Source organism: Malania oleifera, chromosome 9 (genome assembly GCF_029873635.1).
Source record: "Malania oleifera isolate guangnan ecotype guangnan chromosome 9, ASM2987363v1, whole genome shotgun sequence".
NCBI lineage: Eukaryota > Viridiplantae > Streptophyta > Magnoliopsida > Santalales > Ximeniaceae > Malania > Malania oleifera.
This window is the reverse complement of record NC_080425.1, coordinates 88,384,309-88,528,487: the sequence shown is the minus strand read 5'-3', so window position 1 is coordinate 88,528,487 and position 144,179 is coordinate 88,384,309. Positions and strand designations below refer to the sequence as shown.

At 35.2% G+C, this 144,179-nt stretch overlaps 5 protein-coding genes and 1 pseudogene across 7 annotated transcripts; all 6 read left to right on the top strand.

Moving 5' to 3' along the window:
• The first annotated feature begins 33,927 nt into the window (after positions 1 to 33,927).
• LOC131163630 (transcription termination factor MTERF5, chloroplastic-like) lies at positions 33,928 to 62,331 on the top strand. Its single transcript, XM_058120250.1, has 4 exons — positions 33,928 to 35,148; positions 50,060 to 50,198; positions 50,502 to 50,568; positions 61,870 to 62,331. The coding sequence occupies exons 1-2, from the start codon at positions 34,099 to 34,101 to the stop codon at positions 50,114 to 50,116; spliced, it is 1,107 nt and encodes a 368-aa protein (XP_057976233.1). The 5' UTR covers positions 33,928 to 34,098; the 3' UTR covers positions 50,117 to 50,198; positions 50,502 to 50,568; positions 61,870 to 62,331.
• On the top strand, positions 54,492 to 55,394 carry LOC131163563 (transcription termination factor MTERF5, chloroplastic-like). Its single transcript, XM_058120156.1, has 2 exons — positions 54,492 to 55,010; positions 55,101 to 55,394. The coding sequence occupies exons 1-2, from the start codon at positions 54,492 to 54,494 to the stop codon at positions 55,392 to 55,394; spliced, it is 813 nt and encodes a 270-aa protein (XP_057976139.1).
• Positions 62,332 to 69,525: 7,194 nt separating the features above from the next.
• On the top strand, positions 69,526 to 75,610 carry LOC131163562 (disease resistance protein RGA2-like; annotated as a pseudogene).
• A 3,455-nt stretch (positions 75,611 to 79,065) lies between these two features.
• On the top strand, positions 79,066 to 107,268 carry LOC131163619 (putative disease resistance protein RGA3). Of its 3 annotated transcripts, XR_009139076.1 has the most exons (4): positions 79,090 to 79,364; positions 105,613 to 105,731; positions 105,969 to 106,031; positions 107,083 to 107,268. XR_009139076.1 is itself a non-coding variant. In XM_058120234.1 (2 exons), the coding sequence occupies exon 2, from the start codon at positions 81,663 to 81,665 to the stop codon at positions 83,502 to 83,504; it is 1,842 nt and encodes a 613-aa protein (XP_057976217.1). In that variant the 5' UTR covers positions 79,066 to 79,364; positions 81,593 to 81,662; the 3' UTR covers positions 83,505 to 84,346. The 3 variants fall into 3 exon arrangements, 1 of the variants encoding a protein (XP_057976217.1); XR_009139075.1 differs by lacking the exons at positions 105,613 to 105,731; positions 105,969 to 106,031 and adding an exon at positions 81,593 to 84,215 and having other exon boundaries at positions 79,103 to 79,364; XM_058120234.1 differs by lacking the exons at positions 105,613 to 105,731; positions 105,969 to 106,031; positions 107,083 to 107,268 and adding an exon at positions 81,593 to 84,346 and having other exon boundaries at positions 79,066 to 79,364.
• A 22,180-nt stretch (positions 107,269 to 129,448) lies between these two features.
• LOC131163561 (putative disease resistance protein RGA3) lies at positions 129,449 to 134,567 on the top strand. Its single transcript, XM_058120155.1, has 2 exons — positions 129,449 to 129,888; positions 129,981 to 134,567. Exons 1-2 carry the CDS (start codon positions 129,449 to 129,451, stop codon positions 130,822 to 130,824), a joined length of 1,284 nt encoding a protein of 427 aa, XP_057976138.1. The 3' UTR covers positions 130,825 to 134,567.
• Positions 130,927 to 134,567, top strand: LOC131163560 (putative disease resistance RPP13-like protein 1). The gene is made up of 3 exons (XM_058120154.1): positions 130,927 to 131,089; positions 131,200 to 131,246; positions 131,320 to 134,567. The coding sequence occupies exons 1-3, from the start codon at positions 130,927 to 130,929 to the stop codon at positions 132,199 to 132,201; spliced, it is 1,092 nt and encodes a 363-aa protein (XP_057976137.1). The 3' UTR covers positions 132,202 to 134,567.
• Positions 134,568 to 144,179: the final 9,612 nt, after the last annotated feature.

The window sequence follows — 144,179 nt, the reverse complement described above, 5'->3', positions numbered from 1 at the left end:
TAGTTGTTCCTTTAACTCTTTTAATTCAAATTGGAGCCATTTTGTATAGGGTTTTAGAGATTGGTGCAATCCCTAGAATCAACTCTATTGTAAATTCCACCTCCTGATTAGGAGGCAACCCCGGTAAATCCTCTGAAAAAACATCAGAGAACTCCCTTATCACTGGGATATCTTATGTAGTGACCCGAAGAATAATGGTATTTAAATAATAAAGAGGGAGGGAAATGGAAAAAAAAAATAGAAGGAGGCAGCAGACTTCATCGACGAACGCGACGTTACACTTTGGATGAAATAATCTAGGAATTTAATCAAGGGCTCGTTGACGAATACAGGGGATTCGTTGATGAGGATAACATAAGGTCTCGTCGACAAGAAGATACCGAAAGGATGTTCTAGGTAACTCTGAATTTTGTCGATGAAAAGGAGAGCTCATTAAGGAATTTCCTTTTGACCTCGTCGATGAGGTGACATGGCTCATCAATGAATCCCACAGTATAAATAGTGTTAAACTAAGATTTTACGCAGAAAATGGCAGAAATTCTCTCTCTCTCTCTCTCTCTCTCTCTCTCTCTCTCTCTCTCTCTCTCTCTCTCTCTCTCTCTCTCCTCCCTACGATTCCTCTTCCTTCTCTTTTCGATTTCGGCCCCATCGTTTGCCGGATCGATGATCTGAAGCCACCACGACACTCATGGGAAAGTTCTCCCTACGTCTGCTGAAGCAGATCGTCGGTGGAACGAAGTTAGATTTCATCACAGATTCAGGGTAAGGCCTTCTTGTTAAAATTAGGTTGTCCAGCAGTTGTAGGTAATGTAGTAGACGTAAAAATAATGATATTTTATTCTGGAATATTTGGTTTTCATGGTGTTGAGTGGAGAATCCTATGGGTGTAGGACCCGTTACAGTAGGGGATTTTAGCAGGAATCAGGTAAGGGAAATATGCTATGCTAGGCAAACCTATTATGATTCTGTATAAATTATATGTTTTTAGCAAATTATTATTCATATTATTTATGCAGTTTCAGAGCCTGATAATGTTGATATTTAATTGTGTGGCATGAGTTAGTATTAGCAGTACAAGGTTTCCATAATTTTCAGAATATCCTGATATTTAGCATACGCGCAGAAACTTGTATTTTGCAGTATTTTCATAATATTATGATATACCTATTTCAAAGCCATAATATTCAGTTCATACAGTAAATCAGATATTTCAGTTATACAGTTAAGCAGATATCTCAGAAACTTAGTTATTACAGTTTACTTAGAAATTTATATGATGTTATGGTTATTTCAAATGTTACAAAATCATGGTAAAAATAGTATTTTAGAAATATTAGTTACGTATATAGTATCAGACTCTGATGGACCATATTCAGCAGCAGAGCACGGTACCGTAGCTATATTCAGTTTAGAGTGCAACCCCTATTCAGATAATAGGTGGTATTCAGAAGTCGATCGTGCCTATGTTGTGGATAGGCTCCCCATCAGATATGGGTTGAGGGGACTGATCTGACTGTTGGAGTTCAGTTGACTTACCATGGTCGGCCAGCCACCTTCACAACCCTATCATGAGTGGTTAAATAATGACTTTCAGTTATCCATTCAGGGAATTTTCTTAGTTATTATATATATGAATGATCAGGTTTACAGAAAATAGTCTTACCTATAGATATTAGCAGTATTATGAAAATAATATTCAAAAAAATCAATTATGTTAAGCAACCTAGGTATGATTTATTTTGCAGCAGGTATACAGGTTTTATTCAGTTGTGTTATTTCTGGTATTTTTCTAAATCAAATTTACAAGCATGTAGCTCACTTACCACACACTAGCAATAGCATATTTTATCTTACTGAGCGTCGTCAGTGATCCAACTAGGCGAGCGGAATAGGCTTGCAGATAGAGGGGGCTACAGTGCTACCCTGCCAGTAGGGTGAGTGTTTTTGGGAAAGAGGGGTATTTTTTTGTAGCCCTAGTTCAGTTATGTATGTATATTTTGGAAGTATTTAGCACTCTGGTATTGTATTATATATGTATATGATTGTGGATGCTTGACTTCAGCTTCTCACTACTTAGGTTGATGGTTTTATATAATTTAGAAAATAATAGAGTAATGGAAGTTCATAGTATTTATTATTATAAAAAAAAAATTTAGCAAGATGTTACATCTTCCAACTTGAGCTCCTCTTACGACGCTTCCTTCACCATTACATGGTAACTCTTGCATTCCCCCAAAAGTAACCTCTTCACTTGGATAATAGAAAGAATCTGTGGTGTCAAACGTACAAATGACCCAACAAATACAAACTCCTGCTCACCGGGAGGTTTGAATAGCACCTCCTTCCTGTGACAGTCAATGCTCGCATAGCTGGATGCTAACGAGTCCATGCCTAGAATAATGTCAAAACTATGCATATCAAGGACTATCAAGCTAGCAAACAACACTCTCCCCTGAACCTCTACTGGATAATCCCTGATCACCTTGCTACATATTAACACTAACCCAGTCTCTAACAGTTGAGCCTCTAACCCACATAATTTAACATATACCCTCCAATCACAATATCTTTTCCCCTGGAATCCATCCTATAAATAGGATATAACCCGACTTAGAACTTTTACATTTAATATATTTAAAGCAAATATGGAATAATGGAATTGATATAATATACAGGTTCTAATTTAATAATTCATATTCCAATTCCATCACAAAACCATTAAGGTAAAAATATTCATCCTAACATTAATTTCACACACATACCCACTCATCCTAATATTCCAACCTAAATTTTTCTGAGTTTTAGTCCCTCAACCTAGAAATGAAACCATCGATGGATTTACCATGATTTTCTAAAACTTATGACTAATTCAGAAATATCACAGAAGTTCGTCAAAGGATTTCTACCTCTAAGCTTCCAAACCAAAACCCCTCTTAACCTACCCACTCCTATCCCTATCTCATCTCAACCTATACTTTGGTAATTATCAATCCTTAAAGTCTACAGAACTTAGCAAACCTAGGCTCTGATACCACCTGTAACGCCCCGACCCACCACGTGAGCCTAGGGGTGCTATTTTAGTAATGTTTGTGTACCTAATACCAAACTCATCATATAAAATGCAGCGGGAATAAAAGATACAATCTCCAAAAATCCATTACCAAAGTTCTATACTACCTTTATACACAAATAAATCCATTTTCTCATAATTACATCCCATAAAACTAAATAAAAATAAAATCTCTATCTACACACTACCTACATAAAATTTACACCACTAGCTCGACTTCTCTAGCCTGCTAGACCCGATCTCTAGGATTTCCTGAAAAGGCAATTTGTAAAGTAGGGGTGAGGAACATCTCGGTAAGGGAAAGACTAAGTTAATGTTAGTGTGTGACCAGCATGCATTTTGTGTACAGAAAATAATCAGTTCACCAAGTAGATAAATACATTTATGAAATCATTCTTATTTTACACTCACACACACGATTAGTCGAGGATAGGGAAGATTACCCGCCCATACAAGTTGCTTCCCTCTGCTCTAATACCATTACTGCTACTAGGGCACTCGCATTTCTCAGCAAGCCCTCGAAGTTATCTTATTAATTAACCATATTCGCATAAATTACTAGATATACATATAAGACAATCCCTGTGACAAACACGTCATTTACTTCCCCTATGGCAGGGGTTGTGCGACCCAAAAGCTGAACTAAGCCTCGGTGCTCAGCCCAAACAAAGTAAAAAACAACATCCTCTGCAAGCACGTCTGCAGGCATCCACAGCAAAACTGCAAGTCTGACGCCCTTACTTCAACCTTATACAGGTAGTCAGCTGGGACCCCCCACACTTCTATCCAGAACAGTGTGGGTGCACATGGTCTAACTAACAACAGTACCGTGCTAACAATACACTGGTCCCCAGGGTTCCTAAAGCATATCATGCAATTTAGATAATAGAAATCACAATTTAAAACATTAATTTACATATATTTTCTGTTAATACACAAACTTGGCCCCAACCACAAAATACAATCTGGCGTATAACCATCAATTAAAACTCGACCCTCGGCTGTCAAATAATAACCTGCCCCTTGGCGAATCAAACAATACCCGGTCACTGGCTGTTATTTCAAACTCCTGCATTTCACAAATAGTTCCAGTATTTTTCACAACAATTCCAGTATTTCTCAAACAATTCAGTATTTTACGAACAATTTAGTATTTCAAAATCCCAAATCGAGATATACGATAATCCATACCAATTAAATCATCTACCACACGATTTTCCACATTTTAACATATCCATATAAACAAACAAGCTTTCCACCGTTCATTTTATTCAAAAATACCATACTATATATCTTAGGTTTGTAGAATCCATTTTGAACGGTTGATTTTCAAAATAGCCTTTAAATTCCCAAATGAGTAGATAAACAAATAAATATATTTATGTAAACATAACAATTAAATTGATTCAAATTGCATAAAATTACTGACTTAACTTAATCCCCTTACCTGATTCTTGAAAAGCCCGCTAACACCCCGGCCTACGCCCCACCGCGTTCAAAATCCCTAAAACCCTGAAATTTAAATTTCACTACATTACTCATCACAATCCCTAGAGTAACTTTTCATAAAATTCTCCTAGGTTCTAAATACCATAAATAGCCTAATAAAGCCTAAATTATTAAACTTACCCCTAATTTAAGGTTGGTGCCCTGGGGCTCCAATTCGAAAACCCGCTCCAGTTAGATTGTAGAGAATCTCCCCAAGAGTCTCTTGGTAATTTATGTTTGTTAATTGGGCTTATGGTTTAAGAAAAATTGAGGTAAGTATGAAAATTGGCCTTATCCCAAGAGATATGCCTACTCTCACGACAAATCCGCTCCAGTAGAAGTGTCTCGATTGAACGAATATTGAAAAAGAAATGAAGGAGAGTGGGAGAGAGAGGACGAAGGAGACGGACGCTGCAATAGCAACGAGAAGCTCTTTGCAATTCTCAAGATTGCTTTCCTTTTACTTATCTTATATATATATTATAATATTATATTATTATTATATTATATTATTTAATTAATAATTATTATTTATCAATTTAATTTAATTTTTTCATTTTTTAAAAAATTTTAAATTTAATTTTTATTTTCATTTTCATTTTTTTTTTAGGATCACTAGAAACAATCTCCTGAATGTAGATCTCGACCAGTCTGTTCATAGGGTAGCTAACTTTAATAAGAATGAAGTGGGCTATCTTTGTCAACCGGTCTACAATTACCCAAATAGTATTCTGATCATGCGGTGGTGGCGGTAAACCCGTTACAAAATCCACAGATACATGATCTCACTTCCACTCTGAGATGAAAAGTGGCTGCAACGGACTCGCCGACCTCTAGTGCTCAGCCTTTATCTGCTGGCACGTCAAACACTACTGCACAAACTTTGCGACTTCGCTTTTTATGTCACTCCACCAATAAGACTCTTGTAAATCCCTATACATTTTAGTACTACCTGGATGAATCATGTATAAGGACCTGTAAGCCTCCTTTAAGATCGTCCTCCTGATGTCAACATCTGCAGGCACGCACAACCTCGAACGGAACCTCAAAGCCCGTCATCAGAAATATGGAACTCCTCTCCCTGACCATCCTGCACTTTAGCTATCAACTCTGCCAATTCTGTGTTATACTTTTGAGCGGCTTTAATCTTTTCTTGTAAGGTAGGTTGCACCACTAAGTTGGCAATAAATGTCTGAGGATTGCTCTCTACCAATTCTATATTGAGTCTCTCCAGACCAATCAAGATCGAATGCTGAACCTCCATAGTTGCCAGTGCTGGTCCCTTTACTTTTCTATTCAGAGCATCAGCTACCACGTTTGTTTTCCTTGAGTGATAATTGATAGTGCAGTCATAATCTTTAATAAGCTCCAACCACCTCTTTTGTCTCATGTTCATATCCTTCTAAGTGAAAAAGTACTTCAAATTTTTGTAGTCTGAGAATATCTCGCATCTCTCACCGTACAAGTAATGCCTCCAAATCTTTAATGCGTATACCACTACAGCCAATTCAAGATCATGGGTGGGGTAGTTCTTTTCATACTCTTTCAATAGCTAGGAGGCATAAGCTGCGACCCTACCATGCTGCATCAATACACAACTGAGCTCTTTCAATGATGCATCACTATAGATCACGTAGTCATCACCCCCTAATGGAATCGTCAATACTGGTGTAGTGACGAGCCACTGCTTTAATTCCTAGAAGCTCTGCTCGCATTCATCATCACATACAGATCTAAAATTCTTCCTGGTCAATCATGCCAATGGCCTAGATAGTCCTGAGAACCCCTCTACAAACTGACGGTAATAACCTGCCAGTCCTAAGAAACTCCATATCTCCTGAATGTTCCTCGGCCTTTCCTAATTTACCACTGCCTCTATCTTGCTGGGATCTACAGATATTCCATCACCATAAATAACATGCCCCAGAAATGTAACTTTCTTGAGCCAGAATTCACACTTGCTAAACTTAGCATACAACTTCTTTTCTCTAAGCTTTCACAATACCTATCTCAAGTGCGCCTCATGCTCCTCAAAACTCCTTGAGTAGACCAATATATCATCAATGAAAACTACAACGAACTGGTCTAAATATTGATGAAAAACTCTGTTCATTAAATCCATGAACACAGTAGGAGCATTCGTCAGACCAAAAGGCATAACAAGGAATTCATAATGCTCATACCTGGTCCTAAAAGCTATCTTCAAGACGTCTTATGCTTTAACTTTCACTTGATGATATCCTAATTTGAGGTCAATCTTGGAATATACCCATGTACCCTGAAGCTGATCAACTAAATCATCAATACGGGGTAATGGATACCTGTTCTTGATTGTCACCTTATTAATTTCCATGTAATCTATACACATCCTCATGGACCTCTCTTTCTTCTTTACAAATAACACTAGAGCTCCCCACAGTGATACATTAGGTCTGATAAATCCCTTATCTAGCAAGTCTTGCAACTGATCCTTTAACTCTCCCAATTTTTTCGAAGCCATTCTATAAGGAGCTTTAAAAATCGGTGCTATTCTCGGAAGTAGATCAATAGAGAAGTCTACCTCACGATCAGGAGGCAAACCAGGTAGCTCGTTTGGGAAGACATCTGAAAACTCCTTCACCACTGGCGTATTAGCAAGCTTCAACTGATTTCCTAACATTTCCTTTACGAAGGCCACGAATCCTTGACAACCGTCCAAGAGTAATCTCCTCGCCTGTATGACTGATAGTAACTGAGATGGGGATTGCACTCGCGACCCCATGAACCTGAATTTTGATCCTCCCGGAGGTTTGAAAATCACTTCTTTCAAACGACAGTCTATACTGGCGTAGTTAGCCGCCAGCCAATCCATACCAAATATTATATAAAACCCATGCATGTCCAACACTATCAAGTTAGTTGGCAAGATTTTCCCTTGAATATCAACTGGACAGCCTCGAAGCACTCTACCACACCACACTACTGACCCTGTCGGTGTAGTTATTAACAGTTTGGTGTTTAATAACTATGTTTCTACCCTACATAGTCTAATACACCCCGTAGGCACGAATGAATGTCTAGCTTATGAATCAGATAGTAAAATAACTTTAAATAAAAGCATGCTAACCATACATGTCACCACATCCTCGGCTGTCTCAGCATCATCAGGCGTCAACGCAAAAACCCTCGTCGGGGCTACATTCCTCTCCTGGCCTCCACGAGGCACCTAAAAACCACCTCGGAATGGTCTGTGAGCTGGCAATCCCTAGCATGACCAAACCCTATGACCGAGCCTCCCACAACAATAACAAATATCTCTCCCTGCTCGATATTCTCCTTGATGTCTCCTCCCGCATGTCTGACAAACAGGGTAGGTCTGCACACCCTGATTCTCACGAGGTTCTGCCATCTGCCTCCGGCCCTCACTATAACAATCCCCTCTCCATGGGCCTCGACTGGAACCCACCTAAAAATCCTGAGGCACCAGCCTCTTCCGTTAACTCTGAGTTGCGGCACCTCTCTTCATGCCACTCTCGATCACGATGGCTCTGTCCACAACCTCCGTGAACGTCTGAGCCGGAAAACCAATGACCTACTCAAACAAGTTCTACCTCAGACCTTCCTCAAATTTCCTTACCTTTTTCTCCTCGTCCAGTGCAAAATGTTGGGCAAACTGAGACAACTCAATAAATCGAGCTGCGTATTGCGATACTGTCATCTGCCCCTGAACTAAATGTGTAGTGATCTTAAAAAAAATTAAATTTTAATTTTAATTTAAACAAATTAATTAAATAATTATTATTAATTAAATAATATAATATAATATTATAATGATATAATATATATATGTATATATGTATATGTTATTAGGTAACTGAAGCTTTAATTGAAGCTTCAAGAGTCTTCAGAGAAACAGAAGAAGAAGAAGCAGAGAGCCGTGTCTGTCTCCTCCGTCCCCTCTCTCCCACTCTCCTCAATCTCGTCTCCGATATTCGGCCGATTGGAAAACCAAAAATACCGTTGGGCTCTATTCGCCACCACCGACACTTCTACTGGAGCGGATTTGTCGTGGGAGCGGCGTAGGCATATCTCCTAGGGTAAGGTCAATTCTCAAACTTACCTCAATTTCTCTTAAACTATAAGTCTAATTAACAAACCGAAATTGTCAGGAGATTCGTGGGGAGATTCTCTACAATCTAGTCGGAGCGAGTTTTCGAATTGGAACTCCAGGGTACCAATCCTAAATCAAGGGTAAGTTTAATAATCTAGGATTTATTAGGCTATTTAGGGTATTCAGAGCCTAGGGAAATTTTAGAAAAAATTACTTTAGGGATTGTGATGAGTAATGTAGTGAAATTTTAATTTCAGGGTTTCAGGGATTTTGAACATCGTGGGGCGTAGGCCGGGGTGTTAGCGAACTTTTTAGGAATTAGGTAAGGGGATTAAGTTAAGTCAAGAATTTTATTTAATTTGAACCGATTAAATTAATATATTTATTTATTTATTTAAGAATTTGAAGGTTATTTTGAAAATCAACCGTTCAAAATGGATTTTACAAATCTAGGATATATGGTGTGGTATTTTTGAATAAAATGAATGGTGGAAAGCTTCTTTGTTTATATGGATATGTTAAGATGTGGAAAATTGTGTGGCAGATGATTTAATTTGTATGGATTATTGTATATCTGGATTTGGGATTTTGAAATACTAAATTGTTTATGAAATACTGAATTGTTTGAGAAACACTAGAATTGTTGTGAAAAATATTGGAACTACTTGTGAAAAATACAGGACTTTGGTTTGATGGCTGAGGGCCGGGGTTTTGTTTAAACGGCTTTGAGCCAGGCAGTATTTTGTGGGCAGGGGCCAGGTTTTGGAATAATAGGGAATATATGTGAATTAGTGTTCTAAATGGTGATTTCTGTTATCTAAATTGCATGATATGCTTTAGGAACCCTGGGGACCAGTGTATTGTGAGCACGGTACCATTGCTAGAGGTTTGTTATGTGGTCGTGTGCACCCACAGCTGTGCTGAGAGGTGTAGGGTGGCCTTGTTCGATTTGCCTACGTGAGGTGAATACACCCCCTGGGTGAGGGCAATTGGACCAGTAGTTGAAGCTGCGTATACCCGCGGAGTATATTAGCGGAGAATACAGATGACTATTGTCTAGGTGGATCCCCCAAGACATTAGTCCAGCCTTTAGGCCGCACAACCCGTGCCATTGGGAAGTAAATGGTGTGTTTGTCACAGGGAGTGTCTTATATGCATATATGTTAATTTATGTGAATATGAATAATTAATAAGATAATTTCGAGAGCTTGCGGAGAAAGGTGAGTGCCCTAGTAACAGTAATGGTATTAGAGTAGAGGGAAGCTACATGTATGGGCGGGTAATCTTCCCTATCCTCGGCTAATTATGTGTATGAGTGTAAAATAAGAATGTTTTCATAAATGTGTTTATCTACTTAGTGAACTTGTTATTTTCTGTACACTAAATGCATGTTGGCCACACACTGACATTAACTTAGTCTTTTTCTTACTAAACTGTGCCTCACCCCTACTTTAGAAACTGTCTTTTCAGGAAATCCTAGAGATTGGGTCAACATTCTAGAGGAGTTGGGCTAGAGGTGTAAATTTATGTAGGTAGTGTGTAGATAGAGATTTTATTTTTGTTTAGTTTTATGAGATGTAATTATGTGAAAATAGATATATTTTTGTATGAGGATAGATAGAACTTTGGTAATGTAATTTGAGGATTTTGTATTTTATTTTCGCTGCATATATGTGTTTTATATATGATGAACAAGGTATTAGGTACACAGATGTCACTAAAGTATCACTCCGGGCCCACATGGTGGGTTGGGGTCGTTACAAAATGCATGAATTCTGCTTCCTGCGCACTCCGACCGACAGTAGGGAAATATCGCTAAAAAAAAAGTTCCTTGAATCGACTCCACGTCACTTGCACAGGATCCGATCTCTGCTCCTCAATCAACCTCGCTGATCTCCACCAGTGTTTTGCCTTGCTAGTCAGTTTGAACGTCGCAAACAATACCTTCTATTCGTCTATACATGGAAGCACTGTCAATGTTTCCTTAATATCCTGGACACAATTTTCGGCCACAATCGGGTCAACACCTCCAGCAAAAGATGGGGGCCTCATTCGCGTAAACTGCTCGATCGTGCAGCTACGCTCCTTAGAGCTCCTAGCCATCTTAGCCATCACTTCCTGGGTGACACTGCGCAATACTGCATCAGAATCCCTACCTACCATACCGGAAGGTCTTGCTTCATCACCCCCAGAATTCGTACCACTGCTCCCTGGATCCATCCTAAAAAGACAAAGGACATAATTTAAGGACTCTATCTCCCATACAGATCTAATTTATTTCATCTAACTGAAATCACATATTCACAATTAACTACCCTCCCTAATCTAAACTCAAAAAAAAAAATCCAATTTTGCAACCTAGACACACGACCCGTCGATAGTTTACTATGACTTTCCTAAAATCGTCACCACAGGAAAGGCTACCACTCTCTAATGGCAATCAATGCTAGCATACTGGGCAGCTAGCCAATCCATGCCCAAGATTACCTCAAACCCATGCATGTCTAAAACCACCAGATTAGCTAACAAAGACCTCCCCTGTATATCCACTGGACAATCCCTGAGTACCTTTCTACATACCCCTACGGTCCCAGTCGGCGTAGCAACAGACAAACTAATTTCTAACTGCTGATGTTCAAACCCACACAATTTAACATAATCCCGGGCGATAAATGAATGCGTCGCCCCAGAATCAAACAAAATAGTAGCTTTAAATGATAGTATTGAAACAGTACCTGTCACCACATCTCCTGCTGCCTCAGCATCTCCTGGCGTCAAAGCGAAAACTCTGGCTGGGGCTGTATTCCTCTCCTGGCCTCCTCGTGGTGCCTAGTAACCTCCTTGTACAGGTCTAGGAGCAGTACTAGTCTGTGTCGGACACTCCCTCATCATATGTCCTGGCTCCCCGCACCTGTAGCAGACACCTCGCCCAGCACGACACTCTCCCAGGTGTCTCTTCCTGCAAGATGGGCAAGCGGAAGATGGCTGCATACCATGGAAACCATGATTCCTGGTCTTCTGTCTCTGGTTCCTATAATAGCCACCTCTCTTTCACACGGCACGGCCAACTCCCTGCTGGAAACCAGAAGGTGTAGACCTCTTCTTCTACCTCTGCTCCTCAGCCTCCAACCGATCACCAATTTCTGCTATAGTGGCTCAGTCAACCAGCTCGGTAAAGTCTTGTAACTTCAAAATCGATACCTGCTTATAAATTTCTCTCCTTAAGCCTCTTTCAAACTGTCGTACCTTCTTCGTCTCATCTGGAATAATGTACAGGGCGAAGCGAGATAGCTCGATGAACCTCGCTGCATACTGCTGTACTGACAGCTGTCCCTGCTTCAGATTCAGGAACTCCGTAATCTTAGCCTCCCTGGAAGAGGCTGGAAAATACCTGTCGAAGAATATCTCTCTAAATCGCTCCAAAGTCATCTCTACAGGTATAGTCCTCTGCTGCTCTAACAATCTCACTGCTAACCACCATCTCTCGGCCTCTCCAGTCAGTCTGTAGGTGGCAAACAGTACCTTCTGCTCCTCTGTACACTGCAGTACTGTAAATATCTTCTCCATCTCTTGCACTTAATTCTCAGCGACTGTAGGATCCGTTCCCCCTAAGAAATCTGGAGGATTCATCTTTATGAACTTCTCGATCGTACAACCGTGGCCTACAGACGGACCACCCTGCTCCTTCGAACTCCTGGCAATTTCTACCATAACCTGCTATGCTACGCTGCATAAGATTGCATCTGAATCACTACCCGTAGCGCCTGAGGGTCCAGCACCCACACTCCCACTGGCGTGGGCACTATTTCCACCGTGGTCCATCCTAAAAGAAGAAATAACTTAACTCAAAACCTCTTTTCCTACGTGTATCCCCCAACTCATATAGTATATTCTCCTAATTAATTTATCACTCCTAATCTTAATTCAAGGTTCAATCCTGCAACCTAGATACCCAACTCGACGATAGTTTACAATGAATTTCCTGAAATCGTCACCCCAAGAAAATCATACAAACCACCACGGAAGTCCTGCATCTAGACTACAAAACCAGACCTCAAATCCTCTTATCCTATACTCTGGTATTATTACTGCTGCACTCTAGAGTCTACAGAACCTAGTATCCTAGGCTCTGATACCAAATGTAACATCCCTTAATTTCTTAACATAAATTATCACATAATAAATAAAATGATCAACCCGAACCCGTGGGTAGCGGGGACACCTGTCAAACACGGCGGAAAACCTAGCAGCAATAAACATAAAATCTCAAACATCAAATCATAAAACATAATACCAGAGCATTCTATACATCCTCACATACATCAAAATATCTCTAGGGTCAAACACAAAATAACTCTGACCCTATTACAAAATCTTACCCTTCTCACACGGTAATCTCACTAGCTCAATGGCGGCCCTAACCCGCCGGTCTCTCGGGGACTCTTGAAAAATTAATTAAGTTTGGGGGTGAGACACTTCTCAGTAAGGGAAAATAAACTAAATACAGTTGTGTGGCAATATGAATATTTAATGCATTTGTACGTACACAGTACATTTCATAATTCTATAAACATCATCATATCGTACTGGGTAAACATATATTTTCACATCTGTTAATAAATCATAACATACATAAAATCATCCGTTATAACTGTAGTACTGAAAACAAACCCAGGATGACTAGCTAGCTGGTGTCATGTATTACCCCCCATAACGGGTTGTGCAACCTGAAGGCAGGACCCGACAATGGCTGGCCGATTACTGTCGAATCAAATATGTCTGTAAGTATGATGAGCCCGCCACACCCTGGTCCAAACTGCCCGGTGGACGTCCACACTCTACTGAAAGCCACATCGACTATCCATCTCCCATCCCCTCGTGGGATGGTTAGCACTAATCTGACGTAGATATCTGATCTACACATATAGCTACGGTACCGAACCCCTGAACTGAACTAAACTAACATCTTGGTGGTGGTAACATATAATACATGATCATATATATAACATCATTACGGCCTCATGCCGAAAATATAGTAATTACGGCCTCGTGCCAAAAACATAAATACGTGGTCTCGCGCCAATAACATAAATACGGCCTCGTACCGATAACATAAATACGGCCTCGTGCCGATAACATAAATACATGGTCTCGCCCCAATAACATAAATACGGTCTCGTGCCGATAACATAAATATATGGCATCACGCCAAAATTGTTTCAGGTATATATATTCTGAAAATACATCATTTATCACATAATTGTCAAAACCATCACAACATAACTCATATTTTCATAATATCTAAAATCATGCTTTGTTCGTAAAATCTTTCACATCATAATACATTTCACACAAAATAATATTCATGCCACACATATACTGTTAAAAGTCATACTTCATATTCTAAAATCGTGAATTACTTACATCTCATACATACATATACATTTTAATCATCATAGCAGTATTTTCCCAATCGTGTATTTCATTCGTAATACACAATATAACATATGCTTTTCTGAAAATAAATTTACTCATAATCAATAATAATTTGTATGGAAAATTACTGCTTTAGTTTATTCCCTTACCTGACTATTGAGAAATTCCTTTGGACCCAAAATTTCACGCCCTTGGCGCCCGAAATTTAATTCCTACAATTTACATTTTTCCCAAATTAATTAATCTATTTCTCTAAAATACTACTCATCTAGCCTTCCCTAAGCTCCATATACCTCAAATTAATATTTAAACTATTATTTAATATCCCCACTTAATTTTCTGAATTTTGCCTGCGGGTCCCAAAATTACACCCGCGGCGCTCACCCGGGCCCTAAATTTCAAAAATCCTACTTCAGTACCAAATGTTTAATATTTTAGCATTTCTAAATTAATGCTAACTAATTAAAAATAAGCCCCTTAATAATCGCCGCACCCCAAATTTGGGGTTTTGGCCCGACACCCCCACGAGAATTCTGTCTCACTAGACTTGTAGAGAATCATCCCTAGATTCTCGTGGTGGTGTCCGTTCGTCAATTGGGCTTATATTTTGTAAGAAATTAAAGAAAAAGGAAAAAATGGCTTACCCCAGGGAATACACTTACGCCGCTCCTACCACCGATCCGCTCCGGTAGAAATGATAGCAGCGGTGAATGGAGTCCAGTGGTATCTTCAAATTTTCGATCGGGCGAAAATCCGTCACGAAATCGAGGAGAGAGGGAGAGAGAACGTGAGGAGAGAGAGAGAGGTTACAGGGCTGCGCGTGAGAGAAGAAAAGAAAAGAAAGAAAAAGAAGAAGAAGAAGAAGATGGGGGTGGGGGGTTTAAGAAGTTACCTGAAGCTTCAAGCTTCAGGTAATTTAATAATAATAATAATAATAATATATTTAATTATTAATAATAATAATATATTTTATTAATAAAAATAAAAATAAATTTTAAATTAATTTTTTTTCTTTTTCTTTTAAATCCGATTAATTAATTAGTTAATTATTTATTTATTTATTTATTTATATATATATATATATATATATATATTTTGGAAATCAATCCACTAATTTTTTTACATCTCTGTTTTTGGGGTTTTTACAAGTCCGGCCATGTTGCAATCCCTCCAGGCACGGTAACTGATCTCAACCTTGTCAAACCGACCTCCTCAACCCAAACTTCTGGGGAGTCTGCAGTCCCTCCAGGCACGGTTGACTACCCACACACTATCTGAGATATATGGTTGCACTCTGAACTAAGATAGCAAAGGTATCATGCTCTGTTGGCTGAATCTGATTGAATAATATCATTAGGGTCTAATACTGTATAATACTGATATGTATAATTTTCTTGCTGTTTTACCATGATTCCAAAATAATCATAACACTATAAATCTGATCTGAAATATTGAAATATCTGTTTGAAATAACTGTAATATCTAACTGAAATATCTGACTGAATAATATGTAATATCTAACAGGAATAATCTGTAATGTCTGGGTGTTATGGTTTTTGGAAAAATCATGGAATTAGATAAATGCTATAAAATATCTATCTGTACAATATATCTAATTGTAAAATATATCTGTCTGTAAAATATATTCATTTACATATACATTGTAATTTATACTTCCATAAAATCTAATAAAACATGTTTTTGTATCGAAACTACTGTAAATCATGATATTTAGAAAAACTATATAAACTATGTACGAAACAAATATCTACTTAGGCCACACAATTAATAAAGCTCATGTTTTTAAGTATGTAAAACTGTATAATCTATACCTTGTGTTTTAATAAACAAATTCTAAAATTTACTGATAATATTTCTGAATTTTCTAGCATAGCATATTTCCTTTACCTGATAAAACTGGACTCATCAGCTATTTCTAACCCATATCCTCAATGTACACACTCACAAAATCCTAAAATTACACACACAAATACATTTTCCTATCAATCAACCAAAGTTCCTAAAATAATTCTCATACCTATATTTTCGTGAATTAATATCCTATTGTCTTTACCTGAGTTCTTGGGAAAATACCCTAAAAAACCTAGCCCACCTGCACAGTTTTCACCAAACCCTGCATTTTACAAAAACCCCAATTCTCAATTTAACTCCAGAAATACACTCACAACTATGATTATTCCTTAAATAAATTAATAATTAACCCAAAAACACCCTAACCTCAGCTTTGAGATAGTGCCCCAAAACCTTAAACTGAGATTTTGCTCCACCTATGTTGCTGAGAATCTTGCTAGGAACCTCGTGGTGGTTCCTGATCATTGAAATAAGGCTTATTGGAGTAAGAAATTGGAGAGAGAAGGAAGAGGAGTCGTGGGTTTCTTGAAGAGAGAGAGAAGCCTAAATTTTGTTACCCAAAATGAAGTCTCGGTTGTTTTAAAACCTCAAGTGCAAGCCACAAAACCGTCGCCAATTTTCTATGCTTTCCAAAAAACCACGGCTGATTTTCTATTTAACCGGCTTGAAATTGACCGTTTTACCTTAACCTGGTTGCGGTAACTTCCCAAAACTGTCGCCGATTTTCTCCTTATCTAGCCAAAAACCCATTTTCTCTAATTTTATTTTATTATTTTACTGTTTAGACTACAGAACAAAACCTCAAATCCTTTTCCTATACTCCAGTATTGTTTTCGTTGCATTCTAAAGTCTACAAAACCTAACAACCTAGACTCTGATACCAAACTGTAATTGTAACGACCTCTTTATTTATTTATTTATTTATTATTATTATTATTATATATATATATATATATATATTAACTGTTCTGATACCCCCTGATATGGAACTTGAGCCTCGGAAGGCATCGGGGTGAATCTGAATATAAAATTATACCTTTGCAGCGAAAACGTAATCCATATATCTATACACATCATACAATACCAGAAATCCGTATTTCTATACCATGACTATATAATACATCTCTCTTCAAAATACTTGTCCCAAAACACAAAACCCTACACAAACTTATCCTTTAAACTAAGGTAATCAATATACTCTCTATCCGCGAGCCCGATTTGCTCGCCCAGTTGGCTCACCTGAAAAATGTTAAAGTCATAGGGTGAGTCGATGCTCAGTAAGTGGAAATATGCTATTACTAGTGTGTGGCAACTAAGTTAAGAATACTTTTTAAATAACAACTGAACAGTAATACAATAATAAATCTATAAAGCATATTTTTTTTTTTTTCACAATTTAAAATATAACTGAATCATTTGTGCTTTCTACTTTTCATACTGCTAATATCATACTATACTCATCATATACTGTAAAGTTATATACATATACATAATTATGTTTTATCCCTGGAACTCTGTATGTCATGATTTGACCCCTCATGACAGGGTTGTGCGGCCCGTAGGCAGGACTTAATCTAGTCGACCCTTCAGATAAGTCAATATACTCTACACTACCTCATCCAGACCAAACTGCATCCATTCCTAGGCTCAGGACTGGCTGCTACCTCGTCATATCAGTCCCCTCCACCCAGTGAACTGGGGAGCTGCATACTCTCCGAGCACGGTCAACGGTACCCACATACTATCTGAGATATGTGGTTGCACTCTATCTGTATATAGTAAGGGTACCGTGCTCTGTATTCTTTATCTGTATCTGTTTGTATTCTTTCCTCAAGGATCTGATACTATATATATATATATATATATATATATATATATACACACACATAAATATATATACTCTTTTACTATTTTCATCATGTTTCCAAAATTACCATAACGCTATCTTTCTGCACTGTAAATACTGTAATCTCTGTATACTGTATCTGTAGCATCTTGATGCTATCTCTGTATATCTGTCTGTATACTCTGTCTATATACTCTCTCTGTATACTCTGTATGTTATGGTAATAGGAAACATGGCATACTATAAACATTGTATATACTGTACAGTATAAAGTTATAATATATACTGATCTGAGTAAAGTTGTAATATGCTAATTTGTATAAATATCTATGATATACTAATCTGTATAAAACTATAACATACTAATCTAAGTAAAACTGTAATATATTGTTCTGAATAAAATATCTGTAATATACTGTCTATATTTTGTGTAATCGGTATAGTATGATATACTGTAAAAACTATATAAGTTCTTCATCACATAAATATCTACTCAGGCCACACAAGTATTTAAACTCATATTCTGTAAAACTGGGTAATAAACTAGTATGCACATATGTGTAAAATTTTTGATAACATTATAAAAATTCCTAGCATAACATATTTCCCTTACCTTAGCTCTGAAAAACCCTTACTAAATTCTAGCCCTATACCCGCATCATTCTCCACTCAACACCCTGAAAATCAAATCCCCCAGAACAAAACATCATGATTTCTTTGTGTATTATATTTCTTATAACTGAGGGAAAGACAAATATTGAATAAAATGTCTTACCCTGATATTGGGATGAAATCCAAACCAACTCCACCAACGATCAGCTCCAACAGACTTGTAGATAACTTCGCCAAGAGCGTCGTGGTGGCTTCATATCGTCAATCTGGCGTAAAATGGACCCGGAATAGAAGAGAGAAGGGGTGGAAGACGTTTTATAGAGAGAGAAGGAATTTCTTGAGCTAATTTTTCATCAAAAATCTAGGTTTTCACTATTTATAGAGCCAGATTCATCGACGAGACACGTCACCTCGTCGACGAGTTCTTCAATAATTTCGTCGATGAACTTCCTCTCTTGTCGACGAATTTCAATCTGTTCCAAAAACCCTTCTCGGTATCTTCTCGTTGACGAGTCATAGCTTTGTCAACGAGGTCCCCTTGTGCACTCGTCGACGAATTCTCTGTGTTCATCGACGAGGCCCTATGTAAGAATTATGGGTTATTATCTCCAAAGTGCAATGTCATCGACGAACGTGAAGCCTACTGCCTCCTTCTATTTGTGTTTCCATTTCCCTCTCTCTTATTATTTAAATACCATTATTTTTCGGGTTGTTACAGTAATGACCTGCTTATTTTTAATACATATTTTTTTTTTCAAAATAACAAGTATAATAAGCCTGATATCCCACCAAACATGAAATATCCATAATCAACCTGAACCCATGGGTACCAGGGATGCACCTAACATACATCACTAAAACCTAAGTAGCTGAAAAATAAAATTACATACATACCATCCAAACAACCACAATACCAGAGTGTTACTAATCTGCCAAATATATATATACAAACATCCCAAAAGGACCAAAGAGATAACCTAGGATCATAACCTAAAACTAAACTGATCCTAACTCCACAACTTACCCTTTTGATAGGGTAGCTCGATTAGACTCTACCGCTGCGAAGCCCTGTCCCCCCCCCCTCTATCTGGATTTCTTGAAATGTTTATAATGCTAGGGTGAGACACCTCTCACTAAGGAAAATAAATTAACACCAGTGTGTGGCAATATGAGTATTTTCGTGTTATACATGATATCAGTACATAAATCATATCTAGTAAAAACTATTTGTATTGTATTTGAGTAAAACATGATTCATCATAACATAATATAACATACTAAATTTCTGTACGTGAAAATCATATTATATAATTGTTCAATACATGGATAATACTCAGGATGGATAGCTAACTGATGTCATGTATTACCCCTATATGACTGGGTTGTGCGGCCCGAAGGCGGGACCTAGCAATGGTTGGCCGACCACGCTAAGTCAAATATGAGTCTGTAAGTACGATGAGTTTGTCCCTCCTGGTCCAGCCTGCCAGGGAGATACCTGCACTACCATGAAACCACATCGACTGTCATCTCCCACACTCTGCATAAGATGTGTGGTAGCACTAATCATGAACATGAACTTGAACTTGTACTTGTTAGCTACGATACCGTGCATCGTGAAAACTAAACTAAGACATCCGGATTTTGATAACATATAGTACGTTTCATATACTGGTACATAACTGTATCATAATCATAATAATATTTGACATGTTAATATTTCATGAATTCTTGCATATCATACATAATAACGGCATCTGAGCCAACATGAATCACGACATCTGCGCCGACATTTCATAATGTACAGAACATGAAATTCTTGCACTAATATACATAATATTCATAAAAACATGGTTTCGGTACTGTTTATTAGTTTTCTTGAAAACTGTGAATTCATGCTTATTCTGAAAAATCATAATTTCCTGATTTAACATAATTATCATGAAAAATCATACTCATGCCACACAAGTGTAAATAATCTTCTATGCATAAATCTAAACTAAATCATGTTTCCTAAATATATATATATATATATATATATATATATATAATCCATTTCTTTGTTCAACAACAGTATTTCCCAAACACAGTTTCATAATATGCATATTTTCCTGAAAATAAATACTATATAGTGATAAATAATTTCAAGAAAAATATTGATTTTGTTTATCCCCTTACCTGGCTTTCTGAGAAGCCCACAAAATAACCAACCCTACACCTACAGTGTTCCTAGCACAAGACCCTGAAATTACATTTTTCCCTAACAAAATTTCAATACTATCTTACCTAATATATTTTCCTCAGTCCAGAAACACCAAATACCTAATAAAACTTAAAATAGCTAACTTACCCAAATTTTGGGATGGTGCCCAAGTAGGCCTAACCAACGATCAACTCCAGCAGATATGAAGAGAATCTTCCCAAGAGTAGCGTGGCGGCTTCGGATAGTCGAACTGGTGAAAAATCGAGTCAGAAACCTAGAGAGAAGGTAGAGGGGACGAAGTTAGAGAGGGAGAGAGAGAGAGAGAGAGGCCTGCATGCAATTTTTCTCCCTGAAAACTCGAATTTGAGCTATTTATTCAATCGGTTTTGTCGACGAGACACATCACTTCGTCGACGAGGCCAAGAAGGGAGTTTGTCAACGAACTCATAACCTTCGTCGACGAAGTTCAGGCCCTGAAATTACCCTTCTCAGTAATCTTTCGTCGACGGGACACGTGGCATGCGATGAATCCAATAAGGAGTTCGTCAACGAAACTGGAGGGTTCGTCGACGAACCCTGCTTTTTCCCCCCTTTTTGAATTTCTTTTTTTTCCCTTCTTTTATTATTTAATTACTATAATTCTTCGGGTCTCTACAATTTCTATAAAAACATATCTATATTTCTTATATCTGTATCAAACATATCAATATATCTCATATTTTCATTTCTGCATAAAACGTCTATATAACTCATATCATTACTTCTCAATGTAAATCATACATATCAGTATAAAGCACATTCCTAGTATAAAACGGTTATTTCATATTCCTCATGCCACACAAATTTTTAACTGATAGCCATAATATAATAATCACAGGGAAAATATCCATTTCATAATTTTTCAAACTATATATCATATTCTAATTTTCATGTACTTTAAACCAACCAGTTCATTTTTCAAAAATATATGTTATAATTTATTCCTCTTACCTGCTTACTGAGAGAATTCTTGCGAAGATCCTAAATCCACGCCCGCGGCGTTCATAGTTCAAAACCTTGAAATAATATTTTTCCCAATTCATCAACTCATCCCCAAAATTATAAATATTTAAACATCCCCTAGGCCCATACACTCCATTTAATCAAATAAATTCCAACATTTAACATATTCATCACACCTACCTCAACTTTGGAGTGGTGTCTGGAATGTCTAAACTAAAAATATGCTCCGATTAACTTGCTAAGGGTCAGTGCTAAGATCCCGTAGTGAAGTATGATCGTTGAATCGGGCTATAATCAGAGAGAATTCGAAGAGAGAAGGGATCCACTGCCGAGAGAGAAAGAGAGAGAGATTTTAAATTGTTTAAATGAAATGAGCTGCAGGATTCCCTTTAATCAACACTGCCAAGCAAAATCGTCGACGGTTTTCTTGAAATCATCGACGGTTTGGCTTTTAACCAAACCTTTTCACCATTTTACCCTTAACCAGGCCGCAGTAATTACAAAAACCATCGACAGTTTTCTAGCTTCTCACCAAACCGTTGACGGTTTGGTCTACACCAAACTAAATTTCCTTCTTTTCTTTATTTTTATTATTATTTAATTTTCCTGATTTCTACAAAAAGATAATTAGCAACATCTAGTTCTTGAAGAACTAGACGCCTAAATTTCTATAGTTTCAAATTTCTTTACTTTAATCTTTTCTATATTTCTGTCTTTATTTATTTACAACAACTTGTATTTTTTTCTAAAAAATAAAAAACTTACTAGAGATTTAATTCATATTTCGCACATGGCTTTCGGATGCTTTTTTTAATTTTAGGAAAATGATTTTTCTAGATTCAGTATAATTGTATGATTTTTAATTTAGAAAATATTTAAAAAATTATGAAAGAATCGCCATTTTTATGTTTAGTTATTGAAGAAAGTGGCAAAAAGTATATAATATATTAATAAATAAAATTTTAATTATACATATATATTAACTTGTAATATATTTTAATTATATTAAAATATATTTTTATTTTTAATAATATTTAGTATAAAAATAAAACTAATTTATATATTTATTAAAAAAATTAATTTAATTTATACATATTAACTTTTAAATTATTGTTGGGATTCAATTTAAATTATTATAATTTTTTTAAAGGAGAGTGTATATTGTACACCCTCCTACTGATCTACATGTCTGACCAAATGCGCTTGCTTTCACTCACGGTCGTGTAATCTAATCACCATCCCCTCCGCACCAAATAAACCTAAGTTTTTTTCATTTTTTATTTTATTTTTTAATAAAATATTAAATAACAATCTTAATGGAGAAAAAATTTTTCATTTTGATGCTTACGAAGGATGGTCCAGCATGATTTGTCACGCGTCAGCACCTCCTTCTTTCCCAAGCAAATTTCGTTAGACCATCCAACGAGATTTAAGTAACACGCATCAAACCACAATTGGTCTGACCGTTTAAATCTCGCTGGACCATCCAGCAAGATTTACATTGCATACAATTTTTTTGTAAATTAAAAAATCCTTTGTATTCCATTCTCTTTTTATTTTTTTAAAGATTTTGAACACGTAATTTGTGTTTTAATGTGATCAAAATGAAGAAAAAATTTATTCATTAATTTGTTCAATATATATATATATATATATATATATTGTTTTCGTCAATAACTAAATAAAAAAAAAGTGGATTCCTTTTCTTTTTATTTTCTTTATATTTTTTCAAGCAACAAACGTGATTACTTTTTATGTTTAATTCTAAAAAAATAAAAAATATAATAAATTAATGAAAAAAATAATTTTACAATCATTAATATTTAAATTTTAAAATATTAATATATCGTTAATATAATTAAGAGTTAAGAAAAATTAAATACAAATAGTATATAAAATTATATTTCCTTTGTTATTCTTTTCTAAAAATTTTCAAGTTTTAAAGAAAGCAAAACCTTGTTACTGCTAATTTTCATCCCCTACCAAAAGAAGTTTGAAATGTGATGATACGTGTCTGGGCCATGTCTTTTCTGGTTATTTTTTGTTGAGTTGGCGTCGTGTCTATTTTTACCTATAATGTAATACCCCATGGAAGAAAGATTTAAAAAGAATTTGATGTTACTACCCATATCAACACAATGCACATTTCTTTTCGGGAGCCTTCCCATAAGAACTCCATGGTTAAGCGTGCTTGACTTTGAGTAATCTTGGAATGGGTGACCTTTTAAGAAATTTTCTCAGGAAGTGTGTGAGTGAGGACAAAACACACTGAAAATGACACATGTTAGTCTGTGGGGCTAGTCATTAGTCCGATAAGGTCCGCCCCCCTGTTGTCTAGTCCAAGTGGAGGAGAAGAGACGCAGTGCTCTTTGGCAGACCTAGGTTGGAACGTTATAAAATGGTATCAGAGCAATTACCCAATTGAAAGTGTGATGAGATTCACATCGCCTAGGTCTGGAAATGTAGGTTCATAACAAGGATGTTGCATTCTGTAAGTGGAGGAGAATGTGATACCCTGTGGAAGAAAGATTTAAAAAGGATTTGATGTTACTACCCATATCAACAAGGTACACATTTCTTATTGAGAGCCTTCCTATAAGAACTCTACAGTTAAGTGTGCTTGACTTGGAGTAATCTTGGGCTAGGTGACCTTCTAGGAAGTTTTCTCAGGAAGTGTGTGAGTAAGGACAAAACACGCTGAAAATGACACATATTGATTTGTGGGGCCATTCATTAGTCCGATAAGGCTCGCCCCTTGTTGTCTGGTCTAGGTGGAGGAGGAGAGACATAGTGCTCCCTAGCAGACTCAAGTTGGAATGTTACACTACCACTATCAACTGATCCTTCGATACGAATAACATCCCCCTACCCAGTTCGGACAATTCATCCCAACGAGTCGCTTGTATGGGAAGCTCCTCTTCGCGTGACAAATCTACAACATCTATATCAATTTGAGTGTACATTGGAGGTTCGTTCATAAACTATGCGTTATAGATGGCATTATTCATTTCATGGGGGGTGGGTTCACATCATCGGTGAACTCATTTAGCCTTCACTAGTTTCTTGATTGTACGTTTTTTTATATTCTAAATTAACATCGTTCGTAATATTCATTCCCTCGTATAATGCAACGTTTGCAATGGCAAACAATGATCCTGAACCTTCAGCGGGAACTTCTTCGCAACCTCTCTGTTCATCCGTGTGAAAAAACAAGTATTTCATACGTCGGCGACTCGAACGACGATCCCAAACCTTCATTGAAATCCACAGCAGGTGTCCCACCAACCTTGGCACTTGTGTACGTTTCAATACCTTCGTCCGCAGTCATTTCATAATGACGTATTTGTTGGGTGTCTTCCTCCACTTCAACCACATGTTCGACAGGTGTCCCCGTCTACTTTTCTGCGGCGACACCCATTTGAGGAATGATTTTCACATATAGCTACACAATTACATAAGTTGGACCTACGCAATGTGCATCCAACATAATGCGTAGACCATAGTCATCAGTTATGAGAACAGCCTCATTGAGGACTGTATCATTGAACCCCCACATAGGGTTTCTTGTGGTTACCCGCAATGCATATTGGTTTGGATCAATATGCAAATATTTGTATATTTTCGCATACAATTTATGTAATTTAGTCATATGACCAATTCGAATTAGTCGAATCGGCTTAATACTATAACTAACATCTTATACTCTGGTGATAATTTCCCCCTCCCCTAATATACAACAACACCGTCACCGGAACATTGCTTGAACTTCCTGACACTTAGATCGACCCTCAAGAACTAGTAAAGACCTACGAAAAATAAAATTATATATATAAGTGCATGGCGTAATACCTCTCTTCAAGATTTTAGAAAATCAATGTTTTCCACTTCTTTAGGTTGAGCTTAATAAGAAAACAATTTCATTTGTAAAAAAAAAAAAATTGAATTGACTTTTTTTGTGACACTCAAATTTTATACAATCAATTATATTTTCATTTTTACATTAAAAAAATATAGTTTAAGTTTATTTCCTATAAAATTACTTAAATCATTAAAATCATTAGAATTTTAGACATAAATTAACCAAATGAAACATTGAGTACTCATAAATTTAATAATAGTGTTATTGTAAAGTGAGTTTGAAATATAATAATAAAGTAAAATAGTTATAATACTTTTTAATTTATTACAACATATTTTTTAGGTGAGTTCCCTTTTAAATTTAATATTTTTTTTAATCTACCATCTTTAGGAGTTCCCTTTTTTTCATAGGTGAGATATCTATTAAACATCAAGTGTTTTAAAGTTAGTGTGAATTGCATGATCTTAATTATAAGAGATTATTATGTCCTTTCGATCTACCTTTATAACTTAGAAGCTACACATCGTTTATTATTCTCCTTAGTAAAATCTTTTATCTAGGTATTTTTTTTCCCTATCAAATGTAATAGCTTAGAATGTAAATTATTAGTTAATTCAATCTATTTATTGCTAAAAAATAACATGATTATACATTTATGTCAATGATAATAATCTTAACTAAAATTAGCAATTTTAACTAATATTTTTCCAATGAACATAATTTAGGTTATTATTTTTCAAAATAAAAATAATTTATTATAATACGTAATAAAAGTAATTTATGATTAATAATTATTTTCTACTTAATATAATTCACATTGTTACTTTCTAATTGACAACAATACATATCCTATAGTGAATTAACATATGATTGTGACATTTTTTAATAATATTTCAGCAGTTTTAATTATTATTTTTATAGTTAATATAATTCATATTGTTATTTTTTAATTAAAAATAATATATTATGATGCATATGTTTTAAATTTGTGTTAATATTGGTACTGTTATTTATATTAACTCCCAAAATGATTAAAACAATTATTGTCAAAGAATTTCAATATATTTATTGGCAAAAAATAAAAATAAAAATCTGAGCTACACATTGACAAAATTCATTTAAAATTAAAATCCAAACAATAATTCATTTTTTCCAATACCAAAATGATTAGTTTGTTAGGGGGCAAGGGGATGAATCCAGTAACATAAATGCAAACACCTGAAACACAAGAAACACACAGAACATAAGGAAATTACGTGGTTCGGCCAAACTCGGCCTACATTTATGGGAGAGAGGGAATCTCACTATAAGATCAATAAGAGAGATACAAGAAAGGAGGAGTAACACAGCTAAACTTAACTCTCTGAAGTAACCTCTCTGCCTCACACACAACTTACTCTTCTTCAAAACTCTGTAAATTATTCACACATTCACAACTTTACCAAGCAGTGCACAAATAAATATATCAGAGGGGAACATTGGGATGAAGCAACAATAAAGACAAACTGCTTGCTCGAGGCTGCACATGCTCCACAAGCTGCAACTTCCCAAGCAACAATAAATGCACCCACATGGGTGGGTCAACAAATCACTCCCTCCAAACATGTGGGGGCATCCAAGTGTCCGCTGATGCTACAACACTGTGACCTCACCCTAGACCCAAGGCGTCTACACCCCCTTGAGAGAGTGCCCGCACTCCCTTGTTGAGGTGCTTATGCAGAGATCATCTTCTAGATGGTTTCAGTAGATCTAAAAGACCCACTGAATCTGAGCATAACTTCAATTTCTCTCTAGTCACTATCTTTGTCAACATATTTGCTAGGTTTTGACTGTCAAGGATCTTCTCAATTGCTAATACCCCTTCGTCTAGAAGAGATTTGATGAAGTGATAACGGAGTCCAATGTGCTTGGTCTTTGAGTGGAATGCTGAATTCTTCGCCAAGTGTATAGCACTTTGACTGTCACTATACAAAAAACATTCTTCATCTGCTTGAAACCTAACTCTGTCAACAAACCCTGTAACAAGATCGTCTTTTTACTCACTTCTGTCATGGCCACATACTCTGCCTCTGTAGTGGATAGAGCAACGATTTTTTGAATCTGTGATACCCAACTAACGGTAGTAGCACCTACTATGAAAACATATCCAGTAATGCTTCTTCTGTGATCTATCTCGCCAGCAAAGTCTACATCTACGTATCCCTGCAATGTTAGATCACTTTTTCCAAAGCATAAACATTTGTTAATTGTACCTCGGAGATATCGAAATATCCATTTTATCGCTTCCCAATGAATATTTCATGGATTCGACATGAATCTGCTGATGGTTCCCACTACATGATTGAGATCTGGTCTCGTACAAATCATGTCATACATTAAGCTTCCTACAGATGAAGAATATGGCATTTTGTCCATTTCCTTTTTCTCTTCCTCTGACTTTGGAGACTGAGTCTTTGATAACTTGAAATAACCGGCTAACGGTGTGCTAACTGCCTTAGCATCACTCATGTTGAACCTTCTGAGAATCCGCTTGACGTACTCGGCCTGAGACAATTGCAAGGTTCCCTTCTTCCTGTCTCTAGTGATTCTCATTCGAAGCATCTGCTTTGCTGGACCCAAGTCTTTCATTTTAAATTTGGTGGAAAACTGCCTTTTCAATTTTCTAATCTTGTCCATGTTTGATCCTGCAACTAGCATATCATCAACATAAAGTAAAAGAATTATGTAACCCTATTTATACCTCTTAAAATAGCAACAATGATCAGTGTTGCATTTGAGGTAGTCATTTTTTGCATGAAGCTGTCAAATTTCTTATACCACTGCCTTGGAGCTTGTTTCAAACCATACAGACTCTTATTCAACCTGCAAATAAGTTTTTCTTTGCCTTTCTCTGCAAAACCTTCAGGTTGGTGCATGTATGTCTCCTCCTCTAGATCACCATGGAGGAAGACAGTTTTTACATCTAACTGCTCGAGGTGTAAATTCTTTACTGCAACAATGCTCAAAACTGTCCGAATGGTTGTGTGCTTCACAACTGGTGAGAAGATTTTTGAGTAGTCAATACCTTCTATTTGTTGGAATCCTTTGACCACGAGTCTTACTTTGTATCTTCTTAAACCATCATGCTCTTCTTTTATGCGGTACACCCATTTGTTTTGAAGTGCTTCTTTTCCCTTGGGCAACCTAGCTAGCTCCCAAGTCTTGTTGTCGGTGAGTGATTTCATCTCATCTTTCATGGCAAGTTCCCACTTGCTAGCCTCATCCACTTGACATACTTCATCATAGCACTCGGGTTCACCTGCATTAGTTAGTAACAAGTAATCTAAATATCTCCTATTTGGTATATGCAGTCGGGAAGACCTCCTCAGAGTTAGTGTAGGAGTTCGTGGTGCTTCAGAACACTCCTCTGTGATAGATTCCTCTATATGGGAATTATCAATCATTTGTTGTGCCACGTTGCTGTTAGTGAAATCATCCAACTCTACAATATCAGAACTATATAGTGTAGGATTACTTGATGATGTCGCATCTTTGTACATAACCTTTTCATTGAAAACAACATCTCGACTTCTAATTATTTTCTTGTTTTGATCATCCCAGATGCGGTAACCAAACTCATCTTCACCATATCCAAGAAATGTGCATTTTTGAGATTTTGGATCAAGCTTGCTCCTAGCCTAGTCACTTATATGTACATAAGCAACGCAATCGAAAAATTTTAAATATGAAAGTTTTACCTCCTTTTTGCTCCATACCTCCTTTGGTAACTAGAACTGCAATGGTACTGATGGACAATTGGGCTCGGTCCCCAAACATCGGTGTGCACCAGCTCTAATTTTTCTTTCTTTGGAGTTCTACCGAATATCTGAAAGCTGACTCTTTTCTGTTTGCCAAGGATGTAGCTCTCACATTGGTTAATATTAGCTGACTGGAGATCTAGTATCTTTCCCTTTGAGTTCATGATTTTCAAACCTTTCTCACTCATGTGACCAAGTCTCTAGTGCCATAGGTTTGAATGTTCATTCCTTGCAACAACTGAAATTAACATGCAAGCATCTGTAGTCATATAAAGAGTATCGATTTTCTTATCGTGCAAGCATGTCGTTGCGCCTTTGGAAATTTTCCAACTATCGCCACAAAAGGTTGTAGTATAGCCTTCACTTGCAAGCTGTCTAACAGATATTAAATTTTTCTTGAGATCAGGGATATATCTGACATCAGTCAAACTCTAGGTGGTACCTGTCAAATTTATTTTTGCTTCTCTTTTCCTTGCAATTTCACAAGGTTTGTCATCACCAAGATAAACATTGCCAAGATTACCGGGTATATACTTGTTAAGCATTTCTTTGCTGCCTATTGCATGAAACGAGACTCCAAAGTTTAATACCCAAGACTCTCCATTTCTTTCCAAAGAGCATAATAGTGTATCTCCTGCTCCTGAAGAAGAGGTGACATTTGCTTCGATCTTATTTTCTAGCTCCTTCTTCTAGGATCAACATTGATTTTTGTAGTGGCCAATCTTACCACAATTCCAACACTCGATTTGCTTTTTGTTCTAAGTGTTATTGGAATTTTCTAGAGCTCTTGATTTGGACTGTCTACTTCTTGATCTTCCACGATTTTGATTTCTATTTTGATTTCTGCCCCTGGTCTGTTTCTCACCTTGTGTGACCAAGGCACGCCCTTGGAGGTTCACAGTTGGCTTTCTGAGGGTGTCAGTATCCTGTAGTGAAGCCATCACTTCTTCCAAATTCAAGGTTTCCTTACCAACAAGTAATACTGTGACAAAACTATCATAAAAAGGTGGTAGAGATGCCAGGAGAAGAAGTGCTTTATCTTCTTCTTCAACTTTTACACCAAGACTCATTAGTTGGGTCATAATCTTGTTGTAATCATTTATGCTGTTAATAATATTTACCCCTTCTTCCATTTTTAGCTGATAGAGTTTTTTCTTTAAAAATAGCTTGTTTCTTAGAGATTTTGACATGTATCTCTGTTCTAATTTATTCCATAACTCAATAGGCATCATTCATCTAAAAAAAAATATTTAACTTCATTTGACAAGCATAAACGAATAGTACTAACCGTTTTCATTTCCATCTCTGCCCAATCATCATCATTGATATTTTATGGCCTCTTCCCGATTAGTGGTTTGATCAAGTCACACTGAATCAAGATATCCTTGACTGTACTCTACCATAAACTGAAATTGTTCCAACCATCAAATTTTTTCATGCCGAACTTGAATAAATTGTCATCCATTATAAAACAGCAACTTAGAGGCTGATTTTGGCAAAATTGATTGCACCAGTGCATTTGGAATGGCCAAAATAGTTAGGAATAGGTCTGACCCAATATATGTGGGCCCCACAGATGATGTGGCAGGCAGGCCCCACTAGTGACGTGGCAGGTGGGCCCCTGGTGACGTGGCAAAACTATTGGAATTTTTAATTTCTAGGGCGTGTCAGCAAACACATCTGCACACATTTCTCCAATGCAAAAGAACTCCAAAACAATTATTGTCAAAAAAAAAAAAAGGTAAGAAGTGACCTGTTTTTTTTTTCTTTAAAAAAAAAACCTCCTTTGTTGTTTAATAAAAAAAGCTTCTCCTTGACTTGCTGGGGAAGATAGCAATTGTCTTCTTCCTGCTCCGTCTTTGTATAGAGACACTTTACTCCACCTTATTCATAAAAAAAAAAATTTTGATCTTCACACACTAGACAACCAGATGCTGCAATCACTCGCAGCTGAAAGATCCGACATGATCAACAGCTGCACACGATCTTCGCGAGGAAGCAACTTGAGGAGCTGGTATGGCGGAGCCTCTACAACTGTTGTCCGAGCTTCGTCTTGACGTCGCTGAACCTGAAGGTAAGCTCAGATTTTAAAAAAAAAAATAAAAATGCTCCTTACCCTTTCTAAGCTCTGATACCAATTGTTAGGGGGTAAGAGGATGAATCTAGCAACATAAATGCAAACACACGAAACACACATAACATAAGGAAATTATGTGGTTCGACCAAACTCGGCCTACATCCACGGGAGAGAGGGAATCTCACTATAAGATCAATAAGAGAGATACAAGAAAGGAAGAGTAACACAGCTCAACTCAACTCTCCGAACTAACCTCTCTGCCTCACACACAACTTACTCTTCTTCAGAACTCTGTAAATTATTCACACACTCACAGCTTTACCAAGCAGTGTACAAATATATATATATAAGCAAAATCGACAGCACCAGTGCATTTGGAATGATCAAAATAGTTAGGAATAGGTCCGACTCGATATATATGGGCCCCACAGATGATGTGGCAGGCGGGCCCCACTGGTGACGTGGCAGGTGGGCCTCTGGAAATGTGGCAAAAATATTGGAATTTCTAATTTCTAGGGCGTGTTAGCAAACACATCTGCACACATTTCTCCAATGCAAAAGAACTCCAAAGCAATTATTGTCAAAAAAAAAAAAAGGTAAGAAGTGACCCTTTTTTTTTCCTTTTAAAAAAAAAACTCCTTCGTTGTTTAATAAAAAAAGCTTCTCCTTGACTTACTGGGGAAGATAGCAATTGTCTTCTTCCTGCTCCATCTCTATACAGAGACACTTTACTTTGCCTCCTTCACAAAAAAAAAAAATTTTGATTTCACACACTAGACAACCAGATGTTGCAATCATTCGTAGTTGAAGAGATTTGACACGATCAACAGCTGCACACGATCTTCGCGAGGAAGCAACTTGAGGAGCTAGTATGGCGGAGCCTCTACAACTGTTGTCCGAACTTTGTCTCGATGTCACCGAACCGAAGGTAAGCTTAGATTTAAAAAAAAAAAAAAATGCTCCTTACCCTTTCTAAGCTCTGATACCAATTGTTAGGGGGAAAGGGGATGAATCTAGCAACATAAATGCAAACACACGAAACACACATAACATAAGGAAATTACGTGGTTCGACCAAACTCGACTTATATCCATGAGAGAAAGGGAATCTCACTATAAGATCAATAAGAGAGATACAAAAAAGGAAGAGTAACACAGCTCAACTCAACTCTCCGAACTAACCTCTCTGCCTCACACACAACTTACTCTTCTTCAGAACTCTGTAAATTATTCACACACTCACAGCTTTACCAAGCAGTGTACAAATATATATATAAGCAAAATCGACTGCACCAGTGCATGTGGAATGACCAAAATAGTTAGGAATAGGTCTGACTCGATATATGTGGGGGGGGGGGGCAGATGATGTTGCAGGCGGGCCCCACTGGTGACGTGGTAGGTGGGCCTCTGGTAATGTGGCAAAAATATTGGAATTTCTAATTTCTAGGGCGTGTTAGCAAACACATCTGCACACATTTCTCCAATGCAAAAGAACTCCAAAGCAATTATTGTCAAAAAAAAAAAAGGGTAAGAAGTGACCCTTTTTTTTTTCCTTTTAAAAAAAAAACTCCTTCGTTGTTTAATAAAAAAAGCTTCTCCTTGACTTGCTGGGGAAGATAGCAATTGTCTTCTTCCTGCTCCATCTCTATACAGAGACACTTTACTCCGCCTCCTTCATAAAAAAAAAAAATTTTGATTTCACACACTAGACAACCAAATGTTGCAATCATTCACAGCTGAAGAGATTCGACACAATCAACAGCTGCACATGATCTTCGCGAGGAAGCAACTTGAGGAGCTAGTATGGCGGAGCCTCTACAACTATTGTCTGAGCTTCGTCTCGATGTCGCCGAACCGAAGGTAAGCTTAGATTTAAAAAAAAAAAAAAATGCTCCTTACCCTTTCTAAGCTCTGATACCAATTGTTAGGGGGTAAGGGGATGAATCTAGCAACATAAATGCAAACACACGAAACACACATAACATAAGGAAATTACGTGGTTCGACCAAACTCAGCCTACATCCATGGGAGAGAGAGAATCTCATTATAAGATCAATAAGAGAGATACAAGAAAGGAAGAGTAACACAACCTAACTCAACTCTCCGATCGCCGCCTGCTATTGCTGCTGTCCTCTCTGAAATAGAAACAATGACCCTATACTCTCAACTCTTTGCAATTTTCGCGAGAAATGCAGGAGGAAGAAGACTTAAAACATCCAAGCAAAATAGGTAGGATTGTCCAGTGAGTTTTGCCACGCGTCAAAGGCTACTCCATTTTCAAATCAAATTTTACGGGATGATCCAGCGAAATTTAAACAAAACTTGCAAGACCATGTAGCGAGATTTGTCACGCGTCAGCACCTACTCCTTCCCAAGCAAATCTTGTTGGATGGTTCAGAGAGATTTAAGTGTCACACGTCAGTATACAAACAAATCTAGCTGCACATTAAGTGAGATTTCGTAAGAGGAAAACTTTTTTTCAAACCAAACTGTTATTTAATATTTTATTAAAAATTAAAATCAAAAATGAAAAAAACTCAGATAAACCTGCTTCCAAGACCTCCTCGGCTCATAAATATTTTCTCTTGCGATGGCTTTCGAGTTTAATCTAGGATGGCAGCGAGGGTTTATAGAGCCAGTCTTATCTGATATTAGGTAGTACCTCTCGTAATTTCTCTCTGTTTAATCTAATTTATTTTTCCCCCTCATGCACCAACCCTCATTGTTCTTCAAGCAAAATTTTTTTGGGAATGGCTAATCTTCCCTTCAAAAGTTTGCACTTTCTCATTCAAAAACGTTTTCTGAGCACATCAGAAGCAGTTTTTACCTCTCCATCTCCGCATACATCATCGTTTACAGTTCAATACCTCACGAAGTCATGTGGGCTTCCCCTAGAAACCGCCATCTCGGCCTCCCGAAAGCTCCAAATCGATGAAAAGAGCTCGAAAAAACACGAATCGATAGTCGTCTTTCTGAAATCTCATGGATTCTCCGATACCCAGATCGGGAAACTCATTACAAAGCGACCCAATATCCTCCAGTCTCGATTAGATAAAAACATGAAGCCCAAAATTCAGTATCTCATCAGTAATGGCTTGGTGGGTTCGATTCTCACGGAGATCATTGTATCTAATCCTGTAATTTTGAGGAGAAACTTGATTTCTCATATAAGACCATCATTTGATTTTCTGAAGACGGTTATTGAGAGCGAAGAGAAAGTTGTAGCGGCTGTCAGGCGCTCGTCGTGGCTCCTAACATTCGATCTAAAGACAACAATGCGACCAAATGTTGACTTTTTGATAAGCGAGGGGGTGCCCATGGGTAGAATTTCCAAAATGATTGTGTCACAACCGAGAGTGATATTGCAGAAGGTCGATAAAGTAGCAAGTGCTGTAAAAGCGGTAAAAGAATTGGGTCTGGAACCGACGGCTCCCATGTTTATACATGCTATTCGAGCGATGGTCTCTCTGAGTGATTCGACTTGGAAGAGAAAATTTGAACTGTTTAAGAGCTTGGGGTGGTCTGAAGAAGAAATTATTTCTGCTTTTAAGCGTGCCCCGCTTATTCTGTCTTGTTCAGAGGAGAAAATTAAGAATGCTATGAATTTTTATGTGAACACCATGAAGTTGGAACCAGAGGTTATAATTGCCTACCCTAAGTTTCTGATGTATGCAATTGACAAAAGAATGCGTCCAAGGTATAATCTTTTGAAGTTTTTAGAGGTGAGAGGACTGCTTGAATGGAACAAGAAGTTAGCCTGGGTGCTTTTGCAGCCGGAGAGGCTTTTCCTGGAGAATTATGTGAGTAAACATCTGGATCAAGTTCCAAATATAATGGAGTTATATCGCGGAACCATCACTGATAAACAATATTTTTTTATGAACTTGATGTGAGTTGAATTCTGTGTTATAGAAATTAGCAGCACAACACAGTGTTCTCTTCTAGTTCTAGCATGAGTTAAAACTATCTTTTTGTTTGTAATTGTGCCATTTATTTCTCAATGTGATTAGGCATCATTGTTTTCGATAAGTAATCTTACCCTTTTCCCTTTGTCCAATTCAATTAGTCGTTTTTAATCATATTTTAGTTGATTATTTCATTTGAATATTTGTTTTATGGAATCATCATCTTATGGCAGTGTGAGATCATTCCACTGGTTTCCATGTGGCTGCTTAGTTGGAAGTTTAACTTAATATAATCATATTGGACATGGTAAGTGGAAAAAAAAAATTCTTGGTTGCTTGATGGTCGTAATTAGCTTTCTAGCATAATAGTTTTGAACATTTCTGACAAATTCTTTAACCCATTAATACATTTAAATATGAGTAACATTTTGTTTGATGGATCAGTCATGATTTTCCTTAACTTTCCAAGTGGAAGAGAATATATTCAAGAAAAAAATTCGACTTGGAAGAGGTTTACACAGAAAAAAGGTGAAAACTAGAATTGAAAGTTCAAGTGTAAGATGAGCAACAAAGCAGTCATTTAGTGTTGTATTGATGTATTGTAGGTTCTGAATATCATTATTATTTTTAGGCTACAAATTATTCCAAAAACTTTAGCTGTTAGGAATTGGATCCTAGTCCAAACATGAATATAAAGCTATCCAACATGGCAACATTTCCCCTCACATGGATCCTTCCTGTGGATGGAGAGTGAAGTGCACAAGCACAAATGGAATAAATTGCACTATTACAAAGTAACAAAAACACCAAGCTCCAAAACCATCTTTGACCAATAGTTATCCTAAAGGTTGAAGCTGTTAGAGATTAAACCAACAATATAAGTCACTCTATACAGAAACTTTCGTCGTGGGTGGATGACTAAGTATCAAAATATCATTCCTAATTGTAAAATAATTGAATACATTTTCCAGGTCATTTTAGGAAATTCATTTTGTAGTCCATGTTGTGATGTCGGTAGAAACCCAGCCCAACCAACTAGCCAAGACTCTTACTTCATTTCCATCACTTCTCAAGCCCTTGAATTTTGAAAAATTTATTTGCCTTTTATGATTTCTAAAAAAAAAAACCAGCAGTACAAGCACAAGGGTGTGCATGTGCCTGGGCTATCTTAAGCTATTCTTCTTATTTATGATATTAGTATGCTTTTTGATTATTTGACGAGGGAAGCGAATAGAAAATTGGTTAAAGACGCTACCTTCCCTTGAGGTTTGGTGAAAAGACGCAACTTCCTATAAGGTTTCAAAAATTTGAGTCTTCCACTAAATTTTAGGATATTGACACATCTCTTGAGGTTTCAAAAATTCCATGGACCTTCTTGAGGTTTGCAAGAAAGATATTGATCCTCTTATATTTGGCAAAAGATAAGCTGAAGGAGGAGTATAAGTCCCACAAAAATCAAATGTCAAATGAGGTTTGTGGGATTTTTGGAACTTGAGAGGAGGTCTGTGTCTTTTTATTAAACCTCATAGAGGTCTATGAAAATTTTGAAACCTTAGGGAGATCCGTGTCCTTTCCTCAAATCTTAGGAGAGTTTAGTGTCATTTTCCCTAAATGTGGTTTATAGATCATGGTTCCTAAGAGTTTCAAATACTTTTGGGAACAATTTCTAAGATGGAATGTTGGTAAATTGTTACTAGAAACGAATTGAATGTCAAAATAGGGCTATTTTTTCGCACTTATTTTTCTCGAACTTAAACAACATTTTTTACACTTTACATTTTAAAAAAATTGCACTGAGATTACTTTTGGCATTCTGTTTCCTTTTAATCAAGGAACCACACTCCTAGACAGTACGGAAATTGTCAGAATGGTGGTAGATGCGAATAATTCCTTTCCATTAATTCTCTTTTAAATGCATATTGGAATGTTTAATCTTGGTTCTGGTTCTGTTTGCTCCAATGCCAGCTAGGTTTAGAGGATGGGAAGAGAAAGTCAACTTGGCTGGTCCCCTATTGGGCTTTCTCAGTATCTAGCAGATCTTTTGTTTGAAGATGAAAAGAGACAGAGGCTGTCCTTATTTTGATTTTGGAATAAGGTTCTTATTTGCAAATTGCATCTGTTTATTCTAAATAAATAAAAGGCATGGTTGCATTTGATAAATAGGCAATTCTATCAAAAGGGGCCATCTATATTGACTCTCTTTTTTCCAAGCGCAGCTGCTATGTCATGGCCTTGTGTCACTAGGTATAGCTGTAGTGCCTTGTGTCACGAGCTAAGCTTGTTCAGGGCATTATGCTTGCCTGTGACTGTTTACCTCGTGTGCTTGGAATGAGTTTCCATCACGTAAATACTAGTGTAGGGTTATTTTCTGCAAGTAAAGTTTTTGTATGCCAAATAAGGCAGTATGACTCCTCGGTCACTTTGATGTTTCCTAGTGCCAGGATGATAATTACATAAAAACCTCTTTAGGGGAGGGTGAGTGTTCATTAGTTATTTTAAAACTCACTAGCTATTGTCAACGTGTTTAGCCTACTTGCCTCCCTCGCTAAACACACGATGTCAACGGAGGTGTTGTTAATGAATTACGTTTGCTTCAATGTTTATTGCATGCTTGCCACGGCTTTCATGAATGCTTACTGTTTCCGTTGCCATTTGATTGAATGCTAATGGAAGTGTTTCGTGGATGAATGTTGGGAAACGATAGGTTGGCTAGTTAAACAAGAGTGCTTTAGCTAGTGCCGCACGGCCCTTCACAAGGGTGTGAAAATAGTCGGACCATGACACCTTGGTATGTCTTGGCCGTAAAAACTGTGAATTTTCCTAACTTGATGTCATTTAATTTCCTCACATGTGTGAGACAACTGACTCAATTCTTGTAGGTTTATAACCCTTTGATTTGAGGAACTGGGAAGGTTCCTATGCATTGATCATACCCTCAGCTTACCCAAACGAAGTGTCATCCCTTGTGAATATAGGTGGTTTCTATTGCATCCTTGGTTGAAAGGGATGCTTGGAAAGGTTTCTCTCTCTCAAAATGCTTTTATTGCTTGAAGATGTGTTCTTCGTGCTGCCTTTTGATCATGTTCATTGGGATTTTTCTGATCATGTTTAACTGCATATTTTGCTGCAAGGAAGCACAGCCATTTTTATTTTTGTTTTGGAGGCTTTTAGTAAGATGGTTTGGAAACCTTGCTCTGCTAATGTTTTCGAAAGTTTGTGCATAGTGGGGAGATGTAGACAATGAGTATTTCTCAGCTACTTTACATTGTTTGGGGGAATATATGTGTTGGAGGGTAGGGGTTCATTGAGTTTTAGGTTTGTTCCTCTTTGTATCTAGGCATTATCAAGATTAAAGATAAACTAGAGAAAAAGTGAATTTGTCCCTGTAGCTGGTAGGGAGGGTAGCTAATGTGGAGCTTGTCTAATCTTGGTTGCAAGGTGAGGCATCCTCTTTCCTTTTTATTTGGGTTTGCTCTTGGTAGATGTACAACCAATAATTCTAAGTGGCTGAAATTGGTTGTTTAACATGCTAAGATTTTGGTAGGATGGAAGGGAGTTTATTTGCCTAAAGGTGGAAAACCCACTAATTAAAAGAACATTGGCTAACCTTCCAACTTACTGTATACCGATTTTCAAATGAATGTTGATGGTTAAGAGAACTAAGAAGGTACAAATTCTTGAGGGGGGGAGTTGGGGCTTGAAGTATAACTTGTTTGATTGGAACTCTATTATTTCTCCTATTCCTTGGCATGATTTAATGTGAAACATTTCTACACTATGAATAAAGCATAGCTTGGTAAGTTGTGCGTCAATTGTATTAGGAAGGTAATTGATTGGAGTGGACATGAGGTTCAACTAGAGCAGTTGGCTTTGTAATGAACCTAGACAGAACCATTGGTTGAGTTTGTGGAAAACAATAATGAAAGGATTTAGATTTTGAAGATAGTATTCAGTTTAAGTTCAACTTGGGCTCGACTCAGCTGAAGCTCGTCTCACATTAATAAATGAGTCGGGTTGGAGTATAAATTAACAGTATAGTTTAAATTCAAGTTCGACTTGATTGAGTTCATTTCACATTAATAATTGGTAGAATTTGGATAAAGCTCGAAAGTGCAGTTCAAGCTTGTTTAATAGCGTCCTTTTGACATAAATGCATTTGAGCATGGCTTTTAGGAACACCATTTCATCTAATGTCATAAATCATTTATGTGAATAATCAAACTAGTATAAATAAGAAATCATCAAAAAATTGTAAGAAAAAAAAAAGCATGTTTTAAGTTCCAACTCCATGATTATATGTTCAATATCCATAAAAGAAAATTGAGTTAAACAATAAATATATTAGTGGTGTTCCAACAAACATCATGATTTATATGAAAAAAATAAAAAATAAAGTTCAACATCAAAATATTGTTGAAGTACATGGCTAAACCAACATCAAAATAAAGAAAAATTTAAATTTTATAATTTAAATTTTAAAGCTCAAAATCCGCCCCCACAACCTTTGAGTTTGTGCACAATCACGTGATCCTCATATTTTGTTTCTACCAAATAACAATAATAATGATAATTTATTATATATTAAAACATTAAGACAAATAACATTAAACTATATATGTGAATATAATAAATTGTCCTAATAATATGTGTTGGTGTATTATATATTTGTAGTTAGCAATTGAATTGCAATATAAGGTAAAATAAGATAATTATTAAAGAAAAATGTTCAATTAATAATATGATTGCTGCAAAGAAATTAAATTTTTTTTAAAAAAAGTATCGTTTCTTTTATTAGCATTTAAAAGAGTAACATAAAAAAAACTCACTACATTAGTGTAACATAAAAAATTCATGACAATGTTACATAAAATAAGGATAAGGTTATAGTAAGAAGGAGTATCGGGGGTTAGACTCCTGGTAGATAGACTCATGGAGTTAGTAGTTACTTTGGATGGTAAAAGGGGCCACGTGCCTCAAGAAGCCAGCAGTTATTGTGGATGGTAAGCTGAGATATGCCCCAGATGTAGGGTTGGCCAAACGTCCAACCGGCGAACCGAAACCGTGACCACATTCGGACTTTACATGAGCAGCGGGACCTGAGGGAGGCGAACGTTGCTCCGAGGTTTGGTGCCTCACCAAGGGGCCCAAAGGGCTCGTCGATGGCTAGAGTTCCTCGAATAAAAAAAAAAAAAAAGAAGAAAAAAAAACCGAAGTATTTGTAATTTTATTTCTTAGAGTTACTTGTTCATTGGAATTATTACTAAAATTTCTTTGCTGTGCTGAAATTTCGAATTTTCGAGCTCATTTAACAAAAGATTCAAGCTCGAGCTAACTTGGAATTTTGAGCTCGTAGTCATACCTCCTGTAATTCTCTTCGTCTAATTCTTTTTCTCCTCATACTTGAAACCGGGATTTGTTCTTGAAGCAAACTTTCTACGGAAAATGGCTAATCTTCCATTCAAAAGTTTGCTCTATTTCATGCAAAAGCGTTTTGTAACCACATCAGCAGCAGTTTCTTCCTCTCCATCTCAGTCTATATCAACATTTACAGTTCAATTCCTCACGAAATCATGTGGGCTTCCCTTAGAAACTGCCATCACGGTCACTTGAAAGCTCCAGCTCGACGAAAAGAGCTCAAGAAAACACGAATCGATTGTCGTCTTTTTGAAATCTCATGGATTCTCCGATGCCCAGATCGGCAAGCTCATTACAAAGCGACCCGCGATCCTCCAGTCTCGATTAGATAAAAACCTAAAGCCCAAAATTCAGTATCTCATCAGTAATGGCTTTGTGGGTTCAATTCTCGCGGAGCTCATTGTATCTAATCCATTAATTTTGAAGAGAAGCTTGAGTTCTCGTATAAACCATCATTTGATTTTCTGAAGACTGTTATTGAGAGCGATGAGAAAGTTGTAGCGGCTGTTAAGCGCGAGTCGTGGCTTGTAACATCCGATCGAAAGACGAGAATGCAACGAAATGTCGATTTTTTTATAAGCGAGGGAGTGCCCATGGGGAGTATTTCCAAATTGATCGTGCTTCAACCGAGAGTGATATTGCAGAAGGTCGACAAAGTAGCAAGTGCTGTAAAAGCGGTAAAAGAATTGGGTCTAGAACCGACGACTCCCATGTTTATACATGTTTTTCGAGCGATGGTCTCTTTGAGTGATTCGACTCGGAAGAGAAAAATTGAAGTGTTTAAGAGCTTGGGGTGGTCCGAAGAAGAAATTATGTCTACTTTAAGGTGCTTCCCGCTTTATTTGTGTTGTTCAAAGGAGAAAATTAGGAGTGCTATGACTTTTTATCTGAACATTGTGAAGTTGGAACGGAAGGTTATAGTGGCCTACCTTGTTAGGGTGTGGCTCGTAATGGAGTAGGCAACCGCACCACCCAGCCACAATCGTTGACGTTGGAGACCGGAAGCCACCAACCCTGCCGACCATGCTGAAATTTTAGCCGCCTCTGATTGACTTTTGCCCCCCATTCATGTATATATATATGATATATGTGTTTGTGATCTATGCTATGAGGAGTGTGGCAAGATGTGAGTTGCAGAGGATTGTGTGTGGACAAGAACAGAGTGTACTCTGTTGAGAGAGAGAGAGTGGCGAGGAGCAGAGTGTGTTGTGTGTGAGAAAGAGAGAGAGAGTTGAGGGCAGTAGTCTCCTCCTCCTTGTATTATTCTACTGGTTATAGTGATTTGGTGTGTGCTTTGTGGATGTAGGTCGATTCGGCCGAACCACGTAAATCCAGTGTTTCATTTCTGTTGTTTATTTTTGCTTGTGTGTGATTGTTGCTTCTAGATCCACCCCTATCAATTGGTATTAGATTGAGGTTGGAGCAAAATCGCTAGATTGGAGCAAAATCGCCGGTTCGGAGCTTCTGCCGAGTATCTCAAAACTGCGTTTTGAAGCCACCATTGCGTTCCTCTCGTCGAGACGAAGCCAATAGTGGTAATCGGAGCTTGAACAAAGTTCAGATGAGGCCGCACGCACTCGCACGCGCCACTGACGGCCAGAACAATGTTGCCACACGCCCTCACGGGCCGGCAGGTGATCGGTAGGTGGCCTTACGTGCTGCCACGCGCCGGCAATCGCCCGGCGATTACCCGGCGAGCGTTTGAAGGTTGAAGACGCTGATGTAAGCCCCATCAGCGCCACCTCACCCGCCACGTTAGCGTGTGTTCGCCCAGTCAGCGCGCCACACCAGCAGTAGGCCCACAGGCCACATCAGCGGTGGGCCCCGTAGTGCCATGTTAGCAGGTGGGCCCCACACAACCATGTTAGCAAATAGCGTCTGTTAACGGCGTTACTAACGCTGTCAGGAATATTTCATTGATTAGAGGAATATTTCGTTAAGTTTGACCAGTATTGACTAGTTTGACCAGGAACTTTGACCGGGCTTTTCGGAGCCATTTTAGATCTGTTTTTTGAATGGCTTGAACCATTTCTTAGGTTTTCGGCCATACTGGATCCAACCGTGTTGTCTGTTTTGTGAGATTCGGAGCAAAATGATAGGTGTTGGCATTTCAAAATTTGAGGTGGAGAAGTTTGATGGGCGGAACAACTTCAGCTTGTGGCAGAGCACAGTGAAGGATATTTTGGTTCAACAAGGCTTGATCAAGCCGTTGATCGAGACGAAGCCGGAGAGTATGGCTGTTGATGTTTGGACCGATTTGGAGATGAAGATGGTCAGCACAATCCGATTGTGTCGGACAAATGAAGTCAAATATTCTGTGTTAGACGAAACTTCACCGATGGAGCTTTGGAAGAAATTGGAGCAGAGGTATATGTCAAAGTCCCTTACTAATAAGTTGTTTCTGAAGAAGAAACTTTATCAACTCTGAATGAACGGGGGAAGTAGTCTTTTTGATCACACAAATGATTTCAACAAGATTTTGACCTAGTTATTGAGCCTCAACATGAAAATTGATGAAGAGGATAAGGCGCTTCTACTTTTGTCGTCTCTACTAGTTTTATTTGATGGTCTAGTAACTGCATTGCTCGTGGGGAAGGATACCTTGAAGTTGGATGATGTGATGACATCACTTCAAGATTCTGAGACGCTAAAAAAGTCGGTTGTGACTTCTCTTGAGCAGGCTTTGGTGGCTAATAATGAGAGACAAGGAAGAAGCAAAGATCGAAAGCCTGGAGGTAAACTATGGCGTTCAAAATCAAAAGGACGAGATACGAGCGAGGTTGTATGCTATTGGTGTGATAGAAAAGGCCACTTCAAAAGGGACTGTGAAGATTGAAAATGGTGTGAAGAAGTAAAGAAGACACGGGATGGTGTCAATGTATCGGAGCATGCCACATGGCATGATAATGATGAGGTCCTTGTAACGACAAGCAACTTACATCGACAAATCAATCGAAATAATGTACAGTGTCGATACTGCAAGAAGTACGACCATATGAAGAGGGAGTGCCAAAAATTGATGGGAAAGAACATGAATGCTCGTAGCAGTCCAAACGATGATGGATGAGTTTTGGACTCTGGGAGTTCAGTTCATGTTTGTTTTAAGAAAGATTTTTTTCATTCTTTCACAGAAGTTTGCGGTACGGTATCACTCGGTGATTGGTCTTTGTCAGAGGGATTAGATCTCTGAAGCTGAAGACGCCTGTTGGAGTGGTCCGTATTTTGAATGGCGTAAACTTCATTCCAAAGATGCGAAGAAATTTGATCTCCCTTACTTGGTTGGATTCTAAGGGTTGTCAAATCTCTGTCGCAGGTGGGGCTATTGAGGTGACTCCACGTGACTCAATAGTTTTTAATAGGAAGGAGTCTCGTGGGCTGTATCAGTTGATGGGAACTACAATGATTGGTGGTTTGACCTTAGATGATGATAGCTGCACATCGTCAGGAACAGACATACGAGTTTGGTTTACCGATGAAGAAGGCGGTGCTCTTTGCATGGTTGAGACGTTTGAACCAAGTTATGAAGATTTGCCTCGATCGAGTTCGTATCAAGGTGGAGTTGTGGACTTGGGAGTTGATACTCGCAAAGGTGGAGATTGTTAGGGTGTGGCTCGTAATGGAGTAGGCAGCTACACCACCCAGCCGCAATCGTTGACGTTGGAGACCGGCGGCCACCAACCCTGCCGACCATGCTGAAATTTCAGCCGCCTCTGCTTGACTTTTGCCCCCCATCCATGTATATATATATATATATATATATATATACACATGTGATATATGTGTTTGTGATCTATGCTGTGAGGAGTGTGGCAGGATGTGACTTGCAGAGGATTGTGTGTGGGCAAGAACAGAGTGTACTCTATTGAGAGAGAGAGTGGCGAGGAGCAAAGTGTGTTATGTGTGAGAAAGAGAGAGAGAGTTGGGCAGTAGCCTCCTCCTTCTTGTATTATTCTACCAGTTATAGTGATTTGGTGTGTGCTCCATGGATGTAGGTCGATTCGGCCGAACCACGTAAATCCGGTGTCCCATTTCTGTTGTTTATTTTTGTTCGTGTGTGATTGTTGTTCCTAGATCCACTCCCAACATACCCTAAGTTTCTGATATATGCAATTGACAAAAAAGTTCGTCCGAGGTATAATTTTTTGAAGTTTTTGGAATCCAAGGGGCCGCTTGAATGGGACAAGAAGTTCGCATGGGGGCTTATGCTCCCCGAGAAGCGTTTCCAGAAGAATTATGTAAGTATCTGGACCAAGTTCCAAATTTAATGGAGTTATATCGCGGAATTATTGCTGGTAAACAGTAATTTTGGATGAAACTGATGTGAGTTGAATTTTTTGTTATAGAAATTAGCAGTACAACACAGCATTACCTTCTAGCATTGTTGAGTTCAGAATATCCTTTTGTTTGTGGCAATGCATTATTTATATCTCAATGTGATTAGCTATCATCGGTTTTGATAAGTAACTATACCTTTTTCTGTCTGATCAATTTTATTTAATTGTTAACTTGTTATTAATCATCTTTTGATTCATTTGAAGATTTGTTTTATGAAATCATCACGTGATGGTAGGGTTAGATCATTCCACTGGTTTTCATTCACTGTTTACTTAGCAATTTGACTGCACATAATCATATTTGAATTGGTAAATGAAAAAAAAAATATTTCTTGCTTGTTAGATGGCTGTGATTAGCTCTCTATAATAATTCCATTGAGTATTTGCCTATTAATACAGTTAAAATAGTTTGATGGATCAATTATGATATTCCTTAATTTCTCAAATGGAGGAGAGTGGATTCAAGGAAAAAAAAATTCAATTTGGAAGAGGTTTAAACAAAAAAAGGGAAAATAAAGGAGTTGAAAGTAAGTGTAAGATGAGCAAGAAAGCTGTCATTTAATGCTGCAATGATAGAATGTAGGTTCTCAATTTTATTATTATTTATAGGCCACAAATTGTTCTAAAGACTTGGGATGTTTGGAATTGGGCCCTATTTAAACTATGTATATCAAGCTATCCAACATGGCAACATTCCTTGTTGCATGCATCCTTCTTGTAGATGGAGAGTAAATTGCATTACAGCAAAATAACAAAAAAAGGGGTAACAAAGCCAAGCTCCATGCCATCTTAGGTGTCATAGTCCCACATTGGATGTGTACTATGGAAATCTTGGACTTATAAGATTGGTTTGAGTTTCAGCTATATGAAGGATCTTTTATAGGATAAACATGTGAAGTCAGTGAACTAAAGAGGACAATACCTCACTGGAGTTGGGTTCAGGATCGTTACATTTGGTATTAGAGCCATCGTGGAGGTGTTATCATGTGGATTTTTCTTGGAGGAACTCTGATGGGGGCATCATAAATTAGACAAGGGAGCATGTCACAATTCCACATCAGGTGTGTACTAGAAAAATCTTGGGTTTGTAAGGTTGGTTTGAGCTTTGACTCTATGAGACCTTTTTTATAGGACAAATCTGTGAGGTCAGTGGGCTAAAGCGGACAATACCTCACCAGAGTTGGGCCCAAGACCATTACATTAGGTCAGTAGTTATCCTAAAATCTTAAGCTGTTTGGACTTAATATTTGCTGCTCTATAAAAGAAACTCTCCTTATAGGTGGATGACTAAGAAAAGTACCAAAATATCATTCATAACTGTAAAGAAAATTGAGCACATTTTCCTTACCATTTTAGGAAATTGGATTTGTAGGCCATGTCGGTAGAAACCCAGCCTTAACTAACTTGCCATGACTCTCACTTCATGTCCATTACTTCTGATGGTCCACGTTACTGAATTTTCAAATTTTATTTGGCTTTTATGTTTTCTAAAAAAAAAAACCCATAGAGCACAAAGTGTGCATGCGCCTGGTGCATATATATATTCTTATTATTTATGCTATTATTTATTTATTTATTTTGATTATTTGAGGAGGGCGCAGCAAATAGAAGATATGGTTTATAGATCATTGTCCCTGAGAGTATCAAACACAGTGTGGGCATAAAACTGTGTTGCTTGGTTGGGATCAATTTCAAAGATGGAATTTTGATGAATTGTTGCTGTAAACAAACCAAATATGTCAAACTAGGACTGTTGTTTTGCATTTGTTTCTCTGAACTTAATTTTTTTTGGTTAAAAAAATGGATTAAGATTACTTTTGGCCGTCTGGATTCCTTTTATTGAATTGGAGGATCAAGGAGCCACATCGTCAAATGTTATGTGAGGCGGACCATGTGGTGGTAGATGTGAATAAGGTCTGCTGAAACTGAGCTCTCCTTTTTCCTTTTCTGTTGTAAATGGTATATTGGAATTATTAATCTTGGTTCCATTTGCTCCGATGTCAACTAGGTTTAGAAGGGAAAAGAAGCTCAGCTTGTGCTAGTCCCCTATTGTTTTTACTCAAAATCTAGCAGATCGTTTGTTTGAAGATGAAAAGAGAAGAGGATGTCAATGATTTTGATATTCAAATATGGTTCTTATTTGTATCTGTGTACAACAACAACAACAAAACCAAGCCTTAGTCCCACTAAGTGGGGTTGGCTATATGAATCCTTTTCCGCCAATTTATGCGATTATGGACCATTTCTTTTGATAGATTCAAAGATATTAAATCCTTACTTACTATCTCCTCCCAAGTTATTTTAGGTCTACCCCTACCCCTTCTACTGCCCCCCACAGTAACTAAGTCACTCTTCCTCACAGGTGCACTATAAGGCCTACGTTGCAAGTGTCCATACCATCTGAGTCGTCCCTCCCTTATCTTATCTTCTATAGGAGTTACACCTAACTTACCACGAATATGTTCATTCCTTAATTTATCTTTCAATGTTATACCACTCATCCATCTAAGCATCCTCATCTCGGCAACTTTTACTTTTTGGATATTATGTTTCTTCGTCACCAAACATTCTGATCCATATAGCATAGCTGGTCTTATAGCTGTCCTATAAAACTTCCCTTTCAATTTTAAGGGTATTCTACGATCACATAAAACACTTGAAGAACTTCTCCATTTTACCCAACCTGCTTTAACTCTATGCATTACATCATCTTCAATTTCTCCTTTAGCTTGCATAATAGATCCAAGGTATCGAAATCTACAAGTGCTATTTATTTCTTCATCATCAAGTTTAACTTTGTCTCCAATATTCCTCCTATCATTACTAAAATTACATTTCATATATTCTGTTTTATTTCTACTTATCTTAAAGCCTCCAGATTCCAAAGCTTCTCTCCATAATTCTAACTCAGCCTCTACTCCATCCCTAGTTTCGTCAATTAATACAATATCATCTGCAAACAACATACACCATGGAACCTCCTTTTGAATACTCTTAGTCAATTGGTCCATCACTAAAGCAAAAAGATAAGGACTCAAAGCAGATCCTTGATGTGCACCTATGGTAATTTGGAAATTCTCTAATTTCTCCATCTATAGTCTTTACACTAGTCATTACTCCATCGTACATATCCTTAATGACATCGGTATACACCCTTTTTTTCTAAAACCCACTATAGAACTTCTCTAGGTATCCTATCATATGCTTTCTCAAGGTCAATAAATATCATATGCAAGTCCCTCTTCTTTTTACTAAACTTTTCCATTAATCTTCTTAAAAGATAAATAGCTTCTGTGGTAGATCTCGCAGGTATAAAACCAAATTGATTTTCTGAGATTTTCGTTTCTAACCTTAATCTTTGTTCAACTACCCTTTCCCATAGTTTCATCGTATGACTCATAAGTTTAATTCCACGATAGTTATTACAATTTTGAATATCACCTTTATTTTTGTATATAGGTATTAAAGTGCTTTTCCTCCATTCATCTGGCATTTTCTTAGTTTTTACAATTGTATTAAATAAATTAGTTAACCATATAATTCCGTTTTATCACCCAAACATTTTTGGGATGTTATCTGGTCCCATAGCTTTCCCATTTTTCATCTTTTTTAGTGCAAACTTAACTTCGTTAACTCTAATTTTGCGAATAAATCTTATATTTTTAGTCTTTTCCTCATTTGACAATTCTAAATTTAAGCCTTCTATTTGGTTTTCGTTAAACAACTTACTAAAGTAACTTCGCCATCTTTCTTTAATATCTTCGTCCTTAACCAAGACAATATCATCCTCATACATTTTACATTTCCTAAGTCCTTGTTCTTCCTTTCTCTAGCTTTAGCAAGTTTAAATATATCTCTTTCCCCTTCTTTTGTACCTAATCTATCATACAAACTATTAAATGATCTATATTTAGCTTCACTAACGGCCCTTTTTGCATTTTTTCTTACCTCCTTATATTTTTTAAAGTTATCTCTGTTTCTATATTTTTGCCACGTTTTATACCAAATTCTTTTTGTCTTTATGATTTTTTGTACATCTTTATCCCACCACCAACTTTCTTTGCTATTTGAGAATCTTCCCCTTGATTCGCCTAAAATCTTTTTTGCTATCTTTTTAATAGAGCTAGCTAATCTATTCCAAAGAGTATTTGAATCTATCCCATCCTCTAAGGTCCAATCCCCATCTTTGATCATTTTATCTTTAAATTTTATTATATTAATCCTTTTAGGTTCCACCATCTAATTCTCCTACACTGGTTTATTTTATCCATTTTCTTCCATTTTTTAATGCATATATCTAACACTAAGACTCTATGTTGTGTGGTTAGACTTTCACCTGGAATAACTTTACAATCCTTGCATGATACATGATCTACCCTCCTAGTTAAAAAAAAATCTATTTGACTTCTATTTTGTCCACTTTTAAAGGTTATTAAGTGTTCTTCTCTCTTCTTAAAGCAAGTATTCATTATACTAAAATCATATGACATAGCAAAGTCTAAGATCATCTCCCCAGACTCATTTTTGTCTCTATATCCATATCCTTTATTTATCCTTTCATAATTTTTATTATCTCTTCCAACGTGTCCATTCAGATCTCCTCCTATAAATATTTTCTCAGTCCCTGGTATGCCTAGTATAATACTATCCATATCTTCCCAAAATTGTCTCTTAAGATTTTTTGCTAAGCTAACTTGAGGAGCATAAGCACTAATGATATTTATTATCTCTTGTCCTAATACCATTTTGATTTTTATAATTCTATCCCTTACTCTAGTTACATCCACAACGCTATCTTTTAAGTTTTTGTCTATAATAATGCCTACTCCATTCTTATGTTTTTTTTTTTCCAGTGTACCAAAGTTTAAATCTTGATTTATCGATTTCTCTAGCTTTCTCCCCCACCCACTTAGTTTCTTGAAGGCAAATTATATTAATTCTTCTTCTAATCATTGTATCAACAATTTCCATGCTTTTACCCGTAAGTGTCCCTATATTCCAAGTTGCTAATCTAATCCTAGTTTCCCGAACTAACGTTTTTACCTGCCCATGTCCAGAATGATGCAGGAACCCTCGCATATTTGACACCGCGTCGCTTCGTGGCGACGACTTAGCCCACCTTCGCCCACTTTTTGCTACACCTGGGTGGTTCAAGTGCAACGCGTCGCTCGTAGGGGACGCCCCAGCAAATATTCGGTAAGGATTCATATCATATTGATCTGAAAAATTTTACTGGATTTTGATAAAAAGGCACTTCTATCAAAATGGGCCATCTATCTTCCCTCACTTTTTGCCTGGTGCGGCTGCTACTTCACAGCCTTGTATCGCTAGACAGTGCGATAGTGCCATGGTATGTCTTAGCCATAAAAAAAGTGAATTTTCCTACCTTGATATCATTTAATTTCCTCACTTGTATGAGGCAACTGACTTAACTCTTATAGATTTGAGGAGCTGGGAAGGTTCCTAAGCATTAATCATATGCCTTGCTTATCCAAACAGTGTGTCGCCCCTTCCAAATGTCGGGTGGTTTCCTTTGCATTCTTGTTTGAAAGGGATGCTTTGAAAGGTGATTTCTTTCTCTCAATTTTTTTTTATTGCTGGAAGATTTTATTGTTTAAATAAATGTTGGTTATTGGAAGACATATTCTTCAATTGAGAAGGCTTTTGACCATGATGATTGGGATTTTTCTGATTATGTTCAACTGCATTTTTTCCTATGGTTTATTTTATGGTTCCAAAGGCTTGTGGCAAGGAAGCAAGACTGTTTTTGTTTTTGTTTTGGAAGCTACTAGTAATATGTTGGGGAAACCTTTCTCTACTAATTTTTAGAAGGTTTGCACATAGGGAGAAGAGGTGGTGGACAATGACTACCCACTTGTCTGGGAAACCTTGCTCTGCTAATTTTTAGAAGGTTTGCACATAGGGAGAAGAGGTGGTGGACAATGACTACCCACTTGTCTCACCTTTATGTGGATCACAAGTGGAATATACGTGTTTTGGGGGTGGGGTGGGATGGGGTTAAACATAAATTTGAGAACTGAATTTTTCCTGTAGCTTGTACAGATGTAGCTAGCTAATGTGGAGTTTGCCTAATCCTTGGCTGCAAGGTGAGGCATCTTCTTTCCTTTTTATGTGGGTTTTCTCTTGGTGTGTGTACATCCTATAAATCTAAATTTATTTTGGAACTGGTGTGTAACATGATAAGAATAGGTTGGAAGGATGAAAAGGGATTTAATTGTCTAAATGTGGAAACCTACATTAATTAAGAGTACATTGGCTAACCTTCCATCTTATTATATACCGCTTTTCAAACGCTAATGTCAATGGTTAAGAGAAATGAAAATGTACAAATGAATTCATGGAGGGGTGGATGGGGATTGAAGTATAACTTGTTTGATTGGAACCCTATTGTTTCTCCTATAGCGTGATTTGAGGGTGGATCATTTTTAGACTATGAATAATGCATAGCTCTGTCAGTTGTTGCAGAGATTTTTGGTGGGAAGAAGCATTAGGGAGGAAGGTAATTGATTGGAGTGGATATGGTTTCTTCAAGCGCAGGTGGGTTTCTAATGAATCTAGGGAATTACTGGTTGGGTTTGTGAAAGACAATAATTTTAGAGGACTTAAGATTTTAGGGATAGCATTCATTTTGAGTTTGCCAGCATAGAGAGCCCTCTTTGGCTTTTTGGTTTGCATTGTGTCACGGTCCGACTATTTTCACACCGTTGTGAAGGGTCCGTGCGGCGCTAGCTAAAGCACTCTTGCTTAACTAGCTAGCCTATCGTTTACCAACATTCATCCACAAAGCACTTTCATTAACATTCATTCAGATAGCAGTGGAAATAATAATCAATTCATGAAAGCCGTGGCAACCAAGCAGTAAACATTGAAGCAAACGTAATTCATTAACAAATCCTCCGTTGACATGTTGTACTTAGCGAGGGAGGCAAGTAGACTAAGCACGTTGACAATTGCTAGTGAGTTTTACAATGACTGATGAACACTCACCCTCCCCTAAAGAGGTTTTTATGTAATTATCATCCTGGCACTAGGAAACATCAAAGTGACCGAGGAGTCATACTGCCTTATTTGGCTTACAAAGACTCTACTAGCAGAAATTAACCCTACACTAGTATTTACATGATGGAAACCCATCCTAAGCACACGAGATAAGCGGTCACAGGCAAGCATAATGCCCTGAACAAGCTTAGCTCGTGACACATTGGCACATCCAATTTGATGGCATCATTGTTGAATCTCTACATCTTAGCTAGTAGCAAGGTAGCATCCAGGGATGTATTTTTTCTTGAGTAGTGAGGTTCATTAGAAATTCTTTTGATTGGGAAATGGAGATGGTTCTGCACTTCCCGGGGAAAAGCTTCATTTGGTTATGGGGAAGATGGCATGGGGGACCAGTTGTTCAAGAAGGTCTAACTGGGAGTCAATCATTGAATAAACAGTGTATCTTACGTGTCAGTTTTGGGAGTAACGACCTTCATTTTCCTTTAATGGTGGTATGGAGGTTGTTTGCACCATCAGAAGTTAGTTTTTTGGGCAATCCAATCAATCGGGTTGGTGATGTATTAGCCATCTTTTGGTTTGAAGAGGCGCATCCACTTTGGAAGTCTTTTGGAAGTCTAAATTGAGGTCTAAAGCCACCTTACAGCAAAGAACACCAAAAGTGCCCGTGGTAGTGTTTAGTCTTAATATAGGTTAATTTTCATGTTTTCTTACGTTTTGATGTAGAATCGCATTTAGTGTTTGTACAGTTGCTTTGTAAGTAAAAATTCATTTGATGTAGTGGCAGTTGTTGCCACAGCAAAATACCAACACAACCGCAAATCATAGTAAACCAAGCACTGCCTAGATAGAAACAAGTTGCTTAAATCATGCCTGAGAAGGTCCAAGAGAACATGAGGAAATCCCCCATCTTAGAAGCTTTCGGGTTCTCAACGCCGGTCATATATAGCATCGTATGACTACTGAATATAATTACTTGCTCCCTTCTATGTTCATTTTTTACCACCTTTTCTTCTACTAAGTATTCATTTTTGTACAATGAAGGATGACTGACATTGTACAAATGTTCTAATTGTTTGCTTTTCCAAAGTGAAGTGTAGATGTGGATTACTTCTAAGGAGTTACATTTAAAATATAGAGGCTGCCATTAGCTATTGTTAATATCAAGTACACTGTTTGGCAAGCAGTGGGGGAGGAAAATATTACTATTAACATTTTTTTTTTTTTTAAATCTTCAAGTAGATGAAGAAGCAGCATGGTGAAAAAGTATGGTATATTAATTTGTCTTGTAAATGCTGTGGCAGACTAAAATTGATGGGAAATGAGATTGAATCTTCCTATTGCATCAATGGATCTTACTCACTCTCGTCTGCTTGCTTGTTTGTCTGCCTTTAGAAAATATTAATGGCTACAACAGCGATCTGCTGTGGGAAAAATGGCCCTCTAATTCTTGGATTAGTTGTCAATGCTAGTTTCTGTGAATATTTTGTCTCCTAAATGAAGGTCAGTATGGCTAAGAACCAATGAAAGAGGACAGGATAAAGAGGAAAGACAAAAAACACAGGGAGGTAATCATCAAATGTTCAAATTACTACACATTGGTGTGGATCATTGGCTTCCTATGTTTTTCTCTCTCTATTTTTTTTTTTTTCCAATCAAAACTGAGAAGATAGCTAATGTCAATCAGTCCATCTCAGGGAAACTTGAAACAATATTTTATTTGTGTTTTTTTTTTTTGTACAAAAATTTCTTACTGGTATTCCAATATTAGGAATTTTAATTATGTTAGCAATAAATCATAATTATATGGTTCTTGACCTTGTGAACATAAACATATTCAAAATTGATTTTTGCATTTCTTCCAAAAAATTGTAGAACATGGCACTGGCATTTTAGTAATTAAAGTCAATAAACAAACAGAGATATTTTGAATTTAAATTTATGTGAATTAGAAAAAACTGTAATATAAAATTATATTAAATTTTATTTACATATATTTAAATTAAAATTTAAAATTTAAAATCTACATTTTGAAATTCAGTATAAATGTTCAATCATATTAAAAGAAATGATATTTTCAAATTCCTAAACCCTACTCGCAATTCGCAAACCGTCTTGAAGACAAGACTTGAGAAGTCTTGGACTCGTGGGAAAACCCTTCTCGCGATGGATCCCCCTTTCGTTTTTGTGCGTGCGCGTGTTTAATCAAGTATAGGCGGGGAGAGATTACAGATGCAGCCTAATCTGGAGTCAGGTGATATATCCTGTAACTTCTCCCAGTTTAATTTGCTTCCCTCCTCATACCCAAGCCCTTCATTGTTCTTCGGCCAAAAATTCCTTCGAAAATGGCCAAGATTCCCCTCAAGAGTCTGCTCTGTTTCATGCAAAAACGTTTTCTAACCACATCAGCAGCAGTTTCCACCTCTCCATCTCCGTTTTCATCTTTACAGTTCAATCCCTCATGAAATCATGTGGGTTTCCCCTAAAAACTGCTGTCTCGCCTCCCAGAAGCTCCAGCTCGACAAAAGGAGCTCGAAGAAACACGAATCGGTCGTCGCCTTTCTGATAGCTCATGGATTCTCCGATGCCCAGATTATGATACTCATCACAAAGCAACCTATGATCCTCAAGTCTCGAGTAGATAAAAACCTCCAGCCCAAAATTCAGTATCTCTTCAATAATGGCTTTGCGAGCTCGATTCTCCCGGTGATCGTTATATCTAATCCAGCAATTTTTAGGAGAAGCTTGAGTTCTCTAATAAAACCATCATTTGATTTTCTGAAGACGGTTATTGAGACCAGTGAGAAAGTGGTAGTGGCTGTTAAGTGCTTGCCGTGGCTTCTGACATCTGATCTAAAGGCAAAGATGCAACAAAATGTTTACTTTTTGATAAGCGAGGCAGTGCCCATGGAGAATATCTCCAAACTGATCCTGTTTCAACCAAGAGTGATTTTGCAGAACGTTGATAAAGTAACACGTACTGTAAAGGTAGTAAAAAATTTGGGTCTTGAACCAACGGTTCCCATGTTTGTACATGCTGTTTGAGTGATGGTCTCTATGAATGATTCGACTTGGAAGAGAAAAATTGAAATGTTTAAGAGCTTGGGGTGCTCTGAAGAAGAAATTATGTCTGCCTCTAAGCGTTTCCTGTCTTTTTTGACTTCTTTAGAGGAAAAAATTAAGAGTGCTGTGAATTTTTATGTGAACACTATGAAGTTGGAGCCGTGGGCTATTTTTGCCCTCCCTAAGTTTCTAAATTATGCAATTGACAAAAGAATGCAACCAAGGTATAATCTTATGAAGTTTTTGGAGTCCAAGGGACTGCTTGAATGGAACAAGAAGCTCGTTTGGGAGCTTATGTACCCCGAGTAGCGTCTTTGGAAGAATTATATGTGTAAGCATTTGGACCAACTTCCAAATATAATGGAGCTATATCATGGAATGATTGCTGGTAAAAAGTAATTTTTTTTAAGGTGTGTAAAAAGAAATTTTTGGTGAAATTGATGTGAGTTGAATTCTATGCTATAGAATTTAGAAGTGACAAGAGTGTTCCCTCATTGCATTTTTGAGTTTAAAATATATCTTTGTTTGTGATTATGCATTATTAATTTTTCACAAACTGAGTAGCTATCATTGTTTTTGATAAGTAATTGCTCCATTTTCCTTTAACAAATTTGATTAGTTATTAATCATCTTTTGATTCATTTGAAGATTTTTTTTTATGAAATCATCTCCCAATGGTAGTTTCAATGAGTGCATTTAGGAGATCATTCCACTGGTTTCCATGTGGTTGTTTGGTTGGCATTTCAACTTAATACAATAATTTTGGAACTTCAAAGCCACCAATTGGTAAGTGAAGAGGGAAAAAAAAAAAACATTCCTTGGTTTCTAGATGGTTGTGATTATCTTTCCAGCATATTACCTTTGACTGTTTCCAATAAACTCTTTAGCCTGTCAATACTGTTAAAACATGATTAACATTTTGTTAATGGATCAGTTAGGATTTTCCCTTACTTCTCAAGTGTAGGAGGATGAATCCAAGAAAAATTTGCAATGTAAGAAAAAGAAGATCAGCGAGAAAGTAGTCATTTAATGTTATATAAATTCTTAATTTTATTGTTATCTTTAGGCCATAAATTATTTCAAAAATTGAGCTGTTAGGAATTGGGTCCTAGTCCAACCATGTATATCAAGCTATCCAAGCTATCCAGCATGGAAACATTCCCACTGACTTGCATCCTTTCCTGTAGATGGAGAGGTGAAGTGCACAAATATAAATACACTAAATAGAATGAAGTGTACTATAACAAACAAATTGTCAAACTAAATTATTGTTTTGCATGTTCGTTCTTAGGAACTTAAACAACTTTGTTTTTGTATTTGTTTGTTTGTTGTTGTTGTTGTTTTTTTTTTCTAAAGTGTACACTTAAAAAAAAATAATGGCACTAATATTACTTTTGGCATGGTGGATTCCTTATATTGAGTTAAAGGACCCAGGAGTCAAACTCCTTCCCCACCCCCCCCAAAAAAAAAAAAAATCCCCCACTTTTCTGCTGAAAATAGCATATCAAAGTGGTTAATCTTGGTTTTGTTTGCTCTAATGTAAGCTAGATTTTTTGAAGATGGGAAGAGAAGGTCAACTTGTGCTAGTCCCATATTGCTTTTGCTCAAAATCTAGTGGATGTTTTGTTTTGTTGGAAGATGAAAGAGAGAGGATGTCCTTAATTTCACTTTTTGAATATGGTTCTTTTTTGTATCTATTTATTGTCAATAAATAAAAGCACTATTTGGTTTTTGATAAAAAGGTGATTCTATCAAAGTAGACCATCTATATTTCTTTACTTTTTGCAAGATGCAGATGCTACTTTTCAGTTCACAGCCTTGTGGGACCAAGTGTAGCTTCTTCTTTTTTGGCAAGGGCTTTTTGAGACTTAGCTTTAGTCCCGGTGCACTTCTAGCTCTTCTAACCTTGGATCTTGGAGGATGTGTGTGATAATAGAGTAATCAATAAGATCACCATTAGGTATAAGCTTCCTATCCCTAGACTTGAGGATATGCTTGATGTGCTAGTTGGTACTCTAAGGTTGATTTTGTTTTGTGCTAACCTCCTAAAGTGCTGCCTTTTTTATATTCTTGTGTGCTCTTTCTTGGTTTTGTGGTCTTGCGCGAGGAATAGCCATTGATCTTCTTAGGGCCATTAGGGAGTGTTCTAAGCTTAGGACTATTTCTAAGGTTCGTAGCTGTTGCTGCCTGAGAATCGAACGATCTTAGGGAATTGCTCCTTGATCACGATTACCTGAAAGAGAAAAACAAGGATGGCTTGGAGGACCCAAGGTGTCTCCCGAGGGATCACTCCGATGCCTAAGTATGGGACTATTGAGAGGTTTTGAATTGCAATAGTAGAAAGAATGAGTATGAGTGAGATGCTTACCTCTTCTCCAAGTCCCTTTTCTCCAAGTCCCTTTTTGTACTGGTGAAGGGTGATCAATAATTGACGATCATTATTGTGCTGGTTGATTAATCCAGCATTAGTGAAGATATGATTAATCTAGCGTTATTGAAGATCATTATTGTGTTGAATTATTGTGCTAGTTCATTAATCCAACATTATTAAAGATATGATTAATCTAGCATTATTGAAGATCATTATTGTGGTGAATAATTGTGCTGGTTGATTAATCCAGCATTATTGAAGATATTTTGAGGTATATTAGTAGCTTTCATGGCTAAGCTACTTTCTATGATTCATGTGGCATTCTGGCACCGTTATGACACCTATTACTAATTATCTGAAAAAAAGGGAGTTTCATTGGGGCCCCTTTAGCTGCTAGTGCTTTTAGATAGATTAAATAAAAGATGCTTAGACATCCAGATACTAGTAGAGTCTTTGAGGTTTCTTGTGATGCCTTTGGGATAGGTACAAGTGGAGTCCTAAGTCAAGAGGTGCACCCTATATCATTTTTTCAGTGAAAAATTCTTAGATGCTAAAGACATATAGCACATGCGATGAAGAGCTCTATGTTGTGTTGAGTCTTTCCAGCATTGGAGATATTATTTGTTACCTTAGGAGTTTGTACACTTTTTTTGACTACCCTACTTTGCGATATCTAAATATCTCTATTTTGTAGTGAGATCCCTCCAACGTTGGAGACATTATTTGTTATCCCATGAGTTTGTACTTTTTTTTTTTACTGTGTTTCTTTGTGATATCTGAGTTCACAAATGAAGTTAATTGCTAAGCATGCCAATTGGGTAGATTTTTTTAGGGCAAAAGACACTAATCTCCGCTGAGGTTTTAAAAATTCCAAGGACCTCCCCCGAGGTTTCAAGAATTCTAGGGATCCATCCTGATGTTTGCCAAAAAGACAGAAACCCACCCTTGTATTTTACCAAGAGAAAAATCTTTTGAAAAGTGGTTTGTGTCTTTTTTGACAAATCTCATAGGCAATCTATTGCATTTTTGAAAACTTAGGAGAGGTCAATAGGAGTTTTGAAACCTCAGGAGAGATTCCTATATTTTTGCCAAACCTTAGGGGAGGTCACTGTCTTTTGCTTTTTTTTTTTTTGTTTTTGTTTTTGTTTTTGTTTTGTTTATGTATAATGAGTATACCTTTGTTGTAGAGCATTGTTCTAGTGTTGAGAATAATAAGGTAGTCAATGGCCTCATCAGAGTAGTAGTCTTCTTTATATCATGAGAGTCAAGGTCATTGGGTTTCAGGAGGTGAGTAAGGGCCATCTTAGAGGATTTGTAAATTTTATCATCCATGAGGGTTACCTGTTGAGGGTACTAGATTATGCATTTTTGATACTTCTTTTAGAAATATTTTAGTTTGGGAGTTGAAGGTTGGTTAGATGGTCACTGGGAAGGGATAAAACCATTGCATTAGTTGAGGTAGGTGAAACTAGTGGCTATAGAAAGGGATGTTGCTAGGGAAGGGCCTTAATGCCATAACTTCCATACTTGTTAGCCAAATCTAGAAGACAAAGCAATGGTCTTTTTAACCCTTTTCTATTGTGGCATATACCTTGGAAAGAACTAAGTAGGGATTTTGTTCTTGGATTGCCTAAAACAAGAAGGGGAGCTTAGGCACAACCATGGTCTTAAATTTCCACAAAATTGTCGAAATTTCTGTCTAAATTTCCGATTTCCGTCACCCTCGAAATCGAAATGGCAGTCGATATCCGTCTTGCATAATTTCCAGTTGAAATCTCAACAAATAATCCAAAATTTATCGAAACCTCGAAATTTTAGCGAAATTTGTCGAAATTTTAACTATGCAATGAAATTTTGTCGAAATTCAAACGAGAGATTCAAGAGTGAAGTGAAATTTCTCTTTTAATTTATTTTATTGAAACAAAAGGTTATAACAAGTGTTTTTGAAATTATATGAAAAAATAAACTTATAGTAATATTTTATTTAACCATTCATGTCTAAATTATCAATATTTGTATAATAAATAATTTTTAAATGATTTATGAATTTCATTTGCATTAACTGAATATGTTTAATGTACATTATCTTATAAGCATGTTTGATACACATACTATTTTATGACTTTTCCACTTCATACAAAACATAGATGTATTTAATTTGTAATATATTAGTCTTAAAACTTATATTGTTATGTTTGCTAACCATTTCTAAAGTTTCACAAATAATTTCATGTTTTACTACTAGTTTCTATTATTTTTTCAAATCAAAATCGAAATTGACATCAAATCAAAATTTCTGTTGAAATTTCCGTATTTTTGGAGTTTCAAAATTTGAGTTGAAATCGAAATTTAAGACCTTGGGCGCAACAGTAAGGTTGTCGCTGTGTGACTTGGAGATCACGAGTTCGAGGTATGGAAACAACCTCTTGCAAAAATGCAAGGTAAGACTGCATACTATAGACCTGTTGTGGTCCTCCCCTTCACTAGACTTCGCATACGCAGGAGCTTTGTGCTCCGGGCTGCCCTTTTTTAAATGCCTAGTACAGCCTAAGGACATGATTCCAAATTTTTTGTTGTTGATAGGCTTCCAAGATGACACATTTTATCTCATGTAATATGACTTTTGACGCCTCTTACGGGGCTAAATTGTTCTTTAAAGAGGTAGTCAAATTGTGTGGTTCAACTTCCATACTGTCTGATAAGGATATCAATTTCTCTAGTTACTTCTGGAGGACACTTAGAATTTAGAAAATGTGTCGGATTCACTTGATGTTTTCTTCCTCATGCCACCCCAAACTAGAGGCTTTGAATTGTAGTCTTGGTGAGCTATGCAGGTGAGTAGTGAGAGAAAAACAGGGAACTTTGTGTTACCTACTAATGAGTTCACTTGTAGTAATTATGTGAATAGGTCCATGTGTAAGAGTCCTTTTTGTATTCTGTTACAAATAATGTGCACTTACGGATTCACTGATATTGCCCCTTCGCAACTAGATGCCCATATCTCAAAGCCTACCAAGTCCTTTGTTCATCATAACCATGAGTTTCATGCCGAGGTTAGGCAAAAACTTGCCATGAGAAGTATGTATTATAAATGGGCATCATAGAGCTAGAGAACTTAATGCGGGTGATAGTGTCATGGTTCACATCTGACCTGAATGCTAACCTGGAAACTCATTTAGAAAGCTCCATGCGCGTGCCATTGGCCTGTTCTCCATCCTTAAGAAACTTGGACCTAGTTTATAGTTACTTGATTTGCCTACTCATATGACCATTATCTAATGTGGAGGATTTGACACCTTACTGAGGCACCTTTGAGCCTCCTGCTTCGTCATTTCTCCACCACAAGACAAAATGAGTCTATCCTGGATGATGAGTTGTGACATCTCCTCAGGTTGATTTTCGAACACATTTGGTTCGAAGGAGAGGTCTTTCTTCAAATGTTACATGGCTTACTGGGGATGCTGTTCACAAGAGTGTTTCTGAGCTTACACTTAACATTTTCCAGAATTGAGTTCCTTTCAGCCTGGATAGAATGATAGTGGACTGCCTTTATCATTTCAGCCCCCCATTCGGCACATTTATTTTTTAGTTGTAGATTTAGGAAATTATGTTTGTATTAAACTAAACTTGTGTAATTTCCACTTATATTGAGGTTTTTACGCAAATTTGTGTTTTAATTAGTTGTTGGTATATTGGCTTATAAATCTTTTGAGACAGTTACCATTTTGAATTCAAATTTCCAGACTGTCCTCTTTTTCGTCCTTCTTCTTCCTTCCTCCTCCCTCTTCCTCTTATCCTTCTGTTCTCTCTATATTGTGTTCAAATTCTCGTCTCTATTCTGTTTTTCTCTCTTTGCACCGTCTCTCTTTTCTGTCCAGCAGTTCCTCTTATTTTCCTCCCTTTCTCTTCTTTCTATTTCTCTCTCTCTTTCTGATTTGGGTTCCTGTTCTACATCGCTTGTTGAATTGATAATCAAATCTAGTGTTCATGCTTCAGCATCTATCAGTTGAACAGCTCCAGTTGGGGAGTTAGTGACAGGTTATTAAACCAATGGTCTACAGCCTCAGTCACTGAATATTAAAGGAATTCCAAAAGGCGTTGTGATGTAGGACAAGAAGCAAGACCTTGGGAAGATCCATGTTGGAGACTACTTTAGAAGAATTGGATTGATAATTGATGGTTTAATTGGTAGTTTATTATGTGTTTAGTTTAATTAGTATAGTGTTATATGTATTTGGGGGCTTGTTTGTAATTTTTGTGCAAAGTAAGGGTATATTTGTAAAGTAATGTAGTTTTAGGGGTTTATGTGTAATTTCATGTAAACAGGCTTTCTTATAAATAGTGTGTGAAAACCATGTTTGTAGTTAGTTGTTGATGAATTTGAATTGAATTGAACCTAAATCCATGATGCAGGGGCAGCATCAAGGTTCTACAGCCATGGAGAAATTTGAAGAGATGAAGGCGATGGGAGGAGAGAGGAGATACCAAGGGGAAACTCACGTTCAATTCAATTCAAATTCATCAACAGCTAACTACAACATGACTTTCACACACTATTTATAAGGAAGCCTCTTTACATGAAATTACACATAAACCCCTAAAACTACATTACATTTCAAATATACCCCTACTTTACACAAATACTACAAACAAGCCCCTAGATACACATAATACTGTACTAATTAAACTAAGTACATAGTAAACTACTAATTAAACCCAAAAATTATCAATCCAATTCTTCTTTAAGTAGTCTCCAACATGGATCTTCCCAAGGTCTTGCTTCTTGTCCCACATCAAGTTGTCTCTTCCTGACTATGGAATTCCACATTGCTGCAGCTTTTAGCAACTAGAGAATTCTCCAGTTACATGAGTTTACTAGGGCAGAGGGGCAATCTCACATTGCTTCAAAGGCTTCAACTTGATGGATGCCCCAAATTAAAATTACTGCCAGATGGGATGTGTTCCCTGACCATGGGATGAACAAAGTTGAATTGGGATTTCCCATGTTCTCACTGGAAAGATGCAAAAACGGAGATGAAGGAGTATTGGCCTACGATCTCTCAGATCCCAAAGTTCAGAGTCTTCAACCTTTGTTACAATAAGGTTATGCATCCTCTTCTCTTCTCTCTTTTTTTTTTTTCTTTTTTCTGTCTTGTCAATTCCTTAACTAATACTAATAATATCTCACATTGCTTCAAAGGCTTCAACTTGATGGATACCCCAAATTAAAATTACTGCCAGATGGGTTGTGTTTTCTGACCATGGGATGAACAAAGTTGAATCAGGATTTCCCATGCTCTCACTTACTGGAAAGATGCAAAAACAGAAACGAAGGAGTATTGGCATATATCTCTCAGATCCCACTGTTCACTGTCTTCAACCTTTGCTACAAGAAGGTATATGCATCCTTTTTTTTTCCTTGTGGATTCCTTAACTAATACTAATAATATTTCTGAACTAAGGGAAATTCTTCATCAGTTCTTGTTATACATAAGGATCTGAAGGAAATTGTGGCAGGAATTAATTCATAATGTATCTTACTTTTCTGCTACAAATTTAAGCCTAAAACTGATATTATGGGAACAAATTTGAGTTTACTGAATTAATCTTCTCAAAGATGAGGGCAAGATTGCCTTTTCCTTTGGAGGTTTGAGTTCAGGAAAACTAGAAAATATAATTATAAGCAGAAGTATACAGTTAATTTTTGGTATGCTAGAGTGAGATTCTTTGGATTCATACTCTTTAGTCTTACTCTTTTCTTATGTATTGTGATGTCATCTGTTCTGGAATTTCTGGTTACTAAGACAATATTTAAACATTGACATGTACATGGTAGCTAGTTTTAATTAGAGATAACTTGCCTTTGAAAAATATAATGCTTAAACCCAAGATAATGTGGCGGGAAACATGTCATGAAATGAATTGTTTGTATGTTTGGTATGGCTTATAGGAAACAAGAGATCATTGTGATCAGCCCAGCAGTGATTGATATTTTTTAAGCCTTCGGTGGTTATTTGAGTTTTCAAATAGAGATCAATCAAAGACAAACTCTCCCCTGTGATGCAAGACGCACCAAGATAATCAATTCCTTTTTGTAAAATAATTTTGCTTAGCAGTACCTTTCAGAAACAAGTGTTGCTTGCATGTTTGACAGAAAAAAATAGAGGGTGTCCCTGAGCCATAAAGCCCCTCGCTTTGCCAGTGTAAGGGGAGGGTCGTCACAATGTACACAGCCTTACCCCTACTCTTTTGTAGAGAGGCTGTTTCCTTGGACTTGAACCCATGACCAACCGGTCACAAAGGAGCAGCCTTACTGTTTGGTAACTTAGGTTGGGCTGGCCACCTGTGTGTGTGTGTGTGCATGCTTGAGTATGTGTGTGTATGTGTTGTTACTGCTGTTATGATGAGTATTGTTGATAATGGGTCCATTGAAGGTTGAATGTTTCTGGTATCTAGACTCTGTAGGATTCAGTGTTATCATGCACGTTTGTGGTTAAAATTTTCATCAAGAATAATTTTCCATTTCCATAATTAACTATTGTGCTTCAGTGAAATAGCATAAAAGGGCGCCTCCAGGCCACAAGGCTCCCCCCTTTGCGAGGGTAGGGGAGGGCCCTTACGATATACGCAGCCTTATTCCTACTTTTATGCAGGGTGGCTGTTGGAGTTAAACCTGTGACCAACTGGTCACAAAAGAGTAACCATATTGTTTATCTAAGGCCTGCCCTAAAAAAAGTTAAAAAAAAAAAAAAAGTTTTAATATAATTAGTTGTCTCTTTGATATAGAATCTTTGCAAAGTAAATAATTATCTGTTCCTCCTATCTGCTTTGTAAATTTGACTTATTGCTTCTTTCCTTTCGGAATACTAGTGTGTTGGAGAGATGGATTGATATATAGCTAGAGATTGAAAAACTTCTCTTTTTTTGGTTCAGTTAGTTTTGTGAACCTCAACACAGATTTTAAGTCTTTTTTTAGTATGTTCAATTTACGTAGACCAAAGAATAAGCTGCCAGTCTGGATTTGCTGTAATTCTTAGCACTGCTTTGAGATTCACTAGATTTGTTCATTAAAATTAATTATTGATAACTTACTTGTGGCATCCCGTGGGTTTGGTGCCCCATCGGGGGGTCTGAAGGGCTTGTCGATGGCAGGAGTTCTCATGTAAATCTAAAAAAAATAAAAAAATAAAAATGGGAAACGTCCATATACATACATAAAGCAAATGGGCACTTCATTCAATAGTTTTGTGTTTTAATTTTTTATTCTAATAATAATATAATATAATAATAGTAAATTTTATAATATATATAAATATATTTTTTTTAAAAATTGCTTACAAATATTTTAAGATGTTGAAAAACTATTGGACATAAAAAAAAAAAAAATATAACTAGTGATGAGTTGGTCATAGAATATTTATGATATATTTAAAAGTTAAGAAATAAAGTGTTAAACTGCAAATAAGGATATAATATAAAGTTATAAATGAGTATTAACTACTTTAAAATTTTTAAAGGTCGATTGCTCAATCAACCTTTAAAACAATTTGTCAATTTGATCGATCAAAATTTTATTTAAATTATTCCAGTCATTCATCTTTATTTCTGATTTTTGGTACATGCTTGGCTTCTCTTTTCTTCCCTTGCAGGCTTAAAATTGTAGATTTAAAGATTGCTGGTCTACCTCTTGCTCTTTTTCTTTTAATTGTATTTTTTTTTTTGTGTAAAATTTGTTTCCCTATATTTTCCTTTTCCCCGAATTTCTCTCTCTATATTATATTTTTTTGTATTTTTTTTCATGAAGAAAATAAAATGCTGTTTATTTTGGGTGTCTACAAGTAGTATTTGGTATAGAGGGAAAATATAAAGGAAATTGAATTTCCTTTTTATTTTAATTTCTTTTCCTTTTTTCAACCAAAATCCTTCATCCAAATAGGTCCTTAAAGTAATGTTAAAACAAATAAATTTCAAATATGAATCATGCATCCATACTGACTGATTTGGATCAAGGATTTTGTTTAGGAAAAGAAAGATAAAAAAATAAAAATAAGGAGATTTATTTTTCACTATATTTTCTCTTTATGTCAAATTCTGTTTAAAATTAAAAAATTGTTCTAATATGATTAAAAATTAAGAAAAAACTAAATTTCATAGTGCATTATAGAAGTTTGAGGGTTAAATAAATGTACAAAAAAATAATAATAATGAGATCAGGAAATTATAAGTATAATGATGTAAAATAATAATGATTTAAAATTTGAATAAAATGTTGATTCAATATTGTTCACTAAAATAAGCTCACATAAAATTTATTTTTTTCAATTGATTGTCTATAATGGAATTTGTATTGTACAAAAGAAAAGAGATAGCTCATCTTTATTCTTTATTTTTTTTAAAAAAATTTGAATTTATTAACACAAAAGTATTAAAATTTAACCGCATAAATCTTTGCAATGTTAGCATTAGGAAGATTACATTTTGACAGTTGTGTTTAAAGTGAAGTGGGGGTTATTATTTACTGTTGAGGGAATCTTTTAAGCTTTCAAATAAAGATGTTAATTATGGCATTACCCCCCTTTTTCTTTCTTGACAAATGAAACGGAGACAAAGTCTTCAATTCTTTCCCTTTCCTCCTCTTCCAAAGGGAGATGCAAGGCATCTTCCCCCACCTGACCTGAAGATGAAAGGCAGCTTCCCCCACCTGACCTGAAGATGCAAGGTAGTTTCCCCCACCTCACCCTTATCTTTGAATAACATTTGAAAGGAAGATGCAAGCCTTAGTTGGGCGATCCTGCTACTCTATTTCCTCATAAATCTGCTCCATTTTTCTCACAGCTTTTTTTAAGAAGTGTATCAAAACCTCCTCTGCAAAAGAATTACAATTACCAGGTCAGTCTAATACCAACTCTGCATATTTATAAAAATTCTGGTTGGCATATTAAATATCTCTTTTGTCAGTGTTTTTTGTTTCATGGATTTTGTCTATTTGTTGATTATTTTGTGTTTTGTGTTCTTGTTCTTTCATTTTTTGCGCGTAATTTTCGTTGAAGATTTGGATTAAGTGCATAATTTTTGCTCTTTCTCCAAGGAATTATTTATCCTTCCGTTGTAAGAGTAAGATTACTCATATGAAATACAAAGAGATATTTGAGGAAAAAAAGGTTATAGTTATTTCTTATGTTTTTTTTTTTTTACTATTCTATCCAATATAGAATAGAAAAGGATTAGACATATTCTAGTGGTGAAATTTAAAAATATTTCTTGTTATGGATTCATAAATAGTTTTACTTTTATGGTAATAATATATATAAATTTCTGTATTTTCTATTCTACTAACAAAATTGGGCATTTAACAAACCAATATAATCAAAATTTTCTAGGAAATTAATAATACAAGGTACTTTATATAATTTTTAAAAGAAATATATTTTTTTATAATTACTTACTTTGATATCTAGAAAATAAATTATGAGACTATATTACTAATTTTTAAAAAATATCTTACTTTTTTAGAATTTCAAATATATTTTATATAACATTATTTCAAATAGTCTCAATCTCTCCATCTTGACTACAATTCAGAGAGCTACATAACCTCAAATCACATTTAGATTGGAGCCTTCACAAATTGTAGAACATATATCCATTAATGGATGAAGCAATTTCGAAAGATTAAGCTATTTGTGTTTGCAAATTGATTTGCGCTATTGATATTTTATATATTTATTTATTTTCTAAAATATTTGGTTTTACTTTTAAAGATAAAGATATTTTTATACTCAAATTAATTTGTAATATATAATATGGAAATTTATCGATACTAGCAATATTTGGTTTTGCTTTTCAAAGACAAGGATATTTTTGTCCAAAAATAATATAAACAATTTTTGTGTGTGTATATATATATATATATATAAATATAATATGTCACATGTTTTGCACATGTGAAAATCAATTAACATTATGCATTGTTGGTTAGGTGAAAATCATGATGAGATGAATGACACTCGACACATGATGAGTACTACTTTTTTCCTTTCTTTATTTTCAAAAAATAAAGATGTAAAGCCATCATATTCTCCTTTTCTTTTTACCAAACAACATATACTTTGAATATATATTTTGATGAGATCAAAGGCATTTAAGGCACACTAAATAAGCATCGTTTCTTTTTCTTTCTTTTCAAATTAGAGAAAGAGAGGGGAGCTCCCAAAATTCGATTTTGTATTATTTAATTTTGATGATTTTTTGCTCTCAACATTACATTATACCCCTTTCATTTATTTACTTTTTACTTTCTTAATAAATAAAAATTCAAAATTATTAATTTTTAATTTCAAGAAAAGTGCAGTGGTGTTTAGGCGTATATTTGATTTGATCTCAAAGTAATATGCATGTGTTTATATATACACACACACACATTCAAAGATTATATAGCTTGTGCGAATGCATAGCACATGATTGCTAGGGAATAACATTGTGTTAATATTTTAATAATTCTTGATAATTATATAGCAAAATTAAAGTATGAATACTTAAAAGTTATTTATAAAAATTAAATTTTTTTACGACTATAAAATACATAAATGTAGACATAAATGATCAATTAAAATTATGTAGAATATAGAATTTTAATATTTGCATAAAAATATAAATAATAATTTTAATAAATACATTTTATATTTCATTTTGCTTAAAAATTAAATATGATTTCTTTCAATAAAAATATTAAAATTTTTGTTGTAATTCTGAATTATCATCTTCTACTTCAAATATTTATAATTAACACTTTTTGTTTACTTAATGATAATTAATAGATTTCTAAAATTCAAATAAGTTAATAAGATATATAATAGTTTATCCAAGTGATACTAGACACTTTATAATAATTTTAGAATAATTAGAAGAATTATCTATTTTATTTTAAGATGCATAATTTAATTATATATTCTTTATAAAACCATTATTTTATGTCATTTTTTTGTTCAACTCTTAACATATTTTAATACAATTTTAACTGTAAATTATCAATTTTTATTGAAATGAAATATTTTTGAGAATTCTTTATCTTATGATTAAAAGATAATAATATTTTTGTTTATGAAATAATTCACGCCACTTGTATTTTTTTATATCATATATATTTATAACCCATTTTACTTCGTTCTTTAACCAGGTGAACTTTTTTTCTTTAGTTTCATATATTTAACTCATCTAGAAAAAAATGTATAAATATATTTTTATACAATTTTGATTGAATATATATAATATGTCACATGTTTTGCGTGTGATTGTCTGTGAATAATTCTTTCAAAATTATTTTTATAATTTTTAATAATTTTTACATAAATTTTAAAAATAAATTGATGATATATTGTCATAATTTAGTTTACAAATATTAAAATAAAAAATATTTAAAATTATTTATATTGTTACTTTGATTAAAATTACAAAATAAAAACTTCAACATGAATATTATTATGACACAAGTAAACATGAAGGCATAAAAAGTGTTTTAAACAATAACATATGAAATATTTTAATTAAAATTATAAGAAATATTGAATTTTAATACAGACATAAAATTATAGTTAAAATTATTAAAAATCCATGGTGACATCTTCATCCACTATTCTTGTGGATTTTTGATTCTCCAAATTGAAAACTATAATATAAATATATACTTTTATATTTAACAAAAATTGAGTTACCTCTAGTAAATAAAATTATAATTTAGATATTATTTGTGATTTTTTTTTACAAAATTGTGATTTTTTTTTATAACACCATTGATTTAAGTGTTTTGGTCTTTTCAAAGTCACTTAAGCTTCTTTGCTTTCATAAACACTGAATTGTTGGGGTCTTTTTACTTTTACTTGTTTTGTAGATGAAGCCCAATAACACTACTTGATGTTAATTTGCATAAGATAATAGAGATGATAATGGTCACAATCTTTTTCAAATCGAAATTTATTAATTTATTGGTCTTCTCCTCTCAGCTTGGATATCACTTTTATCACTTGGACTGCTGCTCCATCTCAAAGTAATCTTCACACAAAATCATCACCGATGGCTGAAGCAATTTTGTTCTGTTTGGCCGAGACTCTCCTCCAAAAATTGGGTTCTAGTGCTTTTAATGAGATTGGATTGGCATGGGCTATCAAAGACGAAGTTCAAAAACTCAATACCACAGTTTCCATAATCAAGGATGTGCTTTTGGATGCGGAGGAGCAAAGTAGCCATAACTGCAAGATCACAACTTGGCTTTGAGAGCTTCAAGATGTAGTTTACGATGCAGAAGATTTGCTCGACGATTTCTCTACCACAGCTTTGCAACTAAAGGTGATAACCCAAAAGAAACTCACGAGAAAACTGCACCTTTTCTTTTCGAGCTACAATTCGATTGTGTTTGGTCTGAAGATGGGTCATAGGATTAAGGCTATTAGGGAGAGATTGGATGAACATGCAAAGCTTAAGAAACAATTCAACTTAACTGCTCAACCCAGAGTCTAGACTACTTAAATTTAGGGAGAGGGAGCAAACTTTCCTCAAGAAAAAGTTATTGGGAGGAAAGATGACAAAAATAAAATAGCGGATCGTTTACTGGACAGCTATCCTGTTGCTGTTGGAGATAACTTTTCAGTCATTCCAATTGTTGGAATGGGGGGCCTAGGAAAGACTACTCTTGCTCAATATGTGTACAATGATGAGAAAATTGGAGAACATTTTGCGCTAAAAATGTGGATTTGTGTGTCAAATGATTTTAATATGAAGAGAATTGTTGAAAATATTTTAGAATCTGCAACTAAGAAGAAAACTGAGGGGGGCCTTCAGATGGATACACTGCAAGATTGCCTTCGGAAAGAAATTGGTGGTAAGAAATACTTGCTTGTTTTAGACGATGTGTGGAATGAGGATCATACATTGTGGGACAAACTAAAAGATTTGTTAAATGTATGTGCAAGTGGAAGTAAGATTATAGTAACAACTCGGAGCCATAGGGTTGCAGAAATCACAAGCCCGGTTGAACCATATGTTTTAGAAGGTCTTGATGAGCAGAGGTCCTGGGAATTGTTTAAGAAAATGGCATTCAAACCAGGAGAGGAGCCACAAAACCAAGTGGACATTGGAAAGGAGATTGTTAAAAGGTGTTCAGGTGTTCCTCTTGCCATACGGACTTTGGCAAGCTTATTGTACTCCCAAGATACCAAGTACTGGGAATCCATTATAAATAAAGAGTTTTCAAAAATAGCCCAAAAAGAAAATGATATTATACCTATCCTGAGATTTAGCTATGATGAGCTCCCGTCATATTTAAAGCACTGCTTTGCTTACTGCTCAGTATATCCCAAAGATTTTGAAATTGAGAAGCGAACCTTGATCCAACTTTGGATGGCAAACGGTTTTCTTCATTGATACCAAGTACTGGGAATCCATTAAAAATAAAGAGTTTTCAAAAATAGCCCAAAAAGAAAATGATATTATACCTATCCTGAGATTTAGCTATGATGAGCTCCCGTCATATTTAAAGCACTGCTTTGCTTACTGCTCAGTATATCCCAAAGATTTTGAAATTGAGAAGCGAACCTTGATCCAACTTTGGATGGCAAACGGTTTTCTTCATTCACAGGATGGAAAACAATGTGCAGAAGAAATTGGGGATCAGTATTTTACGGAGCTATTAAGGAGGTCCTTTTTTCAAGATGTACAAAGAGTTTTATGGTATGATGATATAGAGAGTTATAAAATGGATGATCTGATGCACGACCTTGCAGAATTGGTTGCTGGGGAAGGAATTTGTCGTGGGAGCTCAGAGGCAGCAAATATTACAGGAAAGACACGTCACCTGTCATTTCATTATGAGTTGGAAGGTTATTCGATGGAAATTCCATCTCCATTTTTCAATGCAGGTAAGTGGTTGAGAACGTGTCTTTTGCCATCCTCCATAAAAGTGAACGAAACATGTTTCCGAAAGATTATTTCGAGATTCAGGTGCCTACGCGTGTTGGATTTGCATATGCGGGGGATCGAAATGTTACCAGGTTCAATTGGGAAGTTGCAGCAACTAAGGTATCTTGACCTTTCTAGTAATTCCCGTATGAAACGACTCTCTGAATGTATTACCCGCCTGGTGAATTTACAGACGCTGAAGCTCACTTGGTCTGATGAACTCGAAGAATTGCCGAGGGATATTGAGAATTTAGTCAACTTGGTGCATCTTGATTTGGATTGGTGTTCTAGTTTGAGACGTATGCCGTGCAGAGTGGGGCAGTTGTCTTACCTTCGAACATTGAGTCGGTGCAACCACAAGCGGTGGACTCAGCGAGTTGAAAGGGTTAAATAATCTGGAAGGGGAGCTGGAGATTATACTTTTGAGAAGGATAAAAAGTACAGAAGCATCGGAAGCGAATTTGAAGGAGAAGCAACACCTTCGACGTATGGATGTAGTGTGGGAGGAAAGCAATGATGGGGAGGAGGATGATTATGAATCAATGATGGAAAGCTTCCAGCCGCCCCCGAATCTGAGATATTTGGGAATAACAGGGTACGGTGGGAGATGGTGGCCAAGTTGGATGATTAACGTGCACTCCCTGCTGTCAAATCTAGTTCATATTTGTTTGAATTTTTGTTTTGGGTGCCAGCATCTGCCATTTGGTCAGCTCCCTCATCTGAAAACTCTCTTGCTTACGAAAATAAGTTCAGTGGAGTACATGGAGGAGAGTAGGAAACTAGATTACTACAACTCATGGAGGAACACCTCGTCTAACAATGAGGATTTTTATAATTCTTCAGAAGAAAAATGCAATTTGGTGACAGAGGTACCATACTTCCCTGCCCTAGAAAAGCTTAATATCTGCAGAATGAGGAATTTGAAGGGATGGTGGAAGGGAGCAGTAGTACATGGAGGTATTGGCGGGAGGCAAACACAACAGCCCCAATTAATACCATTAATATCATTTCCCCGTCTCACTGAATTGAACATTCATGAGTGCCCTAGGCTATTGAGCTCGGGAGACGAGGAATGGTTCAGAGGCTTAACGTCTCTCAAGACGCTCTATTAAGGGACGTGATGGTCTCAAGGCTTTGCCTGTTCGAGGTATTAGACATCTAATTTCCCTGAAGGAGCTTGATATTTCAAATTGCATAGAGATGGAATTGTTAGATGATGATGGCAAGCAATGGGAGAACCTCAACAAAAGTCTCCGGGAAGTGAGAATTGAAGGAATTCCAAAGATGGTGCGTCTGCCTAGGTGGCTTCAGCATTGCACATCTCTGCGGGCTTTACGGATTGAAGAATGCAGGGGTTTGAGGAATTTACCAGAGTGGATGGGCAACCTCACTTCGCTTCAACAGCTTCGTCTATGGGAATGCCCCCAACTAGAATCACCGCCGGATGGGATGCGTTGCCTCACCTCTCTTCAAGAGTTGTGGATTGTCCGATGCCCACTTTTAAAGAAAAGATGCGAAAAAGAAACAGGGGAGGATTGGCCCAAGATCGCTCACGTCCCCTCAATTCTTATATGGTGACATGCACCCTCTTCCAAATTTGGATTGTTTCCTAATGGCCAAGCCAATAGGTATGTATATATGCGTTCCTCTATTTCCTTTTTATTTTTAATTAAATTGCTATCATATTTTTCTTCCTACTCCTCAGTAACCTTTAAAAGAAACAAGGAACTCCATCACATACCCTTCGCCTTTTCCTTCCTCTGGAAATTCTCAGCTTTTATTCCACTAATTTAGATTTATCTTTTCCTCTGCAGTTACTTCATTGATTATTGAATGAACTTCCCTCTTATCCATCATCTTTTGATGAGCATGTTACCTCGGAGGGGGAAACAGAAATAGGAAAAACCAGAGGTAATAATTTAATTGCTTTATTATTATTATCCTCATGCTGTCCCAATATGGTAACTTATATTAGAGATATTGGACTGTTTATATTCTCATGTATTCTTTTATATAATTAATTATTTATTTATTTTACATTTTTCCTTTTATGTTGCATAATTGAATTAAATTCTTTTTTCTGTCTTTATTATGTAGCACATTATGAATTATGGTGTGACATGTTAAACAAATGGTTAAATAATAGCTAGCTAGTAATTTATCTTATTAATTTATACAAGATATTATCCTATGTTAAAAAGTAAAGGCATATAGGTTGTTAGTTTGTTACAAGTAGTTATAGGATAGGTAAGTTTTTATAGATTTTTGCTTACGTCTATATTCTATCATTATTTGCACATGGAAGATTTAGGAAATAAAAATGTTGAAGTCCATGGTATAGGAATTTTTGTTTTACATGTATAATTTTATTCCTATTCATTTATAACATAAACAAAAATCTATTTACTTTCTATGTGCCCGCCCTTTCTAAATTATGTATAGAATCATTCTTTTAATTGAAGAATCACAATAATTTGTGTCTACTAGTGGATTTCAAAACCTTTGTGGCTTTTGCAATATTAGGAGAATATCTAATGCTGAAAGATGTAAATCAATTGCAAGCAACATCAAATCTTTTGCATCTTTTTAGGTTTCTGAAATTGTTCTTCTAAAAATAAGCATGTTTGCTTCAAGACAATAAGTTTAATAATTGCGTTCCATAATTTTATTATAATTTGGGCTTGAATTGTTTACGACTTGCAGGATCAATTTCTCATTGAGCATAAATGATCTTAGGATTATAAAATTTACTACAATTTCCTCTCTTCCCCCCTCCCCCGCACTTTTGGCAGAGCCACAACCCACTGCTTAACATTTGTTCAAATGAATTTACAATGCTTTTTTAGCAGTCGGTATTACTGTCCCGCTGGCAGTGGCTTTTTCCCGTATCTTACATGCAATTTGTACAATAGAATTGAATGCTAAGAGTGTAGCTTACATGATGATTAAATGAAAATTTTAAGTGCCTGATATCAGCTGTTAAAATTTAATGGCAATGTGATAATGCACACGCTCATGCACACACTTATAGAATACGCTTAGCTTTTGAATACTCTTTTTAGTATTTGTATAGATTTGAAAAGAAAAATGTTATAAAAAACTATGCAAACTTTTGCTCAAAGTGATAGTTAATATCATACTTTCATTTATAAAAAATATGGCCTTTAAATCAATTTCTTTTAAATCATAAATTGATAGTATTTGTAAATCAATTGCAAGCAACATCAAATCTTTTATGCAGAGTGGCTGTTGGAGTTAAACCTGGGACCAACTGGTCACAAAAGAGTAGCTATATTGTTTATCTAAGGCCTGCCCTAAAAAAAATAAAAAAAAAAAAGTTTTCATATAATTATTTGTCTCTTTGATATAGAATCTTTGCAAAGTAAATAATTATCTGCTCCTCCTATCTGCTTTGTAAATTTGACTTCTTCTTTCCTTTTGGAATACTAGTGTGTTGGAGAGATGGATTGATATAAAGCTAGAGATTGAATGACTTCTCTTTTTTTGGCTCAATTGTTTTGTGAACTTCAATTCAGATTTTAAGTCTTTTTTTAGTATGTTCAATTTATGTAGACCAAAGAATAAGCTGTCAGTCTGGATTTGCTGTAATTCTTAGCGCTGCTTTGAGATTCACTAGATTTGTTCATTAAAATTAATTATTGATAACTTACTTCTAGCATCCTGTGGGCTTGGTGCTGCATTGGGGGGTCCGAAGGACTTGTCGATGGCAGGAGTTCTCATGTAAATCTAAAAAATAAAAAAATAAAAAAATAAAAATGGGAAACGTCCATATATAGTAGTGATGAGTTGGTTATAGAATATTTATGATATATTTAAAAGTTAAGAAATAAAGTGTTAAATTGCAAATAAGGACAATATATAGTTAAAAATGAGTATTAACCCTTAACCTTCAATTTTATAAAGGTCGATTGCTCAATCAACCTTTAAAACAATTTATCTATTTGATCGACCAAATTTAATTTAAATTATTCCTGTAAATCATCTTTATTTTTGATTTTTGGCACATGCTTAGCTTCTCTTTTTTTCCCTCGCAGGTTTAAAATTGTAGATTTAAAGATTGCTGGCCCACCTCTTGCTCTTTTTCTTTTTATTGTATTTTTTCTTCTTTTTTTTAATGTAAAATTTGTTTCCCTATATTTTCCTTTTCCCCGAATTTCTCTCTATATTATATTTTTTTGTATTTTTTTTCATGAAGAAAATAAAATGCTGTTTATTTTGGGTGTCTACAAGTAGTATTTGGTATAGAGGGAAAATATAAAGGAAATTGAATTTCCTTTTTATTTTAATTTCTTTTCCTTTTTTCAACCAAAATCCTTCATCCAAATAGGTCCTTAAAGTAATGTTAAAACAAATAAATTTCAAATATGAATCATGCATCCATAATGACTGATTTGGATCAAGGATTTTGTTTAGGAAAAGAAAGATAAAAAAATAAAAATAAGGAGATTTATTTTTCACTATATTTTCTCTTTATGTCAAATTCTGTTTAAAATTAAAAAATTGTTCTAATATGATTAAAAATTAAGAAAAAACTAAATTTCATAGTGCATTATAGAAGTTTGAGGGTTAAATAAATGTACAAAATAATAATAATAATGAGATCAGGAAATTATAAGTATAATGATGTAAAATAATAATGATTTAAAATTTGAATAAAATGTTGATTCAATATTGTTCACTAAAATAAGCTCACATAAAATTTATTTTTTTCAATTGATTGTCTATAATGGAATTTGTATTGTACAAAAGAAAAGAGATACAACAACAACAATAACAAAACCAAGCCTTAGTCCCACTAAGTGGGGTTGGCTATATGAATCCTTTTCCGTTAATTTATGCGTTCATGGACCATTTCTTTTGATAGATTCAAAGATATTAAATCCGTACTCACTATCTCCTTCCAAGTTATTTTAGGTCTACCCCTACCCCTTCTACTGCCCCCCACAGTAACTAAGTCACTCTTCCTCATAGGTGCACTATAAGGCCTACGTTGCAAGTGTCCATACCATCTGAGTCGTCCCTCCCTTATCTTATCTTCTATAGGAGTTACACCTAACTTACCACGAATATGTTCATTTCTTAATTTATCTTTCAATGTTATACCACTCATCAATCTAAACATCCTCATCTCGGCAACTTTTATTTTTTGGATATTATGTTTCTTCGTCGCCCAACATTCTGATCCATATAGCATAGCTGGTCTTATAGCTGTCTTATAAAGCTTTCCTTTCAATTTTAAGGGTATTCTACGATCACATAGAACACTTGAAACACTTCTCCATTTTACTAAACCTGCTTTAACTCTATGCATTACATCATTTTCAATTTCTCCTTCAGCTTGCATAATAGATCCAAGGTATCGAAATCTACAAGTGCTATTTATTTCTTCATCATTAAGTTTAACTTTGTCTCCAATATTCCTTCTATCATTACTAAAATTACATTTCATATATTTTGTTTTATTTCTACTTATCTTAAAGCCTCTAAATTCTAAAGCTTCTCTCCATAATTCTAACTCAGCTTCTACTCCATCCCTAGTTTCGTCAATTAATACAATATCATCTGCAACAACATACACCATGGAACCTCCTTTTGAATACTCTTAGTCAATTGGTCCATTACTAAAGCAAAAAGATAAGGACTCAAAGCAGATCCTTGATGTGCACCTATGGTAATTGGAAATTCTCTAGTTTCTCCATCTATAGTCTTTACACTAGTCATTACTCCATCGTACATATCCTTAATGACATCGGTATACTAACATACACCCTTTTTTTCTAAAACCCACCATAGAACTTCCGTAGGTATCCTATCATATGCTTTCTCAAGGTCAATAAATATTATATGCAAGTCCCTTTTCTTTTTCTTAAACTTTTTCATTAATCTTCTTAAAAGATAAATAGTTTCTGTGGTAGATCTCCCAAGCATAAAACCAAATTGATTTTCTGAGATCTTCGTTTCTAACCTTAATCTTTGTTCAACTACTCTTTCCTCCATTCATCTGGCATTTTCTTAGTTTTTACAATTGTATTAAATAAATTAGTTAACCATATAATTCCGTTATCACCCAAGCATTTTCAAACTTCAATTGGGATGTTATCTGGTCCCATAATTTTCCCATTTTTTATCTTTTTTAGTGCAAACTTAACTTCGTTAACTCTAATTTTGCGAATAAATCTTATATTTTTAGTCTTTTTCTCATTTGACAATTCTAAATTTAAGCCTTCTATTTGGTTTTCGTTAAACAACTTACTAAAGTAACTTCGCCATCTTTCTTTAATATCTTCGTCCTTAACCAAGACAATATCATCCTCATACATTTTACATTTCCTAGATCCTTGTTCTTCCTTTCTCTAACTTTAACAAGTTTAAATATATTTTTTTCCCCTTCTTTTGTATCTAATCTATCATACAAACTATTAAATGATCTATATTTAGCTTCACTAACGACCCTTTTTGCATCTTTTCTTGCCTCCTTATATTTTTCAAAGTTATCTCTGTTTCTACATTTTTGCCACGTTTTATACTAAATTCTTTTTGTCTTTATGATTTTTTGTACATCTTTATCCCACCACCAACTTTCTTTGCTATTTAAGAATCTTCCCCTTGATTCGCCTAAAATCTTTTTTGCTATCTTTTTAATAGAGTTAGCTAATCTATTCCAAAGAGTATTTGAATCTATCCCATCCTTTAAGGTCCAATCCCCATCTTTGATCATTTTATCTTTAAATTTTATTATATTTTCTCCTTTTAGGTTCCACCATCTAATTCTCCTACACTGGTTTATTTTATCATTTTTCTTCTATTTTTTAATGCATATATCTAACACTAAGACTCTATGTTGTGTGGTTAGACTTTCATCTGAAATAACTTTACAATCCTTACATGATACACGATCTACCCTCCTAGTTAAAAAAAAAAATCTATTTGACTTCTATTTTGTCCACTTTTAAAGGTTATTAAGTGTTCTTCTCTCTTCTTAAAGAAAGTATTCATTATACTAAAATCATATGACATAGCAAAGTCTAAGATTATCTCCCCAAACTCATTTTTGTTTCCATATCCATATCCTCTATGTATCCTTTTATAATTTTTATTATCTCTTCCAACGTGTCCATTCAAATTTCCTCCTATAAATATTTTCTCAGTCCCTGGTATGCCTTGTATAATACTATCCATATCTTCTTAAAATTGTCTCTTAAAATTTTCTGCTAAGCCAACTTGAGGAGCATAAGCACTAATGATATTTATTATCTTTTGTCCTAATACCATTTTGATTTTTATAATTCTATCCCTTACTCTAATTACATCCACAACGCTATCTTTTAAGTTTTTGTCTATAATAATGCTTACTCCATTCTTATGTTTTTATTTTCCAGGTGTACCAAAGTTTAAATCTTGATTTATCGATTACAAAAGAAAAGAGATAGCTTATTTTTATTCTTTATTTTTTTAAACAAAATTTGAATTTATTAACACGAAAGTATTAAAATTTAACTGCATAAATCTTTGTTAATGTTAGCATTAGGAAGATAACATTTTGACAATTATGTTTAAAGTGAAGTGGGGGTTATTATTTACTGTTGAGGGAGTCTTTTAAGCTTTCAAATAAAGTTGTTAATTATGGCATTACCCCCCTTTTTCTTTCTTGACAAATGAAACGGAGGCAAAGTCTTCAATTCTTTCCCTTTCCTCCTCTTCCAAAGGGAGATGCAAGCCATCTTCCCCCACCCGACCTGAAGATGAAAGGCGGCTTCCCCCGCCTGACCTGAAGGTGCGAGGTAGCTTCCCCCACCTCACCCTTATCTTTGAATAACATTTCAAAGGAAGATGCAAGCCTTAGCTCTCTATTTCCTCATAAATCTGCTCCATTTTTCTCACACCTCTTTTAAGATCGCGTATCAAAACCTCCTCTGCAAAAGAATTACAATTACCAGGTCAGTCTAATACCGACTCTGCATATTTATAAAAATTCTGATTGGCATATTAAATATCTCTTTTGTCAGTGTTTTTTGTTTCATGGATTTTGTCTATTTGTTGATTATTTTGTGTTTTGTGTTGGTGTTCTTTCATTTTTTGCGCGTAGCTAGATTTGGATTAAGTGCACAATTGTTGCTCTTTCTCCCACGAATTATTTATCCTTCCGTAGTAAGAGTAATATTACTCATGAAATACAAAGAGATATTCGGGGAAAAAAAGGTTATAGTTATTTCTTATGTTTTTTTTTTTTTTACTATTCTATCCAATATAGAATAGAAAAGGATTAGACATATTCTAGTGGTGAAATTTAAAAATATTTATTCCTTACATATTTCTTGTTATGGATTCATAAAAAGTTTTACTTTGTGTATATATATATATATATATATGAATATAAATTTTTGTATTTTCTATTCTACTAACAAAATTGGGCATTTAACAAACCAATATAATCAAAATTTTCTAGGAAATTAATAATACAAGGTACTTTATATAATTTTTAAAAAATATCTAACTTTTTTAGAATTTCAAATATATTTTATATAACATTATTTCAAATAGTCTCAATCTCTCCATCTTGACTACAATTCAGAGAGCTACATAACCTCAAATCACATTTAAATTGGAGCCTTCGCAAATTGTAGAACAAATATCCATTAATGGATGAAGCAATTTTGAAAGATAAAACTATTTGTGTTTGCAAATTGATTTACACTATCGTTATTTTATATATTTATTTTTTTTCTAAAATATTTGGTTTTACTTTTAAAGATAAAGATATTTTTATACTCAAATTAATTTGTAATATATAATATGGAAATTTATCGATACTAGCAATATTTGGTTTTACTTTTCAAAGACAAGGATATTTTTGTCCAAAAATAATATAAACAATTTTTGTGTGTATATATATATATATAAAATATGCCACATGTTTTGCACATGTGAAAATCAATTAAAATTATGCATTGTTGATTAGGTGAAAACCATGATGAGAGATGAATGACACTCGACACATGATGAGTACTACTTTTTTTCTTTCTTTATTTTCATAAAATAAAGATGTAAAGCCATCATATTCTCCTTTTCTTTTTACCAAATAACATATACTTTGAATTTAGATCAAAGGCGTTTAAGGCACACTTAATAAGCATCCTTTCTTTTTCTTTCTTTTCAAATCAGAGAAAGAGAGGGGAGCTCCCAAAATTCGATTCTATATTATTTAATTTTGATGATTTTTTGCTCTCAACATTACATTATACCCCTTTCATTTATTTACTTTTTACTTTCTTAATAAATAAAAATTCAAAATTATTAATTTTTAATTTGAAGAAAGGTGCAGAGGTGTTTAGGCATATATTTGACTCATCTAGAAAAAAATGTATAAATATATTTTTATCCGATTTTGATTGAATATATATATATATATATATATATATATATAAAATATGTCACATGTTTTGCGTGTGATTGTCCGTGAATAATTATTTCAAACTTATTTTTATAATTTTTAATAATTTTTACTTAAATTTTAAAAATAAATTGATAATATATTGTCATAATTTAGTTTACAAATATTAAAATAAGAATATTTAAAATTATTTATATTGTTACTTTGATTAAAATTACAAAATAAAAACTTCAACATAAATATTATTATGACAGAAGTAAACATGAAGGCATAAAAAGTGTTTTAAACAATAGCATATGAAAAATTTTAATTAAAATTATAAGAAATATTGAATTTTAATACTGACATAAAATTATAAATAAAATTATTAATAACCCATGGTGACATCTTCATCCACTATTCTTGTAGATTTTTGATTCTCCAAATTGAAAACTATAATATAAATATATATTTTTTATATTTAACAAAAATTGAGTTAAATCTCTAATAAATACAATTATAATTTAGATATTATTTGTGATTTTTTTTGACAAAATTGTGATTTTTTATTTTTATTTTTTATAACACCATAGATTTAAGTGTTTTGGTCATTTCAAAGTCACTTAAGCCTCTTTGCTTTCATAAACACTGAATTGTTGGGGTCTTTTTACTTTTACGTGTTTTGTAGATGAAGCCCAATAACACAACTTGATGTTAATTTGCATAAGATAATAGAGATGATAATGGTCACAATCTTTTTCAAAACGAAATTTATTAATTTATTGGTCCTCTCAGCTTGGATATCACTTTTATCACTTGAACTGGTGCTCCATCTCAAAGTAATCTTCACACAAAATCATCACCGATGGCTGAAGCAATTTTGTTCGGTTTGGCTGAGACTCTCCTCCAAAAATTGGGTTCTAGTGCTTTTAATGAGATTGGATTGGCATGGGCTGTCAAACACGAAGTTCAAAAACTCAATATCACAGTTTCCATACTCAAGAACGTGCTTTTGGATGCAGAGGAGCAGCAATTCCATAATCACGAGATCTCAAATTGGCTTCGGGAGCTTCAAGATGTAGTTTACGATGCAGAAGATTTGCTCGAAGATGTCTTTACTACAGCTTTGCAACAAAAGGTGATAACCCAAAACAAACTTGCGAGAAAGCTGCACCTTTTCTTTTCGAGCTACAATCCGATTGTGTTTGGTTTGAAGATGGGTCATAGGATTAAGGCTATTAGGGAGAGATTGGATGAACATGCAAAGCTTAAGAACGATTTCAACTTAACTGATCAACCCACGGAGTCTAGACTACTTAAATATAGGGAGAGGGAGCAAACTCATTCCTTTTTTCCTCAAGAAAAAGTTATTGGGAGGGAAGATGACAAAAATAAAATAGTGGATAGTTTACTCTTACTGGACAGTAATCCTGTTGCTGTTGGAAATAACTTTTCAGTCATTCCAATTGTTGGAATGGGGGGCCTAGGAAAGACTACTCTTGCTCAATATGTGTACAATGATGAGAAAATTGGAGAACATTTTGCGCTAAAAATGTGGGTTTGTGTGTCAAATGATTTTATTATGAAGAGAATTGTTGAAAATATTTTAGAATCTGCAACTAAGAAGAAAACTGAGGGGGGCCTTCAGATGGATACATTGCAAGATTGCCTTCGGAAAGAAATTGGTGGTAAGAAATACTTGCTTGTTTTAGACGATGTTTGGAACGAGGACCATACATTGTGGGACAAACTAAAAGATTTGTTAAATGTATGTGCAAGTGGAAGTAAGATTATAGTAACAACTCGGAGCCATAGGGTTGCAGAAATCACAAGCCCCGTTGAACCATATGTTTTAGAAGGTCTTGATGAGCAGGGGTCATGGGAATTGTTTAAGAAAATGGCATTTAAACCAGGCGAGGAGCCACAAAACCAAGTGGACATTGGAAAGGAGATTGTTAAAAGGTGTTTAGGTGTTCCTCTTGCCATACGGACTTTGGCAAGCTTATTGTACTCCCAAGATACCAAGTACTGGGAATCCATTAAAAATAAAGAGTTTTCAAAAATAGCCCAAAAAGAAAATGATATTATACCTATCCTGAGATTTAGCTATGATGAGCTCCCGTCATATTTAAAGCACTGCTTTGCTTACTGCTCAGTATATCCCAAAGATTTTGAAATTGAGAAGCAAACCTTGATCCAACTTTGGATGGCAAACGGTTTTCTTCATTCACAGGATGGAAAACAATGTGCAGAAGAAATTGGGGATCAGTATTTTACGGAGCTATTAAGGAGGTCCTTTTTTCAAGATGTACAAAGAGTTTTATGGTATGATGATATAGAGAGTTATAAAATGCATGATCTGATGCACGACCTTGCAGAATTGGTTGCTGGGGAAGGAATTTGTCGGGGGAGCTCAGAGGCAGCAAATGTTACGGGAAAGACACGTCACCTGTCATTTCATTATGAGTTGGAAGGTTATTCGATGGAAATTCCATCTTCATTTTTCAATGCAGGTAAGTTGAGAACGTTTCTTTTGCCATCCTCCATAGAACTGAACGAAACATGTTGCCGAAAGCTTATTTCGAGATTCAGATGCCTACGCGTGTTGGATTTGAAACGGCAGTGGATCGAAATGTTACCAGGTTCAATTGGGAAGTTGAAGCACTTAAGGCATCTTGACCTTTCTCGGAACCGGAGTATGAAATGACTCCCTGAATCTATTACCCGCCTGGTGAATTTACAGACGCTGAAGCTCTCTCGTTGTCTGGAACTCGAAGAATTGCCGAGGGATATTGAGAATTTAGTCAACTTGGTGCATCTTTATTTGGATTGGTGTGCTAGTTTGAGACGTATGCCGCGCGGAGTGGGGCAGTTGTCTTGCCTTCGAACATTGAGTCGGTTTGTGGTGGGGGAGAAAGTAGCCACAAGCGGTGGACTCGGCGAGTTGAAAGGGTTAAATAATCTGGAAGGGAAGTTGAAGATTGTAATCAGGAGAAGGATAAAAAATGCAGAAGCATCGGAAGCGAATTTGAAGGAGAAGCAACACCTTCGATACCTGGAATTGGAGTGGACGCAAGAAAGCAATGAGGATGGGGAGGAGGAGGATTATGAATCAGCGTTGGAAGGCCTTCAGTCGCCCCCAAATCTGAGAGAATTGGAGATAAGAGGGTACGGTGGGAGAAGGTGGCCAAGTTGGATGATTAACATGCAATCTTTCACCTCGCTTCAAAGCCTTTGGCTACGGGAATGCCCCCAACTAGAATCACTGCCGGATGGGATGCGTTGCCTCACCTCTCTTCAACAGTTGGATATTTATCAATGCCCACACTTAAACAAAAGATGCGAAAAAGAAACAGGGGAGGATTGGCCCAAGATCGCTCACGTCCCCACAATTTGGATTTATTCCGAGTGCCAATAGGTATGTATATAATATATGCGTTCCTCCTATTTCCTTTTTTTTTTTTTTTTTCAAAATTAAATTGCGACCATATTTTTCTTCCTGCTTCCTCAGTTACCTTGATTAAATTATCATTTGAATTTTTTCATTTACTTTTTATATCTTAGATGAAATTTTTAATAATATTTTATATAGAAAATTAAATGCAGGGGGGAAATAGCCAAAGGGAGCCTATGGCTTCCCAAATTTTTTAACTTAAAAAAAAAGTGTAGTCATTATCGTGACCTTGGATTAATATTTCAAAAATCACATCCACTTGAAATTTTTGATACTTAAGGCTGCAGCTTTATTGTTAAATTAGTCTAATAATTTTTATGTTAGATTTTTATATTTTTAATTTGTGCACTTGAACTAGTTTACTAATTAATTTCTCTTAGAGCTAGATTTGTCATTTAAATTTAAATTTAAACTCTTAATAGTGTCAGTGAAGCATGCTAAGTTGGCTGGCATATGATAATTATTAATTAAAAGCTTGCACCCCTGTGCTCTAAGTATGGATGATAATAATAATGGTGTTCAAATAAGTTAATAAGAAAAATAATAGTTTATCCAAGTGATACTAGACGCCTTATAATAATTTTAGAATATTTAGAGGAATTATCTATTCTATTTTAAGATATATCATTTAATTATATATCATTTATAAAACCATTTTGTTTATTTTATCATTTTTATGTTCAACTCTTAACATATTTTAAATACATTTTAACTATAAATTATCAATTTTTATTGAAATGAAATATTTTCGAGAATTATTTATCTTATTATTAAAAGATAATAATATTTTTGTTTATGAAATAATTCACGCTACTTGTATTTTATATGATATATATTTGTAACCCATTTTACTTTGTTCTTAAACCAAGTGAACTTTTTTTCTTTAGTTTCATATATTTAACTCATCTAGAAAAAAATGTATAAATATATTTTTATCCAATTTTGATTATATATATATAATTTTGATTTGGGGAGACTTATCCTTTGAGAGATGGAAATGACCTACAAATGGTGTATTTACAGCCTTGGCGCTGTTCATATTGAACTTCTGTAAAACACGGCTGATGTACTCTGACTGAGATAACTGCAACGTGCCTTGTTGCTTATCTCTTCTGTATCCCAAGAATCTGCTTTACAGAACCCAAGTCTTTCATATCAAATTCCTCTGACAGTTGCTGCTTCAATTTTCTGATCTCTTCTATATCTGATCCTGCGACTAGCATATCATCAACATATAACAGTAGAATAATATAGCTAGCACGATACCTTTTGAAGTAGCAGCAGTGGTTGACATTGCATTTCTGAAAATTGTTCCTCTGCTTACAGCTGTCGAATTTCTTGTACCACTGTCTAGGAGCTTGTTTGAGACCGTACAAACTCTTTTTCAATTTGCATACAAGATTTTCTTTACCTTTTTCTGAGAAACCTTTTAACTGTTGCATATAGATTTCCTCATCAAGATCACCATGAAAAAATGTCGTCTTCACGTCCAACTGTTCAAGATGTAAACCCTCTGAGATAACAATATTCTAAACATATATGATGGTTGTTAGCTTCACAACTAGTGCAAAGATGTCGGTGTAGTCAATTCCTCCCTTCTGCTCGAAACCTTTAACTACCAACCGAGCCTTGTACCTCTTGGAGCCGTCATGCTCCTCTTTGATTCTATACATCCACTTGTTATGAAGAGCCTTCTTACCATTAGGTAACTTAACTAGTTCCCATGTTTTGTTGGAGTTAAGAGACTTCTTCTCGTCTTTCATTGCAAGCTCCCACTTGCTTGTATCTCCTGCCTGACATGCTTCAACATAGCATTCAAGTTCTCCTCCATCTGTAAGAAGTAAATGGTTCATATACCTCCTGTTTGGTACGTGCTACCGAGAAGATCTCTTAAGCTCTGGTGTTAGAGTAGGAGGTGGTGGTGCAACAATCTGCTCCACATGTTCCTCTGCTTGAGGAATCTTGGTATTCTACTGAGGATTCTTGGTGTTCTACTGATGTGTTTTCACACCTTCTAAAACATCATCCACATCTACAAAGGTCGTTTCAGACTCTGTAGATTCTATTGCGTGTCTATCTTTGTACATCACTTTTTCATCAAAAATCACATCTCTGCTTCTGATCACTTTTTTGTTTTCATCATCCCAAATGTGGTATCCATATTCATCTCCACCTTAACCGATGAAAGTGCATTTCTGAGATTTCGGATCCAGCTTATTCCTAACATGATTATTGACATGTACATATGTAACACAACCAAAAACTTTCAAATGTGAAAGTCTTACCTCTTTGTTACTTCAAACTTCTTCTGGTAGACTATAGTCCAATGGTACTAATAGACTTCTGTTAATCAAATAAGCTGTTGTGTTGACTACTTTTGCCCAAAACATCTTTGGCAAGCTTGACTGCATACGCATGCTTTTGGATTTTTCTATCAACATTCTGTTCATCCGCTCGACTACGCTATTGTGTTGAGGCGTACCTGGCACAGTTATTTCCGTTCTGATACCATGTTCATAGCATAATTTCTTGAACTCGGTGTCAACATATTCACCACCATTATTTGTTCTCAGCTTTTTGATTTTCAAACCAGTTTCGTTTTCTACCATCGCTTTCCAAATTGTAAAATCATAAAAAAGATCATATTTATGCTTCAAGAAGTAAACCCATACCTTCCATGAATGATCATCAATAAACATGACGAAGTAATGCTTTCCTCCGGTAGACGAAATGGTTGTTGGTCCTCATACATCTGAATGGACTTACTCAAGTCTCTCCTTCTTTGGGGTACTGATGTTTGTCTGGAAACTAACTCTCTTCTATTTCCCAAATATGCAATCCTCACATATGTCAATCTTCACCGACTGTAATCACTCAACTTACCCTTTGAGTGCATCACCCTGAGTCCCTTCTCACTGAGGTGTTTGAGTCGTTGATGCCATAAGTTGCCATCATCATTTCCTATAGCAATTGTAATAGACATACATACATCAGGAGTTACATAAAGAGTACCACTTTTCTTACCTCGAGTAATTTTCAATGCACCATTCGAAATCTTCCATTCATCACCAATGAAAAATGTGTTAGAACCTTCATCTGCAAATTGACCGACTGAGATCAAATTCTTCCTCAGGTTTGGAATATACCTGACATCTCTCAATTTCCATACTGACCCATTCATTTTGATCTTCACTGTCCCCTTACCCGCAATGTCACAAGGTTGATCATTGTCCAGATATACTTTATCGAAATTACTTGATGTATACTCCTCCAGGCAATCTCTGCTGCAAATGGCATGGAATGAAGCTCTGGAGTCTAACACCCGATACTTATTTTTGCTCTCCAAAGAGCAGATAAACAAATCATCATTTTTGGAAGTAATATTTGCTAATGTTTTTGCCCTCGTCTCGTATTCTTTCTTCTGACTTCGGCACTGATTCTTGTAATGACCAGTTTTTCCACAGTTCCAACACTCAATAACTTTTGTGCTTTGGGAACCAATGTCCTGAGTACCTCTGGGATTTCTGGATTTAGACCGTTTGGGCCTAGATCTGTCGCGGTTGTTTGATCACCCATGCCTGTTTCCTCTACTTTGACTCTCCATGTTCAAGGCTGAACTCGAAGTGGAGCCATGGTTCGACCGCATTCTAATTTCCTCCTTCAAAATCATGCTGACGACCTCATCGTATACAAGCTTCGATTTTCCTGCGGAGTTACTGATGGCAGTAACAACACCATTCCAACTTTCGAGCAACTGACTAAGAATCAGTAGGGCACGAATCTTATTATCAAACGTTATCTCGACTGAGGCGAGTTGATCCGACAACTCATTGAAATTATTCAAATGCCTGCGAAAAATTTCACTTGCAGACATGCTCATCGTAAATAGTCTTTTCATGAGATGTATCTTGTTTGTGACTGAAGGCTGCTCGTATATATTAGAGAGCGCATCCATCAGAGACTTAGTGGATGATATATGCTTGATATTGAATGCCATAAACTTCAACAACGTCATTCTGATGGCTCCGAGAACTTTTCAATCAAGCAACTCCCACTTGTCCTCGTTCATGGATGTTGGCTTACCCTTCAATGGTAAGTGCAATTCCTTCCCAAACAAATAATCTTCTACTAGCATTTTCTAGAAACTGAAATTTTTGTCATTGAACATTTTGATTTTTGAGCTCTTTTCGTTCGACATCTCAATTTGCTGATTTAGAGATGGAATTAGTTCAAATGGATAGCGCGGTTGGATTCGGAACGATCGAAAACTTTAAAAATGGATCAAGTCGCTCGAAAAACGGACCCAAAACAACTCCGAAAATCTCGGTCAAAGTTTAGGTCATACTAGGTCAACTCCGCTTACGTGGCAGGTGCTGACGTGGTAGTGGGGTCCACCTATTGACGTGGCGACTAACTCAGCGTTGCTACCGTGGCCGGTCCTGAGATGACGGGTTGGAGAGAGTCTCCGGGTCAGGTTTGGTTTTGAACGGGTCGGGTTGATCCAGTCTGAGAGAGTCTCCAAGTCGGGTCAAGTTTTGTTCGGGTCAGGTTAAGGTGGTCCCGGCGAGGAAGACGCGTGCAACGCGTGCTGCGCGTAAGCAGCTAGTCACTGACGGGTGACCGACACGTGTTGAAGCGTCTTGCTTCGGCGAGTCGCGTGAGCGCGTGTGTGGCTTCGTTCTAGCTCCTTTCGAGCTTCAGATTACACTGTTGGCTTCGTCTCGGCGAGCTGAATGTGATGGTGGCCTCAAAACTTAGTTTTGAGCCACTGTATAGAGCTCTGATTTCTAGATCACTTTTGATCTGACTTTTCTGCTCCAACCAGGCTCTAATACCACTTGTTAAGATCTATGAGCAACTAGAAATATATGACACCAGAAATTTAACGTGGTTCAGTCAAGATCGACCTATGTCCACAGAGCACACACCACAAACTCACTATTCGCCAGAAAAAAATACAACTCTCACTCTCTTCTTCCTCTCTTTCTTCTCTCTCACTCTCTGAGCTTCTCTTCCTACCTCTATTATATTCCTCATCTCTCTATTTATAGGGCTGATATTTAAATCACAATTAAATACATTAAATTAAAAATTTGGGAGGTTTACAAGCATGAGATAAATGGAGATGAATGGTGGATAAATGTCTAGCTTGCAACGAGTCATTTATCTTGTCACACGTGTCTTCAGCTCAGCGTCTCTTGGCTCCAGTACAATAGCGAATGAATCAGGGAGCAGGTGAGAGGGGACAACCACCATATTTTATAATAAATATAACATTTTGGAAATTGTTTTTAAAGTAAGTGGGGGGTTATTATTGATGCAAATGGGCACTTCATTCAATAGTTTTGCGTTTTAATTTTTTATTCTAGTTGTAATATAATATAATAATAGTAAATTCTATAATGTATATTTTTTTTAAAAAAAATTACTTACAAATATTTTAAGATGTTGAAAAACTATTGGACATAAAAAAAAAAAAAACTAGTGATGTGTCAGGGTTAGTTATTGAATATTTATGATATATTTAAAACTTAAAAATAAAATGTTAAATCGCGAACAAGGATATAATATAAAGTTAAAAATGAGTATTAACTCTAACTTTAAAATTTTTAGTGGTTCATTGCTCAATCAATCTTTAAAACAAAATATTAGTTTGATTAATTAAAATTTAATTTAAATTATCCTTGCCAATAATCTTTATTTTTTATTTTTGGCACATGTTTAACTTCTCTTTCAGGTTTAAAATTATAAATTTAAAGATTGCTAGCCCACCTCTTGCTCTTCTTCTTTTTGTTGTATTTTTTAATGTAAAATTTATTTCCCTATATTTCCCTTTTCCCTATATTTCTTTTTTTTTTTTTGTATTTTTTTCATGAAGAAAATAAAATGTTGTTCATTTTTGTTATATAAGGGTCCGAACTATTTTGGGTGTTCACAAGTAGTATTTAGTACAGCGGAAAATGAGTTTCCTTCTTATTTTAATTTTTTTTTCCTTTTTTCAATCAAAATCCTTTATCTAAATAGGTCCTTAAAGTAATGCTAAAACAAGTAAATGTTAAATATGAATCATGCATCCATAATGGCTTGTTTGGATGAAGGATTTTGTTTAGGAAAAGAAAAAAAAATAAGAAGGAAATTTTTTTTCACTATATTTTCTCTCTATGTCAAATTTTGTTTAAAATAAAAACTATTATAATATGATTAAAAATTAAGAAAAACTAAATATTAAGGACTGTTTATATTCTCTTATAGGAGATGTAGTGTCATTTAATTTCCTAATAAAATATAAATTTTAAGAAAAAGTAGAAGATAGAATTGTTTTGAAGAATGAAAACGTGGATCACGCTTTATATAGGAAAAATAAAAAATAAATTTAAAAAATGAAATTTAACGTATACTTAATTAAAAATAAACCGATGATTGTTATATTAAATTTATTGTTTATATTCTTTTTCTTTTTATTATTATTATTATTATTATTATTATTATTATTATTATTATCCTCGTGTTGTCCCAATATGGTAACGTATATTAGAGATATTGGACTGTTTATATTCTAATGTAGTCTTTTATATAATTAATTATTTATCTATTTTACATTTTTCCTTTTATGTTGCATAATTGAATTAAATTCTTTTTTCTGTCCTTATTATGTAACACATTATGAACTATGGTGTGACATGTTAAACAAATATGGTTAGTTGTGAGTTTGTTATGAAGTAGTTTGTTACAAGTAGTTATAGGATAGGTAAGTTTTTATAGATTTTTGCTTACGTGTATATTCAATCATTATTTGCACATGGAAAATTTAGGAAATAAAAATGTTAAGCCCAGGGTATAGGAATTTTTGTTTTACGTGTATAATTTTTTTCCTATTCATTTATAACATAAACAAAAATCTACTTACTTTTTATGTGTCCACCCTTTTCAAATTACGTATAGAATCATTCTTTTAATTGAAAAATCACAATAATTTGTGTCTACTAGTGGATTTCAAAACCTTTGTGGCTTTTGCAATATTAGGAGAAGATCTAATGCTGAAAGATGTAAATCAATTGCAAGCAACATAAAATCTTTTGCATCTTTTTAGTATTTGTATAGATTTGAAAAAAAAAATGTTATAAAAAACTATATAGACTTTTGCTCAAATTGATAGTTAATATCATACTTTCATTTATAAAAACATGGCCTTTAAATCAATTTCTTTTAAATCATAAATTGATAGTATTTGTAAATCAATTGCAAGCAACATCAAATCTTTTATGTAGAGTGGCTGTTGGAGTTAAACCTGTGACCAACTGGTTACAAAAGAGTAGCCATATTGTTTATCTAAGGCCTATCCTAAAATTTTTTTTTTTTTTTTAAAAGTTTTCATATAATTAGTTGTCTCTTTGATATAGAATCTTTGCAAAGTAAATAATTATCTATTCCTCCTATCTGCTTTGTAAATTTGACTTATTGCTTCTTTCCTTTTGGCATACTCGTGTGTTGGAGAGATGGATTTATATAAAGCTAGAGATTGAATGACTTCTCTTTTTTTGGTTCAGTTGTTTTGTGAACTTCAACACAACTTTTAAGTCTTTTTTTAGTATGTTCAATTTATGTAGACTAAAGAATAAGCTGCCAGTCTGGATTTTCTGTAATTCTTAGCGCTGCTTTGAGATTCACTAGATTTGTTCATTAAAATTAATTATTGATAGCTTACTTCTTGCATCATCTCGTGGGTTTGGTGCTGCATCGGGGGGTCCGAAGGGCTTGTCGATGGCAAAAGTTATCAAGTAAATCTGAAAAAAAATAAAAAAATAAAATGGGAAACATCCATATATAACTAGTGATGAGTTGGTCATAGAAAATTTACAATATATTTAAAAGTTAAGAAATAAAGTGTTAAACTGCAAATAAGGACATACTATAAAGTTAAAAATGAGTATTAACTCTTAACTTTAAATTTTATGAAGGTTTTTTTTTTTTTTTTTAAAGAAAGGCGGTACCTCCATTTATTTATTGATAACCCCTCTCTTTTGGCGGAGGAATATCGTGATTACAAGACAATCAATGGGAGATAACAAAAGACAAACGTTAAAAATCTCCCAAAGAACAACACTAACATCCAGCCAAAATCGAGTTACAAATCCAAATAAAACGAAACAAATCAGGACTTACAAAACAAACCTCACACAACAAAACAAAATAAAAGATAAACAGCAAAAAACATAAGCAAAAACCAAAAAGAAATCTTTTAAACATACCTCATATAAGCCATACCCATCTTCTCCAATTTATACAAATCATTGCTAACTCTAGGGAGTTGACTACTATTTGTAAACAAACTATTCCTCCCCATAGCACCTTGTCGAACCAAGACATCTACTACTTTGTTCCCTTCTCTATACGAATGATTTATCGAAAAATCCACTCCCTCCAATAAACCAATAAGCTGCTCCCAAAAATCCCACAAATACCACAATGAGCACTTCTTTACTCTAATCCAATTAACTACAATATTTGAATCACATTCAATATCGATACAGGTATGACCCAACTGTTTGCAAATCTTTATTTCCTCTAACACAGCTCTCAATTCTGCTTCATTATTTAAACAAGAACCAAAATATTTTGAAAAGCCAAATACAAAAGAACCTATATGGTCTCTAAGGATGCCACCACCACCCGCCGGCCCTGGGTTCCCCAGGCTGCTCCCATCCAAATTTAGTTTCAACCTCCCTTTCCTCGGTTTTAGCCATCTTACACTTTGCATAGTTTTAATTCTTTTATTCACAATTTGCACTTCCAGATTCTGCAATACCCGAAAATCAGCATCCTTTAATTGAACCATTTCTGTCATGTTCCTACTCAAAACCCCCACCCAATACTTAATGGAGAGCCACACATCAGTACTACTCTCTAATTTTCCTCCCATTCTAGCTACACATCTCCTTCTCCACAGCCTCCAAACTACTAAACAAGGAATCAAACCCATCAATGAATCCAGTTGAGAGAACCTAGAAGCCCTATTAAACCACATTTGGACTCTTTCTTTCTAACTTTGTTGCCTAAGGAAAGGAACACCTACCTCCACCGAAACCTTCCTCCAAACCTCAGAAGCAAGGTCTCCCTAACACATGCTCCAAATCTTCTGATTGTCTCATCTCACAACAATTGCACGCCGAAACTAAAGAAACCCCCACCCTTCTCACATTTTCATCAACACTTAGGCACTCAAAAGCAGCCTTCCACATACAAATAGAAATTTTCTTCGGTAACCATTTGTTCCAAACCCACTTAGCTCAATCAAATTTTGGAGTTCTAACTCTGATAACATCCTATGCGAATTTTTTATTAAAGCAGCCATCCTTTTCCGGGAGCCATAACAGAATGTCCGAAGAATTTCTAAGATTTCCCACCTTTTCCATCACTTCATCCGCTTTACTAAACCCCAGAATCATCTGCAAATTTTTCACATCCCACGCATTGTTGATAACCAAATCTTTTAATTTGATATGAGATTGTGCACCATTTCAACAATTTGCAAACAAAGGTCTTGAATCTAAAAACTTATCATACCACAATTTTACATCTCCTTCTCTAACCTTCCACTTAGATTTACTTAACAGATCAGACATACCCTGCAAAACTTTCCTCCAAAAGGAAGAATCTGATCCATGCGATCTGCAAAGAGCAATATGTCCTCCTTTCATATATTTAGCTTTAAAAAATCTAGCCCATAAAGAATTCTGCGTTAATAAATGCCAACCAAACTTCATGAATAAAGATCGTTGCACTTCCGAAATGTCCCTTACTCCAATGCCCCCCTCCTCCACAGGAACACACAATTTCTTCCAAGCCCTCCATTTCATTTTTTCTTTTCCATTCTTAAATCCCTAGAAAAAAGAAGTAAACATACCTTGAATCTTTTTAATCACCAGTTTCGGTACATTTAGAACAGCTAACAGATGCAATGACATACTTGAAAGCACATGTCTCAACAAAATAAGACGACCTCCTTGAGACAACAGTCTATTTTTCCAAACCTCAACTCTCTTACTGATTTTTTAGATTAAAGGGTCAAAATGACAGCCTTTCAATTTACCATCCACTATTGGCACACCCAAATACGTAAAAGGAAATTTACTCTAAAAAAAACCAGTCTCTTGAAAAATTTCTCTTTTCCTCTGAACACCCAACTTGTTTGAGAAAAAAATAGCTGATTTATTTGGCCAGTCCAATTTTCATACTCCTTAATCACCTCCATTAACTGACTAACAGATTTTTTTTTCCAGCATTAGCAAAAATAACAACATCATCCGCGTACATTAAATGCGATATAATAGGTGCACCACACGGGTGTGCAAATGGTAAAATCCGCTTCTCAGACAACTTTTTTTGAATTAATTTAGAAAGAATTTCTTCCATGATGATGAAAATATACGGCGATAATTTGATCGATTGCTCAATCAACCTTTAAAACAATTTGTCAATTTGATCGATCAAAATTTAATTTAAATTATTCCTGTAAATCATCTTTATTTTTTATTTTTGGCACATGCTTAGCTTCTCTTTTCTTTCCTCACATGTTTAAAATTGCAGATTTAAAGATTGCTGTCCCACCTCTTGCTCTTTTTCTTTTTATTGTATTTTTTCTTCGTTTTTTTAATGTAAAATTTGTTTCCCTATATTTCCCTTTTCCCTGAATTTCTCTCTATATTTTATTTTTTGTATTTTTTTTTCATGAAGAAAATAAAATGCTGTTTATTTTGGGTGTCTACAAGTAGTATTTGGTATAGAGGGAAAATATAGAGGAAAATGAGTTTCCTTTTTATTTTAATTTCTTTTCCTTTTTTCAACCAAAATCTTTGATCCAAATAGGCCCTTAAAGTAATGCTAAAACAAATAAATTTCAAATATGAATCATGCATCCATAATGGTTGGGTTGGATCAAGGATTTTGTTTATGAAAAGAAAAAAAAAAGAAAAATAAGAAGGAAATTTATTTTTCACTATATTTTCTTTTTATGTCAAATTGTGTAAAAAATTATTCTAATATGATTAAAAATTAAGAAAAAACTAAATTTCATAGTACATTATAGAAGTTTGATGGTTAAATAAATGTACAAAATAATAATAATAATAATAATGACATCATGAAATTATATAAGTATAATAATGTAAAATAATAATGATTTAAAATTTGAATAAAATGCTGATTCAATATTATTCACTAAAATAAGCTCACATAAAATTTATTTTTTTCAAATTGAATGTCTATAATGGAATTAGATTGTGCAAAAGAAAAGAGATAACTCATCTATATTCTTTATTTTTTTTTAAAAAAAATTTGAATTTATTAACACGAAAGTATTAAAATTCAATTGCATAAATCTTTGTAAGTTTCTGCATTCTGCACTAGATATTCTTCTTCTTCTTCTAGAGGAACTAGTTCTGGTGCTGCTCTTATCATAACTAGTCTTAACTGACTTAACTTAAGATCATAAATGAAGGATGGTCATTCCATCACGAATAAAATTAGAGAAATAATGAAAAGTTATGAGGACAGAATACAAATCTCTCAGCAGGGGAGAAGACCCTCAAACGTCTCAAGTCAGAAGTAGTATATCGGGAAGATATACTTCTAAAGACTATGAAGATGCACAGGAACAAGAGGTTCAGAGTGCTCTCAGAGACATTGATGAAACAAAGGTTTTGTCAGACATAACTGAAGACATCCAGAATGCTCAGGACGAGTTGCATAAGCTTCTTCATCGTGAAAAATGGACAGAGAATGAAGTCTCAGAGATTCAAAAAAGAATCAACAAAAGGCTTAATGAGGTAGAAGACCTCAAGGCTAAGAAATTAGCCAGTGCCGAAAAAATCCTTGCAAGAACCAATAAGGGTTTAGCAAGAGGTGAAACTGCAGGAGCAGGACCATCAAGTTTTCGGGAAACAGTACTAGTAAGTTTTCCAGAAGTTTCATCTTGGGATGCTAAGCCAGTATGGCAGCCCCTAAGAATGGAACCATATCCATGGGAAAAAAGGGATTTGCTAGAAGGGATTATTAATAATCCAGCCATACAAGCAAATGCAACTTTTTAGTCAATATTCGAGAAGTAGTAGAAATTTTGGAAGAATTTGAATCCATTATTTCAGAATACTTCAAAATTATTAACAAGGAGAGTACATCCGAACTTATTCACTAGCAGATTAAACTCAAGGTAGAGATGAATATTTAGCTAAAGAAATACAGTTTTACTACCAGAGCGATAGTCAGTATTTTAGAATAGCTAGAATTGAAGAGGCTCTGGATGAAAAGCGGATTGTGTATTCCAAAGCTACACATTCCCAGAAATATTAACCTTGAGCTTCTTATTGCAGTATAGAAGGCCTTGAGGATAGGAGAAGTCTAGTTTTTTGGGTTCAGTAAAACAGGGCAAGCTTTTGAATTCCTGCCAGCAATGGTAAAATATGTGCTAAATTTTACTAATCCAGGACGGATTTGGTGGACTAGCTATATTGAGCCAATTGAATTAAAGTCAGGAAAAGTCTTGTTCTGGAATCTTTTTCCAGAGGACTGGAAAAAAGGAACAATCTCAGATTTTCATGAAGAAGAACCGGATTGGGAGGATTTTTAGAAAGATAAGATTCTATTGTATACAGAGGCACATGTTTCAGGATGTAAGGAACATGCCTTATATGAATTTAGACTATTGTCCCAAGATAAGTGGGGTAGCAGAAATGTAACAACTTGCTTAATAAACTAATTTTTTTTTTTATATACTACGATAATCTACATGCTTCGATACCATACTGGGATAAATCCAACCATGAACCTAAGCAGCGAGAAGCATAAATCACATAGATATAACCATATGAAAATATATACATAATACAAAAACCAATACCACACAATACCAAAGTACTACATGATTTCCAAAATATACACATATCACTGTTTACCCAAAATACTCTCAACCATGCTGGGATATACAAAAACACTCCCAAAGTATACTCACTCTCTGACAGGGCACCACTGAAGCCCCTCTATCTGCGAGCCTGATCTACTCGCCTACCTGGATCACTTGAAAAATAATTCAACACTGGGATGAGCAAATGCTCAGTAAGACGAAATATGTTATTACCAGTGTGTGACAAATGAGCTACTATATCATGAAAATCTGTTTTCAAATAAACATGTATAACTAAGTATATAAATAAAGTACAAGTGATAAAATACACCCCCCTTTCCATGTTGCTTAACATAATAGTATCGTAGGTTATTAATCAAAATACTTCTATTATACATAGGTATATTCCCTGTTTCTGTAAATCTGTACATACGTAATAGTAACTGAAAATGTTCCCTATGGATATTTGTGTGTCATGACTTAATCCCTTATGACAGGGTTGTGCGGCCCGTAAGCGAGATTTACCCTGGTTGGCCAACCAGGAATAAATCACTATACTCCATCGGTCGATCTGCCCACCTCAACCCATATCTGGATGGGGAGCCTATCCTCTTCAAAGGCCTAGGTGATCGACCTTACCATGTATTATCTAAATAAGTGGTTGCACTCATAAAGTAATATAATATCTGTAGCAACGGTACCGTACTCTGTAACTGCATAGTCCAACAGGGTCTGATATCATATAGTATATCTCTGTATGTATGTATCTCTATCTGATTTACCATGATTTTGAAATAACTGTAATAACCATGATGCTGCATAAATTGTACTGTAATTCTGAGAAATGTATAATCATAACACTAAAATTGCATAATCATAATACTGATATTCATATAATCATGGTACTAAGATTTATAAAATCATGGTACTAAAATATCGTAAAATCATAGTACTGAAATATTGTAAAACATATCTTCGTACTATATTCATATTCACAAACCACACGGTACTTTAATACATGATTTTCATCATTTAATACACTGTATAATTTTTAAAAAATACCTAGCATAGCATATTTCCATTACCTAATTACTAGAAACCTCCTATGGAATACTAGCCTAACACCTGTAGGGCCTCCTACATAACTCCCTGAAAATAACATTTGTCAGAACAAAATATCAATATTTCATCGCCTACATCATTTCTTATAACTACCATAAGGTCAAAAATAGGCTAAAAGGTCTTACCCTGAATTTGGGATGAAATCCAACTTCGTTTTTCCAATGATCCGCTCCGAAAGACTTGCAGAAAACTTTGCCAGGAGCGTCATGGTAGCCTCAAATCTTCGATCCGGTGACCGGCGGGGCCAAAATTGAAGGGAGAAGGGAGAGAGAGACGTAGGAGAGAGAGAGAGAGAGAGAGAGAGAGAGAGAGAGAGAGAGAGAGAGAAGCGCGAAGAGTGAATAAAAATCAAATTTTTAGCTATTTATAGGGTCAGATTCATCAACGAGACATGTCACCTCGTCGATGAGTCCTTCATTAAATTCATCGACGAGATCCTATATTCGTCGATGAAATTCAGAGTAGCCAAAAACCTCACTCGGTATTTTCTCATCGATGAAACCCTGTATTCGTCGACGAATTTCCTTATGCACTCGTCGATGAAGCCCTGTATTCGTCGATGAGTCCTGGCAATCCCTCGAATTTATTATATTCTCCAAAATGCAATGTCGTCGACAAAGTCTACGGCTTCCTTTTGTTTTTGTTTCTATTTCTCTCCCTTTTATTATTATTAAAATGCTATTATTCTTCGAGTCACTACAAGGAAGATATGGATGTAACCAGAAACCAACTAAATACTCAGAACGAGTAAAAACTAGTTGTGTAGATGGAGTTTGCCATAAGAAAAAGACTAAAGTATCCAAAGTCAAAGGAAAGACTTGGAAGAAATTTGGGAAGGGAAAGAGCTCTAGAAAAGGGTAGAAATACCCAGAAAAAAGATATCTTAGACCGAGTAGGGTAAGAGAATATGTCAAGGAATCGTTCAAAAAGAAATATGGATGATATCCCAAATATCCACAAGGAAAATCCTTGGAAAATTGTGACTGTTGTTGGTTTTGTGGCAAGAAGGGCCATAAGGCTAATAATTGTCCAGAAGCAGAAAAAAGGAAGGGTAGCCTTAAAAGTATATTGATGGAGAACACTTCAAAACTGCTTTATGAACAGATTTGGGGTGAGGAAATTGTAATGACCCGAATTTATAATGGTATTTAAATAATAAAGAGAGGAAAATGGAGACCGGAAACAGAAGGAGGCCATCGACTTCGTCGACAAACGCTTCGCGTTCATTGACGACATTGAACTTTGGGAAGAAAAATGGAAAAAAAAGGGATCAGCAGGACTTCGTCGACGAATACAGGGGATTCATCGACGAAGGCTTAATAGAATTCGTCAACGAACACAGGGGGCTCATTAACGAGAAAATACCGAGAGGGGTTTTTAAGCCGACTGAATTTCATCGACGAAATTTGTGAAGGACTCATCGACGAAGGACGGGCTCGTCGACGAAATTCCCTGTTTAATAAATATGGGAAATCCAAATTTTAACTTCCTAATTAAGCTATCTTCATCCTCTCTCTCTCTCTCTCTCTCTCTCTCTCTCTCCCCTTCGGTTCTCCCTCTTTCTTTCGTCGATTTCAGGCCAGATTTACGTCGGATCGACAATTCGAAGTCACCACGATGCTCCTGGCGAAGTTCTCTACAAGTCTTCCAGAGCGTATCGTTAGGGAAACAAAGTTGGATTTCATCTCAAACCCAGGGTAAGGCTTTTTACTCAATATTTGGATTTGTGACAGTTGAGAAAAGTGTTATACACTTAAAAATACTAAACTTTAATACTGGAAATTTTCATTTCTAGGGGTGTGAATTGGGGAATATTGGGAATCATTCCTAAGTTGAGGTAAGGCTTTCTAAGCCGAATTTGACGTAACGGTAGTTATAAGAAATGTTATGCGCATAGAAATATTAAAGTTTAATACTGAGAGGTGTCTCACCCCTAAATCTTATTAACTTTTCGGGAGCCTCTAATAAGAGAGCAGGAAAAGTCCCTCTGATTTAAAGCAGTTGTTGCCCTTTTTGAAGGGTAAGTTTTTGGTAGGGACAATTAAGTTTTTATGGGGATTGTCCCTAGATTACATTTTTGGGAAGTATATATATATAGAAATATAGTGAATGTAGTATCTCTGGTATTGTGATATATGAAATGATAAGATGCATGAGATTGTATGTTTTTTTGCTGCTAGGGCTTTTTCTGTATATGTTGATATATCCCTGGTACTCACGGGTCCAGGTGGATTGTGACCTACTGAACTGGAATGTGAGACGTGTGGTATTGATTTTATGATGATATTATTATAAAATATATATTTATGTGGAAAAATGAGCAGATCGTGACAGCTTGGTATCAGAGCCTAGGTTGCTAGGTTTTGTAGACTTTATAATGCAGTAGAAACAATACCAGATTTTAGGAAATGATTTGAGGTTTTGTTTTACAGTCTGGATGCAAAACTTCTGTGGTAGTTTCTGTGTTTTTCCTAGGGTGACGATTTCAGGAAAACCATAGTAAGCTATTATCGGATTGTGTTCCTAGAATGTAGGAATGTGGATTAGAAATGAGTTAGAAATGTTGAGATAAGTGGTAAGTATAGGTGGGTAAAATATAAGGATAGGATTTCTGAGTTGCGTCTATTATTTTAGGATAGATCCGGAAGGAAATAGTGCCCATGCCAGTGGCAGTGATGGAGCAGGACCATCAGGTGCAGCTGGGACCGACTTTGATGTAGTATTACGTAGTGTGGCTCAGCAGGTTATGGCTGAGATCGCTAGGAGCTTGAGAAAGTAGAGTGGTCCATCTGTAGGCCATAGGTGCACTATAGAGAAGTTTATGAAGATGAATCCTCGAACGTTCTCAGGCGGAGTTGATCCTATAGCCGTTGAGAACTGGATGCAGGAGATTGAGAAGATCTTGGCTGTGCTACAGTGTACTGAGGAACAAAGGGTCCTCTTTGCCACCCATAGACTGACAAGAGAGGCCGAGAGGTGGTGGACTGCGGTGAGACTATTAGAGCAGCAGAGGGTGACTTTGATAGCTATGACATGGGACCGGTTTAAAGATCTGTTCTTTGATAGGTATTTCTCAGCTACTATCGGGGAGGCTAAAGTAGAAGAGTTCCTGAGTTTGAAGCAGGGACATCTATCCATCCAACAGTATGCAACACGTTTTATCGAGCTTTCTTGTTTTGCCTCATTTATTGTTCCTGATGAGGTGAGGAAGGCGAGGCAGTTTGTGAGAGGCTTGAGGCAGAGTATATTCAAGTAGGTGGTGGTGCTATGGATCCAGAACTTTGCTGAGTTAGTCGACAGGGCAGCCTTGGTAGAGGTTGGTGAGCGTCTTGATGCAGAAGAGCAAGGACAAAGGAAGAGGTCTGCATCTATCGGCTATCAGCAGGATCATAGGCCGGGCCAGTGGAGGAGAGGAAACCATGGCAGAGGACAGAGACAGGAGACGGGAGGACATGAGTTGCAGACAGGGCAGGGTCCTCTAGTTTGTCACACTCGTGGTAGGAGGCACCGGGGAGAGTGTCGAGCTGGTGGTGTAGTGTGCTATCGCTGCCGTAGATCAGGACATATAGTGCGAGATTGTCCTACCCCACCAGATGCAGCTCTGATTTGCTATCACTGCGGTAGATCGAGGCACATGGTACGAGACGATTCCAGCTCCTAGACCATACCAGGGAGTTTATCAAATGCCACGTGGGGGCCAGCAGAGGAATACAGCTCTAGTTAGAGTGTTTACTCTGACGCCGGGTGAGGCTGAGACGGCGGGTGACAAGTATGGTTGTTATGTTTTCTTTTAAAGTTATTGCATTATTTGATTCAGGAGCTACACACTCGTTTGTATCCTCGGGGTGTATTAAATTATATGGGACTAAAACACAACTGTTAGATGTTGAATTGTTGGTATCTACACTGATTAGGTCAGTAGTAAGGTGTAATAGGGTGCTCCGAGGTTGTCTAGTTGATATTCAAGGAAAGACTTTGTCTGTTGATTTGATAGTGCTGGACATGCACGGGTTTGATGTTATATTTGGCATGGATTGGCTAGTAGTTAGTTTTGCCAGCATAGATTTTCGTGCACGAGAAGTGATATTCAGACCTCCGGGGGAAGCAGAATTTAAGTTCATAGGGTCGCAAGTACATTCCCCGCCTCAGCTAGTTTCAGCTATTCAGGCCAGGAGACTATTGATGAGTGGGTGTCAGGGGTTTGTGGCTGTGATAAAAGAGATGTCAGAAAATGAATTGAAACTTGCTAGCACGCCTATAGTAAAGGAGTTTATAGATGTTTTCCCAAATGAGTTACCAGGCTTGCCACTCGATCGAGAGGTAGATTTTTCCATAGATCTACTTCCAGGTACATCGACAATTTCTAAAGTACCTTATCAAATGGCGCCAGTAGAATTGGTAGAATTAAAGAATCAGTTGTAAGATCTACTTAATAAGGGCTTCATACGATCTAGTGTATCTCCGTGGGGAGCTCTTGTTTTATTTGTGAAGAAGAAAGACGGGACTATGAGGATGTGTATAGACTACAGAGAGATTAATAAAGTGACCATCAAGAACAAGTATCCTCTACCCCATACTGACGATTTGTTTGACTAGCTCCAGGGTACACGGGTGTATTCGAAGATGGACCTTATATCTGTCTACCATCATGTGAAAGTGAAAGCAGAAGACGTCTCGAAGACTGCCTTCAGGACCTAGTATGGGCATTACGAGTTTCTCGTTATGGTGTTTGGATTGACGAATGCTCCTGCGGTATTTATGGACTTGATGAATAGAGTCTTCCACCGATACCTAGACCAATTTGTTGTTGTTTTTATTGATGATGTACTGGTCTATTCGAGGAGTTATGAGGAGCATGAGACGCACTTGAGGCAGGTTTTGCAGACACTTCGGGAAAAGAAGTTGTACGCCAAGTTCAGCAAATGTGAATTTTGACTGGTGAAGGTCATGTTCTTAGGACGTGTTATATCTGGAGACGGTATTTCGGTGGATCCTAGCAAGATTGAGGCAGTAGTGAATTGGGTTAGACCAAGAAATGTCTAGGAGATTAGGAGTTTCTTGGGGCTAGCAGGCTATTACTGTCGTTTCGTTGAAGGATTCTCAACGTTGTCAGGACCTTTGACACGACTGACGAGTAAGAATGTTAGATTTGAGTGGACGATAGCTGTGAGCAGAGTTTTCAGGAGCTGAAGCAGAGGTTAGACACAACACCAGTATTAGTCATCCCATCTAGGGGTGAGGACTATACTATCTACAGTGATGCATCCTTGAAAGGACTTGACTGTGTATTGATGCAGCATGGCAGGGTAGTTGCGTATGCATCCAGGTAGTTGAAAGAATATGAGAAGAACTACCCTACACATAATCTTGAATTGGCTGCAGTGGTACACGCGTTGAAAATTTGGAGGTATTACCTGTACGGCGAACAGTGTGAGATTTTCTCCGACCACAAGAGTTTAAAGTATTTCTTCACGCAGAAGGAACTGAATATGAGGCAGAGAAGGCGGTTGAAGCCGATTAAGGATTTTGATTGTACCATCAGTTATCACCCAGGGAAAGCGAACGTGGTAGCTGATGCGTTGAGCAGGAAATCTAGGGAGCTAGTGTTGGCAGCTATGGGGATCCAGCATCCGATCATGATGGATCTGGAGAGACTCGGCATAGAGTTAGTAGAGAGTGATCTCCCAGTATGTATTGTCAGTCTAGTGGTACAGCCTACTCTACAGGAAAGAATTAAAGCCGCTCAAAAGGAAGATCCAGTATTAGCAGAGGTGATATGCAGAGTGTAGATGGGTCAGGGGAAGGATTTCAGTATTGCAGATGACAGAGTTTTGCGGTTCCGTTCCAGATTATGCGTTCTTGCCGATATTGAGATCAGGAAGACTATTTTAGAAGAAGCTCACAGATCTCTGTATACCGTTTATCCTGGTAGTATGAAGATGTATAGAGACTTGCGTGAAACATTCTGGTGGAGTGGCATGAAGAGAGAAATTGCCGAGTATGTAGCTCAGTGTTTGACGTGCCAACAAGTAAAGGCTGAGCACCAGAGACCGGCAGGGCAGTTGCAGCCATTATTCATCCCAGAGTGGAAGTGGGATCATATATCGATGGACTTTGTGTCAGGACTTCCGATGGCATTACATGGCCAGAATGCCATCTAGGTGATTGTTGACCATTTGATTAAGATCGCCCACTTTATACCTATCAAGATCAGTTACTCCCTCAGCCATTTAGTGGAGATTTACATTCAAGAGATAGTACGTTCTCATGAGGTGCCAGTATCGATTGTTTCGGATAGAGACCCGTGATTTACATGACGATTTTGGAGTTGTTTGCAGGAGGCTCTAGGGTCTTAGTTATCGTTTAGTACGACATTCCATCCTCAGTCAGACGGGCAAACTTAGAGGACGATACAGATATTAGAGGACATGCTCAGAGCGTGTGTACTAGACTTTGGGGTTAGTTGGACTCAGTTCATGTCGCTAGTAGAGTTCGCGTATAATAACAGTTATCAGTCTAGCATTGGCTTGAGACCATTTCAGGCTCTGTACGGTAGGAGATGTCGTTCTCCTTTGTTTTGGGATGAAGTGGGTGAGCGGCGAGTAATGGGGCCAAAACTTGTGCAACAAGCGCATAAAAAGGTTCGGCTTATCAGAGACAGGATTAGTGTAGCTCAGAGCCGACAGAAAAGTTACGCTGACCATCGCCGCCGGAATTTAGAGTTTGATGTGGGTGATCACATATTTTTGAAGATAACTTCGATGAAAGGGGTTATGCGCTTTGAGAAGAAGGGTAAACTTAGTCTTAGGTTTATCGGTGCATTTGAAATTCTAGATAAAGTGGGATCGGTAGCCTACAGGCTAGCTTTGCCACCTGTGTTGTCCAAGATCCATGACGTATTCCATGTAACTATGTTGAGGAATTTTAAGGACAAAATTCTTTAAAGGGGGGAGGAATGTAGTAACTGGGAAAAATAAAATTTCAAAAAATAATAATAATAAAATAAAATAATTAAATTAGTAAGTAAAATTAATAGTATGATAGGAAATATATATATATATATTGAAACATATATATATATATATATATATATAAATAAGTTATTATGATATATATGTAATATATATAAGTTAAACGTATATATATATAAAGTGGTACAAGCTTCTCCAAGAAGCTTTGCTTTAATTAGTAATTACTATATATATATATATATATATATATATATATATATATACATGATTGCACAAGCTTTCCCAAGAAGTTTCCTTTAATTTTGAACAATTCTCTCTCTCTCTCTCTCTCTCTCTCTCTCTCTCTCTCTCTCTCTCTCTTCGATTCCAGGCCAGTTTTACGCCGGATCGACAAACTGAAGTCACCACGACGCTTCTGGCGAAGTTCTCTACAAATCTACCGGAGCAGACCGTCAAGGAAACGAAGTTGAATTTCATCCCAAATTCAGGGTAAGACTTTATACTCAATATTTGGATTTTTGATAGTTGAAGAAAGTGTTATACGTGTTGAAATATTAAAGTTTAATACTGAGAGTTTTCATTTCCAATGGTGTTGATTGGGAACGTTGGGAATCATCCCTTAGTTAAGGTAAGACTTTTTAAGCCGAATTTGACTTAGTGGTAGTTATATAAAATGTTGTACGTACGAAAATACTAAACTTTAATTTTATGAATTTTCATTTTCAGGGTGTTGAGTTGAGAATCCTGTGGGTATGGGGAAAATTTTCGTAGGGGTTTTTCAGGAATCAGGTAAGGGGATAAACTAAACTAGTTTTGTTTTGAGAAAATGTATGTGTGTGTATATATATATATATTTAGCATATGATTTGCGGAAAATGTATATATATTTATATATATGTTTTATATTTGCAAAATACTGTGAAAATGATCGTATGATTGAATATGTGAAAATCCGTTTGCGTGGCATGAGTATAAAATGTATGAAAAACTATTTTCTGGGAATGTGATTATGGAACGGGTTTTTATGATAGAAAAACCGGCGTACGGGCCGAGATATTTTTATATGTATATGTGATTTGCCGACATACGGGTTATGCTATATGGATGAGATTTGCTAGCGTACGAGCTGTGTTATGTGATTTGCCGGCGTACGGGTCGAGTTATGATAAAATGTGTAATTACGGTGTACGGGCCGATGATTTTCATGAAATATGTATATGTGAAAAATAATATGATTGTTTTGATAATTATTGATATGAGATATCCATGTGTCACGATTTTTAGTATATATATATGATATCAGAACTTGGTTGGCTTGATCTAGGCTAATACTTGCACGGTACCGTTGCTATGTGTCCATGGTCCTCGTGATCATGATATCTATGTTAACGCCACTGTACGGAGTGGTGTGAGATTGGATGGTCGATGTGGTTATTTTCAAGAAGTGTGCTGTTATGGCCCATGGTGTACGGACCAGTCTGGGTAGACCCATCGGACCTATAGACTACTGTTTGACTTGGTAGTGGTCGGCCAACCATTGTCAAGTCCCGTCTTCGGGCCACACAACCTAGTCATGTGGGGGTAATACATGACAACAACTAACTAACCTACCAGGATTGTTTTATATTATTATTATTATGAGATGAGATATGTTATGAAAATGCAATACGTTCTGTCATGTTTTGATTTATATATAAGTTTTCCCAGATTTGATAAACAGTACTGAACATGTTATGTATGATATATGTAGAACACAGAATACTCATGTTGCCACACACTAGTATTAGTTTATTTCCCTTACTGAGAGGTGTCTCACCCCTAAATTTTATAAACTTTTCAGGAGCCCCTGATAGGCGAGTGGGAAAAACCCCGCTAAACTAGTGTTGTGTATCTGCCCTTTTGAAGATTAAGTTTTGTAGGGATCGTTAGATTTTTGGGGAAATGTGGGATGTATGTATGGAAGTATAGCGATTATAATAACTCTGGTATATTGTGATATATGAAATGATGAGATGCATGTGATTGTATGTTTCCTACTGTTTAGGGCTTCTGCTGTATGTTTTGATGTATCCTTGGTACCCACGAGTTCAGGTGGATTGTGACCTGCTGAGTTGAAATGTGAGATGTGTGGTATTAATTTTATGATGATATTATTATAAAAAAAAATGTGGAAAATGAGCAAGTCGTGACAAAGACGTTGGTTGAAGTTCTAATAATGTTATTAGAATTTGGATTTGGAATTTGGTTCTTCATCTAATAAGCTCTGTCCTTTGGCAACTTTATGTTGCTCCTTTAACTGAACTTCGTCAATTGTGAAAACGTGGGGCGGAAATTCCAGTGATTAGTGTTATGAATAATTATCATGTGCTAATTCATATGAAATACAACAACAACAACAACACAACCAAACCTTAGTCCCACTGGGTGGGGTCGATTATATAAATCATTTTTCGTCAATTTATGCGATCATGAATTTTTTTTTATAGATTTAAGGATATTGAATCCATACTCACTATCTTCTCTCAAGTTATTTTTGGTTTACCCCTACCCTTTCTATTGCCCCCACAGTAACTACGTCACTTTTTCTCATAAGTGCACTATGTAGCCTACGTTGCAAGTATCCATACCATCTGAGTTGTTCCTCCCTTATCTTGTCTTCTATAGGAGCTACACCTAACTTACCATGAATATGTTCATTCCTTAATTTATCTTTCAATGTTATACCACTTATCCATCTAAGCATTTTCATCTCGGCAATTTTTACTTTTTGGATATTATGTTTCTTCGCTACCTAACATTTCGATTCATATAACATAACTGATCTAACAGCTGTCCTATAAAACTTCCCTTTCTATTTTAAGGGTATTCCTCCTATCATTTGTAACGACCCGAATAAAATGAAATTTGTCTAATTAAGAGGGAGAGAAATAGAAATAGAAACAGAAGGAGGCAGTAGACTTCGTTGACGAACGCTACGCGTTCGTCGACAACATTGCATTTAGGGGATAAAAATGATTTCAAGAGATTGCCTAGGTTCCTCAACGAATATAGGGGTTCGTCGACGAGTTTAGAAGAAAATTCGTCAATGAATACAGGGTGTCGTTGATGAGAAAATACCGAGAGAGATTCTGAGGCAACCTGAATTTCGTTGATGAATACAGGGTCTTGTCGACGAATTTAATGAAGGACTCGTCGACGAGGTGACGTGTCTTTTCGAAGAATCTGACCCTATATATATATATATATATATATATATATATATATAAATCCAATTTTTATCTCATTTCCAAGCTTCCTCTCCACACTCTCTCTCTCTCTCTCCTCTTCGGCCCTCTCACTCTCACTCTTCGATTTTGGCCCCGCCAGTTGCCGGACCGAAGATTTGAGGCTACCACGACGCTCCTAGCGAAGTTCTCTATGAGTTTTCTAGAGCAGATCGTTGGGAAAACGAAGTTGGAAATCATCCCTAAGTTGAGGTAAGGCTTTTAAGCCATATTAGACTTTGTGATAGTTATAGGAATTGATGTACGCATGAAAATACTGATTTTTAATATTATGAGTTTTGAGTTTCAGGGTATTGAGTAGGAAATCCTATAGGGGTCAAGCTAGGAAATTTTATGAGTTTTCTCAGTAGTCAGGTAAGGGAATAAACTAAGCATTTATTTTCCATGCAAGTTCTTATTAATTATGAGCACCTTTATTTTCAGGAAAACATATGCTATATTTGATTATCTCATATGAAATGTATGTTTGGAAAATACTGCTATTCTGATTAAAATGTATATGTATGTATAAGTTGTTAGAAATGATGATTTTAGAATATGAAGTATGACTTTAAATGGCATATGTGTGGCATGAACATTATTTTATGTAAAGTGAATCATGATATGAATGATTTTACAAGTAAAGCATATTTTCAGGTATTTTGAAAAGACGAGTTATGTTATATTGAGTTTGACGAATATATGGTAAATGAGTTATTTTCTGAATGTAAATACCTGAGACGATATTGGCGCGAGGCCATGTATTTTATGATATCGACACAAGGCCGTATTTATGTTATCGGCGCGAGGCCGTATTTACTATTTTTGGCACGAGGCCATTATTTACTATGATTTCGGCACGAGACCGTATGTATGATTTTGGCACGAGACCATATTTATAAAATGTTTGGCACGAGACCGTATTTACGAAATTATGTACTATATGTTATCAGAACCCGGATGTTAGTTTAGTTCAGTTCAGGAGCTCGATATCGTAACTATATTGTAGATCAGATATCTACGTCAGATTAGTGCTAACCATCCCACGAGGGGATGAGAGATGGATAGTCGACGTGGCTTTCAGTAGAGTGTGGACGTCCACCTAGCAGTCCGGACCATGGTGTGGCGGGCCCATCATACTTACAGACATATTTGATTCGGCAGTGGTCGGCCAGCCATTGTCGGGTCCCGCCTTTGGGCTGCACAACCCGTCATGGGGGGTAATACATGACACCAGGTAGCTATTCATCCTGGGTTTATTTTCAATATTACAGTTATGATGGATGTTTTATGTACGTTATGAGTTATTAGCAAATATAAAATGTATGATTATTCAGTATGATATGATGAATGATTTCCCGAATTATGAAACGTACTGTATATGTATAATTGCATTAAATGTTCATGTTGTCACACAACTGTATTTAGTTTATTTTCCTTTACTGAGAAATGTCTCTATAACGCCCCGAATCCTTAAACCCAGGTCCGGCACGTTATACCAAATAAAATCCTTGATAATCCATAATTAACATAATATACGCAACAGAAAACATAATTATAATCTCCATATAACATAATACCAGAGTTTACTAATTTCTATATATAATCCAAAGTATCCATCCAACACCTGCATTCCCATATATACATACATCTCCAAAAGCATCTTAGTATTTTCACAACCATTCTATTCTCAACAAGCTTAAAACATAAAAACCTAAAACATAAATATTTACATTCCCCCAAAGTGCTTTGAAAATATACCATTTCTCTTTAAGTCCCTCAAAATGCTAAATACCCTCGAGCTCCCTAAGCTCGACCTCGAGGATGTCCTGAAAAAGAAATAATCATATTCGGGTGAGACACATCTTAGTAAGGGAAGAAATATACATATTAAAACAGCGTGTGACCAACATGAGATAGATAGATATCATTTTTATTTCATTTGCAAATCATCATATAACATTGAAATCATTTTCTGAACTTAAACAATCACATGCAAATATTTAACCCAGGAGATTACCCAAAGATAGGGGTGATTACCCGCCCATACAAGTAGCACCCCTCTGCTCTGATACTTAGGTAACCCTAAAGTCACAATTAAAATATATCAGAGCACTCACCTTACTCAATAAGCCCTCAAGTGGTAGATTAATCTCGTACTCACACAGTTCAACAAAAGTTTACCGACAAAGGCCCTAAGGATAGGGAATCCTACTCGCCCATACAAGTAGGTTCCCTCTGCCCTAGTGTGTTATGCAGCTACTGCCACATCTGAAGCTACTAGTGCACTTGCCTTACTCATCAAGCGCTCAGGCGAAGAGTATGTCTCGCCCAATCGTAACATGTTTTACGTACATACATACTTATATTATCATAATACATCATTATGTTCTGTCATTATACATTCATGCACATTCATTCTTATTCATAATTTAACTTTGCATTTCGTTTCACTTTAAGTGACTCTTTCCCATTTACATCATTTGCCTTTGTCATTTTATTTTATTGTCATTTCATTGCATAATATTTCATTTCATTACTTCGTACTACAGCTGGTCTTTAGCCATCATCAGTTAGTCTACGTAGAAACGTGCTAGATTTACTAACACAGCTCCTTTTAGCTGTCATCAGTTAGTCTACACAGAAGTGTGCTAGATCTGCTAACATGGCTGTCTTTCAGCTGTCTTACATTTACATGGTTGCATTTAACATACACAGGCAACATTGTCCATATCATATTTTATTCTCATTGTTTTACTTACTTAGCCTGCATCTCATACATTTAACATATAATTTGCACAGATTCTCATGCCACACAATTTAGCAGTAAAATTCATACATATTTCTCATAAAATAAGTCAACCCACATTTAACATTTACATGCTCAAAATACACTTTATTTCTTATATAATTCCTTAAAAAATTCCTTTCAGTTTCGTTTGTTTACTTTCACACATACATAACTATATCGACAATTCTAGACTCAGAAAACATAAATTTCATGGCTAGCATTTTAAACCCACATAAAAAACATATATACATAAATAACACATGTTCATTTTCAATTCATAAAAAAAACCTGATTTAATATATAAATTTCTCCCTTACCTTGTTTCTTGAACTACACCGACAGGGATTCCGAAAAAATACCTACGGTGCTCACCCAGATCCTAAATCAAAAATTCTAGTTCCATGTAATTAATCCCGAATAAAATATTATTTTAATATTTTCTAAACCTATAAATTCTAAATAAATAAATATACCCTTAAATATAGTCAAATTACTAAATTTTTCAAATTAATTAATTCATTTCCCCAAAATACTACCCATCTAGCCTTCTCTAGGCTCCACACACCTCAAATTAACATTTAAACTAATATTTAAAACTCCCACTTAATTTTCTAAATTATGCCTGCGAGACCCAAAATTACACCCGCGGCGCTTACCTGAGCCCTGATTCAAAAACCCTAATTCTATTTAAATTATTTTTAATAACGTACGATTTAAATATTTTCTAGGGTCATAATTTTCAATTTACAGTTATACCCGCATATTTAACTAATTTGCCAAAATTTTCAAATTCCACTCTCGCTTTGGAGTAGAGCTTAGAAAATCCCAAATGAAAAATTACCTACGTCAAAATGACGACGACGACGATTAGGACCACATGGTGGTACTCGTTCGACGATTTAACAGTAGATTTAAAGTAAAATTGAGAAAATGGAAAAAAATTACTTTTCCCCATGAGTAGTGCCTAAGTCGTTCCCACGACCAATCTGCTACAGTAGAAATGTCGGCAGCGGAACTAAGAATCCAACGACACCGTTCGTTTCTCGATCCGTTGCAAATTTATCGAGAAATTAAGAGAGACAGAGATGGAGACGGAGGTGGCTGCGGCTGGCAGGAATGAAATTTCAGGGGTGGGGGGTGTGCTACTTCTGCTTTTGTCCTTCTTTCTTCTTCTTCTTTCTTTCTTCTCTTCTTATCTTCTTATCTTCAGATTACTTTATATATATATATATATATATATATATATATATATATATATATATAATTTTAATTATTACTTTTTTTTAAATCCAATGTAATAATATTTAATTTAACAACTAATAATTTAGTTACTTAATTTAATTTATTTTTTTTTAATTTTTTTCCCCACGTCATTCCTTTTATTTATTTATTTGTTATTTTATTTATTTATTTTTTTCTAAATTATTTTAATCCTTTTAAATTTTCGGGTCTTTACAGTCTCACCCCCAACATTAACACATTTTTCAGGAAACACAGAGAAACCGGCGGGTCAAGGCTGTCGTTGAGTGAGTGGAGCTTCCCTACTAGAAGGGTAAACGTTGAACTAGGATTAGGAGACTTTTTGTTGTAAGGTCCTAGTGTCATTTTTGACTTTTTGAAAGATTGTAAATAAATACAGTATTTTGGGAATGTAAATAACTCTGGTATTATGTTTTATGATTGGATATTTGAGATTGTATGTTAACTGCTGCTAGGTTTTTCGCTGTGCTTAACAGGTGTCCCCGCTACCCACGGGTTCGAGTTGACCATCTTTATTTGTTATGTTATATTTTATTGACGGTTGCTACATCATTACTAAAATTACATTTCATATATTCTGTATTATTTCTACTTATCATAAAGCCACTAGATTCTAAAACTTCTCTCCATAATTCTAACTCAGTCTTTACTCTGTCCCTAATTTCATCAATTAATACAATATCATCTGTAAACAACATATACCATGGAACCTCTTTTTGAATACTCTTAGTCATTTGGTCCATCATTAAAGCAAAAGATAAGGACTCAAAGTCGATCCTTAATGTACACCTATGGTGATTGAAAATTCTCTAGTTTCTCCATTTATAATCCTTACACTAGTCATTACTCCATCGTACATATCCTTAATGACATCAGTATACCTACTACATACACATTTTTTTTTTCTTTTTTTTCTAAAACCCACCATACAACTTTCTTAGGTATCTTATCATATGCTTTCTTAAGGTCAGTAAATATCATATGCAAGTTTCTTTTCCTTTCCCTAAACTTTTCCATTGATCTTTTTAAAAGATAAAAAACTTCTGTGGTAGATCTCCAAGACATTAAATCAAATTGATTTTCTGAAACCTTTGTTTCTAACTTTAATCTTTTTCAACTACCATTTCCCATAGTTTCATCGTATAACTCATAAGTTTAATTCCACAATAGTTAGTATAATTTTGAATATCTCTTTTATTTTTATATATAGATATTTAAGTACTTTTTCTCCATTCATTTGACATTTTCTTAGTTTTTACAATTGTATTAAATAAATTGGTTAACCATATAATTCTGTTATCACCTAAGCATTTCCAAACTTCAATTGGGATGTTATCCGACCCCATAGTTTTCCCATTTTTCATCTTTTTTAGTGCAAACTTAACTTCGTTAACTCTAATTTTGCGAATAAATCTCATATTTTTAGCTGCCTCATTTGACAATTTTAAGTTTAAGCCTTCTATTTAGTTTTCATTAAACAACTTACTAAAGTAATTTTGTCATCTTTCTTTAATGTCTTCGTCCTTAATCAAGACAATATCATCCTCACTTTTTATACATCTTACATTTCTAAAGTCCTTACTCTTCTTTTCTCTAACTTTAGCAGGTTCAAATATATCGTTTTCCCTTTCTTTTGCACCTAATCTATCATACAAACTATTATTAAATGATCTATATTTTGCTTCACTAATAGCTTTTTTTGAATGTAACGACCTGCTTAACTTATCATATAATTAAACATAATTAATAAAATAGTCAACCTAAACCCGTGGATAGTAGGGACACGTCAAATCATCATTCTCATAACCACAAAATATATAATACCAAAGTTAACTATAATTAGAACACTGTATTTATATACATCTCCCAAAAATAATACAAAAATATCTCTAGGATCCGACATCCAAAAACTTCAGATCCTAGTCCGAACTTACCCTCCTAGTTAGGTAACTGAACAGACTCAATGGTGGCCTCGATCCACCAGTCTCTCTGGGTTTCTTGAAAATTATTTAATGTTCGGGGGTGAGACATTTCTTAGTAAGAAAAAATTAACTAAATACAGTTGTGTGGCCACATGAATATTTGACGCAATTATACATATATAGTACATTTCATATGCTGAAAAACATTCATCATATCATAATGGAATAATCATATATTTTCATAATTTCTAATAATTCATACTGATCATGAAATGTCTGATATAACTTATAATATTGAAATCATGCCCAAAATGCATAACTAGCTGATGTCATGTATTATTTCCCATGACAGGTTGTGCAACCCAAAGGGGGGACCCGATAATGGCTGGCCAACCACTGTAGAGTAAAAAATGTGTGCAAGTACAATGTGTCCGTCACACCTTGATTTGGACTGCCAAGTAGACGTCTACAACTCTACACTAAAAGTCACATCGACTATCCATCTCCCACTTCCTTGTGGGGTGGTTAGTACAAGTCTGAACATAATATTTGATCTGTATAGCAACGGTACCGTGCTCATGAAATTGAATTGAACTAACATCGAAATTTTGATAATACGTAATACATGATAATATACAGTTTAACGTAAATAGATTGATAGCATGTTCTGTAATAATGTAAAAACATACGGCCTTGCGCCGAACATTTCATAAATATCGTTCTGAATAAATAACTCATTTATCATGTATTTTGAAACCACAATGTACTGCATTATCTTATAATATGTAAAAATATGATTTATTCATAAAATTTTCATAACATAATACTTTTCAAGTAAAATAATATTCATGCCACACAATACTGAATAAACCGTACATTCCATTCTAAAAATCATATTTCCTGGCATATTATACTAATATCTATACATTTCAACATAATAGCAGTATTTTCCCAAACATGCATTATTACCAATCTCTTCATATATTATACATGCTTCCTAAACATAAACTTGTTGATAAATAATAATAATAATATAATTTGTATGGAAAATAATTGCTTTAATTTATTCTCTTATCTGATAGTGAGAAGAAACCCCCTAAATACGCTCGTCCTGCACTCGCAGGGTTCCCCATTCAACACCCTAAAAACAACAACTCTCAGAACTAAACTTTAGTATTTTTTTTTCGTGTATAACATTTCCTATAACTATGGAAAGCCCAAATTCCGAATAAAATGCCTTACCTTAAACCAGGGATGAACTTCAACTCAAACCCACCAACGATCCGCTCGGGCAGATATGCAGAGAACTTCTCTAGGAGCGTCGTGGTGACTTCAGATCGTCGAACCGACGTAAATCCGGCTCGAGATCGTAGAGAGAAGGTAGGAGGGACGTAGAGGAGAGAGAGAGAGAGAGAGAGAGAGAGAGAGAGAGAGAGAGAGAGAGAGAGGAGTGTTTGCGCAAGAATTCAACCAAAAATGAGGTTTTTACCCATTTATACACTGGCTTTTGTCGATAAGCCATGTCACCTCGTCGACGAGGTCAAGAAGGAACTTCGTCGACGAGTGCTCCCCTTCGTCCACGAAATTCAGAGCTGTACAAAATGGCCTCTCAGTATTTTCTCTTCGACGAGATGCACTGTAGTGACCCAAAGAATAATGATATTTAAATATTTAAGAGGGATAGAAATGGAAGAAGAAACAGAAGAAGACAACAGAGCATTCGTCGACGACATTGCATTTTGAAGGTGATAATTCCAAGAAATTTTCCAGGCCTTGTCGACAAACACAGGGGTTTTGTCGACGAGGGTTCTTTAAGATCTTATTGACGAGATCCCATCTCGTCAACGAGAAGATACCGAGAGGGGATTTTTGGAAGTCTGAAATTCGTCGACGAGGGTATAGGTTAGTCGACGAACTTTCTACTAGACTCGTAGACGAGGTGACGTGGCTCGTCGACGAATCCCATAGTTTAAATAATGCTTAAACTTAGTTTTTATATAGAAATTTCAGCAAATTCACACACACACTCTCTCTCTCTTTTCCATGGCTCCACCTCCATCTCTTTTCGATTTTGGCATCGTCGTTTGCCGAATTGAAGATCTGAGGCCACCGCGACGCTCTTGGGGAAGTTCGCTCCAAGTCTGCTAGAGCGGATCGTCGATGGGACGAAGTTGGATTTCATCCCAAATTCAGGGTAAGATCTTTTAATCAATTTTTGGCCTTTTAGCAGTTGTAGGAAATGATGTAGGCTTAATGTAATAACCCCAAAAAGGGTTATAGAGGATTAGTATAGTGATTTCAATAAATAAATTAATAAATAAATTTAATTAATTAATTAATTAAATTAATTAATTACTTAATTAAACGAATTTATAAAAAAAAATTAATTAAAATTAATTTTTATTTTATTAATAAAATATAATATTATTAATATTAATTATTATTATTATTATTATTATTAACCTACCTAAAGCTAGAAGCTTCAGGTAGGATCCTGGGAATTGAAACAACCCCCCCTCCTATCTTCTTCTTCTTCTTCTTTCTTTTCTTTTCTTTATTCTCTGTAGTTCTGAACTCTCTCTCTCTCTCTCTCTCTCTCTCTCTCTCTCATTAATTTAGAAATGCTAAAATATTGAGCATCTGGAGCTGAAGTAGGATTTCTGGAATTTAGGACCCGGGTGAGCGCGCTGCGGTTGTAATTTTGGGACCCGCAAGCAAAATTCAGAAAATTAGGTGGGGGTATTAAATACTAGTTTAAATATTAATTTGAGGTATATGGAGTCTAGGGAAGGTTAGATGAGTATTATTTTGATGAAATAGATTAATTAATCTGGAGAAAATATAAATTACAGGAGTTAAATTTCGGGCGCCAATGGCGTGAGATTTTGGGTACTAGCGAGACTCTCAATAAGTCAGGTAAGGGGAATAAATTATAACAGTATTTTTATGAAAATTATGGGTTGAGAAATATGTGAAAATGACATATGTTAATTTACCTGAAATTTATTATGATATAAATATCAGATGAAATTTGTATGGCATGTGATTTATATTAAGTAATGTTTAAACTGAGTTAGATGATTTACCTTGGGAAATATGTGATACTGAAATGTGTTTTAATATGAGAATTGAAATTTAGAAAAATGATGAAAGTGAAATGTGTAAAAAAATGTATTCTCTAAGAAAATGAAGAAAGGTGAAATATGAAAATGTGGTTTGAGAAATACTGAGTAATTGTGAAATAAGATATGTATATGATAGTATGAGATGAGATGAATTATGAACTGAGAAAATATCATTTAAATGATGAAATGTCTTGAGAATACTGATATTGAAATGTGAATATGTGAAATGAAAATATTGCAATGTTAATTCTGCAATATGAAAATGAGAAATGTGGAAATATGTAAAATATGAATGACAAAATGCCAATACCGCATAATGATTGCAGGTATGTGGTGGTAAACCCTGTTGGATGGTTATGATATTAGGCATGGTACCATTGCTAGTGGTGTTAGTGCAACCACACAGACTTTTGGAGCATGTGGCATGACAGTCGACTGTGCCATTGTGTGGGGTTGTTGGGCCTCCTGAGTCCGGATTAGGGTTATAGGCCAGCTAGTCGTACTACAGACGCGATATGTGATATGATATTTGATCTAACCGGGACGGCCAACCGCAGTTAGATCCAATCTTTGGGCAGCACAACCTTGACCATGGGGGGAAGCATGGCGTGTAAAGAAAGATCCTCATGGTGGTCATGAATTACAAACGCGAAGTTGGTATTTGATACCGAGGATACTCATGAGCTGGAAAGTAAAATGGAAATGAAAATTGAAAGAATGATAAAATTGGCTAAAATGAGAAATGAAAGAAAGAATGGAAATTGAAAAATAAAGAATGATAAAATTGAGAAATGGAACCACGTGAATTAATAATATAAATAATTGAAGCGAAGTGAAACTCTCTGCCTGAGGGCTTACTGAATAAGGTGAGTGCCCTGATAGGTATCAAATATGGCCATACGTAGTTGCATAACGTGTTAGGGCAAAGATAAGCTATTTGTATGGGCGGATAATCTTCCTTATTCTTAGGAACTTCACGGATAATTATGTGTTGGATATCATTGAATTTGATAAATGATTTTAAAGCTTATAAAAGCTTGGATTGTATATCTATACGATTATGAGAATGTGTATATTAGTGTATTTTCTCACATGAAATGGTGAATTGAAAATTAAAGTGTATTATAATTGTACTCATATGGCCACACACTGTAAATAATTTATTCATTCTTATTGAAATGTGTCTCACCCAAATTATCTAAATTTTTCAGGGGACAAAGATAGGCTAGGTGGTAGAGTTCCGTGATCATAGGGAGCAGGGACCTTGGTATACATGGTGAGTTTGGACTAGGGAGGTGTGATTCTCTAGGCTTGTATTATTTTTGGATATGAGATAGTATTGTGTATATGTATATATAGATACTTTGGGTATTGTATTCTGACTGATATCTGTATATTGTCTTCCATTGTTAGGTTGTATTATAAAATAATTTTTTACCTGGTACCTAATGCGGGCCGTGTCGTATGAATGATAGTAGGATTGTTGACGTGGCCAATTAATGAATGTTGTTTATGACATGATTATTTATTTATTATTGAAAAAAAATTGTACGAAAATTGGGGCGTCACACAAAGAAATATTGATATTCTGTTCTGATAAATATTGTTTTCAAGGTGTTGAGTGAAGAACCCTGCGGGTATAGGACCCGTCATAGTAGGGGGATTTTAGTAGGAATAGGTAAGAGAAATATGCTATGTTAGGTAAATTTAGTATGATTTTCAGTATAGTATATATATTTATTTATACCAGATTATTATTCACAGCAGAAATTAATACAGTTTATCCATTATGTATAATATGTTATAAAACTACTATGTGGCTTGAGAATATAGATGTAGTACAAAGACATGTTTTACAGTATTTTTCAGAGCTATGTTTTACAGATTATACAGACAGTGAATATATTTTTATAGTAATTACAGAATACCATGATTATATAGTTGATACAGATTCAGTTTACAATACCATGACATACAGTTTTTACAGTTTATTTCAGAAAATACAGTTGATACAGATACAGTTTATCACAGCGTCATGGTTTATATAGTTATTATAGAATTATGGTAAAAAAATAGTTGTATATAGAGATGTATTATATAGTATCAGACCTTGTTGGATCGTTACAGATTACAGAGCACGGTACCGTAGCTACATACAGTATGTATAGTGCAACCACCTATTCAGATAATACGTGGTATAATAGTCGACCATATAGAGCCCACGAGTGGACAGGCTCCCCATCATATATGGATTGAGGAGGGCTGATCAGATTGATGGAGTATAGTGGTTTATCCTGATCGGCCAGTCAGGGTAGATCCCGCCTACGGGTCGCACAACCCTGTCATGAGGGGTTAAATCATAACATACAGTTATCCATATGGAAGTTTTCAGTTATTATTATGTATATACAGATTTACAGAGACACAAAATATACATACATATATATATTAGAAGTATTTTGAGCAGAAACCTAAAGTACATATATGTTAAGCAACAGGAAAAAGGTGATAGTTTATACTACTGGTATTGTATTTACAAATTCAGTGATACATGATTATATAGTAATAGATTTTCATAGTATTGTAACTCATTTGTCACATACTAACAATAGCATATTTCGTCATACTGAGCGTTGGTTCATCCCATTACTTTAACATTTTTTAGGTGATCCAGGTGGGTGAGCAGACCAGGCTTGCAGATAGAGGGGCTTCAATATTACCCTGACAATAGAGTGAGTATTTTGGGAGTATTTTTGTATAGCCCTAACTAGTTGAGGGTATTTTGAAAAATATTTTTAGCACTATGGTATTGTATATAATTATTTATGGTATTTTGGAAAATATTTCTCGTTGCTTAGGTTAATAATTGGGTTTAATCTAGCGTGGTATCAGAGCATTAAAAATATTATAGTATAAAAAAAACCCCCCAATTAAATAGAAGGTCGTTACAATTTGGTATTTTAGAGTGCAGTGGAAGTAATACTAGAGTATAGGAAAAAGATTTGAGTTTTGTTCTATGTCTGGGTACAGGATTACCGTGATGGTTTCTATGGTTTTCCCAGGATGACGATTTCAGGAAAACCATAGTAAACTTTTGCCGGGTCGTGGGTCTGGGTAATAGAAATGGATTTTGAGTTAAAGTCGGGGAAGGTAGTTGATTTTGAATTGGTATGGGATAGGTCTGTGTAGAAGATAAGGTTTTAAAGTGTGTTCTTTGTTTTAGGATGGACACAGGAAGCAGTGGCACGAATGCTTGGAAGATGGGCCAGGACCTTCCAGCATAGGTAGAGGAGATACAGATGTTGTACTGCGTAGCGTCACTCAGCAGGTGATGGCTGAGATGGCCAGGAGCTCTGGGGAGCGTGGTTATTCTATCGAGCAGTTTATGCGGATGAAGCCCCTATCCTTTAGTGGAGGAGATGACCCGATTGTAGCTGAGAATTGGGTCCAGGATATCGAAGAGACGTTGGTAGTGCTTCCTTGTACGGATGAGCAGAAGATAGTGTTTGCAGCATTTAAATTGACGGGGGAGGCGAAGCGCTGGTGGAGATCAACGTGACTAATAGAGGAGCAGAGGCTGGTTCCAATGCCAATGACGTGGGATCGATTCAAGGAGCTGTTCTTAGAGCGGTATTTCCTTGCTATCGTTCGGAGCGCGAAGGCAACAGAGTTTATGTACTTGGTACAGGGGCAGATGACCGTATCCGAGTATGCGGCTCGGTTTATCGAGTTGTCACGTTTTGCCCCACATCTAGTACCTGATGAAGAGGAAAAGGCAAGGAAGTTTGAAGAGGGACTGAGGCAGAACTTATTTGAGTAGGTGATTGGCTTCAAAGCTTAGACATTTACAGAGATTGTAAATAGAGCTGAGATCATTGAGAGTGGTATACAGAGGGGTATAGCGTCTTAGACTCAGAGGAAGAGGCATGCGCCTCAGGGATTTCAGGTTGGCTCCAGTAGGGGTCCATGGAGAGGAGGTCATGGTAAGGGAGATCAGAGGCAGATGGCGGGACCTCGGGGGAATCAGGATGAGCCGATCGTACTGGTATGTCAAACGTGCAGGAAACGTCATTTGGGGGAGTGTCGAGTAGAGAGAGATGTATGCCATCGATGTGGGAGACCCGGCCATGTGGCATGTGCAAGACTAGAGCTGCCAGACCAGGTTCCAGCTCCCAGGCCTTATCAGGGAGGATATCAGGCGCCTCGTGGGAGATAGCAAAGGAATGTGGCCCCAACAATACCCTTCGCCTTTTCCTTCCCCTGGAAATTCTTAGCTTTTATTCCATTAATTTAGATTTATCTTTTCCTCTACAGTTACTTCATTGATTATTGAATGAACTTCCCTTTTATCCATCATCGTTTCTCCATTTATCTGGTATAAAAAAAAAAAAGAGAAAAAAGGAGTTTGGGCCATTTGGCTTATTCAAATTTGATGAGCATGTTACTTCGAATGGGGAAACGGAAATAGGAAAAACCAGAGGTAATAATTTATTTGCTTTATTATTATTATTATTATTATTATTATTATTATCCTCATGCTGTCCTAGTATGGTAACGTATATTACAGATATTGGACTGTCTATATTCTCATGTATTCTTTTATATAATCAATTATTTATTTATTTTACATTTTTCCTTTTATATTGCATAATTGAATCAAATTCTTTTTTCTGTCCTTATTATGTAACACATTATGAACTATGGTGTGACATGTTAAACAAATATGGTTAGTTGTGAGTTTGTTATGAAGTAGTTTGTTACAAGTAGTTATAGGATAGGTAAGTTTTTATAGATTTTTGTTTACGTCTATATTCAATCATTATTTGCACATGGAAAATTTAGGAAATAAAAATGTTAAGCCCATGGTATAGGAATTTTTGTTTTACGTGTATAATTTTGTTCCTATTCATTTAAAACATAAACAAAAATCTACTTACTTTTTATGTGTCCGCCCTTTCTAAATTACATATAGAATCATTCTTTTAATTGAAGAATCACAAGAATTTGTGTCTACTAGTGGATTTCAAAACCTTTGTGGCTTTTGCAATATTAGGAGAAGATCTAATGCTGAAAGATGTAAATCAATTGCAAGCAACATCAAATCTTTTGCATCTTTTTAGTATTTGTATAGATTTGAAAAAAAAAATGTTATAAAAAACTATACAGACTTTTGCTCAAATTGATAGTTAATATCATACTTTCATTTATAAAAATATGGCCTTCAAATAAATTTCTTTTAAATCATAAATTGATAGTATTTGTAAATCAATTGCAAGCAACATCAAATCTTTTATGCAGAGTGGCTGTTGGAGTTAAACCTGTGACCAACCGGTCACAAAAGAGTAGCCATATTGTTTATCTAAGGCCTGCCCTAAAAAAAATTAAAAAAAAAAAAAAGTTTTCATATAATTAGTTGTCCCTTTGATATAGAATCTTTGCAAAGTAAATAATTATCTGTTCCTCCTCTCTGCTGTGTAAATTTGACTTATTGCTTCTTTCCTTTTGACATACTCGTGTGTTGGAGAGATGGATTGATATATAGTTAGAGATTGAATGACTTTTCTTTTTTTGGTTCAGTTGTTTTGTGAATTTCAACACAGATTTTAAGTCTTTTTTTAGTATGTTCAATTTATGTAGACCAAAGAATAAGCTGTCAGTCTGGATTTGCTGTAATTCTTAGCGTTGCTTTGAGATTCACTAGATTTGTTCATTAAAATTAATTATTGATAACTTACTTCTGGCATCCCGTGGGTTTGGTGCCGCATAGGGGGGGTCCGAAGGGCTTGTCGATGGCAGGAGTTCTCATGTAAATCTAAAAAAAATAAAAATAAATAAAAATGGAAACGTCCATATATAACTAGTGATGAGTTGGTTATAGAATATTTATGATATATTTAAAAGTTAAGAAATAAAGTGTTAAATTGCAAATAAGGACATAATATAAAGTTAAAAATGAGTATTAACTATTAACTTTAAATTTTATAAAGGTCGATTGCTCAATCAACCTTTAAAACAATTTATCAATTTGATTGATCAAAATTTAATTTAAATTATTCCTGTAAATCATCTTTAGTTTTTATGTTTGGCACATGCTTAGCTTCTCTTTTCTTTCCTCGTAGGTTTAAAATTGCAGATTTAAAGATTGCTGACCCACCTCTTGTTCTTTTTCTTTTTATTGTATTTTTTCTTCTTTTTTTTTTTAATGTAAAATTTGTTTCCCTATATTTCCCTTTTCCTTGAATTTCTCTCTCTATATTTTATTTTTTGTATTTTTTTTTCATGAAGAAAATAAAATACTGTTTATTTTGGGTGTCTACAAGTAGTATTTGGTATAGAGGAAAAATATAGAGGAAAATGAGCTTCCTTTTTATTTTAATTTCTTTTCCCTTTTTCAACCAAAGTCCTTGATCCAAATAGACCCTTAAAGTAATGCTAAAACAAATAAATTTCAAATATGAATCACGCATCCATAATGACTGGTTTGAATCAAGGATTTTGTTTTTGAAAAGAAAAAAAAGAAGGAAATTTATTTTTTACTATATTTTCTTTTTATGTCAAATTCTGTAAAAAAAAAAATTCTAATATAATTAAAAATTAAGAAAAAACTAAATTTCATAGTGCATAAGTTTGAGGGTTAAATAAATGTACAAAAAAATAATAATAATGAGATCAGGAAATTATAAGTATAATGATGTAAAATAATAATGATTTAAAATTTAAATAAAATGTTGATTCAATATTATTCACTAAAATAAGCTCACATAAAATTTATTTTTTTCAATTGATTGTCTATAATGGAAATTGGATAGCGATAACTCATCTTTATTCTTTATTTTTTAAAACAAAATATGAATTTATTAACATGAAAGTACTAAAATTTAACCGCATAAATCTTTGTAATGTTAGCATTAGGAAGATAACATTTTGACAGCTGTGTTTAAAGTGAAGTGGGGGTTATTATTTACTGTTGAGGGAATCTTATAAGCTTTCAAATAAAGATGTTAATTATGGCATTACCCCCTCTTTTCTTTCTTGACAAAGTCTTCAATTCTTTCCCTTTCCTCTTCGTCGTCTTTATTGACCTGAAGATGAAAGGCAGCTTCCCCACGTGACCTGAAGATGAAAGGCAGCTTCCCCCACCTCACCTTTATCTTTGAATGACATTTGAAAGGAAGATGCAAGCCTTGGTTGCTGCTCTCCATTTCATTATAAATCTGCTCCATTTTTCTCACGCCTCTTTTAAGAAGTGTATCAAAGCCTCCGCTGCAAAGCAACTACAGTTACCAGGTCAGTCTAATACCAACTCTGCATCCATCCAAATATATTTATAAAAATTCTGATTCGCATATTGAATATATATCTTCTTTTTGATTATTTTGTGTTTTGTGTTCTTGTTCTTTCATTTTTTGTGCCTAGATTTGGATTAAGTGCACAATTTTTGCTCTTTCTCCCATGAATTATTTATCCTTGTGTAGTAAAAGTAAGAGAGTTTTGCAAAATTATCTGTTACAATTTTTGCTATGACTACCTATAAAAAAAATTCTGTAATATTCTCGAACTTTGAATTTGAATTTGAATTTGTGTGAATTTTAATAAAATTTAATATAATACACAATTTATGTGTGTGTATATATATATATATATATATATATATATATATATATATCTGCGTGTGAAAATTAATTAACATTATGTATTGTTGATTAGATGAAAACCATGATGAGATGAATGAGTCGACACATGATGAGTTCTACTTTTTTTCTTTCTTTATTCAAACCATGATAAAGCCATCATATTCTCCTTTTCTTTTTACCAAATAACATACACTTTGAATTTAGGTCAAAGGAGTTTAAGGCACACTTAATAAGCATCGTTTCTTTTTCTTTCTTTTCAAATCAGAGAAAGACAGTGGAGCTCCCAAAATTCATTTCTATATTATTTTAATTTTGATGATTTTTACTCTCAACATTACATTATACCCCTTTCATTTATTTACTTTTTACTTTCTTAATAAATTAAAATTTTAAATTAATAATTTTAAATTTCAAGAAAGGTGAAGAGGTGTTTAGGCAGAAAAATTATATAAGAAACCTCCCTCTTCATCTGTCTGTTTCTTAAATTGAAACTCTCCGTCTTTGTATGTTTGATTTAATGAATGTAAGACGAAAATTAACAAAATAACAAGAAAGGTACATAGGTGTTTAGGCAATATGCAATATCTATGTGTCTATTTCTTAACATGTTTGATATTAATGAATGTAGGATCAGTGTCTTATCAATTTTTTCAATTACCATCCAATCAATGCTCATTTTATTCTTACACATTACCCAAGTACTAGCTTCTCCACACTATATATGACTCAAATATATATCAACATTTTTGCTCTCAAATGTATTTCAACATTTCGGTAAGTCTCTGTTTAGGCATATTTTTTTATAACGTTTTCAAACAATTTTCTTTTTTTCAAAAAGATGCTATAACCTTGCATTTGGGAGCATAAAGTTCAAACCTCAAATTTAGATTTGTATAGAATTTAATAAAATTTAACAGTCTTTTATATCACATCTTGTATAAATAAATCTATATAAATTCAAATCTATTATGTCCGATGCGTCACCTAATTGTTTTAAAAGTTTTCAAGATAGAATTTGTGAATCATGTGTAGCTGCTATCACAACAATTCCGTGAACCCAATTCCAATTATATTATAAACCAAATTAATATTGAAGAAACTTGTTCCTTGCTATATAATTTGTAATTATGATTTTGGTTGTGAAGCGAATATTCCTGATGCACCTATAAAGAAATGATTAAGGAAAAAAGAACTAAATAAATAAAATTTTCACCTAACAAAATAAATAATAACAAATAAATTATCTATCAAGAAACTAAATAAAGAAATTACTATGAATGCAATTTGAGTCCGGTAGGCACTTTTCATGTCTACCCAATCTAATTAATCTTTCTGAACTTAATTTTGACGATGATAAAATTTATATGAGAGAGATTGATTCTTATTTTTTGAATTTGAGAATAGGTGTAATTGTAAATCAACCAATTTAAATAATATAATTTGTTTGCAACGAGCTATATTTATTATTTTTCTCTAATTAAAAAAATTGAATAACCTTTTGGTATCAATATACACAATTATGAAAATAAAAAAAATAAAGAAAACCAAAAACTGAAATAGGAACTAAAAATCGGGGACAAAAAAACTTGTTTGGTCAATATTTTCAAAACTAAAATAAATTAAAATGTTGATTGAAGAAATATTTATTACAATATTTTTAATTTAGAATTATATATAAAATCAATGATTCAATTCAAAAAAGTTAATTCTAGATAAGAAAATATTTTTGCAAAGTGCTGTAAAAAAATTAAAAATTATAAATATGGTACATATTTTTTTCCAAAATAACTGAAAATCTATAATAGAAACAAAAAAATAATAATGTAAATAAAACATAATATAATATGTTCGTTAACTACATAGAATCAAAAATAAAAATTTTAAAAATAATATCAAACATGACCTTAAACTAAGGAGAAAATACAAACATAATATGTGACTCTTGCTATTAAATTTTAAATTTATTATTATTATTATTGTTACCGGAGTCAAGGAGTGGTCATAATTAACACTAGTAATTCATCAAAATAATAAATTTCAAACTGGTTATTATTGTTGTTACTGGAGTGGTCATAATCAACACTAGTAATTCACCCAAATAATAAAGTGCACAACTATACTTTTTCATCTAAATACTAAAAAATAATCTAATCTCAAATAAGAAATTGGAGTGTAATATTGCACAACTTTTAAACAGGGCATCATCCCAATTAACTAATCAAGACTCAAGAGGCATAAATTGTTTTCTTTTCCTCCCTCTTTTTTTTTGGTGTGCGTTTCCTCTTCATCCTTTTGTAAGAAAGACGAAAGACATCATCCCCAGCTTACCCTTTCGCATTTTATGGAAACCTCAAATATTTGTCCAAAGGAATAGGGCATTTCTTTATCTATTACACATATTTGGTGCTAAAATCTGAGCATCTCGCAATCTTAGTTTGGTGTCTTGCCTCCAAAGGAACAGAGCATTTCTCTATCTATTACAAATATTTGTTGCTAAAATCTAAGCATATGACAGTCTCAATTTGGTGTCTTGTGACTGGTCCTCTCCTTACTTGCCACATAAATTTGATTTGATCTCAAAGGAATATGCATGTGTTTATATATACTCACACATGCAAAGGTTATATAGCTTGTGGGAATGCATAGCACATGATTGCTTGGGAATAACATAGTGTTAGTATTTAATAATTCTTGATAATTATATATACATATATGTAATGATATATTGTTATAATTTAGTTTGCAAAATTAAAGTATGAATACTTAAAAGTTATTTATAAAAATTTAATTTTTTTACAACTATAAAATACATAAACGTAGACATAAATGATCAATTAAAATTATGTAAAATATATAATTTTAATATTTATATAAAAATATAAATAATAATTTTAATAAATACATTTTTATTTTTTATTTTTCATTTTGCCTAAAAACTAAATATGAATTCTTTCAATAAAAATATTAAAATTTTTTTTTAAATTCTGAATTGTCATCTTCTACTTAAAATATTTATAATTAACACTTTTTCTTTACTTAATGATAATTAATGGATTTCTAAAATTCAAATAAATTAATAAGAGTTTATCCAAGTGATACTAGACACTTTATAATAATTTTAGAATAATTAGAAGAATTATCTATATATCATTTATAAAACCATTATGTTTATTATGTTATTTTTATGTTCAGCTCTTAACATATTTTAAATAAATTTTAACTGTAAATTATCAATTTTTATTGAAATTAAATATGTTTTAGAATTTTTTATCTTATTATTAAAAGATAATAGTATTTTGTTAATGAAATAATTCACGCTACTTGTATTTTTTATATGATATATATTTATAACCCATTTTACTTCGTTCTTTAACCAAGTAAACTTTTTTTCATATATATATATATAGTATGTCACATGTGTTGCACGTGATTATCTGTGAATAATTTTTTCAAAATTATTTTTATAATTTTTAATAAATTTGACATAAATTTTAAAAATAAATTGATAATATATTGCCATAATTTAGTTTATAAATATTAAAATAAGAATTTTTAAAGTTATTTATATTGTTACTTTGACTAAAATTACAAAATAAAAACTTCAACATGAATATTATTATGACACGAGTAAACATGAAGGAAAAAAGTGTTTTAAACAATAACATATGAAATATTTTAATTAAAGTTATAAGAAATATTGAATTTTAATAATGACATAAAATTATAGATAAAATTATTAATAACCCATGGTGACATCTTCATCCACTATTCTTGTGGATTTTTTATTCTCCAAATTGAAAACTATAATATAAATATATACTTTTATATTTAACAAAAATTGAGTTACATCTCTAATAAATAAAATTATAATTTAGATAGTATTTGTGATTTTTTTTGACAAAATTGTGATTTTTTTTATTTTATAACACCATAGATTTAAGTGTTTTGGTCATTTCAAAGTCACTTAAGCCTCTTTGCTTTCATAAACACTGAATTGTTGGGGTGTTTTTAGTTTTACGTGTTTTGTAGATGAAGCCCAATGACACAACTTGATCTTAATTTGCATAAGATAATAGAGATGATAACGGTCACAATCTTTTTCAAATCGAAATTTATTAATTTATTGGTCTTCTCCTCTCAGCTTGGATATCACTTTTATCACTTGGACTGCTGCTCCATCTCAAAGTAATCTTCACACAAAATCATCACCGATGGCTGAAGCAATTTTGTTCGGTTTGGCTGAGACTCTCCTCCAAAAATTGGGTTCTAGTGCTTTTAATGAGATTGGATTGGCATGGGCTGTCAAAGAGGAAGTTCAAAAGCTCAATACCACAGTTTCCATAATCAAGGATGTGCTTTTGGATGCGGAGGAGCAAAGTACCCATAACCGCAAGATAACAACTTGGCTTCGAGAGCTTCAAGATGTAGTTTACGATGCAGAAGATTTGCTCGACAATGTCTCTACGACAGCTTTGCAACAAAAGGTGATAACCCAAAACAAACTTGCGAGAAAGCTGTGCCTTTTCTTTTCGAGCTCCAATCAGATTGTGTTTGGTCTGAAGATGGGTCATAGGATTAAGGCTATTAGGGAGAGGGTGGATGAACATGAAAAGCTTAAGAACCAATTCAACTTAACTGATCAACCCACAGAGTCTAGACTACTTAAATATAGGGAGAGGGAGCAAACTCATTCCTTTTTTCCTAAAGAAAAAGTTATTGGGAGGACAGATGACAAAACTAAAATAGCCGATCGTTTACTGGACTGCATCATGTTGCCATCGGAGATAACTTTTCAGTCATTCCAATTGTTGGAATGGGGGGCCTAGGAAAGACTACTCTTGCTCAATATGTGTACAATGATGAGAAAATTGGAGAACATTTTACGCCAAAAATGTGGGTTTGTGTGTCAAATGATTTTAATATGAAGAGAATTGTTGAAAAAATTTTAGAATCTGCAACTGAGAAGAAAACTGAGGGGGGCCTACAGATGGATACACTGCAAGTTCGCCTTGGGAAAGAAATTGGTGGTAAGAAATACTTGCTTGTTTTAGACGATGTTTGGAATGAGGATCATACATTGTGGGACAAACTAAAAGATTTGTTAAATGTATGTGCAAGTGGAAGTAAGATTATAGTAACAACTCGGAGCCGTAGGGTTGCAGAAATCACAAGCCCCGTTGAACCATATGTTTTAGAAGGTCTTGATGAGCAAAGGTCATGGGATTTGTTTAAGAAAATGGCATTTAAACCAGGCGAGGAGCCACAAAACCAAGTGGACATTGGAAAGGAGATTGTTAAAAGGTGTTTAGGTGTTCCTCTTGCCATACGGACTTTGGCAAGCTTATTGTACTCCCAAGATACCAAGTACTGGGAATCCATTAAAAATAAAGAATTTTCAAAAATAGCCCAAAAAGAAAGTGATATTTTGCCTATCCTGAGAATTAGCTATGATGAGCTCCCGTCATACTTAAAGCACTGCTTTGCTTACTGCTCACTATATCCCAAAGATTCTGAAATTAAGAAGCGAACCTTGATCCAACTTTGGATGGCAAACGGTTTTCTTCATTCACAGGATGGAAAACAATGAGCAGAAGAAATTGGGGATCAGTATTTTACGGAGCTATTAAGGAGGTCCTTTTTTCAAGATGTACAAAGAAATAAACGGGATGATGATATAGAGAGTTGTAAAATGCATGATCTGATGCACGACCTTGCAGAATTGGTTGCTGGGGAAGGAATTTGTCGTGGGAGCTCAGAGGCAGCAAATATTACAGAAAAGACACGTCACCTGTCATTCCCTTATGAGTCGGAAAGTTATTCGACGGAAATTCCATCTACACTGTTCAATGCAGGTAAGTTGAGAACGTTTCTTTTGCCATCCTCCATAGAAGTGGACGAAACATGTTGCCGAAAGCTTATTTCGAGATTCAGGTGCCTTCGCGTGTTGGATTTGTTTCGGCAGGGGATCAAAATGTTACCAGATTCAATTGGGAAGTTGAAGCAACTAAGGTATCTTGACCTTTCTGGGAACGACCGTATGAAATGACTCCCTGAATCTATTACCCGCCTGGTGAATTTACAGACTCTGAAGCTCTCTTCGTGTGAGGAACTCGAAGAATTGCCGAGGGATATTGAGAATTTAATCAAATTGGTGGATCTTAATTTGGAAAAATGCAAGAGTTTGAGATGTATGCCGCAAGGAGTGGGGCAGTTGAAGCAACTAAGGTATCTTGACCTTTCTTGGAACCGCAGTATGAAACAACTCCCTGAATCTATTACCCGCCTGGTGAATTTACAGACGCTGAATCTCACTAGGTGTCTGGAACTCGAAGAATTGCCGACGGATATTAAGAATTTAGTCAAATTGGTGGATCTTAATTTGGAAGGGTGCGAGAGTTTGAGATGTATGCCGCAAGGAGTGGGGCAGTTGTCTAACCTTCGAACGTTGAATTGGTTTGTGGTGGGCGAGAATGCAACCACAAGCGGTGGACTACTCAACGAGTTGAAAGGGTTAAATAATCTGGAAGGGAAGTTGAAGATTGTAATGAGGAGAAGGATAAAAAGTGCAGAAGCATCGGAAGCGAATTTGAAGGAAATGCAACACCTTCGAGACCTGGAATTGGAGTGGAGGCAAGAAAGCCACGAGGATGGGGAGGAGGATGATTATGAATCAGTGTTGGATGGCCTTCAGTCGCCCCCAAATCTGAGAGAATTGAGGATGACAGGGTACGGTGGGAGAAGGTGGCCAAGTTGGATGATTAACATGCAATCTTTCACCTCGCTTCCAAGCCTTCGGCTTCGGGAATTCCCCCAACTAGAATCACTGCCGGAAGGGATGCGTTGCCTCACCTCTCTTCAAGAGTTGCATATTTGTCTATGCCCACTTTTATTGAAAAGATGCGAAAAAGAAACAGGGGAGGATTGGCGCAAGATCGCTCACGTCCCCTCAATAGTTATATGGTGACGTGCACACTCTTCCAAATTTGGATTGTTTGCTAACTGCCAAGCCAATAGGTATGTATATATGCGTTCCTTTTTTCAAAAAAAAAAATTAAATTGCTATCATATTTATCTTCCTACTCCTCAGTTACCTTTAAAAGAAACAAGGAACTCCATCGAATACCCTTCGCCTTTTCCTTCCTCTGGAAATTCTCAGCTTTTATTCCACTAGTTTAGATTTATCTTTTCCTCTGCAGTTACTTCATTGATTATTGAATGAACTTCCCTCTTATCCATCTTCGTTTGATGAGCCATATTGGGGAAACAGAAATAGGAAAAACCAGAGGTAATAATTTAATTGCTTTATCATTATTATTATTATTATCCTCATGCTGTCCCAATATGGTAACTTATATTAGAGATATTGGACTGTTTATATTCTCATGCATTCTTTTATATAATTAATTATTTATTTATTTTACATTTTTCCTTTTATGTTGCATAATTGAATTAAATTCTTTTTTTGTCTTTATTATGTAGCACATTATGAACTATGGTGTGACATGTTAAACAAATATGGTTAAATAATAGCTAGCTAGTAACTTATCATATTGAAATTTATTAATTTATACATGATATTGTCCTATGTTAAAAAGTAAAGGCATATAGGTAGTTGTGAGTTTGTTATGAAGTAGTTTGTTACAAGTAAATTTTTATAGATTTTTGCTTACGTCTATATTCAATCATTATTTGCACATGGAAAATTTAGGAAACAAAAATGTTTTAAGTCCATAGTATAGGAATTTTTGTTTTATGTGTATAATTTTGTTCCTATTCATTTAAAACATAAACAAAAATCTACTTACTTTCTATGTGTCCACCCTTTCTAAATTACCTATAGAATCATTCTTTTAATTGAAGAATCACAATAATTTGTGTAATTTCAAAACCTTTGTGGCTTTTGCAATATTAGGAGAAGATCTAATGCTGAAAGATGTAAATCAATTGTAAGCAACATCAAATCTTTTGCCTCTTTTTAGTATTTGTATAGATTTGAAAAAAAAAAATGTTATAAAAAACTATACAGACTTTTGCTCAAATTGATAGTTAATATCATATTTTCATTTATAAAAATATGGCCTTTAAATCAATTTCTTTTAAATCATAAATTGATAGTATTTGTAAATCAAATGCAAGCAACATCAAATCTTTTATGCAGAGTGGCTGTTGGAGTTAAACTTGTGACCAACTAGTCACAAAAGAGTAGCCATATTGTTTATCTAAGGCCTGCCTTAAAAAAAAAAAAAATTAAAAAGTTTTCATATAATTAGTTGTCTCTTTGATATGGAATCTTTGCAAAGTAAATAATTATATGTTCCTCCTCTCTACTTTGTAAATTTGACTTATTGCTTCTTTCCTTTTGGCATACTCGTATGTTTGAGAGATGGATTGATATATAGCTAGAGATTAAATGACACTCTTTTTTTGGTTCAGTTGTTTTGTGAACTTCAACACAGATTTTAATTCTTTTTTTAGTATGTTCAATTTATGTAAAATACCAAAGAATAAGCTGCCAGTCTGGATTTGCAGTAATTCTTAGCGCTACTTTGAAGTTCATTAGGTTTTTTTCATTAAAATTAATTATTGATAAATTACTTCCGGCATCCCGTGGGTTTGGTGCTGCATCAGGGAGTCCGAATAGCTTGGAATTCTCATGTAAATCTAAAAAAAATAAAAAAATAAAAATGGGAAACGTCCATATACATACATAAAGCAAATGGGCACTTCATTCAATAGTTTTGTGTTTTAATTTTTTATTCTAATAATAATATAATATAATAATAGTAAATTTTATAATATATATAGATATATTTTTTTTAAAATTGCTTACAAATATGTTGAAAAACTATTGGACATAAAAAATATATATATAACTAGTTATGAGTTGGTCATAGAATATTTATGATATATTTAAAAGTTAAGAAATAAAGTGTTAAACGGTAAATAAGGACATAATATAAAGTTAAAAATGAGTGTTAACTCTAAACTTTAAATTTTTTAAAGGTCGTTTGCTCAATCAACCTTTAAAACAATTTATCAATTTAATCGATCAATATTTAATTTAAATTATTCCTGTAAATCATCTTTATTTCTGATTTTTGGCACATGCTTAACTTCTTTTTTCTTTCCTCGCAGGTTTAAAATTGCAGATTTAAAGATTGCTAGCCCACCTCTTGCTCTTACTCTTTTTATTGTATTTATTCTTTCTTTTTTTTTAATGTAAAATTTGTTTGCCTATATTTTCCTTTTCCCTGAATCTCTCTCTATATTTTATTTTTTGTATTTTTTTTTTCATGAAGAAAATAAAATGCTGTTTATTTGGGGTGTTTACAAGTAGTATTTGGTATAGAGGGAAAATATAAAGGAAAATGAGTTTCCTTCTTATTTTAATTTCTTTTCCTTTTTTCAATTAAAATCGTTGATCCAAATAGGCCCTTAAATTAATGTTAAAACAAATAAATTTCAAATATGAATCATGCATCCATAATGGCTATTTGGATCAAGGATTTTGTTATGGAAAAGAAAAAAAAAAAAAAAAAAAAAGGAAATTTATTTTTCACTATATTTTTTCCTTATGTCAAATTTTGTTTAAAATAAAAAAATTGTTCTAATACAATTAAAAATTAACAAAAAACTAAATTTCATAGTGCATTATAGAAGTTTGAGGGTATGGCTGCAATACTAATAAAAAGGTGAGATGAAAAGAGTTACAAAAACGACATAAGAATTTTTTTTCACTAACGGTCAAGCGAATAATTTTTAAATTTCACTTTTCCATTATTTGTAGGGTGCAGGCGTCCTCCATTACTAGTTATATATAACTACTAGCAACGAATCCAATCATTGATACTGATTTTATTTATTAAAAAAGAAAAAACAAATTCGAGGCGCTGTCACTCTATTTAAAGAGATGCGCAGCGCAGCCTGCGCTGAAGTAATGGTATAGAGATTCAATTACTGGTATGATTGGGTGGGAGCCGACGATGATGATAAGATTGAGTTTTTTTTCAATTTTAACTTTTTTTTAAAAAAAATATATTAAATAATACCTTAGGAAGTATTTCCCAGAATGATTCTAACGTATTTTACCAAGTAGCGATATTTCGTTGTCACGCGTCTCTACAAGAATAGGGCCTCGCCTTTAAATATCGCTACTTGGAATAGCGAGATTTGCTGAATTTATAATTTTGTGATTTAGTTAAAATCTAATATATAATAATCATACACTATAAATATATATACATTAACTATATTTAATTAAATAGGAAAATCTTTATATATTTTATTATTGAGTAGGAAATATTTAAATGTTATGTTCTATTTATTACCGCTATCTGTAGCACAAAGAGAGTCGATGATCTATCAATTTATCATACTATTTTTTTGATCGAAAAGTAAATATATTGATCAAAATGAGTATTTACAGGGAACACTTGGCAGATATAAGGGAGGAAATGAACTCCATCAAAATTACAAGCAATAAAGTTAACACTCAGGATCTTAAGAGAGCCTGAGCAAATCTAGGGACCTTTTGGCCTAGTACTGCGTATATATGTTTCTGAATGGTCACAATCAACTCCATTGGAGATATGAATTTTCCTTCAAACCTTTTCCTACTTCTGGCATTCCATATGAGATAAACAGTAGAGACCAAACCAACTCTCTTACCAACCAAAAGGAACAATACATGTTTCCTTCAAACCCAATAAGTCTATCACAAGTAGGTAGTTTCCTTATAATTCCTAGCGAAAGAGTGAAAGTATGTATAGGGGGTACTTCCACCCTTCCAAACCACCATGGACCAAGGAACTGTAGTTCCTTTAGTTATCCAGAAGTTATAGCAAATGAAAGAGCTAGAATGATCGAGGTCCCATACCTCAAAAAGCTGAAGCAATGCATTCAGGTGGTTCGCACATCTTCACATAATCTGATTCTTAATTCTAATGAGCTTTTTGTATAGTGAGAATTCATCATTTGATATCCTAACCTCCCACAGACTTGAACCTTTCAGGTAGATTTGATTGACGCATTTGGACTAGACAAAATCTTTTTTAGAGTGGATATTCCAGAGTGTTTTTATGAGCAAGGAAAGATTCCAAGCTTTCAAATCCAACACACTCAGACCACCTATCATTTCACATTCCCTCTCTTTTCCCATCTATCATTTCACAGTCCCTCTCCTTTCATTCAGTAGTAGTTGCAGGTCACCATCCGAGGGATTGTCGTGCAGTTTTTGTTGGGAGAAATAGGATGCATTAAGAGCCTTTACAGGTTTTTTGAGGCCCTGAAGTCTCCTCACCAATTTGAATTGGTCAAAGCCCTGGACTTGCGCATTCCAACCTTGTCTGATAATGTCGAGAAAGTTATGGTTTAGAGTGTAAAGACTCAGAAATTTAAAAGGATTAAAATAATTTAGAAAAAATAATAATAATAAATAAAATAACAGATAAATAAATAAAGGAATGATGTGGAAAAAGAGAAAAAAAATTAAAATTAAAGAAATTAAATTAAATTAAGATAAATTAAATAATTAAATAATCAGTTATTAAATTAAATATTTTTACATTGGATTTAAAAAAAAAAAACTAATTGAAATAAGAGAAATATATACATGGTTAATATAATATATAAATATATATGTATATATATATATATATTAAACTTTTATATATATATATATATATATATATATATATATATATATATATAAAGTACTAACAGAAGGATAAGAAAGAAGGAAGAAAGAAAGAAGAAAGAAGAAGAAGGAAGAAGAAGAAAGAAAAAGAAAGGGGAAAATGTCAGGCGGCCACACCCCTACCCCCCTGAAACTTTCCTACGTGTGCGCTAGCCGCCTCCGTCTCCGTCTCTCTTCTTCTCTCAATTACTCGACGAGTTTGCGACGGATCGGGAAACAGAAAGTGTCGTTGGATTCCTGGTTCCGCTGCCGACATTTCTATTGGAGCAGATTTTTCATAGGAACGGCTTAGGCACTGCTCCTGGGAAAAGGTAGTTTTTCTCCATTTTCTCAATTTCGCCGTTAATATGCTGTTAAATCAACGAACGGACACCACCACAGGGTCCTAGTCGTCGTCACCATCATTTTGACGTAGGTAATTTGTCAATTGAAGTTTTCTAGACCCTACTCCAAAGCGAGAGTGGGATTTGAGATTTGAGAATTTGGCTAAATTTAAGGAGATAATTATTTATTGGGTATTTAAAGGCCTAGGAAGTATTAAATTAATATTTTATTTAAGAATAATTTATTAGAACTAGAAATTTAATTTTAGGGTCCGGGTGAGCGCCGCAGGTATTTTTTGGAGTCCCTGTTGGTGTAGTTTAAGAAACCAGTAAGGAGAAAAATATATATTAAATTAGAATTTTTATGAATTTAATGGAAATATAAATTGTGTTATATGTATGTATATATGTTTCAGTATGGGTAAAATGCCAACTGTTTAAATTATATATTTTTTTCGAGTTTAGGGCTGTTTATTAGATATGTATATGCGAAAATGAACTGATGAAAATGGAATTCTCAACTTTGTCAGGGCCTTTGACACGACTGATAAGGAAGAATGTCAGATTTGAGTGGGATGATAGCTGTGAACAAAGTTTTCAAAAGCTGAAGCAGAGACTAGTCACAGCACCAGTGTTGATCATTCCATCTGGGGGTGAGGGGTATACCATTTACAGTGACGCGTCCTTGAAAGGACTTGGTTGTGTATTGATGCAGCATGGCAGGGTAGTGGCGTATGCATCCAGGCAGTTGAAAGAATATGAGAAGAACTACCCTACCTATGATCTTGAGTTGGCTGCAGTGGTACACGCACTGAAGATTTGGAGGCATTACCTGTACGGTGAGCGGTGTGAGATCTTCTCTGACCATAAAATTTTGAAGTATTTCTTTACGCAGAAAGAACTGAATATGAGGCAGAGAAGGTGGTTGGAGCTGATTAAGGATTTTGATTGTACCATCAGTTATCACCCAGGGAAAGCAAACGTGGTAGCTGATGCGTTGAGTAGGAAATCCAGGGAGCCAGTGTTGGCAGCTATGGGGATCCAGCATCCGATCATAATGGATCTGGAGAGACTCGGCATAGAGTTGGTGGAGAGTGATCTCCCAGTATGTATTGTCAGCCTAGTGGTACAGCCTACCCTGCAGGAGAGAATTAAAGCTGCCCAGAAGGAAGATCCAAAGCTAGTGAAGGTGATAGACAGAGTACAGAGTGGGTAGGGGGAGGAGTTCAGTATCGCAGATGATGGAGCTTTGCGGTTCCGCTCCATTTATGTGTTTCTGCCGATATTGAGATCAGGAAGACTATTCTAGAGGAGGCTGACAGATCTTTGTATACAGTTCATCTCGGTAGTACGAAGATGTACAGAGATCTGCGAGAGTCATACTGGTGGAGTGGTATGAAGAGAGAGATTGCCGAGTATGTAGCGCAATGTTTGACGTGCCAGCAGGTAAAGACTGAGCACTAGAGACCGACAGGGCAGTTGCAGCCGTTATTCATCCCGGAGTGGAAGTGGGATCACATATCGATGGACTTCGTGTCAGGACTGCCGATGACGTTACATGGTCGTAATGCCATCTGGGTGATTGTTGATCGATTGACGAAGATCACCCACTTTATTCCCATCAAGATCAGCTACTCCCTCAGCCTTTTAGCGGAGATTTACATTCAGGAGATAGTACGTTCTCATGGGGTGCCTGTATCTATTGTGTTGGATCGAGACCCACGATTCACATCACGATTTTGGAGGAATTTGCAGGAGGCTCTGGGGTTTCAGTTATCGTTTAGTACGGCATTCCATCCTCAGTCAGACGGGCAGACTGAGAAGACGATACAGATATTAGAGGACATGCTCAGAGCGTGTGTACTAGACTTTGAGGGTAGTTGGACTTAGTTCATGCCATTAGTAGAATTTGCGTATAATAACAGTTATCAGTCTAGCATTGGCATGACACCATTTGAGGCTCTGTACGGTAAGAGATGCCGTTCTCCTTTGTTCTGGGATGAAGTGGGTGAGCGGCGAGTAGTGGGGCCAGAGCTGGTTCAGCAGGCATGTGATAAAGTTCGTCTTATCAGGGACAGGATCAGTGCAGCTCAGAGTCGACAGAAGAGTTATGCCGATCATCGCCGTAGGAATTTAGAGTTTGACGTAGGTGATCACGTATTTTTGAAGATAGCTCCGATGAAAGGGGTTATGCGATTTGGGAGGAAGGGTAAACTTAGTCCTAGGTTTATCGGTCCATTTGAGATTCTAGATAAAGTGGGACCGGTAGCCTACAAGCTAGCTTTGCCACCTGTATTGTCCAGGATTCACAACGTATTTCATGTTGCTATGTTGAGGAAATACGTCCCAGACTCTTCTCATGTCATCAATTATGATGAGTTGAAGCTTAGTGATTCACTGGGATATAAGGAGGTACTAGTACAGATTCTGGATAGGAAAGTGCAAAAGCTACGTAACAGGATGATTCCTCAAGTAAAAGTCTTATGGAGGACTCATGCAGTAGAAGAGGCTTCTTGGTAGTCTGAGGAGCAGATGAAGCAGAGGTACCCGCATTTATTTCAAGAAGTCTGAGTGAATAAATGTAAATAGTTAAATAGTTTTCTGTTGCAAGTACATGTAATGGTTGAATAGTGTAATACTTTAGTTTTAGGAGAATGGTTTTCTTTTGTATATGTAATTTTCTAAGACTCAAAATGTAACTACGGTATTCCTCCGCCATAAGTGAGGGTAGGTAATAAAATGAGTAGACCCTTTTTCCTAATTAAAGGATGGCGAATTACGGAAACAGTAAATTTCGAGGACGAAATTCTTTTAAGGGAGGAGGAATGTAGTAAACGGGAAAAAAATAAAATTTAAAAAAAATAATAATAAAATAATAAAATAAAATTAATTAATTAAATTAACAAGTAAAATGAATAGTATGATAATGAACAAATATATATATATATATATATATATATATAAGTAAGTTATTATGATATGCATTTAATATGTAGGTTAAAGGTATATATATATATAAAGTATGAAAGTTTCTTCAAGAAGCTTTACTTTAATTAAGGTTTACTATTATATATATATATATATATATATAAACTAACACAAGCTTCTTTAAGAAGCTTTGAAAGTCAAATCCAAATTGAATTGGATTTTGGTGGGCGTGAGTGCACTCTCTCTCTTCTCTTTTCACTCTCTCTCTCTCTCTCTCCTCTCTCTCTCTCTCCTACGACTCTCTCTCTCTTCGATTCCGGGCTAGTTTTACGCCGGATCGACAAACCGAAGCCACCACGACGCTCCTGGCGAAGTTCTCTACAAGTCTACCGGAGCAGATCGTCAGGGAAATGAAGTTGGGTTTCATCTTAAATCCAAGGTAAGGTTTTATATTCAATATTTGGATTTTTGACAGTTGAAGAAAGTGATATACGCTTAAAAATACTGAACTTTAATACTGAAAATTTTCAGTTCCAGGGTGTTGATTAGGAACGTTGGGAATCATCCCTAAGTTGAGGTAAGACTTTTTAAGTCGAATCTGACTTAGTGGTAGTTATATAAAATGTTGTACGTACGAAAATACTAAACTTTAATTCTGCGAGTTTTCATTTTCAGGGTATTGAGTTGAGAACCTTGTGGGTACGGGGAAGATTTTCTTATGGGCTTTTCAGGAATCAGGTAAGGGGATAAACTAAACTAGTTTTGTTTTGAAAAAATGCATGTATATATATATATGTAACATCTAGTTTCAGGAAAAATAAATATATTTATATGTATGATTTATATTCGGAAAATACTGTTTAAATGATGATATGTTGAATATGTAGAAAATTTGTTTAGTGTGGCATGAGTATAAAAATGTTGTGAAATACTATTTTCTGCAAATGGGGACGATATGAATTTCTATAATGGAAAACCGGCGTACGAGCGGAGATATTTATATATATATATATATATATATATGTGATTTGCAGGTGTATGGGCCGTGCTATGTGGATATGTTTGCCGGCGTATGGGCCGTGCTATGTGGATATGTTTGCCGGCCTACGGGTCGTGCTATGTGGATGAGATTTGCCAGCGTACGGGCTGTGCTACGTGATTTGCCGGCGTACGGGCCGAGCTATGTGATTTTCCAGCGTATGGGCTGTGCTATGTGATTTGCCGACGTATGGGCCGAGCTATGATAAAATGTGTAATTCCGACGTACGGGCCGGTGATTTTCATGAAATATGTATATGTGAAAATGATATGATTCATTTGATAATTATTGATATGAGATATCCATGTATCACGATTTTAGTATATGTATATGATATCAGAACCTGGTTGGCTTGGTCTAGGCTAGCACTTGTATGGTACCGTTGCTATGTGTCCATGGTCCTCGTGATCATGATATCTGTGTTAACGCCGCTGTACGGAGTGGTGTGAGATTAGATGGTCGATGTGGTTATTTTCAAGAAGTGTGCTGTTATCGCCCCTGGTGTACGAACCAGTCTGGGTAGACCCATCGGACCTACAGACTACTGTTTGACTTGGCAGTGGTTGGCCAACCATTGTCAGGTCCCGCCTTAGGGCCACACAACCCAGTCATGTGGGGGTAATACATGACAACAGCCAGCTAACCTACCAGGATTGTTTTATGTTATTATTAGTGTATGAGATGAGATATGTTTATGAAAATGCAATATATTCTGCTATATGTTGATATATATGTATGTTTTCCCATATTTGATAAACAGTATTGAATATGTTATGTATGGTATATGTAGAACACATAATACTTATGTTGCCACACACTAGTATTAGTTTATTTCCCTTATTGAGAGGTGTCTCACCCCTAAATCTTATTAACTTTTCAGGAGCCCCGGATAAGAGAGCGGGAAAAGCCTCGCTGATATAGTACGGTCTATCTATCCTTTTTGAAGGATAAGTTTTGTAGGGACAGTTAGATTTTGTGGGAAATGTCCCTAGGTTTTATTTTTGGGATGTATATATGAAAATACAGTGATTGTAGTAACTCTGGTATATTGTGGTATATGATATTGAGATGTACATATTTGTATATTTTTTGCTGCTAGGGCTTCTGTTTTATGCTTTGATATATCCCTGGTGCTCACGGGTCCAAGTGGATTGTGACCTGTTGAGCTGGAATGTATGATGTGATGATAATTTATTTATTAAAAAAAAATATATGTGAAAAAGGAGTAGGTCGTTACAAAATGGGGGAGGGGAATTGAAGGCAGTTGGGTGGGTTGAGAATTGGGAGCTGGAATGTCATGGTTCCCTGCTAGACTTGGGAACCACATTTATTATTAATCACAAAAATCAGTGCTTTATCTTTTTCACCCGACATGAATTCTATCATTTTCAGGACCTTCACGTGATCAGCTCTAATGAGCTCGAGGTTGGTATAGCATTTTTGAAAAAAGGAAAGATAATATAGATTTTTGATGTATATTGTTGGGTTTGTTTAAGTTTTCTTAGGTATATATATGTTTTTGTGAATACTGGATGTTGGGTATATCTTTTGAGATTATAGACATATAGAAACTCTGGTAAATTATTGAGGAATTATTATTATTTCTGCTGCATAATTGATGATATAGAATCAGATACAAGTGAATAGAACATGTGGGACTTGGGCCCCATTAGACGGGTTCAGTGCGTCACAAGGTGGTATTAGAGTTATATTCCAATTCGGGACGTTACATTATTGACCGTCACTAATAGTGTTATATTAGTGAAGGTTATTAAATCTGTCACTAATACGTGCCCTTTAGTGATGAATTTGATCTGACAATATGTATGATTTATAGTGACGGTCGTAGTCTAATAGTGACGATTTTTTTTCCGTCACTAATACTCCACTATTAGTGACGGTTTGAATATTTCGTCACTAATAAGTATTAGTATCCGTAGGTATGGTGACAAAACCGGAACCGTCACTAATACCGACAAAATCGCGACTAATACTAGTAGTGACGATTTTTTGATTATTAGTGACTATTTAAAACTGTCAATAATAACCTTTTTTCCTTGTAGTGTATGTAAAAACTTCATGTAATAAATCACAATTTTCAAATTGTATTGATACGTTTATTAACATTTTTATTGAAAGAAGACATAAATTGAGATTTTTTATAATAAAAAAATAAAAAATAAATGTATTTATTGAATTCTTATCGATAATGTTGTATAAATATTAAAATTTTAAAATATTTTACATAATTTTAATAAGGCATTGTTTGGAGGCATAGATTTCAAAACTTGAATTTTTATTTTGTGAATTTAAAAGAAACTTGAGACAATTTGTATTATATTTTATCCAAATCTATACAAATGCCAAAATTAATACTAGCATTTTACATCCCCTCATGTGAAATGTATACATCTCATTTTCTTAGGTGAAAACCATGATGAGATGAATGACACTGGACAGATGATGAGTACTATTTTTTTTCCTTTATTTTCAAAAAATAAAGACGTAAAGTCATCATATTCTCCTTTTCTTTTTACCAAATAACATATACTTTGAATTTAGATCAAAGCGTTTAAGGCATACTTAACAAACATCGTTTCTTTTTCTTTCTTTTCAAATCAGAGAAAGAGAGGGGAGCTCCCAAAATTCGATTCTATATTATTTAATTTTGATGATTTTTTGCTCACAACGTTACATTATACCCCTTTCATTTATTTACTTTTCACTTTCTTAATAAATAAAAATTCAAAATTAATAATTTTTAATTTCAAGAAAGGTGCAAAGGTGTTTAGGCATATATGGAAAAATTATATGGGAGACCTTCCTCTCCATGAAAATTTTTTTTGATAGGGAGTGATTTTTAAAGACTTGTTAGATTTATTTTGACATAATTTTTGGTTAATTAGGTACCGTTTGTAAGAACGGGCATGTAGAGGATGCTAATACCTTTCCCTCGC

Coding starts and splice junctions, on each gene's coding strand:
- LOC131163563 (XM_058120156.1), top strand. CDS start 54,492: ATGTGGGTTTCCCCTAAAAACTGCTGTCTCGCCTCCCAGAAGCTCCAG. Junction 55,011..55,100: donor AAGTAACACGTACTGTAAAG/GTAGTAAAAAAT, acceptor TCGACTTGGAAG/AGAAAAATTGAAATGTTTAA.
- LOC131163630 (XM_058120250.1), top strand. CDS start 34,099: ATGGCTAATCTTCCCTTCAAAAGTTTGCACTTTCTCATTCAAAAACGT. Junction 35,149..50,059: donor GGCTTTTCCTGGAGAATTAT/GTGAGTAAACAT, acceptor GCCCATGTCCAG/AATGATGCAGGAACCCTCGC.
- LOC131163619 (XM_058120234.1), top strand. CDS start 81,663: ATGGCTGAAGCAATTTTGTTCGGTTTGGCTGAGACTCTCCTCCAAAAA.
- LOC131163561 (XM_058120155.1), top strand. CDS start 129,449: ATGGCTGAAGCAATTTTGTTCGGTTTGGCTGAGACTCTCCTCCAAAAA. Junction 129,889..129,980: donor TTAACTGATCAACCCACAGA/GTCTAGACTACT, acceptor ACAAAACTAAAA/TAGCCGATCGTTTACTGGAC.
- LOC131163560 (XM_058120154.1), top strand. CDS start 130,927: ATGCATGATCTGATGCACGACCTTGCAGAATTGGTTGCTGGGGAAGGA. Junction 131,090..131,199: donor ATCTACACTGTTCAATGCAG/GTAAGTTGAGAA, acceptor TTGTTTCGGCAG/GGGATCAAAATGTTACCAGA. Junction 131,247..131,319: donor GGGAAGTTGAAGCAACTAAG/GTATCTTGACCT, acceptor GTGAATTTACAG/ACTCTGAAGCTCTCTTCGTG.